Here is a 144,179-nt window from a genome sequence, read left to right as displayed (position 1 = left end):
GCGGGGCTGGTTCACCACTGCAATTATGTGTGCTCCCACAGCACGTTTAATTTGCAATTTAGACGTACAACACAGTAACATGCCCTCAAGCCCACAACCCTGTCTTGCTCAAATACCCCAATTAACCTACAACCTCCATACTTTTTTTTTTAAAATGTGGGAGGAAACTAGAACACCTGGAGGAAACCCACGCAGACACAGGGAGAACGTACAAATTCCTCAGAGACAGTGTCAGATTCAAACACGGGTCGCTGGCACTGTAATAGTATTGTGGTGGGCACCACATTAACTGTGCCGCACGTAGTTCTGCTAGATATTATATTAAGTGGAAACATTCAAGACTGAGTTGGGTCTTACTTTTGAGGGTCATCTGAAAACAATCAAGATAATGATAATAGGATTTGGAGAAGGATAATTTTTCAAGTACTTTTCACAAGATATAGGAGATGAAGTAGCCCCATCGAGTCTGCAGATTCTTAAAGAATATCTGTAATACACAATGACATCCTGAAAAAAAAAAGTACAAACCTCATCACTTTGCTTGTCAATTTCTGGCAAACTACCAATATCAGACTCTTCTTTTCCCAGGTTGGAACCACTGGCTTCTTTTTCCTCTTCGCCGTCTTTATCAGTTGACAACTTCCGAACGCGTTTATTAGAATTCTAAAATTACCCGAAAGTTATTAACAGTTAATATGCTTTAGGTTGTATTTTAATCATCGTCTGCTGTTGGATGTCATGTCAAGATTGAGCTCTCCTATCAATACAGTGACCACTGAGCAACAAAGCAAGTCCAAGGCTTTTAATCAATTAAATGAAGCAGCTGGACCATCTCAATCAACCAGCCAGCACTCACCCCTCTCATTTATAGAAACAGCTGTTTGCAGGAACACAGTGAAATATCTGTTGCCAACTTACAAGAAAAAATTATAAAATTAAACATGAACGAGATGGAAAAACAAGAAAATTAAATAATCCAGAAAAATTAACTCCTGTATGTATTTGTCAAATTTTTTGGACCAGATTTCCGGGTCAAATTTGGAAAGGCCGGGGGTGGGTCAACTTTTACACGGGTGTTGTGTGTCGAGGAAACATGGCTTCCCTGCCTGTCTAGAATGTGTGTATTTCAAGTGGTCATCTGTCCTCCCCATCTGAAATTTATTTGTAAGTCACATCACCTGTCAATCAAGGTTGGACTCCAGCCACCTTAATGCATACCTTGCCATTGGCCAAGTTAATCACCTGGGGTCATTATTGGCAGAAACGCCCAGATTAGCATTGGTATACAACATCAGTGCACAGCACATTCTTTCTCTCTGCCTTGTGGACCAAGCCCCAGACACTGCTCCATGCCAGATTGCTACTGTGGGTATTGCTGGAAGGGTCACAGGTAAGGTATGCAATACACTGAAGCTGAGCCATAGTATTGTGATAGATCAATATTTGCAGTAGAGTCACACACCCATTGATCAGCAAACCAGGAGCATGTGTAAGAGTCCCTGTTTAGTGTAAGCAGGGTTGAATATAGGTTGTTGGAGTTCAACTGATGACAGAAGTCAACATCTATATAGTCACTGAAGTGAAACAGTGTGTGTAGTGTATGAGCAGGGTCGAATATAGGTTTACCATTGACCAAGTCTAACTGAGATCAGAGGTGAAAGTCTGTATCTTCCCATTTGTTTCCTGCGTGTTAATAAAAGTTACGTATGATTGTCACACTCGTCTCTCTGTGAATCCACCGAACCCGATACTCTTCCCAAAACAATGGGTCATACTTTTGACTGCATGAAGTACCTGCGTCATTCAAGGTATCAGGCATTCAGATATCTGGGACCGGATGGTGAGTGTGTTTGGGGTGTCTGGAGCTCAAATTGGCAGGCAGACAGGGTCAAAAAGGAGGGGGGCTGGCATTTACACGGTATTGACAATTACAAGATTGTATAAGGTAATATCACTTAAAATGAAACTAACCTTAACTCACAGAAAGCAGATGAATGGAATAAAATATTACATTCAAAGAAATACTTATTTGAAATTTGATATTATTTTCATTAATATAAAATTAGTTTTAATGATTCAAACAAGAAAAATATTTATATTTACATAAGGTATCCCTTTGAGATTGGGAGGCACAATTGTGCAATTATTGGACCTATGGCCTCAATTCCAGTGGCACCTGTTCAATCCTGACCATGAAGCTTATGAATTCTCTCTGCTACCAAGTGGGAATCTTGCTTCTCTTTCTCTGACTGTAAGGGGTGCTGGACAATGCTGATGGCAGATCTTTGTCTGCCTTATGGGAGACTAAGGGCAATTTTGTGCAATATAACATTTTTTATTTTATTACATGATAATAAGTAATCAGTACCACACCTTGTCCTCTAATTCCTTACATATGCCTCCTTTTTCTTTCTGGCTAGATTAATAGTTTCTCCCATCATCCAAGAATCTCTGACCTTTCCACCCTAGTCCTCCTTTATTCATATATGCCCAAACTGACTCTTATTAGCTGGTCTTTAAACAATCCTTTATCAGTTGCAGACCTGCTCTCAATTAACTCCGCCTTGCCCTTACTTCACAATGTCAGAATATGCCCTCTCCCAATTTAGTATTTTCCTACAAGTTCCAGGCATTTCCTTATACAGGTACACGATCCTTTATCCGGAACTCTTGGGGAACAGTGTGTTCTGAATTTCGATAAGTCAGATTTAAGCCCACCCGAATTGTGCTGCCATATCCACCCCCACCCCCTTCCAGTCACCCTGGTGCCTCCCCCCACCCCCCCTCCTCGCTTACCCAACTCGTGCAGCTGGTCTACACCCCCTTGCCCGCCCAACTCGCGCTGCCGCCTCTCTCCCCACTTACTGGATTTTAGATGTTCGGATAAAGGATTCTGTACCTGCACATAACTATCTTGAGGCTCCCATCGTCTCCATGGTCTACTTTTCCCTCTGGACCCACCATTCCACCCCTTTAGGAATTTCCCATCATAATCACAAAAATTGCAAAACCTATCCCCACATCTCTACCCCCCCCCCCCTCCCCATCCAGGCCCACAGAGATCCTCCAGGTGAGGAGAGCATTGTCCAAACTAATCTACAGTATGCAGTGTTCTCTCCATTACATTGTTGGGAAAAAACAGACTGGGAGACTGCTCTGCTCTGTGGGTCAAAATTTGAGGTTCCTGTAGCCAACAATTTCAACATCCTAACCATTCCAACACAGATGTTCTAGTCCTCAGCCTCATTTATTGTCAGGGTGAGGACAAATTTAAACTTGAGGAACTGCACAATTTTCCTCCTGGACAGCATTACATGAAGATTAGTTTTTCCAATTTTACATAACACTAACTTCCTTTGGTTCCAATATTTACATCTCTTCTTTCCATATTCCTGGATTTACTTTTCTTTCACCACCCTCCCCCCAACCTTCCTAGTTGTCTCTTCCCCTACCTATTTCTCCACCTCTTGTACCTTCCACCCTTGTATCCTTTTACATATGGGCCCTGTTTATTATGCAATGGAAAAAAAATCCTTAGTTTCAGTAAAGTGACCTTGCCCAAAATGTTTCCTGACCATTTGTACCCATGGATGATGTCTGACTCCCAGAGTCCATCCAGCAGGTTTGTTCAAATTTTCCGTATCAGCATTATTTGTGTTTCTCATTCAATTAGTCCTTGCTTGTAATCAGAAATTTAAAGGATTTAAAAATGTACAAGAAGTGTGTTTTTCCAAGTTTTATCAATTAAAGCAATTGAATTAACATCCAAACAATCAACTAACCTCAGCATCTCCACAGAAATTTAATTCCAGTCCGTGATAAAACAAGATTCACGTTTGAATGCTTGTTTTGTACCAAATATTGAACTCACCTGTTGTCCCAGAAACTTGACGGTTGGATTATTTTCAACTTCCCACAGTCCCTCATTGAAACCTTTCCTTTTGTTGGGCTTTCCATACTTATCCTTGTTTTCTTCATATGGATAAATGTCTCGTGGCCCCAAGTAAGCACTGAAAAGTTTTTGTAAGTAAATGCTTTATCTTTTACACCTTGTAGGTCAGAAATATACCATTCAGTTAACGCATCAATGAAACAAAAACCAAAATCCTTCCCCATAACTAGAAAACTATGCAACCAAATTAATAAATGTTATACATTTTCATATATCAGTACATGTCTAGTCATACTGTAATTAGTATTATTAAAAACATTTAGTATTAAGCTGTGGATCAGCAGCGCCTCACACTCTTGAATCACAAGGCAGCAAGCTGAAAACCATCTCCAATCTCAAAACACACAATGAAGGCTGACAATTCTCAACTGTCAGAGTCATCATTAGGCCGAGCCCATAATACTATTCAAACAAAATGCACATCAGTTCCCCCATCTCAGCCAACACATCAAATAGATTAATGCATTACAGTAATAACAGTGAAGTACTTCAGTGCAAGGAACTTAAAACACAGTGGTGGTGAAAGACAATGTAAATGCAAGATCTCTCTCAATAGATTACAAATATGAAAATAAATTTCATTTCTTCACACAGTATACTTCAACATCCAATCACCATGAAACAATTTTACCAAAAAACATGGCACATATCACCCCCTTTATAAAATCAACAACTCAGACACACACAAAGGATCTTTTTTGAAAGGAAGGCAATTTAAAAAATGCAATTATATTTTTAAAAATTAGGATGCTCACAAAAAAGGGCAAATTGGTGCAAGAGTCTCGATTAGGAATGACGCAAAATCTTCTGGTTCTTATCATTTAAGTAAAAAAAAAATGGCCTTTGGTTTCACAGAAGATAATTTGGTCAAATTTGCTCCACTATCCTTAGTCCTCACCAGCCTGCACTTGCCTGGGCAGGTGGAAGAGGGCCAGTTGAGCTGCCCACTGCTCCAAGGGACATTCAGTCTTCAGGCAGTGCATTAGTGTGGTCTTAAACACAGAATGACTTGTCAGCCTTTGATAAAGGCTCCTATCAAAATTGTAAGGTTTTGTAGGACTAACAAATTATTTATTTAAATAATTCAATTTTTAATGAATAAAAGAGATCTTTGTGTTTAGAATTAAAGTATTTAAAAAACACCTTACTTTTTAACCTCTTGCCCTGATGACTGGGAATAAGGCTGACATAACAAGAAACAGGCTCTCTAACATACCAGGGATTGGTTGAGGAATGGAAGTTCTATTCAAAATCTAGAGGCCACTGAAAGAATTGGACCAATATTTGTTTCTCTATCAAATGCATGTAATCTAACCTGGTAATCAGTCAAGGTCTCAGAACCATTCAAATAAAAGATCAAGAATCACAACTTACGTCTCATGAGTTCCAAAGAAGAAAATGGGATATTTATTTGTTGAAGATTTTACTGCCCCATCAGCAAAATCGTCAATCTGAAGAAACAAAGACATTATTTATTCATCACATTCCAAGCTGTGAAACAGTGGTAATAATAGTAATTTTGCTACAAGCTATTTTTAAAATAATGACTAAGTATTTTACCAAATACTGGGTGTTGAAAATGAAACAAGCATCACTCAGAGAACTGATCAAGTCTAAATCTTTTAAAGTTTGATCCGAATTGAAGGGATGCATCATAAATTAACACTAGTGCAGTATATTGCGCAGCAAGGATTTAATTCAAGTATCAATTGTCTATCCAACAACATGGTGAGCAAAGTCAACACTCACTTTAATGGATGACCCAGAAGTTTGTCTCCCTCTAATTTAGCATTAAAACGGCAATTTCAAAAATAATGGCCACTGGACTGAGATTTGTAAAGGACTTGGCATTTGATATGGCAACATTTACAGAGAAAAGGAGGAATAGCTGCATCTAATAATATGGCTTGGAATTATTTTGTGTTCAATTTAAGGGATTCCATTGACCCAAAAAACACAACTAAAGAAGTGGGCTTCAGACAGTAAATTATAACTTTCAAGTTGTATTTTAATGCACAATAGTTATGTCCTGCCAATAATGATCGATTACCCTCAATGATGCATCCTTGCAATTTTGAAAATATCAATGAACTTCTGGTCAATGGAACCACCAGATACACCAGATACAGGTACGCTCGCCAGAGGACAACATTCTTGTCAAAATCACTGAACCCAAATCTAACATTTTAAAAGCCAACGTTTGATCCACAAAGTCACAACAAATTTCTGAAAGCCCTCACACAGACCCGGTCTGAATTATTTGGAGCAACCCACTGTACTCAGTAAATTTTAGAAAAGCAGCATTCCACTATTTCAGGCAGCAGGGCACATGCAATTCTGATGAAAAATCAGCCTGAAAACACAAGAGGAAACGGGGTCTTTCGTCAGATAACACGAGGGGATAAATCTGACAGCATTCAAGTGGAAATAAAAAGATGCACCGTCAAACACTCTTCCAATGGAAAAATGGCAAAGACGGAGCGGAGAACATTGTCAGCAGTAAATGAGGGATCAAGCCCGAAACGTTGGTTCTCATCTTGACTGCATGAAATACGCTGGGGTTTTTGAGTTTCTCCGGCATGGTGTGGTCAAGTGAACATCCTTTTCAAAAAAAATCCCTGCTGTCTTGCCAAGGTTGTCTTCCCAATCCACTCATCCAGTACTGCAATAAACATTCGGTGACGGCACCTACCTTTAGTTAACAAGGTAGAGTTTAAAAAAAAGCCGAGCACGTTTTGCTCACCCTGTTACGGCATCAGAAATCAACACGGCGGCTGCAGGGGGTTTGGCTTGTTTTTTTTTAAAAAAAAGCCCTTGCATCTTTAACGTTTTAAATTGTGCAAGGCCGAATGCGGAGGGAAAGAATGCTTTGAGCAGAGAGTTTAATTAACCACGACTCGCTGGTCCCTCTCCACTCGTTTCAGAGTGCAAAGCATGACAATGCTTCAAATTTGGTCCAACTTCCCACGTGCCAAAGATCCGCCTCCTTCCTCAACAGCCCCGTGATGGACTGGAACGATGCAAAGTCCCAACACCCGCAAATTAACAAAAAGCCCACCCCGAAGCGCTTCTCGTCTGACAGTGTAAATAACCCGGACTGAACGATGCAATCTCGTCAAGACAAGCAGGCCGGCAGCCCGCTCGCTCCCGACATGGCCTCCCTCCCTCTCTCCCTCCCTCACTCACTCACCCGCGCAGGCCAGTGAGGGTAACCCTTCATCTTGGCGAAAATCAACTCGCCGGCTTTATACTCCCGAGCCATGGCCTCTTCGGGAGGGGGGAAAGGGATAAAATAAGGAAGGAACTCGCTGGAACCTGCTCCCCAGACGCAGCGAGAGGCCTCGTTGTTCCTGTTCCCGCCGCCTTCTCCTCTGTCGCTCACGGCGATGGTGAGGCGCGATCTGCGCCCGGGGTTGGAGGAAGGGGGGGGGGGGGGTCGCGTGTTCGGCCCGGGACCGTTGGAGCCGCGTGCAAACACACTGCGCGATCGATTTATCCGGGAACCTTGGGTCGGTTTGCAAAGCCCGAGGACGCCGCCGCCTGCGCGCGCAGCCGGTCCACCGCCGCAGCCTTTTTCTCCCGCGCTGGCCCGCAGTGACTACCACAGCGTGACTGCCAAGCGGAGCGAGGGGGGGGAGGAGGAGGTGAGGGGACACGTTCAGTTTGCAAATTGTGGATTCATTTAAAAAAACAAAAATCAAAGCAGAGTGTTTGCATTTTATGGAAAATATCGGTAAGGTTTTAAAAGTGGATTCCTTTTGCATGAAGGTGTTTTTAGCTTTGCTCCTTTCATCATCAGAGATGAGCATAATTGGGACATTCAAAAGATATTTGGTCAGATACTTCCTGTAACCTGATACCCAATTTCCTATTGATTACGTGATTATAAATGGATATACAATCCCATGAGATACTTTTCTCCCAACAGTGATAATGGGTATTACAGCAGCTGCTCTTTCACAGTGGAAGCCCACAAGAAATTGACATTGGAAATTGACAAGGTAATGGCCAACAGCTGAATTTGGAGACACAGGCTACTTATCACCTTCCAGGCCTTCAGTTTGAATGGAGCCATGTACTTTTGAATGCATCTCAAATTATAGGCAATGTTATGTCTCTGTGTTACTTGGGAGGCTTCTGAAATAACAGATGACACTTTACTTACTGATGCCTTCCACCATCTCAGGAAATTGTTCACATTTCCTATACGCCCCACAATGGTGCTCTACTGTTACTGCAGGGAGAGGGGTGTATTCTTACACAGTTACAAAATAGTTCACATTATCCTGACTATATAACATCCCTCCTTCTCAAGATAAAGAAAGATTTAGTGTTCTTTATCACTTTCTTTCCAGTGCAACTTAAGTAACTGAACTTGTACACGAGTTTATTTACACAACTATTTTTAAATAGTTCTTATTGATATTGCACTGGCAGCAGTATGTTCCTTTATCATCTGCTACCATTGAGCTCTGTGCTGCTGGTACACATGTAGGTGATGTAGCTTGTTGTGCTTTACCTGACAATTGCTGTGTTGATGTTTCAGTATTAGTGGTTGTGGTTTCTTCACTTGACACCTCACTTGACTTTGGTGTTACAGGCTTTGAAGGTATTAAAGCTTTCTGTTTCATCACATCTTGTGTCAGTTGGATGTGAATTCTGTTCCTCCTCAGCTGATTGCCAGAGTCTGCCTAGACGATGTATGATCTTGGTGTCTCAGCTTCTCTGATGACCTTTGCTGGGGTCCATGTTTTCAACATCGGCTCTTGAATATGCACATGCTGCCCTCTGAAGAGTTCTGGCAATGTTTGTGCCTGTTTGTTATATTGCTGGCGTCCTTCTTCTTGTGAGTCGGCCACTCTTCTTCTGGTTTCCTCCTGATCTTCTGGAGAATGTATTTTGCTTGGCAGAGTTGTTTTATATCTCCTATCATTTAGAAGTTAAGTTGGAGACTTCATTTCAGTCGTTAAAGGTGTTACTTGTAATGATAGAAGAGCTAGATCTGGGACTTCTTTTGTTTCGCAACACTTAACCAGTGTGCATTTCACAGTTTGCGCTTGTCTTTCAATGAATCCATGACCTTTGGGGTAGTATGAGGATGATGTAGTGATAACAAACCCATACTCTGCAGCCAGCTTTCTGAATTCTTGTGACGTGAACTGTGTTCCATTGTTGCATATTACTTGTTCGGGTATTCCTTTTTCAGCAAAGAGTGTTCTCCCTCTGTGAGCCATAGCCTGGCAGGTATTTCTGTGGAAATTATTTCCTCTTTTTGTTGTGTGTTTCTGTTGATGCTATTGGATATCTTTTTCATCTGGATCTCATAATTGACAGAGATCAATTGCAACTCCCGGCAGCTATCCAGACCTAGAATTGCTGGTCCATCTGCATCTACCACATAGAACATACAGAGGATGTTCTTTACCTCTGGCAGCTATTGATCTTAGCTCTCCCTAGTTGCTTGATCATGGGCCCGCCATAGGCCATTAATGTGACATTTGCTGTTTCGAATGCACCATCTTTTGGATACCTTTTTAATCATGTTCTCTGGGAACATCTGGCATTAGAGTCTGAGTGGAAGGATGTTGTTTTTTGATCCAGTTTTCTGCTAAACCTTTAGGCTAAATTTCGTAGGCTTGTTCTGGATTGTCCTCTGTATTTGGATCCTTGTGTGCAACTCGCTTCCTTCTTTCATCTCACCCAATATCTCATATGGATTCTATGTCCAGTATCTGGGGGTCAGAGTCCTCATTGTTGTTTCCCTTTATGTGGTGGATCTTCTTCTTGTCTTTTTTTCTTCACTGCTATTACTGTTCTCTTCATACCAGACTTGCACATCTTCGCCCAGTGGTTTGTTTTATCACAGGCTCTACATTCAGAACCGTATGTGGGGTATTTGTTTCGGTCATCGAAGGAGTGTTTGCATGTCATTTTTCTGATTCTGTTCTTTATAGCTTCAACCCTTCCTTCTCTTTGCTGTGGGAGGGTCTGCCTAGATAGGGATTTCATTTGTGTCCTTGTGGCTTCAAAGGCTCTGGTTGTGTCTATAGCATTGGCCAGTTTCCAGTTATCCTTCCCTATAAGAGACTTTTGCACTTCGGGATGGGCCCTCCCCCATATTAGTTGATCAACTAATCTTTCCTCTATAATCCTTAAATTTGCATTTTGCAGCAACAATTTTTAGTCTAGTGAGGAAATTATCAACAGTCTCATCAGTCTCTTGCATTAAGCTTTGAAATTCATAGCATTTAATTCTATGATTAGACCTGGATTCAAGGTGAGAAACAAACTTTACAAATATCTGCTTTGGATCATTTTTCCCCACCTCTGTAAGCTCCCAGGTTTTAAATAAGTCAAGGCTTCGCTCCTCTGTCCAGAGAAGTTTATAACTGACCTTCTTCTCTGCTGTTGCATTTTTAAAATAGAATTTGAATGCTAAATTGCACTTCTGCTGAAACTTTTTAAACGATTCAACAATGTTTTTAGCCTCGCAGTCCATCACTGGATGAACTGCTGTTGCTCCAGCCAATTTTTTTCAGTTGTAGCTGCGCTGCTCAAAGAAAGACACACACGGGTGTAGCAAGGTATAGCTCTGTTTTTATTGGGGTTGAAGCCCAGCTTTTATACTGTTGGCGTTCCCACCGTTTGCCCCATCAACTGACGTCACTGCCCGTATAACAATAGGGGGTTTCCGGCACATGGGAGTCCTTGCGTTATAATGCCTTCTTGCCTGTACACTATCCCCAAGCTGTTGGCTGTTCGACAGCAGGTTCGTTTGTTAGGGTCGGTGCCGCTGCGCAGTCTTCTGGCTCCTGGTTGTACTCGCTGCCCAGAGCACTGACCCGATTGCTGCTGCGACGTGCCGCTACATGACCCCCACCCCCACCCCAGAATCGGCAGTTTTGTCTTTGATGCCTGAAAGCAGTGTCTCTGTTGTGTGGTACTGGTGTCTTGTCAGAGCGTGCCAGGTCCAGGTCTGCCGGCTTCAACCTGTCTGTATTGAGTACCTCCATCTTGTCTCTGACCTCCAATTCAAACATGGCGCCATTGTTTTGTATGACCTAGAATGGACTCTCCTATGGCCTCTATAGCGGTGGATAGTGTGGACCCCTGCGGATGAAAACATACTTGCAGTCCTGCAGATCTTTGGGTATGTTAGTCCTCACTTGTCCATGCCTGATTGGTGGAGTCAGGGCCAGGTTGCCAACTTGTTCCTGTAGCCCGGGAACGTCTGACTGCTTAGTATGCAGCGCCACGGAATGTGGTGCTTGCTCGACACCAGTTGCTGACGAGACGCCAGAAACCCGGGGAATTTTGATGCTGCCTATGCACTGGCTCTCGACTCGCTGGCAAATGAATGTGATGTCAATGCGCTTGCGTGTTGAACATTGACTGCCCTGACATCACATTCATTTGCCAGCGAGTCGAGAGCCAGTGCATAGGCAGCATCACTTTTCCCCGGGTTTCTGGCATCTCGTCAGCAACTGGTGTCGAGCAAGCACCACATTCCGTGGCGCTGCATACTAAGCAGTCAGACGTTCCCGGGCTATAGCCAGAGTGGTAGCTCTTTGCATTAAGGTGAAAGGGACCTCAGCAGAGAGTTCAGGTGGCCCCACTGTATCGCCTCATCAACCACGTTGTTTCGAGCCATGTAGTAATCAAAACAAGCAATCCAGTGGTTGAAAATTTCTCTGGCCCTCGGGGCAGACTGGTCGATTATCAGCCACTCTGGCTTGAGGGCTGCATCCATTTCTGCTCATAAAATTGAAGTGCCAGTTGATGAAGTAGACAAAGATGATGTGGTCAAACTATAATCATGGGTTTTATTAGCAGAAACTCATGGTACATAATGAAAGACAATAGATGCATATACAGTTATATCCAAGGGGAGTGTCCTTAACAGTAGAGATAATGCACAGCCAATGTTAGTCCAGCAAGGCTCGCCAGAGGGAAGACAGGCAGCTTGGCAAACATTCACCACATGCTGTTGTGTTATCTGGCTGCTTGTCTGGTGACAGTGCGAATTCCCCAGGTACCACCAATGGAGCTCTGTAGATGAATTTTGTGGAAGAGATATTGAGGTCCTCCTTGGCTGCAGTGCAGATCCCCAACCGTGTCCATAGTAGCTTGTCCACACAGTTGGGCCCTTGTAGTTTGGCCATGAGTGTGGACTTGAGGTGTCTGTGGAAGCGCTCATCAACCCATTCAGTTGTGGATGATAGGCTGTAGTGTGGTGTAGCTGAGCACCCCATGGACTCATGAGGCCAGACCAGAGGCTGGAGGAGAATTAGGCCCCTCTGTCTGATGTGATGTGGAATGGTATGCCGAACCGTGCTACCCTGGAGGAGATGAGAACTCTGACACAGTAATTCGTGAAGGTATCTACCCTCGGGACTGCTTCTGGCCACCTGGTGAAGCGGTCGACCATTGTGAACTACTGGAAACCCTGGAATACTGGTAGGGGTCCCACAATGTCCACGTGGATGTGGTCAATCCTTTGCTCCACGGGCTCAAAGTGCTGTGTATGAGGTCTTAGTTTGCCGCTGCACCTTAGCTGTCTGGCACTATGGGCACTCTTTTGCCCAACTGCTGACTTGTTTTCAGAGACCATGCCACACCTACTTGCTGGCCACCAGCTGGATCGTGGTACTGATGGATGGGTGAGCCAGCCTGTGAATGGAATTGAAAACCTGTCGTCTCCAAGCTGTGGGGACGACAGGTCTTACCTGTTCAGTGGCCACATTGCACAGTAGGGTGGTGTTACATGTGCCGACCGGGATGTCCTGGAGTTGCAGTCCCAAAATGCTATCCTGTACTGGGGCATCTCCTCGTCATCTTGTTGTGCCTTTGCCAGTGCCACGAAATCCACTCCCTTCGATAGCATGTGGATGGTCTGTCTGGACAGTGCGTCTGTCACCATGTTAACTTTGCCAGAGATGTGTTGCACATCTGTGGTGTACTCTGAGAAATACGACAGATGAAATTGTTGGCGAGCTGACCAAGGGTCTGAGGTTTTGGCCAAAGCAAAGCTCAAGGGGTTTGTGGTCAGTGAAGGCTGTAAAAGTCCTGCCCTCGAGGAAGTACCGGAAGTGGCAGATGGCTAGGTACGGCACCAGTAGTAGTCCCCTATCGAAAGTGCTGTACTTCTGTTCTGGAGGTCGTAGATGCCAACTGAAGAAAGCCAACAGCCGCCAGCTCTCTCTGATCTGCTGCTCCAGCACTCTGCCAATTGCCGTTCCTGAGGCATCCACCATCAGGGCTGTTGGAGCGACTGCCCTGGGGTGTGTTAAAAGAGCGGTACCTGCCACTGCTTCATTGGCCTTTATGAAGGCCTCTATTGATTCTGTCTCAGGTTACATCTTTGGGTTTGTCTGCCATGCGGACGAATAAGGGTCATATGGTTCTGGCCGTTGAGGGGCTGAATCTGTGATAAAAGTTGATCATCCCTCCTTTAGTCCCCTGGTCATGCTAGATCTAGGAAACTTTTGGATGGCCTCCACCTTGCTGGGTAGTGGTGTGGCCCCTTCCTTTGTTATCCTATGGCTAAGTAAGTTGATGGTCTCCAACCCAAACTGGCATTTGGCCGGGTTGATCGTCGGTCCAAACTTGTTCAGCCGGGTGTAGAGGTTGCGGAGGTGCACCAAGTGTTCTTGGCAGTTCCTGCTCACCACGAGGATGTCGTTGAGGTAGACGAAAAGTGCCATCCAGGTCTCGGTCCAACGTGTCCATCAGCCGCTGGAAGGTTGGCGCTGCATTCTTCAGCCCGAATGGCATGCTTAGGAATTCAAACAAGCCGAACGGGGTGATGATGGCTGTCTTGGGGATGTCATCAGGATGTATGGGGATCTGATGTTACCTCACACGAGGTACACTTTAGAGAAAATCGTTGCCCCATGCAAGTTGACCACAAAGTCCTGAATGTGCGGCTCAGGGTAGCGATCTGGTATAGTGGCCTCGTTAAGCTGGCGGTAATTGCCACTCGGTCTCCAACCCCCAGTGGCTTTAGCACTGTGCAGGGGAGAAGCCCATGGGGTGTCTGACCACCATACTATGTCCAGTTCTTCCTGCTTTTTGAACTCCTCCTTAGCTAGTTGGAGCTTCTCTGGGGCAGTCATCTGGCTCTTTCATGGAGCTGTGGGCCCTGGGTCAGGATATGATGTCTGAACATCTCCGAGGTGAACTGGGGAAAAAGCACTGTCGGGAACTCTGCAAGGATCTTGGTATACTCATCTGTGGAATCCTGTAGTGGGTCCAGGTGGGAGGCTGGGAGTCTGGCATCCTTGAGAGGGAAGGTCTGAAATGTCTTTGCATGGATAATTCTCCGGCCCTTCAGATCCACCGCACGCTACTTGAAGAAAGATACACACTGGTGTAGTGAGGTATAGCTCTGTGTTTTATTGGAGCTAAAGCCCAGCTTTTATACTGTTGGCATTCCTGCCATTTGCCCCATGAACTGGTGTCACTGTCCACATAACAATAGTGGGTTTCCCACATGTGGGCCCCCTTCTTGCATTACAATGCCTTCTTCCCTGTGCGTTATCCCCAAGCTGTTGGCTGTGCAGCGGGGGCCAGCTCCATGTTGGAAATGCTGGCCACTATGCTGCCTTCGCCATACAACTGCTAGTTTGCTTGCTGGGGTCAGTACTGGTGCACGGTCTGCTGGCTCCTGATTGCACTTGCTGTGATGCCATTACACAGTAATGTTTTTTCTCTTCTTCCCCTTTGGATTTCCATGACTTACAATCAATTGTATAACTTTATTCTTGTTTTCTTGTACTGCTGCCACCATGTTATGTCTCTGTGTTACATGAGAGGCTTCTTAAGTAACTTAGAGATGCAAGATTCAAATAACAGAAGAGATTTTACTGATGTCTTCCACCATCTCTGGAAACTGTTCACACAGTCATACATATACATCCCCCCCACAGTGGTGCACTACAGTTACTGATTATATAACAGGTAAGATAATTTGATGATGTAAACCAGGGGTGTCAAACTCAAATTTACAGAGGGCCAAAATTAAAAACTTGGACTAAGTCGAGGGCCGAACTAAATATTTATTGAAAATTTTCAACAACATCTGCATGTTTTCTCTTCTTTCAACATATGTAATGTTAAACTTTTTCTTATTAAAATAAATGTTTAATAATAGTTTTGGATAAACTCTTTCCAGAAGCATTAACAAATGAGAAATAAAATATTCAATAAATAATATTTCTCTATAGAGGATTTGTCAAATGTTGCTAGTGTGCTGTCGAATAGTAAAATCTGAGGGCTATTGAGAATGTGGGAGAATAACATGATTCCTGAAACAATCAAATGGGTGACTGATTGTGGGCATGAACTCTAGCAGGGTTATTTGCCATGCCCTTTTTCCATTGGTACAGATATCCTTTGATTTACACACTTTTCAAGTTTTATGCCTAATGAGCTTGTATCCAGGTGCAGGACCATTTTTAACCAGGAATATATTTATCACTGTGACATGAAACTATTGGAAGAGCGTTTTATCCTGAGATTAAAGTTCATAATACTTACTCAGGCCTGTGTGCGGGAGGGCGGGGTTTGCGGGCGATCGGGTTGGACAACAACAGTGCGGGGGCATCGGCTCTCGCTGCAGGGCGGCATCTCGGCGGATCAGCGGCCCTGTCACCGTGAGTCGCGGGTCGGCCTGCGGCAGGGAAGGGGAGTGGGCAACGGTCCTGGCGAGGTCAGGCCCAAGGCCTCCGGTTCCGGGCGCTGGGAAGCGGCCTTGGCTTCCCCTGACACCGGCCAGGCCCCAAAACCAGAGTCCACGGTGAGACCCTGCAACGTAAACAGAGGAGGTGGGGGCGATTAGCGGGCTGACGCCAATGCATTCTGGGATTTATAGTATTAGCTGTGCATGCGCTATACTGGCGCAGCGGCCAGCGGGCCACCTCTAATACATTTTTGAAATGATCTTGCGGGCCAAATATAATTATATCGCGGGCCAGAGTTTGACATGTGTGATGTAAACACAACAAATAATGGTTTAGGTTTACAACTTGCACTTAAACTTGCTGTTTCAATTATCTTGAGGATAAATAATATGGAAAATGCTTGCAGGGGAAAAACTGCTAGACAGCAAAATAAACTTGCTGAGCTAAAATATGTGTGTGGGTCAAGAAAAGTGAGTTGAAAAAACAGAGAGAATCTGCTTTACATTTGTTTATTTAAATTTTCCCCATATATTTTCTTAAGAGTGTATAGTATTTCTTATCTTGGATTTTTGTTTGTTATTTGTGTTTTCCAAAAGAGTGCATTTCTGTAACGTTAACAGCTGCAGCAGAGTTGACTGTATTGAGATGTCAGTAATATATCTAACTCCTATGGATGCTGTAAGACTAGCTGAGTTCCTCCAGCATTTACTGTATTTATTTTACGACAATTACTGTGTTTCATTTTGACTGTACTGATGAAGAGAGGGACCTTGAGTACCTGTCCATCCTTTTTTGAACGTGGAATGGGTCAGAGAATTGAATATACATGTTGGGAGGTTATGTTGCAACTTTACAAAACATTGGTTAAACTGCACTTGGGGTGTTGAGTTTTGGTTGCCACACGATTGGAAGGATTTGATTGTGGTGGAGAGTTGGGCTTTGAGGTGACTGGATCATTAGGGCTGTTTCTAGGGAAGGTTTGATCTCCGAGAGTTTGGCTCCAGTTTGGAACAGGATTAACGTCTGAGTGGAGAGATTTTCTTGTACTATTAGGGAAGGTTTAAACTATATGGTGGGGGAATAGGGCTCAGAGTAGTTATTCAGTGCAGTCGCCTCCAGGAAAAAAAAGTATAGTGAGCAGAATACAAAACTAAATTGTATCTATTTTATTGCAATGGGAAGATATCAGAAACAAAAGGATATTGTTACTTTGTGTATTAAACCCCCTTAAGTCCTTAACAGTCAACAGGAGGTGAAAGAACATCACTAGAAAATAGTACGATTTTTTAAAATTAGCTTAGGGGACTCAACACCACTCTCTGTAATTGGATCCTGGACTTCCTGTTTGGGTTGGTAGAAGACTATCAAGCACAGTTACTTTGTGCACTGGCGCACCTCAGGGCTGTGTGCTCATCCTGCTCCTGTTCACACTATTGACCCACGACTGCATTGCTATCAGTGTTATCAAGTTTGCAGATGATGTAACAGTCGTCGGCCTCATCAGCAACAATGATGAGTCGCACTACAGAGAAGAGGCGGAAAATCTTGTGAGTCTCAATGTGGACAAGCTGAAAGAGATGATGGTGGACATTAGGAGGACCAGGAATGACCGCCCTCCACAACACTTCAACAACTCTGTAGAGAGAGATGAGACTAACTAGTGACCTATCGTGGATACTCAACATCTCCTCACTTGTCAGGAAGGGGCAACTGCACTTCCTGAGAAGACTGAAGTGGACAAGTCTACCAGCCACCATTATGTCAACCTTCTACAGGAGCTCTATTGATGTGATCTATTGGGATCATTGCCTGAAGAGGGTGTGAAAAATCATTGAGACACCTTCCACCCTGCATACAGCATCTTTCAGCTGCTCCTGTTGGAGAAGAGATGCAGGAGTATCAGAGCCAGCACCACCAGGCTGAGGAACAGCTTCTTCCCACAGGCAGTGAGATGCTGAACGACCAAAGGAACTGCTCACACTAATTATCCGAGACTCTGATTTGTACAAAACCAATATCTATTTATTTATTTAGTTAAAAATGCTTGATTTGTCTGTATGCATGTTGTCTCTGCATGTTTTGCACTAAAGACTGGAAAATGCTGTTTCATCGGGTTATACTTGTGCATTCAAATGACAATAAACTTGACGACTTGTCTTGACAATTCTCCAAATATTAACTGGGTTTGCCTTTGTTTTAAAGGGGGAATATAATTTTTTTGTGTTATGTTCAGGAGAACTTTTTGAGTAAAGGGCAATGAGGGAAGGAGCTTTACCAGCTGGAAGTGCAAGGAAGCATTTTGGAGTGAGTGATGATAGCACCATATATTTCAAAGTGGTTATGGAAAATGATAGACCAGGAATAAAGATCTTACTGTCCTTAACATAAGAAAGGACCAGTCATGTGTCAACCAGGAGCATCTATTTGCAGGATATCTATATCTGCAGAATCAAATACATCCGAAGTAGAAATAGCAAGAGTACATGGCCATCATGTTCCTCTGGAGGCCAGAAATAACATGCAGGAGGACCTAGATGTTGCAGAATATTGAGGGTTAGCAAAATAGAATAAACATGCTGGGATAGAGAACTAAGGATGGGGGAGGCACATCCAAAGTATAAAAAGTGTGCGGGGTGATGTTTAAAAGGAAATTGTGAAAAGCAAAGAAGGATCACAAATAGGATTACAGTAAATTCAAAATTTGATAAGTATTTTAAGATCAAAAAAATAACCAGAGAAAGAATTGGGCCCATTCAGGACAACATGGGCAATCTGTTCATGGAGACAAAAAATATGTATAAGGACCTAATTTATTTTTTAAATCAGTATTCGCAAATTAAGTGGAATTTATAGTTGGATAACACTGAAGGGGAACATGAATCATTCTAGTGTAAGTCTCAATAAATAAAGAGAGGTACACTGCTTGATGCCTTGAAAACTCAAAGGTGGATGAATCCTCGGGGCCAGTTGTGATTATTACAGGTTGGTATGTGGCACCAGGGAAGAGATTGCTGGGTTCTGACAGATATTTAACACCCTATTTATTCCACATCTCTTCTCTTATAGCCTTATTTGAGAAGACTTCTATACTATCATCAAAACTGATCAGTAAACTCCAAGACCTGGGACTCAACACCCCAGTGTGTAATTGAACCCTTGATTTCCTCACCTCCAGTCCACAATCAGTGAGGATTGATAAGAACATTTCCTCCATAATCTCCATAGGTACCAGAGTACCACAGGGCTGTGTTCTTAGCCACCTGCTCTACTCGCTTACACCTATGTTTGTGTGGCTCAGTACAACAACAGCATCATCTACAAATTTGTTGATGATACCACAGTAGTGGATTGTACAAAAAGGGCAATGAGTCATCATACAGGAGGGAGATTGAAAACTTGGCCAAATGGTGCACCAACAACAACCTTGCACTCATTGTGACCAAAACCAAGGAGCTGATTATTGACTTAAGGAAGGGAAAACCAGAGGTGTATGATACATTTATCATGGGGGGATCAGAGGTGAAGAGGGTGAGCAAATTTAATTTCTTGGGAGTCACCATCTCGGAGGATCTGTCCTGGACCCAACATACTAATGGCACCGTGAAGCAAGCACATCAGCACCTCTACTTCCTCATGAGTTTGTGGAGGTTTGGTATGGCAATGGAAACCCTGCACATTTCTACAGATGATTGATGGAAAGTACGCTGACTGGCTGCATCATGATCTGGTATAGCGTCACCAATCCCTCTGAGCATAAAGTCCTGCAAAAGGTAGCGGACACACCCCAGGACACCACAGGCAAAACTCTCCCACCATTGAGAACATCAATAGGGAACACTACTGTCAGAAAGCAAGTTGAGTCAAGTCAACTTTATTTATCATTCATACCAGGCTCACACAGTAGGACGAGATGGCGTTTCTCCAGGACCACAGAGCCTATTACATAGATGTAAGTTAAGGAAAGCAGTTAACACATTAAAATGTTTAGGTACTAAGATGCCTACACTGAAAGTCTACAGTACACTATCCACAATTCAGGAGCCTGATGGCTTGGGGAGTGGGGGGAGGGGAGCTGTTTTTCACTCTGGATGTAAGTGCCTGAGTGCTGTGGTACCGAGTGCTACTGTACCTCCTGCCAGATGGCAGAAGGGAGAATCATTTACATGTGGGATGTGTGGAGTCTTTCACTATGTTTATTGCTTTCTGTCTGCATCGAGTGTTGTAGATGTCCTTCATGCTAGGAAAAGGTTCCCCAATGGTTTTCTCCACTGATTTCACTATCCCCTGGAGGGTCTTGCGGTCCAAGGTGGTACACCTTCCAAACCAGGCGGTGATAGAGTTGCACAGGATGCTGTCAGTATATCCTCTGTAGAATGTAGTGAGGCATGGAGGGTGGGAGATGGATTTTCCTCAGCCTTTGCAGGAAGTAGAGGCACTGGTGTTGAGGGACCAGATGAGATTCTCCGCCAGGTGTAGCAGCAATCCTCAAGGATCCACACCACCCAGCAAACACTTTGTTCTTACTGTGATCATCAGGAAAGAGGTGTAGGTGCCACATGAATTGCACCACCAGGTTGAGGAGCAGCTGATACCCTTTCATCTTCACACTCCTCAGCGATAAACTCAATCAGGGACTCACTTAAGGACTCTTGTGCAGTTTATTGTTTTTTTAATCTTCTCTGTATTGCATAATCTCTGTTTATACGTATTTCTTTATTTGTTACATGTGTATATTGTGTACTTTTTTTTGCATAGCCAATAAATGGTAATTCTGCCTTTTTCCCGCAGGAAAAAGAATCTCAAGGTTGAATGTGACAATAAATCTGAAATCTTAAAGTCCTATTCTCCCTCAATTCTGAAGCAGTGCATCCCTTGACAGCCTCTCCACCATTCCCTGTCTCCCGGAGCTTGGGGTGGGGGGTGAGGGGCCTGGTGCAGCCTCTCCACTGCTCTAGGTCTCTCAGAGCTGGCGGGGGTGGGGGTGGGGGTGGCAGCTTCTTCATTGCTCCCACTCTCCCAGATCTTGGGAAAGGGGGTAGTTTGTTAGCCTCTCCACTGTTGCTGGACTCCTGGAGCTGGGGGCAGGGGGGTGGGTAAGCTACAGCCTCTCTGCTGCTCTTGGTCTCCCAGAGCTGGGGAGCAGCAGCCTCTCCACTGCTCCCAGTCTCCTGGAGCCAGAGCCACTGGTCTCTGCCTTGCTCATGATCTCCCAGGGCTGAGGGTCAGTGGATGCTGTGCCTCCCACTGTCAAGCTAATTGTAATCTATTTTTTTTGCTTTTTTTCCTCTCCGGCCTTGCACTTCCTCTGCGTCCAATGCTTGTGCCAGCTTCCTCCTCAGATGCTGACAGGCTGCTGGATTCTGCTTGTGCCTTGACCCTTTTCTTCCCCCTGCTTGTGGTGTCCATTGTTGGTTTCTTTCTTGGGGCTTCCAGGCTTCTCTTTCTTTTCCCCACTGTCTGCCATGTCAATCATGTAATATATGGAAACTACTGCAATTCTCATTAGCTCCTAAATTAATCTCTATGTTCTATTTTTTTCTTCCTGATTCTGAGGTTTCTGGAGTGGTAAATAACTTCATTCAATCAGTTTGAATTATAATTTATCTAATGTTCCATCCCCCCCCCCTTCTTTTCCCCTTCCCTCTTTATTTCCTCCCATCCCTCCTCCCCTTGCTTGCTGTTGTCCCCTCCTTCCCTTCTCCACCTATTACATCCTGCCTTTTCAACCACACCCCCTCCACTCTTTTATTTGGATACCTGCTGACATTTTTCCATACCTCGATGAAGGACTCAAGCCCAAGATGTCAGTTACGTATTTTTACCTTTGCTTTATAAAGGACACGATTTGACCTGTTGAGTTTCTCCAGCATTGTCTACAGATTTTTGTGTTTTACTAATGTTTCACTGTCTTTGGCTCTCACACCCAAATGGCTGATGAAAAATTGAAGATCCAAGGTTACCAGAATAAAGTGTTACATTGTAAAAGCATTGTTAATAAAATTGAAGATTCTATTACTGCTTGGGATATGGAGAAGCAACAACTTTTGCAAAAAAAAAAAAAAATTATGTATTAGAAAATCACAGTCGTAGAAATGAAGATTGTTGGGCTGGTTGAAGATTTTGCAATTCTTTCAAAAATGGATTTGAGAAGTTTTGGGTCCTGAAAATTTTCCAAATTGAATTGGTTAGACCACACAGAGCTAATAGAAAGAATCAATTACTGGGAGAAGCTCCACGCTCTATTTTGATCGGATGTTTAGCTTCCTGCTCCATTTTGATCAGATGTTTACATATTGTGTGTAGGAACAATATGGCTGTCAAGAATGCCTGAAAATATCAAGGCCCATTAACAGTGGCTTAGAAAAGAGTGTTTTTCTTTGTAATTTTAAGTATGGCAGTAGTTAAAAGAAGAAAATAATTTAATCCTGCTAAATAATTTCTGTGGAAAAAAGGATATAATTTTTCATTTCGACATCCAACTACATTTAAAGTATTTTTGGGTGAAAATTGACTAAGGTTCTTTGCGAATGAGTTTGAAGCTTGGGAATTTCCAAATTCTCTTCCAAGCACTAAACAAGATCAACAAATAGATATACAGAATTTGGGTGCTCAACAACCTTCAGTTCAACAAATTTTATTGGATCAGTCAAATATGACTCAAACACAGGAAAAATTCAAGAATATATTGAGATTGATGATGATCAGGTAAATAAAGACCTTGAAGAGGCTGTTTATGCCTTAGACTGAACAATTCATAAAATTTATGTAAGGAATGTTCTTGGTGGGGGGGGGGTGGACAGTGTTTTCTTCTCCTTCTGTAACCATATGCCACCATGTGGCTGAACCATTTCCTGTAAAATGGGGGAGGGGGGATAGTATTTGCTTTATTTTATAGTATTTTTTCTTCTTGTGTTTTTTTTCCAGTTTTTTCCTTTTTTATTTTTCTTAGAGAAGTCGAGACCAATTGAGACTTTTGTGGTTTCCAAGGTCTGGGTAAGGAGCAAGGAGAGTTTTGAAATGTTACTAGAAGTATGAAATGGCTGATAATACAGTATTAAATTTTGTAAGTTTTAATATAAATGGGATTCATAATATGATTAAGAAAAAAGGGTGTTAACTTATTTAAAGAAAGAAAGTCAATATTAATTTTTTACAAGAAACTCATTTAACAGACATCAGAAATTTAAAAAAAGATGGGTAGATCAAGTCATAGCTTCAACTTTTAATTCTAAAGCAAGAGAAATTGCAATATTCATTTTTTTTTTAAAAAACTTCACCTGTTAAAATTCAAAAGGAGATTATGGATCCTGTGGGAAGATTTGTTATGAATCATTATCAAAGTTATTCTGAAATGTGAACACTTATGAGTATTTATGCACCAAATGTGGATGATGAAGGTTATATTCAAGATATTTTAGGCACTTACCCAATGCTCATGAGAAGATTTTGATAGGAGGAGATTATTGCCTTGATCCGATATTGGATAAGTCAATAAGATCAGTTGTAAAATCTAAAGCAGCAAAGAACATTTTGGATCTAATGAGATATCTATATTTGATATATTTGGCAGAGGTTAAATCCAAAGGAAAGGCATTTTTTTAAATTCATATAGACCTGATCCTTATTCGAGTCATTTCAGCACAACTGCAAGGAAGAATTGTATTTATTGATTATAAAGCTAGAATTTTATCTGATCATTCTCCACTTTTGATGTCATGTATCATCTCTGAGAAAGAGAATCAATTTATAAATGGAGATTTAAATCTACTTTGTTGAAAAAAGTAGGTTTTGTGATTTTTATTTATATAAGGAAACAGAATCAAGATTTTTTTAAAGATAAATTCAAATTCAGTGGATAATAAACTTGTTCTTTAGGACGCTTTGAAGATGTATTTAAGAAGTCAGATAATAAGTTATACTGCAAAAACTAAGAAAGATTATATAAAAGGTTGATCAATTAGAAAAGGAAATAAAAGTTTTAGAAAAAGTTTTACATAGTATAGCTGATGAGAAAAAATAATTTAATAACAAAAAAATCATTATAATACAATTCAGACTTATCAAACAGAAAAATTAATTGAGAGAACTAAACAAAGCTATTATAACCATATAACCATATAACCACTTACAGCACAGAACAGGCCAGTTCAGCCCTACTAGTCCATGCCGTAGCAAATCCCCACCCTCCTAGTCCCACTGACCAGCACCCGGTCCATACCCCTCTCGTCCCCTCCTATCCATGTAACGATCCAGTCTTTCCTTAAATGTAACCAATGATCCCACCTCGACCACATCTGCTGGAAGCTCATTCCACATCCCCACCACCCTCTGCGTAAAGAAATTTCCCCTCATGTTCCCCTTATAATTTTCCCCCTTCAATCTTAAACCATGTCCTCTAGTTTGAATCTCCCCCTTTCTTCATTGAAAAAGCCTATCCACATTTACTCTGTCTGTCCCTTTTAAAATCTTAAACACCTCTATCAAGTCCCCTCTCAATCTTCTATGCTCCAGAGAAAAAAGCCCCAGTCTGCACAACCTTTCCCTGTAACTCAGACCCTGAAATCCTGTCAACATTCTCGTGAACCTTCTCTGCACTCTCTCTATTTTGTTTATATCTTTCCTATAATTTGGTGACCAAAACTGTACACAGTACTCCAAATTTGGCCTCACCAATGCCTTGTACAATTTCATCATAACCTCCCTACTCTTGAATTCAATACTCCGATTTATGAAGGCCAACATTCCAAATGCCTTCTTCACCACACCATCTACCTGAGTATCAGTCTTGAGGGTACTATTTACCATAACTCCTAAATCCCTTTGTTGCTCTGCACTCCTTAATTGTCTACCATTCAATGTATATGACCTATTTAAATTTGCCTTTCCAAAATGCAGCACTTCACATTTATCTGTATTAAATTCCATCAGCCATTTCTCAGCCCACCTAAATCACCTTTTAATCTACAGTAATCTACCTCACTGTCCACAACACCACCAATCTTTGTGTCATCCGCAAACTTGCTTATCCAATTCTCTACCCCTACATCCAGATCGTTAATATATATAACAAATAATAGTGGACCCAGGACCGAACCCTGAGGAACTCCACTAGTCACCGGCCTCCAATTGGACAAACAATTTTCTACCACTACTCTCTGACACCTTCCATCCAATCACTGCTGAATCCATTTCACTACCTCCTTATTTATACCTAATGCCTCCACCTTTTTTCCTAACCTCCTGTGGGAAACTTTGTCAAAAGCTTTACTAAAGTCCAAATAGACAACATCCACAGCTTTCCCTTCATCAACCTGTTTTGTAACCCCCTCAAAGAACTCAATCAGGTTTGTCAAGCATGATCTACCCCTGACAAAACCATGCTGATTACTCCCTATCAATCCTTGTACCTCCAAAAATTTGTAAATAGCATCCCTCAGAACACTTTCCATCAACTTGCCCACCACAGACGTCAGACTTACAGGCCTATACTTCCCAGGTTTGCATTTGGACCCTTTCTTAAACAGAGGAACCACATGCGCCACCCTCCAATCCTTTGGTACCATCCCCGTGGCCAGTGACATCCTAAATATCTCTGTTAATGGCCCCACTAACTGTCCACTAGCCTCCCTGAGTGTCCTAGGGAATATTTTGTCCGGTCTGGGAGATTCATCCACCTTTATCTTTTTTAACACAGCCATCACTACCTCTTCAGTTATCCTTATATGCTTCATTACCTCCCCACTATTTTTCTTTACTTCAACTGGTTCAACATTTTTTTTTCCCTCGTGAATACCGAGGCAAAGAAATCATTTAAAATTTCCCCCATTTCCTCAGACTTCTCACTCAGCCTACCCTCGCTATCTACAAGGGGTCCAATTTTATCTCTCACTAATCTTTTACTTTTAATGTACTTATAGAAACCTTTTGGATTTATTTCTACTCTGTCAGCCAAGGCCTCTTCATGCCTTTTCTTGGTCTTTCTAATTTCTTTCTTAAGATTCCTTCTACACTCCTTGTAGTCCTCCTTCAACTTCTCATCTCCCTGCTCTTTATACCTCTTGTACACCTCCCTTTTTCTCCTAACCAAATTTCCAATATTCCTCGAAAACCAAGCCTCCTTATGACTTCCAGCCTTTCCTTTGATCCAGACTGGGACATAACTACTCTGTACCCTTAAAATTTCTTTTTTGAATATCCTCCATTTTTCATTAACATCCTTACCTGAAAATATCCTGTCCCACTCAATACTCCCCAAATCCCTTCTTATTCCTACGAAATTTGCTCTTTTCCAATCCAGAACCTCAACTTTAGGCCTCTCCTTGCTCTTCCTTAAAACTACCCTAAAACTAACAGAATTATGGTCACTAGACCCAATTGGTTCTCCAACATTATGAATTAGAGTGGGCTCAAGGTTTTATCTTGGCAGTTTAAAAAAAGGAACAAACTTAGAACAATTAATGCTATTAAAAAGAATTCTAAGAAGACTACTTATAAACCTCAATAAATAAATGATTTATTCAGTTTAATTCTAATTTATATTGATCTCAATCTATTTGTGAGGAGACAAAAATTGAGAAATTTTTATCTCAAATAAATTTATCTCGTTTGAATTATGGGATCAAAGACATTTAGATGCTCCTTTTGCTGCAAGAGAACTCTTGAACTCATGTTCAACACAGAGTGGTAAGTTACCAGGGGAGGATGGCTTTCCACCTGAATTTTTAAAGAATCTCAGGATCTTTTAATACCCACTTTTATGGAGGTATTGAAACAAACAGCAGAATCCCATTCTTTGCGGTAATCTTTTTCAAATGCAATTATTACATTATACCATATTACATTATACTGCATCTTATAGTCCTATATCTTTATTGAATGCTGATTATAAATTTATTGCTAAAATTTTCATGAACAGATTAGCTAAATACTTTAATTCATTTAGATCAAACTGGATTTGTTAAAGTGTCATTGCGAGATAATATTGCGAGATTAATTAGTTTAATGCATTTGGTCCAAAAAAAGTGGTGACTTAGCTATTGCAGTAGCATTAGATGCATAAAAGGCTTTTGATAGGTTAGAATGGAATTTTTTATATGAAATATTGGAAAAGTTTGGTAATTGGGTAAAAACTTTCTACAAAAATTCATCTGCAAGGGCTGTGACTAATGGCCAAATTTCTACTCCTTTTAAATTGACTAGATCAACTAGACAGGGATGCCCTTCATCTCCTGCTTTGTTTATTTTAGCAATAGAACCTTTAGCTTAATTAATAAGACAGGATTTTAAGATTAAAGGTTAATCAAGAATAGTATAAAATAAATCTGTTTGCTGATGATGTTTTGGTTTATTTGGCAGACCCTATAAATTTTTTGTCAATTACATACAAAATTAGAAAAATATGGAGAAGCATCTGGGATAAAAGTGAAATTTTGTTCTTGGTTAAAGGTGACTATACTCTTGATTTAAAAAAAGAAGCCATTCAATTTGGGTGGCCAGATATTGTAATTAGATATTTGGGTATTAAGATTTTTTAAAAAACTTTATTTATTCATTCAAAAAACAAATAATATATGACATATGCAGCAATTAAACATGAAGATGAACTTTTTTTCTGTGTGTATATACATATATATATATATATATATATATACACACAAAAAAGAAAAACCAAAGAAAAGAAAAGAACCCCACCCCCTTCAGCCAACTCTTCTAAGGAGAGCCATAAAAAAAGAAAAAAGAAAGAATATTAATGAAAAAGTTAAATATGCATATTACAATCTAATAAATATAAATTGAAATGGAAATATTCCAAGTATAACAGCCACTTATTAATAAAAAAATTATAATTATCATGAGAAATATATTTAATTTTTCCATTATTAAACAATATTTCATCTCATTATAGCATCTATTAATATCAATCATATTTGTATCTTTCCACATACTAGCAATACAATTTTTCGCTATGGAAAGCAAGCTGGAATTTATCTAATCCTAAACCTTTCAGAGGTTGAAAACTACCCAATAAAAATACTGTTGGATCTAAAATTATTTTAATCTTATACAGGTATTCTAAAAAGGATTGAATTTTCTTCCAAAAAGATTCTTTCTGTATACATAACCAAAGAGCATGAAAAAAAGTTCCAACCGTATCACCACATCTAAAACACAAATCTGATTCATTAAAACCATATTTTTTAAATTTTTCAGGTGTCAAATATAATTGATGTAAAAAATAGTAATCAATCATTGCATAACATGCATTTATCAATCTAGTTACACTCTCATAACATATCTAACCAATCATCTGGGTATTAAGATTGATAATGATTTAAATTATTTATATAAATTGACTATTTACCATTATTTAATAAATTTATAGAGGGTTGAATAGGTGGAATGACTTAACTATAACTTTAGTAAGTAGAGTTAATTAAGATGAATATTTTCCTAGAATTCAGTATTTTTTTTTGGTCGATCCCCATTTCAATTCCTCAGAAACCTTTTGAAGGCTTGAATACATGTTAGAATGTTTTTATGGAATAAGGGTTTCTTTGGAAAATTGGGAGGTTTATAACTTTCTAATTTTAGGAATTACTATATTGGGAGGTTTATAACTTTCTAAATTTAGGAATTACTATATGGCAGCTCGATTAATATTTATTAATGTATGGTTGATGTGGATAAACTGCCAGCTTGGGTTAATGTAGAATTAAGTAAAATACGAGCAATTAATATTTTATTTATAAATGGAATTCAAAATTACTGATGGGAAATAGAGATACTTCTACTTTAAAACATTAGATTGAATTATGAAATAAAATGTATTATGAAATAGGTGCAAATGGTTTAATCTCTCGGAAAGTGCCTTTATTTCAGAGTAGACATTCCTTTTTCCATGGACAACCAATTTCAGAGGACTTGGATGCAGATAGGTGTAAAGAGAATAGAAGATGGTATTGAAGGTGGTAGATTTATTACTTTTGATTGAATGAAGAATAAATTTAATGTGCCTAATGATAAACTTTCTTTTGTTGTTATCAAGTTGAGTCCTTTTTGATATTAGGTCCTACTTTGATGTTACCCACTCAGAGTGAATTGGAATTATTTATTTGTAATACTAAGGCAAATAAATTTATTTCCGTAATGTATAAATTATTTCAAAGAAAACACCCTAAAACGAGTACATAAACCAAGATTAAGCTGGGAAACAGATTTAAACAAATAGATGAAAAAGATGGGATGCAATTATGTAGGGATAATATGACAAAAATCATTAATATTAGTTACAGATTAGTTCAATATAATTTTTTTGCATCAATTATACTTAACTCCACAAAAGTTAAAGAAATCCTATATGATCAGAATTATATTTTCGATGTGGTCGAGAAATTGGATCTTTTTTGCATTCTACTTGGGAATGTCCTAAAGTTAAACAATTTTGGTTGTAAATTGGGAATTTTTTGGAACGAATAATGGGAGTTCAGTTCCCCCAGGACATGGTGTTGTTTCTGTTAGGCGATATTTAGATTATTAGACCTAAATTAAAATTAAATATTTAATTTGCACGAATTGCTTTAACAGTTTCTAGAAAGTGTATACCTGTTACTTGGAAATCAGATGTAGATTTGGGAATGGAGAGGTGGCATGCGAAGTTACATATGTTACAATATTAATATTTGGGGAGAATTTCTAAGATTTAGAGTATGTCACATATATTCACACATTTTAAAATGAATCTTATTTGAAAGACTGAAGAATTCACATTGCAGGATCTCTTGGAGAATGTAAGCACCTTTCACAAGTAGTGTTAATTGAACTGACATCATAAAATGCTTGACCTTTGTCTTGCTGGAGTCAGGCTGTCTAAGTACCCTTTCTGGAAAGTGCTCATAGAAAGGTCACTCCTGGATTTTGTTGATCTAACAACAGATGGGAGCAAAAGAAAGAACTCCTGTTGTTTGCTGGAGAAGGTGGGGGTTTTGCAAGACATAAGTCACATGCTCTTTTTTGGAGTTTCAGTTGGAAAAGAGAGAGAGTTGAGTTAACAGCTCAGTCAGTCAGTCAGTGTGTGGGACACTGTCAGGTAACTGAAAAGTGCAATTCAGGAAAAAACTTTGAAACTGATGAAAGCAAGTTCCAGAGCAGTAGATGGCTGGAAGTGCTATCTGTCAGATGTTTCTCTTGAAATAGAGGAAGGAACAGAACTCTGTGGTAGCTTGAAGAAAGAGGTTACCATCTAGAAGACCCTGATGGGGCAAGTTTCATCAGCGAGACCCTGAGATGACTAGTGGTGGTACCTCAGTTGTGGAAATCCTGGAGTAACAAATATCTCTCTCTGCAAACCCTACAAGAACCTTCCTGAGCGGTAAACATTTACTTTTCAAGCACCAAGCCTGGTGAACTTTATACATTTTAAATTCTGTGTATGGTGATTGCCTGCAACCAGAGAACTTGGAAGAAGGAGAAGTGAGATTGAACTGTGAACCAAAGAACTTTTCTTGAATTTACACACACATTACATACACGTGCACTTAGAATTAGAAGGGGGTTAATTTGGGTTAGTTAAGTATAGAGTTAAGTTAAAGTTTGATTATATTTTCATGTTTGAAGTTTTTTTTAAAACTTTATTTAAGATTTTATAACATGAATAACATATAGGATTACATTAAAAAAATTAAGAATAAAATAATAAAATTACAAAACAGTATCAGTAATCTAATTAAACTACACCCTCCCCAATAATTATTACACATTAATAACCCAACTCAAATTAGTCCAACCCCCCTTTTCCCCCCAAAATAAAGAGTGAAGAATTAATAAAGTTAATAATATATGTGAGAAAAAAACCCACTTACAAAAAACAAAAACATAACCGATTAAAATACTAACAAAAAGAAAAGTAATTAATACTAAGATATCAGACTTAAAAAACATATTTAAATCAAACTTAAATGCATATATTTAACAAACGGAGTTAAGATGAAACATATATATAACTCAAACTTAATATAAAAAATTAGTAAAATTAGTAACATTATCAAAAATTCTTAAACAATAATCAATTCTTAAAAAAAATTGTAGCATGAAAAAAAAGATGAAAAAAAACTTTCTCTATAGAGATAAACCTTCACCAAATATCAACTAACTTCACATCTATCATCATATTAGTCACATAAACCACCATCTTAAAACAAAATTCAAACCTCATTAAGCATTGTACAATTCAATTTTAGTACTCGTCCACCATTTTTTCCTTTTAATCTTGAATAGCTATCCAATAAAAGCTCCAATACCACATTTAAATATCCCCAATCATTACATTAAAATTCAGATATCCAAATAATAAAAACACATCTACAACAAAATCTATATCTTCAACAAATGGAGCATAAACCACAAACAAAATTCAAGCCTCATTAAGAATTGTATAATTCAATTTATAACTTTCACCATTATTCCCTTTGTTCTATAACTAAAATAGCAAAATAATATACACCAGAATTACCACTCCTTTCACCTTAAAGTTAAAGAAAAAATTTAAAAAAACTTATCCATCCCATTCACATTTAAATTTCAGATATTCCTTATCTACTGAATAAACTTTACAAAAAAAACCACATCAATTTTTAGTTTTTTAAACAATCAAATACTTTCTTATGCTTTTTTTTATATTCAAACAAAAAAAACCCCTTCACTCTTTAATCTAATAATACAAAAAAAAGGGAAAAAAACGGGTAGGAGGTTAAAAATACCCCCTCCCATCTAAACCGTGCAATGCGGTAACTCCCAAAAAAAATGGGTGTGAGATAACTCACACGTAGCAGATGACTTTCAGGAAATAGTGCCTATCCAGTTCTCTCCCCCAACTCTCACTTCATCTTAAACTAACATCATCATTATTTAATAGCCCTTTTTAAAAAAAAAACATTAGAAAAAAAAAGGACAACTCTTCTTTTAATTAGCTCCAACTGCCGAGTCACCATTACAACCATTCCTTCTTGGAGCAGGCTCTTTTCTTCCATCTCTTGTCTCCTTAGAGATCGCGGCGGACTATGTCTCTGTTGAAACTGAGTAATTGGCAGCTCTTGAGCAAATGCTATAGCTTCCTTTGGAGAATCAAAGAGCTTTGGTTGGTAACCATCTGGAAAAACCTTCAAAACAGCTGGATATCTAAAGGTTGCCTTGTAACCTTTCTTCCACAACAACTCTTTAGCAGGATTGAATTCCCGTCGTTGGAACATAACTTCTTGACTCAAATCCGCATAGAAGAAAACTCGATTATTTTGAATCATCAAGAGTGATTTTCTCTGTTGTGCATTTCTAATAGCCACTCATAAAATTATTTCTCTGTCGTAATAATTCAAGCAACGAACCAAAACAGGTCTTGGACTTTGACCTGAAATAGGTCTTCTACGCAAGGCTCTGTGAGCACGTTCCAGTATTATACCTTCCGGGAAATGTTCTTGACCCAGCACCTGCGGAATCCATTCAGTAAAAGATTTTCTTGGGTCTGGTCCCTCCATACCTTCTGGCAAACCAATAATCTTTATATTTTTCCGTCTGGATTGGTTTTCCAAATAATCAATCTTTTTCACCAAATTTTTATTTTGAGTTTGTAAGTCTTCGACCATTTTGGTCACATCAAAAACTTGATCCCGTATTTCGTCTATATCTTCTTCACACGAATTAAATTTATCTCTCACTTCAAGCTTAAAAGCTCCAAACTCAGCCATCTGAGTATTTTCACCAGAGTATTAAACCTAGTAACAAGTTCAGTCATAATCTTGGATAATCCCTGCATTGTATAAGATAATTTAGATTCAAGATTCACAAAAATCTTTTCAATTGGAAGAGATTTTGGCTCAACAGATTCCTGCTTCTTCTGCATAACCAAAGGATCTTCTGTTCCTTCCTTCATTCTGGTTGCCTTCCTTGTAGTATGACTGCGTGTGGAAACCCCAGCTACAGCCTCTCCAGCAGTGACTGGAGGACGCTGGCCGGGGTTTTCCCCAGTCCATAATGTTTTAAGTTCTCCCAGTACATCAAGTTGTATAGGTTCTTCTATCTCAAGAGATGCAGTTTGCAGCGCCACCTCTACAGTTGACAAATGCCTTTGAGTAACTCTTTGTTCTAAAGGCTGTTTGGCGCCCTCTTTAGGGGGCTCTACCGATGTACATCTGAACACTGTACCTCTCTCCTAGGATCCATTTAATGCTGAGTCCCAGTGTCTTTCCTGCAGGTAGGCTCCAAAACTTGAACTTTTGGAAAATGTAGTTTTTTGATGATCTGTTGTCGTTTTTTTTTGCTCTTTTTCACCAATTGTACCATCATAAGTTAAATTAACAGCACTGAAATTATCTAAACTTTTAAAGAATTTTAACGGGCATTTCTAGACAAAACAATAAGATAGAGTCAGGAGAGGACTGTTAGGCACGTCTGAATCTTACGCCATCTTGCCACACGCCCTCATGTTTGAAGTTGATTAAAAATAATTTCTGTTTTGAAAGCCACTTGGCTTGGTGAATGTCTATTGCTGCTGGGTTTTGGTGTCCTGTGGGCTCATAACGTAGTTGTATACCACTTGAAGAGACATGATGCCCATATTTACATGGTGTAGATATGAATGTTTAGTAAGATCTATGTGGACTCCCTCTCTTGGTATCCACAGGCACCATTATATTATTTAAAAACTTTATTGTACAATTTACTTTCTTGGCATTCTCCAGTCGTCTTTGTTTCTTTTTCTGTTTTTTTTTCTTTTTGGGTTAGGAGTGTGGGAGGGATAAAGGGATTTTTTTTAAACCACATGTAAAACTTTTGAAATATGTTATTGAAAGAAATGTACTTAATGTTGTAGTTTAAAAATTGTTAAATATTGATTTTTAGCGATTCATTGAATTCTTAGTGCAGCTTTGATTGCCCAAACTTAATTGTCTTTGAGCAAATGGTAGTAAGCTATTGTATTCAATTGGTGAATCTACTTACTAAGTTATAGCAGGAAGGGAATTCCAGATTATGATCTGAAATGATTTTGAAATTTGTATTAGTATGCTGATTAGAGGCAGTGAGACAAGTTTCTGATTAATAATAAGGTTACTATCATGTATGATAATGATATTGGGGAGGAAAAAAACTGCCGGCACCATCAGAGCTGCTGCAATGGCAGCGATGGTGTGGACCCAGGAGAGTGGGGAGTGAAGACACAGCGGTGTTCTGCAGGGTCCTTCTTATTGGACCTAATGATGATAGCTCCATGCAGGCTATTAAAGGAGCCAACACAGTTTTTTAAAACCCTGCAACTTCTGTCTGTGCCCAAATGGTGATGCCTGTGCTGGGCAGAGTACCAGGAGGGGCTGCAGACTATGGGGAAACAGTAGACCAGCACAGGGCATCAGAAACTGGGAGAAAACACCGTGTTGAGAATGAGAAACCAAGGAAATGACCCTACAAGTAAGGTGACCATGGCAGTGGATCAGTGAGGGGCTCAGTGACTGAAGGGCCCATTCGGGCTGCTAGAAATTGGCTCATGGGAACCAGGTATCAGAATTGGAATTCAAGAGGATGCTGAGGGCAAGAGGGGCTCCCAAAGGACCTCAGGCACTGAAGGCTTCCTGATCGTAGTGGAGGTTTGAATCTGGAGCATGATGAGTCTGTGTCACTGCAGGAGTGTTGGAGGTGAATCCATGGACACTCAGCATCTCTGAAGAGACTCTTTTGCTTTTCTTTTATTGTTAGGGGAGCTGGGCAAGGCTAATGACAGCTCTTGGTCTTAAGGCTGATAAAGCTTGAAATATAACATGTACATTACATTTTTAATGTCTTATTACATGACAATCAAAGGAATCTTTGAACCTTTTCTGATGATGAAGAGGAATTGTTTGACTCTGTTGCAGATGGTTTTTGGTTTTAATTTTAATATTACTTGTCAACTATCAACACACATCAAAATGACTTCCACACGGGTACTGGAGAAGTGCAGCAGGTCCTGCTTCATCTCTAGGAAGTGAAAGGTAATCAATATTTCAGGCCTGAACCTTCATCAGGAATGTGGAAGAACAGGTAGGCACCTGAATAAAAAGGGTGGGGTGGCGAAGGAAGGAAGGGGGAGGAGCACAGGTTAGGAGGTGGATACAGATGGCAAGGAGAAGAGAAAGAAGGTGAGATGCAATGGGGAGAGGACTAAGAAGGGTAGCTCTCTGATAAGAGAAGAGGGTGAGGAGCTAGAGAAAAGGGGGCAGGGAAAGGGAGAGACCAGGGAAGGGGCTAAACAGAAAATGGAGAAGTTGTTATTGTCTGGAGACTGCCAAGACAGAATATAAATTGTTCTGCTAATTTGCTGGTGGTCTCAAGGTGGGCTTGTTAGTGTTGCAGTGATGTGTGGAATTAAATTGGTTGGCCTCTGGGAGGCCCTTGCTGTTGGAATGGACAGAGCAAAGGTGCTCAGCAAAACTGCTTCTGAATCTGTAACCTAATTTAGGGGAGGTTGCATTGAGAGCATCAGATTGACCAACTACAGTGCATTTGATGTTATCATCAAGTCTTTTGTGATGTCAGATCTGCCACTGTAACTGCCGTAGTGCCTTGGGTCTGGGCAGTCTGGGGCATCCGTATGCAGTCACCAGCTTTGGTTGGGTGGATGTGTGGCAAAGAGTCTGGCATGCCATCGTTTGGGACTAGGGTAAGATGCCATGGCTCTGGTGCATCGTGAGTGACAATAGGTGAAGGGACTGCAGGGTGATTGGTACTGATCTCTGGAATCACTGAGGGCACCAGGTCCCCATCAGGATAAGCCACTTAGGCATATTGGGTTGGCGCTGAGGAGGTGGAACCTTTCGACCAGAAGGTTGGACTTGTGGCTCCTCGCATGCTTCTGGAGTAGGACGCCCCAGGGACGTCAGCCAGGCTGGCAGCATGGTCCCTGTTGCAGACTTCTTTGCCAAGGAAAACATTAGTTCATGTGGAGTGGCATTGGTGGCAGTACATAGGAGTGATCTGATGGAGTGATCTGATGGAGTGATCTGATGGAGTGATCTGATGGAGTGATCTGATGGAGTGATCTGATGGAGTGATCTGATGGAGTGATCTGATGGAGTGATCTGATGGAGTGAAGTGTCTCAGGGAGGACATCTTGATAATGGGAGATTGGAAGGCTTCCAGACCACAGGATGGCCCTCCAGATGGTGGCATTCTCCCTTTTCACCTACCCATTCCCTCAGGGGTTGTCACTGGTGGTTTTTGTTTGTGGCAATGCCTCTGGTCAGCAGCTACTGCATAGCTCATCACTCATAAAGGATGGCACCCCCGGTTGCTATGGATATAACAGGGAAGCCCAAACAGTGAAGAGGCTGCGAAGGCCTTGATGACTGTGGCAGCTGTCATGTCTAGACAGGGGATGGCGAATGAAAAATGTGAGTACTCATCGATGAAATTGAGGAAGTACAAGTTGTGGTCTGAGCAGGGGAGGGGTCATTTGAAATGGATGCTCAGATTTTTAAAAGGGCAGGTAGCCTTTACCAGCTGTGCTTTGTCTGCTAAATAGAAGTGCGGTTTGCACTCCGCACAGACCTGGCAGTTTCTGGTCATAGTCCTGATCTCTTCGATGGAGTAAGGGAGATTGCAGGTTCTGATAAAGTGGTAGAACCTGGTTAATTCAGGGTGGCAGAGGTTGTTGTGGAGGGTTGCCATCAGTCTATTTGTGCACTGGCAAATGTTCCGCGGGAAAAAGCATCTGAGGGTTCAATGATTTTCCGGGGCTGCTACAAGATATCATAATTGTATGTGGAAAATTCAATTCTGCACCTCAATATCTTCTTGTTTTTTTGATTTTTACCTTACTGATGGTCGTTGAACATGAAAGCCACCACCCATTGGCATCAACCATGGCTTGGGCTTCTTTTTTTCTTTTAGGACCCTGAAGGGTGTGAGAAAAGAAGACGACAGGTCTGCTCACCTGGTTAAGTGTGGCAGCCAGAGCAAAGTTGGGTGCATCGTTCTCCACCTGGAATGGGATGGATTCATCCACGGCATGCATCGTAGCTTTGGCAGTGTCTGCCTCGATGTGGCTGAAAGCCTCATGGGCCTCTGGTGCCACAGGGAAGGAGGTAGATTTAATGAGGGGACGGGCCTTGTCCACGTAATTGAGGATCCACTGGGCACAGTTGGAAAAGAAGCCCAGGCATCATTTCAGGGCTTTGAGGCTGTGGGTAAGGAGGAGTTCCAAAAGATGACGCATGCTTTCTGGGTCGGGGCCGATGATTCTGTTCTTTATGATGCAGCCAAGGATGATAAGGTGGGTTGTGCGAAATATACATTTAGCCTTATTGTATGTGAGGTTAAGGAATTTGGCGGTCTAAAGGAATTTTTGGAGGCTGGCATCATGGTCCTGCTGGTCATGACTGCAAATGCTGATGTTGTCCAGGTATGGGAATATAGCCCACAGTTCATACTGATCTATCATTTGGTCCATCACCTGCTGGAAGATCGAGACCCTGTTGGTGATGTTGAAAGGAATCTGCACGAAATAGTAGAAGCAGCCATTTGCCTCAAAACCAGAACATTGGTGGTCCTCCGGGTGGATTGGAGCTGGTGGTATGCTGACTTTAGGTCGATGGTGGAGAAAACCAGACATTTAGTTTACCATATACCAAGAGGATACATGTCCAGCTGTGTATAATTTGATTGTAGTCAATGACCATCCTGTTTTTTGTACCCGTTCCTCACCACCACCACTTGGGCTCTCCATGCGCTGCTGCTGGCATCCATGATCACCTACCTTTGGTGCCAACGGGGTGAGAGTTGAGAGTCCGCAAGTTGGGCCACCTTGGCAGAGAATGGTGGGGGAAGAAGCCAGGTGGTGGTGGGGGGGGGGGGTGTGGGGGTATTGGGTTTTGCTATTGGAGCATAGTGAGAAATTTAAGAATTGCTGGTTACAGACAGTGGGGGGGGGGGGGCTATTATCATACTCCATCGTCACGTTTTTAAGGTGGTGTTGGAAGTCGAGTCCCAGTAGCACGGCAGTGCATAGCTGTGACATCACCAGGAGTTTAAAGTCCTTGTAGACAGTGCCCTGAACGGTCAGGGTCACCACGCAATAGCCATGGACATCAGCTATTTGGGACTTCAAGGCCAAGAAGTCTTTGTGACTCCCTGGCTTAGCCACGAGGGAGTAGTGCTGCACCATGTTTGGGTAAATGAAGCTCTCTGTGCTCCCACTATCAAATAGACAGCTCATCAAATGGCCGTTTACCTGGATGTCCATCATCAATCTGGCAAGCTGGTGAGGACTACCTTGCTCTAACATGATTGAGGCCTGTGTCAGATCACTGCTTGTAGCTGTGGTGGATAGTTCGTGCCTTCGGTCGCAAGATGGCTGCATCCAAGATGGCAGCCCCCATGGCTCGCATGTGGTGCTGCTGTGTCTCCAAGATGGCGGCCCCCATGGCTCACACACGGCACTACTATGTCTCTAAAATGGCATCAAAGATGGTGGTGCCCAGAGCAACCATGAGGCGGCTGCGTTGTCAGCCAATTAGGCTTCCATATTCTGGAGGACAACCTCCTGTGTGCCTGGCAGTTCAACTGCCCTCTGGAAATTGAGCTCACTTTTCTCCAACAGTCTCTGACCAATGTAGTGGGATCTGATGCCTGCAACATACATGCCTCTAATCATGTCCTCTGTGTTCTCCGCAGCCGTCACAGTCTTGCATTCTGTAAGGTAAAACATCATGAGATGGGAATGTGTAGGGAGTTACCCTGTACAGGGCAGTAACAAGAAGGGGAGGTGTCCTTGTACTCCTGTTAGGTAAAACATCATGAGATGGGACCGGAGAAGGAGTCACCCAGTACTAAGGAGTAACAGAATGCATCCTTGTACTTACAAGATAAGAGAGACATTGATGGATTGAGAGGCAGGAAGCTAGCAGGGAAAGGATAGCAACAGTTTTAGTCATTGGACAAGTAATGATATGATGATGTTCTAAACATGTATCCAAGGGTATAAAAAAATCACCATTTTGCTGATAACGGCAGAATGCATTCTCCGGCTAACTTTGTTAGTCGCAAGTGTTACAATCCGGTAATAAAGAACAAAGAACCCTGATTTCGACTCAGCCTGATGTTTGTCTCACTCATTCATGAACAAAGCAGACCTAACAATTTGGTGACCCCGACGTGATGGGTGAGTGAACACTGGACGACGGTTTCTGTTTTTTCTGACAATCATCTCAGCCGGCTGATAAAAAGGTCCAGAGAAGCCTGTTTTAACAAAATTCTCTTTTTTTTAAAAAATCTTTATGATTGTCAGTAAGAACTGGAGATCGGACAAATTAGACGACCACAATTGAAGGTCGCATGCCAGGATTGTAACACGTAAGTGATTACAGACAAGATAAAAGTCCTTAAGGTGTTTGAATGACATTTATTAAGTGCTTCGCAAGAAACTACTAGAGTTTAAAAGTCTTTATTGTGTCGTTGCAAAGTCCAATAGAGTGAGAAGGTGGTCTATAAACAATTGAGGACCTGAGTTTTCTGCCCTAAACTGGTTATTAAGAGGAGAAATCTCCCACGTGAAGGTTGGGCTTTGAAAGAAAACAAAGGTTCAGGCTTATTGGCCTCAATTGTATCTGAGAGACTGACTTATAAATGTCCGGTAGGTATGATAATGTCTGTACACTTGAGAAGTTAAGAATTTATTTCCCCAATTCGCCGTGGTGGAATACCACAGCAGACACTAGAGACCTTGAGACAACAAAAAAAGTACTCAGGGACGCCTGCCTGGTGAACAAGAACGACGACAGAAGGCTGCGACAGCTGTGTCCGGATCAGGTAGGAGATATTAATGAAAAAGTTGACAAACTCCTAAGAGACACCCAGTTTATTCGAAATACTTTTGATAAGTTAAATGAGGGTATTCCCAACATCACCAAGGAGATAAAGTTACGTAAATTCATAGATTGGTACAGGGAAACAGGACAAAAGTATAGCCCAAATATTTGGTTTTCTAGTTGTAATTTAACTTTCAGACCCCTTTGGGAAAACAGAGAGTGGAAAACGAGCAATCAGAGTATACAGGACAGTCTGAAGTCAATTGGAGGACAAGACTTAGAGACTGTTCTTTTAAAAGATATTAGTCATCCAGCTTGCAAGGAGACATTTTTAAAAGCAATTTTCGTTGACATAGATCCCCTAAACGGACAAAAACCTAAATTAAAACAGGCATTAGAAAGCGGTCCCGCAGCTATGGCTGTACAGTTGCCTGCTAAGACTTTTGACCAAGTTATTAAGGAAATTAATCAGGAATTAGAGGAGCGAAATACCAGTAATGCGGCATTGGAAAAACAAAAAATGCTCCGAAAATGTGTAGACCGCTGGAGGAAGAGGGGTTGGTTACCCGGGGGCACTGAGATGTTCCTGACAGGTGAGAGAAAAAAAAAAAATTTAAAACGTAGAGGCTTAGATAAGCTGGAAGAAACAAAACACAGAAGGGAAAGGAAAAGTGCCTGTTTCCAGTTTCCAGCCACGAAGTGTCCGGGTTTGCTCTCTCCCTCCCTCCTTTCACCCTCCCCCCTCTCTCTTCTCTCCCCCCCTCTCTCTTCTCTCCCCCTCTCTCTCTTCTCCCCCCCCTCCTCTCTCACCCACTCCCCCTCCCAATCCCAATCTGTGGCGGTGCTGCCCTGAAATCCCCAGGTTGGGCAGGGCAGAGAAATACAATTTGGTTTTAATTTTGTGCCCACAATTCCAGCTCCGCATCAAATGGGATCCTGTTTTATCCTCTCTCCCTCCCTTTTTCCCGCACCCCCACCATTGCGGGATCAGGGCAGACATTGTGGGCTGACGTGTAGCTCACTCGAGGTGGGAGGGAAGGAAGGAGTGATAGTTCCCAGTGGTGGGAGACCCAATCTGATCCAGACCAGTGATCACAGGATGAGAACCTTTTAAAACCTTTGAAACGAAAGTGTTAATCTGAAGACTTTTCTCCCAGTGGGGCCAGTGCAAGGCATTTTCTCTCTCTATCTCTTGTGCTCTGTGTATCTGCCTCTCTATCTCTTTCTCTCGCTATGCTCTCTCTCTCTCTTTCTCTCTCTCTCTCTCTCTCTCTCTCTCTCTCTCTGGCACCCCAGATGGGACACTGGAGTCACGTCCCTTATATTCAGATATTGAGACACTGGGGTGTGACAAGAACCACGGGAATAGGGACACATCAGACGAGGTACAGGCCCCTTTAATAAAAATAGAAGGGGGAGTAATAGATGTAGAGACCCCTCTGGAGTCCAAGAAAATAGAAAAGGAGTTAGAGATACAGAAATGGAACATGAAAAAGGTTCAGGATAACATTAAAAACTTAAACAGAGATATTAATGTGCTGGGGAAGATCAGTGAGGATCAAAAAGAATTAATGGTAGGTGTATTGAAGGAAGTGGAAAAGATAACTACAACACTGTCAGGAGAAATTAAAGCTGAAGGAATGGTAATAGGAGTAAAGGACGAAAAGTGTAGTACAGATGAGGAAACGAGATACGATCCACCATGGGAGGAAAGTAAAAGGAAAAGACTCGGGAGGGAGAAAAATAGACATGCCTACCTGGACATAGTTAGAACAAAAGAGAAAGATGTGAAACAACTAAACTATGGCCGAAAAGATTATCTTAGAGATGAACGTGACCAATATACCTTTGACCCTGAGACATTGGAAACTGATAGGGACAGTGACAGTGACAAAGAAGAGTCAGAACAAGGTGGGATAAATAAATGCATGCCAAGAGTAAAGAAGGAGCAGAAATCCCCAAAATTGAGATATCAATGCCCATTACTGATCACGGGACGGGGAACTCAAAAATATGTACCCTGGTCACGAATGGACTTAGAGAGTTTAATGAAAAAACTACCTCCGTTGAGTAATGGGGCTAGTCCATGGATTTCTTGTTTTGAGCGAGAAACCTGCCAAGAACAATTAGCACTCGCAGATGTCAGAACTATCATGATAAAATTAAAGGCAGAAGGGGCCCTGAAGCAAATAGAGAAAATTGTAAGAAGCAGTAAATTGGGGGATGAAATAGAATTTAACCCACTTCGGAATAAATTTTGGGAAGCACTTAGAGAAACATTTCCTACACCCTATAGTTTGGATGCCTTGGTAACCCTTCAACTAAAGGAAGGAGAGACTGCACACGAGTATTTCACTCGAGCATGGGACTTATGGGAAACAGGGACTGGAGAAAGACCCGACCACAGCCCCTTAGGAAGGGCTCACTTTCGTAATGGGATAATAAACGGACTACCTGCTACGGTTCAAGCAAAATTAAGGGACATTGTGGGATTAGAGACAATGTCAGAGGATTTGTGGAAAAGACACCTGACACATGCAATCAAACGACATCGTCAATCAGAGCATGCTAAGTCAGAAAGTGCGTCCCAGAAGGAGGTGGACAAAACAACCGATAAATTGGTGAGAGCCATAGAACATATAGGGGTTAAATTAGCGGCCCAACAGATAGTCCCACAGGTCATGGGGCCAGTGATAAATCCGGGACCCCAAGTAAGAAATGGTTGGGAAAGACAGCTAGGTACAATGTATAGAGGGGAACATGCAGTATGCTGGTACTGCCAAAATCCTGGACACTACCAGCGGAACTGTCCGGAGGCTGGGAGAGCAAGGGGAAAAAGATTACCCTCTATTAGAGGCTATCGGGGAAGAGGAGGAAACTTAAGAGGACAAGCAAGGGGTAGGGGTGGACATATTGATGGGCCCCAGAGAATCGGGGGGTGGCAGAGTGATCAACAAGTCCAGGCACCTCAGTGTAATGACTATATTGAGGAAGGTGCTGAATTTGATTATTGACGGTGCCCAGGAGAATCAAAAATCACGCCTCCCTGGGAGCCACCAAAAATTTGGGGGACGGTAAATGGAGAAAAAATTGAATTTATGGTTGACACAGGGGCAGCAGTTACGACAGTGATTAAAAAACCCCCAGGGAGCACATTTTCGGGCAAAACATTATCTACAATAGGATTCTCCGGGATAAGGGAAACACAGCCCTATACAGATAACATCGACATGACATTTGGACGACAAAGGGTTAAAACGCCTGTCCTGGTTGTGCCAAGTTGCCCCATTAATTTATTAGCAAGGGACATTCTTACCAAACTAGGAATAACCATACAATGTTCTGAGAAGGGCCTTCGGTTAACATACCCAGGGGATACAATAAGAAGGGAAGGACAGTTTATAGTAATGACCCCATCTAACGCTTCAGAAGACTCTGTGGAGGTTAGTATTTTCTGGAGTCGGCGACTGTATGATGAACCAGGCCCAGGGCTGATTAAACAGTTTTTTGAGTGGAGGGCCAGTATTCCTCGGTATGGGGATTACCATTATCCACTAGATCCTATGCATGTTACATTAAACTACACCATCCACCCGGACCAGGAATATGAGGAGAGGTGGGACTCTCTAAAAGAAGGGAAGACAGAAACGATACATTGTCCATTTATCTTTGTAGGTAAGGAGGGAATAGCTGCTATGGTTGTCATGACAGAAGAACAAATGGAGTGGTTCTGCTTAGGAGTAGAAAGTGTGCCTCATGTGACCTTGGGTATTGACAAAGATCATCACGCTCGACAGCTGGGTCCGATGGTAAAGGAAGCGATAGGGTGTGAATACAGGCAGACAGAAATCCCGGGATATTCCACCTCGGAGGGAGGAAAATTTGTCAGACTGAATATTGAAGCATGGGACCAGGTAGTGAATGAGAAAGTAGAAAGAGACCGAGCCATAGAAGGAGAAAATATTGATCACAGAGACTCAGACAAATATCTTTCTAATCTGAGTCCACATATATGGACAACGGGGCCCTATGATGTGGGAGTAATAAAAGGAGAGGTATTTCTAGAATTGGCCAACCCCGGGCAGAAACCAATATGGAGAAAACAATACCGCTTGTCGCCCAGTCAGGAGGAGGGTATTAAAGGAACGATAGAAGGGTTAATGGAGTCAGGGGTTTTAAGGGCGGCACCTGACAGTATGTGGAACACGCCCATCATGCCTGTTCCCAAACAGGGTAGAAAAGACTGGAGGATGGTACACGACCTCCGGGAGATTAACTTGGCTACCAAGACCATCGGGAGACCAGTCCCAGACCCATATGTAGCACTTAGGGCTCTGAGTCCGGAGCACGAATACTATACTGTCATTGATCTGGCAAACGCATTCTTCTGCTTGAAATTAGCTGAGGAATGCCAAGACTGGTTCACTTTCACTTACCAAGCACATCGGTACACATACACTAGATTACCTCAGGGTTATAAGGACAGTCCAGGACTGTTCAATCAGGCCCTTAGCGAAATCCTAATGAAATTAAAGCTCCCGGAAGATGTTACACTGATTCAGTATGTAGACGACCTACTATTAGCAGGGAAAACGCCACATGGGTGCCTGACAGGGCAGCCAAACAGGTTACTGGTTATCATGAACATATACAGGGGATGATTTTGAGGTCCCATAACAAAAAAAAATGAATCTGAAACTAAGGAGACTTGTAGCAGATTGAATGACTACACAGATGAGTTTTGTGGAGGAAGAGTGCTGTACAACTGGCTCCCCGCTAACTGGGATGGTCGGTGTGCTCTAGTAACCCTTAATGCGCCAGTGCTGATTGTCAAAATGCAGGAGGGAGACGAGGATTCCCTAGAATTGCGCCACACAGAGAGTTGGCTGTGGAGAAAAAGGAGGAGTGTTGGACTCTTGGGGCCGGGATGAAGGAACCCTGATGGGGTATGGATTGATGCCATTGGCCAAGCCCGGAATATTCCGGACGAATTTAAATTAGCCGATGAGATTGCAGCTGGGTTTGAAAGCTTTCCTGTTTTTAGTGCAATTTTTCCCATCACTGTAAATAAAAATGTTAATAGGATCAACCTTATTCACTATAATGTCCAGCGCCTTGCAAATTTGACCAGGGACGTTGTTGAGGCAATACATCAACAACTGTCAGAAACTTCCCTTATGACACTTCAGAATAGGATAGCGATTGATATGGTCCTGGCAGAGAAAGGTGGAGTGTGTGCTATGTTTGGAGATCTATGCTGCACTTCTATCTCTAATAACACAGGGCCAGATGGATCACTCACTAAGGGGTTAACGAAACTTAGGGCATTGGCGAAAGAATTAAAAGCCCAGTCTGTAGTCTCCAATCCTGTTTTATCCTGGTTACAGGGAGTGTTTGGGAGATGGAGCACATTGTTAGGACAACTTTTGCTGGGTTTGTTCATTTCTGTATCAATTTTTATCACTTGTGGCTGTTGTTGTATTCCATGCATTCGAACGCTGGTCACGAGGACCATAGAGAAAGCCTTTGCTGACCGTGATGAACTGCCTCCGAAATATCAAGCTGTGCAGGCTGTGGAGCAAGACTATCTCACATTACAGGAGACGGAGAAAGTTGCTGAGATCGATCTGGAGTCTGAAGGGGAATGTGATGGGAAGGAGGGATTGTGAATTAGATTGTTACACATATAATTTTAACCTTGCTTGTAACCCAAATATTATAACATTGATTGTAACACAAACATTATTAATCAGATTGTAGAACAAGTATTATGAATTAGATTGTAGACCATATGTTAACTTGGGAATTTACTAATGTACGGGGGGTTAGCTAGTTTTTTGCTTGGGGGCAAATGGGATGAAACTTGTAAACGGGCAATGGGATCGGGGTGACGGATGGGGGGTGTACGCAAAGGAGGGTTGGGGGAACCCTCGCCCACCAGCCGAACTACCCTGTGAACAGAACCCGTATAGAGCTTGGCAATAATAGGCGAACTAATGTAACGCGGTGGTAGCATAGTCAGGGCGAGATTGTCCTCTAAAGAGGACAAAGGAGGGATTGTAAGGTAAAACATCATGAGATGGGAATGTGTAGGGAGTTACCCTGTACAGGGCAGTAACAAGAAGGGGAGGTGTCCTTGTACTCCTGTTAGGTAAAACATCATGAGATGGGACCGGAGAAGGAGTCACCCAGTACTAAGGAGTAACAGAATGCATCCTTGTACTTACAAGATAAGAGAGACATTGATGGATTGAGAGGCAGGAAGCTAGCAGGGAAAGGATAGCAACAGTTTTAGTCATTGGACAAGTAATGATATGATGATGTTCTAAACATGTATCCAAGGGTATAAAAAAATCACCATTTTGCTGATAACGGCAGAATGCATTCTCCGGCTAACTTTGTTAGTCGCAAGTGTTACAATCCGGTAATAAAGAACAAAGAACCCTGATTTCGACTCAGCCTGGTGTTTGTCTCACTCATTCATGAACAAAGCAGACCTAACAATTCACAGGCCCATCGAGATTTCGTCGGGCCTGGAGGTTCTCGGGCACTTGATTTCCCGGGTCATTGTTTTTTGGGGGGGCCAGAAGGTGTCTTGCTTAGATCTTGTTAACCTTCTTCAGGTACTGGCCTTTCAGAATGTCCATTGCCTCTGAGTATGGCATCCATGATTATTTAGTATTCTAGGGGCCTGACTAGGGAGTGCAGTACCTGCAGTTTGTCGTTTTGTCATCAGATGATGCCTGCAGGAACACTTTGAAACAATGCAGCCAGAATTTGAAGTTGGTGGAGGCTTCAGGTGATTGAGGGTTGATTTCTAACTTCTCTGGCTTCAGGATCTACTCCATTGTCAAAATTTATGGCTAATAAAATTGATGTTCCATCAATAACTCCAAAAGACTGGAAGTCATGTAAAACTGATGGGCTTTTATTAGCAATAGAATGGAGTCACGTCCATGCTGGTCGACTGTCCTGAACTGGGGACGGGACTGTGGAACAATCACCTTTATTCAAGAGTCTGTGGGAGAACCCATAGGTACATTCTGCTAATGGGCATGCTCAGTCAGTTAAATATACAAACATAGTCATTGTACCTGGATGATGACATTAAACCTGTTGCAGTGACAAATAAGTTTTTTCACAGACCATTAATCATCATTGTTAGATATAGGATTGTTCTCTCCTTTTTGGCACTTAATTTTTTAAATCTACCTTCCTTATTGAATAAGTTCCTCATTCCTTACGTTGCAGTTTACAGGAAGTATTTGAGAAATGTGCTGAACTTTGCTCTGAACCTACCTTTGTTCAGTTTCTTTCAAGATCAGATGAACAGTGATCTGTGTTATCTGTGTTATAAATGATGATATAGTGAGACGAAGCTTTGTGCGTTTGTGGATCCTTATTATTTCACTCTGTTAGCAGTGACCTTGCATTGTAGTTTGAAAGATATGGCTACTTCTAGAACAAATCTGAGAGTCTTTCAAAGGCGGGAGATGATTACCTCTCTCCCTTTATATTACGATGGGTTCCTGTGGAAAAAAAGAACAAGGGATAAGGTAGGTGAGAATCATGTTGTCGCAATAACTGGTCTATGAATCTTGATTTAAATACTATTTCACTCATCCTGAAGTCATTAATGTGCTGCAGAAAGTATATTTTTGTAACTTCTTGTTTGGAGCATAACAATATTGAAGAAACAAAACACCTTGTGGAGTTTTGAATATTGTGTACAATCTAGATTTGATAAGGCTGCACCTGATAAAATTCCAGCTTCTGGTTTACCTCCATTTTGCTGCTCTATTGTGAAGTCCCTTCAAAGTATTACTCTTTCCTTCCTTTCCTTTACCTGAATGCTTCTCACCCTAACCCCAAATCTTTTCTTCCCCCTCCCACTTGTGTTCACATCACTTGCCAGCCTGTGTTCCTCCCTCTCCCCCACCCCCTACCCACTCTTCTATTTCAGGCATCTGCCCCATTCTTACTATTCCTGGTTTAGGGTTTCAGCCCCAAACTTCTACTGTTTATTGCCTTTCCATGGATGCTGCCTGACCCGCTGAGTTCCTCTCACACTTTTTTGTGTTGCTCATAACAAAAGTAAATGCCTTCAGGACCTACACATTAATTATGGCTTTGTAACATAACCATAAATCATACCATTTACACTTCAGTATGATTACATAATTAGAAAGGAAGACCTGGAATACTTTTGATAGAAACTGTTTCAATACCTTGGGACTGCGAAGATCTGCAGCATCTTCAGAAATAGATCCATCTGACCTGAAACTTTTACTCTCTCTTTCCACAATTCTTGTCTTACTGACTGAAGTTTTCCGTCATATTCTATCTTTATTTCTGATCTCCAGCTTGTTGATCTTCTATATCTATAAACATGATATGCAGGGCGACTCTGTTACAGGGCCAATGACTTGGGTTAGAATCCCGCACTGACTGAAAGGAATTTTTACGTTCTCCCCGTGTCTATGTGGATTTCCTTCCACTGATGAAAAATGTAATGAGGGTAGAGATCAATTGGGCATAATTTGAATTTAATATTTAACAGCCAGCATTAATCCTAAGGAACAAGAACCACTATGCTGTTAACTTTTTTTAAATGATGAAATAGTCTTATCGAATCTCGCCCTCTTGACCAAGAATTGGCGAGATTACCCAAAGTATGTGGCGAGGGAAGATCGAAAAGTTCAGATATAAAAATAGTTAAATTATTTCATACTTATTTTGTGTTTCCCCCCTCCTCCCTCTCCAAACCCCCCCCCCCCCCCACCCCACCCCACCTCCCTCCTTGGACATTGCGTGGTGTTGCACTTTGGTAGCCTTAACCAGGGCAGAGCTTGCTGAGATAACAGTAGGGCCCTGAAGAAAGTTGTAGAAGACAGAGACTTTGTAATTCAGATGCATAATTCCATGAAAATAATGACTAAGGTAAACAGGGGGCAATTGGAATGCTTGCCCTCCTCAATAGACAATAGACAATAGGAGCTGGAGTAGGCCATTTGGCCCGTCGGGCCAGCACCACCATTTTAGATCATGGCTGATCATTACCATCAGTACCCCTTTCCAGCCTTATCCCCATAACCCTTAACTCCGTTACCCACAAGAGTCTTATCTAACTCTCTTTTGAACATAGTCAGCGAATCCGCCTCTACCACCCTCTGTGGCAGAGCATTCCACAGATTCACACTTCTCTGGGTAAAAAAATGCTTTCTCATCTCTGTCCTAAAGGGCCTACCCTGTATTCTTAAACTATGCCCTCTAGTCCTCGTCTCCCCCATCATTGGGAACAAGTAATCAGACTTCACCTTGTCTATCCCCCTGATGATTTTGTATACCTCAATCATGTCCCCCCTCATCCTTCTAAACTCCAATGGATACAAGTCCAGTTTTTCTAGCCTTGCTGCATATGACAACCCTGCCATCCCTGGAACTAACCTTGTAAATCTGCGCTGCACACCCTCTATGTCCTTCCTCAAGTTTGGAGACCAGAACTGGACGCAATACTCCAAGTGGGGTCTCACCAGGGCCCTGTATAACTGCAGAAGGGCGTCTCTGTTCCTATACTCCAATCCCCTCTTTATGAAAGCCAACATTCCATTTTCCTTCTTCACAGCTTTCTGAACCTGCATGCTAGCCTTCAGTGACCGGTGAACAAGTACACCCAGATCCATTTGCACTTCCCCACTCCCTAGCTTGTCTCCATTTAAATAATACTCAGCTTTCCTATTACTTCCTCCAAAATGAATAACCTCACATTTGTTCACATTGAAATTCATCTTCCATTTAGCCGCCCACTCCTCCAGCCTGTCCAAGTCCCTCTGCATTTTCCTTACATCCTCCTCACACCCCACACCGCCACCCAGTTTAGTGTCATCTGCAAATTTGCTCATGTTATTTATAATCCCCTCATCCAAATCATTAACATAAATTACAAACAACTGAGGACCCAACACCGATCCCTGAGGCACTCCACTCGTCACATCCTGCCATTCTGAAAAAGACCCATTTACTCCAACCCTTTGTTTCCTATCTTTTAACCAATTTCCTATCCATGTCAGCACCTTACCTCCAATACCATGCTCCCTGATCTTGCCCACTAGACTCCCGTGTGGTACCTTATCAAAGGCCTTCTGGAAGTCCAAATACACCACATCCACTGGCTCTCCCGAGTCCACCCTCTTTGTCACATCCTCAAAAAATTCCAGAAGGTTAGTCAAGCATAACTTACCCTGAAGGAATCCATGCTGACTAAGTGTTTTGCTATTTCTCCTTTTATGATGGACTCCAATATCTTCCCCACCACTGATGTCAGGCTAACCGGTCTATAATTTCCCGTTTTCTCCCTCCCTCCTTTCTTAAAAAGCGGCACCACATCAGCCACTCTCCAATCCTCAGGGACCTACCCGGAATCTATGGAACTTTGGAAAATGTCGACCAGTGCCTCCACAATTTCCATAGCCACCTCTTTAAGCACCCTAGGATGCAGCCCATCAGGCCCTGGGGATTTATCAGCCTTCAGTCCCAACAATTTACTCATAACCTCCTGCTTCTGGATCCGGATATCCATTAGATGCCCTACCTCCCCAGTAAAGTTCCCCAAGTCTCTTGGTACCGCATGACCACTACCCCCTAACTGACTATAACCTATATCCTCCTTGGTGAAGACAGTTGCAAAGTATTTGTTAAATTCCTCTGCCATCTCCTTGTTTCCGGTAATAATTTCACCCTTGCCCATTTTCAAAGGGCCAATTTTAGACCGAACCAATTTCTTCCTCTTCACATACTTAAAAAAGCTTTTGCTATCCTCCGCAATATTATCTGCTAATTTCCTCTCGTACTTCATTTTCCCGTCTCTTATGGCTTTCTTAGTTACCCTCTGATGTTCTTTGAAGGTTTCCCAATCCTCTAATTTCCCACTCCGCTTCGCTATCTTATAATTACTCCCTTTGGACTTGATAATGCACTTGATTTCCTTAGTTAGCCAGGGCTGCCATTTGCATCTCCTCGAGCCTTTCCTCCACTTTGGAATAAATTTGTCCTGAATCCTGTGAAAAATGTCCATAAAAACCTGCCATTTTTCCCCAGTTGTCCTCCCAGCTAGTGTATCTTCCCATTTTATTTTGGATAGCTCCTCCCTCATAGCTGCAAAATTCCCTTTATTTAACTGAAGTACAGATGCCTCCGACTTCCTTTCCATTTCCCTTTCTAATTGCAGCTTAAAAGTAACCATACCATGGTCACTATTCCCTAATGGCTCCCCTACATCAAGGTCACTTATTGAGTCTGCGTCGCTGCACAGCACCCAGTCCAGAATCGACTTCCCCCTGGTAGGTTCCTCCACTAGCTGTTCCAAGAAAGTATCTCGTAGACATTCTATAAACTCGCTCTCTTGTGTTCCTGCCCCCGTCTGATTATCCCAGTCCACCTTCATGTTGAAGTCCCCCATAACTACCGTATTGCTACCACTTTGACATGCCACTCTTAATTCCTGATTTATACTACTACCGATATCTGAGCTACTTTTCGGAGGCCTGTAAATGACCCCCATTATATTCCTCTTGCTCTTGCAATTTCTTAATTCAATCCAAACAGACTCTACCTCACCTGTTTCAATGTCCTTCCTTTCAAACGCCTAAATCTCATTTCTTACCAACAGAGCTACCCCACCTCCTCTTCTTAACTTTCTGTCCTTTCTAAAGGACGTGTACCCTGGAACAATTATTTCCCAATCCTGCCCTTCCCGCAGCCATGTCTCCGTTATTCCGACAATGTCATAACCTCCCATTGCTATTTGCGCCTCAAGCTCATCCATTTTATTCCTTACACTCCTTGCATTCATACACAATACCTTGATGCCTTACCTCCTTTCTCCCTTCACCTTGGTTCTTGGTGCATTCGTTCTTATTCTCCTATCACTTTTAGCTCCCTTATTCCTTATTGTTTCACCATCTATTGGAACCACCCCTATATTCTCTCTCCTATCTACTTCCCTATCAGTCCTGTTCCCTTCCCCCTGCCAAATTAGTTTAAATCAGCTCTGACAGTTTTATTAAACCTAACTGCCAGCATATTGGCCCCCTCCGCATTCAGGTGTAAACCATCCCTCCTGTATAGGTCCCGTCTTCCCCAGAAGAGATCCCAATGGTCAATGAACCTGAATCCCTGCACTCTGCACCATTCCCTCAGCCACACGTTTAACCTCTTGATTTTATTATTCTTGCCCCCACCCTCGCACAGTACAGGAAGCAGCCCCAAGATTACAATCCTGGAGGTCCTGCTTCTCAACCTCCTTCCGAGCTCACGGTAGTCTCTCTTCAGGATCTCCTCCTTCAATCTATCTACGTCATTTGTGCCCACGTGTATCAGGACCTCTGGCCGGTCTCCTTCCACCACCAGGATACTCTGAACCCTATCCGAGACGTCACGTACCCTGGCTCCTGGGAGGCAACACACCATACGGGAACACTTGTCAGGTCAGACATTGAGTACACGAGCAGGGATGTCGCATTGCAACTGTTTAAGATGTTGAAAAGACCACATTTGGAATATTGTGTGCAGTTCTAGTCACCCAGCTAGAGGAAATATATCATGAAATTGAAAAGAATGCAGAAGAGATTCATAAAAATGTTACTGGGATGGTGGGCTTGAATTATAAGGAAAGGCTGTACTATGAACTTGCAAATGAACTATTTCTCATGAAGGCCAGACCTGTAATAGCCTGCTCCCTAAAGCAAAATACTGTAGGTGTTGGAAATCTGCCATCAGTTAAAGGAATGCTGGAAATATTTAGGTGACTAAACAGTATCCATGGAGAAAGAAACTCTTTAAGTTGAGGTCAGTGAAATTTCCTTTGCAAAGAAGAAAGCATGTTCCTGATTGAAACTTGGCTGTTTATTCATTGGTTTCCAGAAAATAGATTTGTACAAATTTTAGATCGAGTCTCTCCCTTCAACCCCCATTCCCTGATTCCGATTCCAGCCCTTGCAGTTTCCTGTGTGTCTCCAACTGGACAACTATATTTGTGTAGGTCTTATGTGCAATCAGTATAAAGGAGACAACAACCAACTGACAAACCTCACAAAGATAAGCGTATACAGAGCCGTTGTCATACCCACACTCCTGTTCGGCTCCGAATCATGGGTCCTCTACCGGCATCACCTACGGCTCCTAGAACGCTTCCACCAGCGTTGTCTCCGCTCCATCCTCAACATCCATTGGAGCGCTTTCATCCCTAACATCGAAGTACTCGAGATGGCAGAGGTCGACAGCATCGAGTCCACGCTGCTGAAGATCCAGCTGCGCTGGGTGGGTCACGTCTCCAGAATGGAGGACCATCGCCTTCCCAAGATTGTGTTATATGGCGAGCTCTCCACTGGCCACCGTGACAGAGGTGCACCAAAGAAAAGTTACAAGGACTGCCTAAAGAAATCTCTTGGTGCCTGCCACATTGACCACCGCCAGTGGGCTGATATCGCCTCAAACCGTGCATCTTGGCACCTCACAGTTTGGTGGGCAGCAACCTCCTTTGAAGAAGACCGCAGAGCCCACCTCACTGACAAAAGGCAAAGGAGGAAAAACCCAACACCCAACCCCAACCAACCAATTTTCCCCTGCAGCCGCTGCAACCGTGTCTGCCTGTCCCGCATCGGACTTGTCAGCCACAAACGAGCCTGCAGCTGACGTGGACTTTTACCCCCTCCATAAATCTTCGTCCGCGAAGCCAAGCCAAAGAAAGAATAAAGGAGACGGTTGGTAGGTTTTAGTGCCCCAGGCAACTTGGAGTCAGCAGCTCTACGAGAAAACCTGAAGTGTTGCCAAATATTATGGCTTAGCAAACAAGTGTAAGGCCTATTTACTACCCTACACATGATGTACATTTTTGTGTCTCTCTAACAGGATTTCCAAAGATACTGGTCAGAACTACGAGGCTCTTCAATTTTCTTTTACTCTGATGACAAAGACATTACAGTAAGGATGCAATCTACTACATTCTAGAATCTTCTGATTTGTGGATTTAAACAATTACTGTCAGTTATACGAAGATTAAATATTAAAGCCTTCACATGTTATTGAATTATTTGACTGGGATTACTTTGATTAATAATTTTAAATAACAATATAAAGCACAACGTTAATGCTTTGAAATCAGTGTTAGTAGAAAAGAGAACATTATGGCCCAGGAATAGACCCTTTGGACCATATGCCTGTGCCAAACATGATGTTGAAATGAATCTAAAATTCTACTGTTTGAACTTGATAGATATCCCTCCAATCACGTCTCAATCTAAAACAGTGATTCTCAACCTTTTTCTTTTCACTCACATACCACTTTAAGTATTCCCTATGCTACAGATGCTCTGTGATTAGTAATGGATTGCTCAAAGTGGAAAGAAAAAGTTTTAAAACCACTGTTTTAATCATTCCTAATTGACTCGTTATGTGCACGGTTTCATAACTCCAAACGAAATGGGCCAATGACAATTTTTCTTAAGCAAAATATTTCAGTAACAATTGGGTCTAGAGCAGTGATTCTTAACCTTCGGAAGGGAAGGCACTCACATACCACCTTGTGCAATCCCTTACTAATCACAGAGCACCGATGGCATAGGGATTACTTAAAGTGGTATATGAGTGGAAAGAAAAAGGTTGAGAACCACTGATCTAAAAGCTTCTTAAACGCTGCCATTGTATCGGCTTCTGCACCTACCACTATCCATGTATGGAAAAAAGAAATTGCCCTGCACATCTCCCTTAAATTTCCCCTTCCTCACTTTTAAATGTATGTCTTCCCACATGTGACACGTTTACCTTGGAGGAAAATACACTGTCAACCTTTCAAGTTTGAATTTATTAATAAGTGCATTGCGCTAACTTCAGTATGGTTAGCAGAGCAGTTAGTGCAAAGTTATTACAGCTCAGTGATCTGGTCTGAAGCCAGTGCTGGAGCATATGTTTTCTTCATGACTGCCTTGGTCTCCTCTGTGTTCTCTGGTTTCATGACTTATTTATGACAATAAATACTGATTTGATGTATGGGGGTTGGGGGGGTGGTGGATATTGTAGGTTAATTGATGTATTTCAGGGTCATGGGCTTGTGGACCTGAAGGGCCTAAATTTATGCCTAAGTAATCTAACTGTACACATACAACCTGACAAAAGCTTTGATTTCCAGTCCGATGCTGTGCAGCTACCAAACCACTCAATGATGCAGCCAGACAGGGCATTTTCAATTATGCTCCTGTGTATAATTGTTAAGATGTGGATCAATGGCCTCATCCTGCTTTACATCCTTAGTAAATTAGACACTGCTGTTTATTTATAACTAACGAGGAGGTGTTGTGAGTCCATGATAGGTTGCCCTTTATGTGCACGCCCCCACATCCTTTCTGTAATGGGCAACCAGAATTGCACGCAGAATTCCAAGTGTGGCTTAACCATAGTTTTACATAGTTGCAACATGACCTCTTTACTTTTATACTCTGAGCCACATCCAATGAAGCCAAGTATGCCATAGGTCTTCTTTACCTCCTGACTGACTACGTGGCCACTTTCAATGAGCTATGGACTTGGACCCCCAGATGCTTCTGCACATCAGTACTTTTAAGGCCCTACCATTAACTGTATATATTTCCCTTACATTTGACCTCCCAATTGCAACACCTCACATTTGACTGGATTAATTAAGGATGGCACAGTTGCATAGTAGTTAGCATAACACTATTACAATGCCAGTGGCCCAGGTTCAAATCCAGCATTGTCTGTGAGGAATTTGTCCATTCTCCCCATTACTACATAGATTTTCCCTGGGTGCTCTGGGTTCCTCTCACCCTTCAACATCTACAGGTTTGTAGATTATTGGGTGTAATAAGGCAGCATGGGCTCATGGGCTAGAAGGGCCTTTTGCCATGCTGTATATTTAATTATTTTTATATTAAATGTTAAATCCCATCTGCCATTTCTCTACCCATATCTGTACAGGATCTACATCCTGTTGTGTTCTCTGATAGCCCTCGGTGCTCTCCACACCTCCATCAATCTTTTGTATCAACTGCAAACTTATTAATCCACCCAACTACTTTTTCATCCATGTCATTAATGTATATCACAGACAACAGGCGTCCCACGCCGATCCGTGTGGAATATGCCTCCAGTCAGAATAATAACCTTTTACCACTATCCTCTGTCTTATGAGCCAGCCAATTTCATCTCCAAACTGTCTCTTCACCAAGGATCCCATGCATCTTTATCTTCTGGATCAGCCTTGTCAACTGAGTTACTAAAATTGATGTAGATAACATCAATTGTCTTTGTCACCACCTCCAAAAAAAACTCAATTAAATTGGGAAGACATGACCTACCCCTCATGAAGCCACTTTGACTTGCCCTTATCCAACCAATCAATTCCAAATGTGCATGAATCATATTCTGACATATCCTATCCAATAGTTTCCTTACCACTCATATAACCATATACAGCACAGAACAGGCCAGTTTGGCCCTACTAGTCCATGCCGGAACAAATTCCCACCCTCCTAATCCCACTGACCAGCACCTGGTCCATACCCCTCCAATCCTCTCCCCTCCATGTAATTATCCAGTCTTTCCTTAAATGTAAATAATGTCCTTGCTTCAACCACCTCTGCCGGAAGCTTATTGCACATCCCAACCACCCTTTGCATGAAGAAATTTCCCCTTATGTTCCCTTATAATTTGCTCCCTGCAATCTCAAACCATGGCCTCTGGTTTGAATATCCCCCACTGTTAATTGAAAAAGCCTATCCACGTTGACTCTCTCTGTCCCTTTTAAAATCTTGAACACCTCCATCAAATCCCCCCTCAATCTTCTACGCTCCAGAGAAAAAAACCCCAGGCTGCTCAACCTTTCTCTGTAACTCAAACCCTGACATCCTGTCAACATTCTCGTGAACCTTCTCTGCACTAAAAATCAAAATCAACGGAAAGAAGAGAGGAAGAGAAGACAACGGAGGAAAAAGGTGAAGGCCTTACCTGTCCGAAGAGGCCCGCTGCGGAGAGAAGACCCCACTACCTCAGGTCGGTAGAAAGAGAACTACAACAATGGCTCACAGAGCCGAGTAAAAGTGCGCAACCGCGCATGCGCGAGGAGTCGCGCATGCGCGATGCGCATACAAAAAAACACACCGACGGGAGGGGGGACCAGCTGGGGAGTCGATCTCCACAGCCGGCAACGACAGCTGCAGAACACCTGCAGCAAGAAGACACCACAGAAGACAATGGAAACAAGAAAGAAGAGGAGGAAAGGGCAGCAAAGAAACAACAGATGGTCAACCTAGAGGAAGAAGAAGAGGAAGAGGAAGAGTACAGGGAAATAGAAGAAGAAAAGATAGGCAAGGTAAAGGAGGTACTTGCTCTTGTTAGAGGATACATGGAGTCATTTAAAGAATGGCAAACACAGGAATTCAATGATTTAAGAAGAAGAATAAACAACACAGAAAAGAAAATAAATAAAATGGATATGACCTTAACAGAAATGGGGAAAAAAATGGACAAGATGGAAGAACGGGCAATAGCAGCAGAAATGGAGGTAGAAGACTTAAAAAAGAAATTGGAGGAATCTAATAAAAAAACTAAAGAGACACAAGAATTACTAGCCCAAAAAATAGATATAATGGAAAATTATAACAGAAGAAATAACATAAAGATAGTGGGCCTTAAGGAAGATGTAGAAGGCAAGAATATGAGGGAGTTTATAAAAGAATGGATCCCTAAGGCCCTAGGATGTCCAGAACTACAGCAAGAAATGGAAATAGAAAGGGCACATAGAGCATTGGCCCCTAAACCACAACCACAACAAAAACCAAGATCTATTGTAGTAAAATTCCTAAGATATACTACAAGAGAAAAGGTGCTGGAGAAGACAATGGAAAAAGTAAGAGAGGGCAACAAACCACTGGAGTATAAAGGGCAAAAAATCTTCATTTATCCAGATATAAGCTTTGAACTCCTAAAGAAGAGAAAAGAGTTCAATGCAGCAAAAGCGATTTTATGGAAGAAAGGATATAAATTTACACTGAAGCATCCTGCGGTATTGAAAATATTTATTCCAGGACAACAAAACAGACTATTCTCGGATCCAGAAGAAGCACGAAAATTTGCAGAACAATTACAAAAATAGACTGAGGGATGAAGACGGGTAATGAGAGCAAAAATTATCACGATTGATATGTATGTGGGTAAAGACAAAAATAGACTGAGGGATGAAGACGGGTAAGGAGGGTAAAAATGACCACGATTGATATGTATGCGGGTAAAGAGGTATAAGAGTGAATAGAGACAACGGGCATATGTGAAAGTATCTGTAATTAGAGGAAAACATAGAAAGTATAGACAAGAATTAATAAGGGAAGGTAATGGAATAGAGAGAATAAGGAGGGAACTAAAAGAGTGACCTTTGTGACATATAAAAAACGAAATCTTTTCTGGGGGGGGCTGGGTGGGGGGAAAAGAGCGGTCACTGCAAAATCAGTTGACGCTTGCGAGTGGATTCGCAAATCCAAATGGAGAGGGGAGATGTGGTTGTCCGACAAGGGATAAAGGGCAACTCAGGAGGGGAAGGGGAGATTGGGGATAAAGAAGATAGAAATAGGAGAATAAGGAAAATGTTGGATGTTGTAGGAATGTTGTCTGGTAAAGAGTTGAAAATAAGAAAACAGAAATGGAAAAGGAGGAAAGGTAATGATGGAAAAACGGAAAGAGAAGATAAACAAAATATAAAATGGCTACGCTGAACTATATGACTCTAAATATTAATGGAATACATAACCAAATTAAAAGGAAGAAACTACTAAATTTACTGAAAAAGGAAAAAATAGATATAGCATTTGTCCAAGAAACACATTTAACTGAATTGGAGCACAAGAAATTAAAGAGAGATTGGGTAGGACATGTAACAGCAGCATCGTATAATTCAAAAGCAAGAGGAGTGGCTATATTAATTAGCAAAAATGTGCCATTTAAAATAGAAGAGGAAATAATAGATCCAGCAGGGAGATATGTTATGATAAAATGTCAGATATATTCAGAGCTTTGGAATCTACTTAATATATATTCACCTAACGAAGAAGATCAAAAGTTTATGCAAGATATCTTTTTGAAGGTAGCTAATACGCAAGGGAACATACTAATAGGAGGGGATTTCAATCTGAATTTGGATCCAAATATGGATAAAACGGGGAAAAAAATTAACAGGAAGAACAAAGTAACCAAATTTATAATTAAATCAATGCAAGAAATGAAACTTGTGGACATATGGAGGAAACAAAACCCAAAAGAAAAGGAATACTCATACTACTCGACTAGACATAAAACATACTCAAGGATAGACCTATTCCTGTTATCAGCCCACATACAAGGGAGAGTTAGGAAAACGGAATATAAAGCTAGACTATTATCGGACCACTCACCCCTGTTATTGGCAATAGAGCTAGAAGACATCCCTCCAAGAATGTATAGATGGAGATTAAACCCCATGCTACTTAAAAGACAGGATTTTAGAGAATTTATTGAAAAACAATTAAAAATGTACTTTGAAGTAAATACGGAATCAGTGGAAGATAAGTTTATACTATGGGACGCAATGAAAGCATTCATTAGAGGGCAAATAATAAGTTATGCAACCAAGATGAAGAAGGACTATAATCAGGAAACAGAGCAGTTGGAAAGGGAAATAATAAACATAGAAAAAAAATTAGCAATAAAGGAAGATACAACCAAAAGAAGAGAATTGGCGGATAAAAAAATAAAATATGAAACATTACAAACATATAAGGTGGAGAAGAATATAATGAAGACAAAACAGAAATATTATGAACTAGGGGAAAAAACACACAAAATCCTAGCATGGCAGCTTAAGACAGAGCAAACTAAGAAAACGGTATTGGCAACAAGGAAAAAAGACAAACAAATTACATATAATCCAAAAGAAATTAAGGAAAACTTCAGAGAATTCTATGAACAATTATACCGAACCGAAAACGAAGGGAAAGAAGGGAAAATAGATGAATTTTTGACTAAAATTGAACTACCAAAACTACAAATAGAGGAACAAAATAAATTAACAGAACCATTTGGAACAGTAGAAATACAAGAGATAATAAAAAATTTACCAAATAATAAGACACCAGGAGAGGATGGACTCCCAATAGAATTCTACAAAACATTTAAAGACCTAATAATACCGCCCCTCCTGGATGTAATCAACCAGATTGATGAGACACAAAACTTACCAGATTCATGTAAAACAGCAATAATTACAGTGATACTAAAACAAGGGAAAGATCCACTCTCACCAGCGTCATATAGACCAATATCTTTGCTAAACACAGATTATAAGATAATAGCTAAACTATTAGCGAACAGATTAGCAGAACAGGTACCGAAAATGGTAAATTTAGACCAAACTGGATTTATCAAAAAAAGACGCACAACAGACAATATTTGTAAATTTATTAACTTAATTCATGCAGTAGAAGGAAATAAAGCACCGGAAGTAGCAGTTGCTTTAGACGCAGAGAAGGCCTTCGACAGAGTAGAATGGAATTACTTGTTCAAAGTATTGCAAAAATTCAGTTTACCGGAGAAGTATATTAATTGGATTAAAGCATTATATAAGGGACCGTTAGCGAAAGTGACAGTAAATGGACATGTATCAAAGCAATTTAACTTAAGCAGGTCAACGCGGCAGGGATGCCCACTATCACCATTATTGTTTGCGCTAGCTATAGAACCACTAGCAGAATCGATAAGAAGAGATAATAATATAAAAGGAATAAAAATAAAAGACAGGGAATATAAAATCAGTCTGTTTGCGGATGATGTGATAGTGTACTTAACAGAACCAGAACTATCAATAAAAGAACTATATAAGAAATTGAAGGAATATGGAGAAGTGTCGGGATACAAGATAAACGTAAATAAAAGTGAAGCAATGCCTATGAATAACGCGGATTTCTCAAAATTTAAGGAGGAATCCCCATTCAGATGGCAAACGCAGGCAATAAGATACCTAGGTGTGCAAATAAACAAAAATCTAGGCCAATTATATAAACTCAATTACAATCCACTAATGAAAAAACTACAGGACGATTTAGAGCATTGGAAAGAGCTACCACTAACACTGATAGGAAGGATAAACTGTATTAAAATGAACATTTTTCCAAGGATACTATACTTATTTCAGGCATTGCCAATACAACTGACAGAAAAATTCTTCAAAGAGTTAAAGAAAATAATAAGGAGATTTTTATGGAGAGGGGGGAAACCGAGGATAGCACTAGACAAATTAACAGAATGGTATAAACAAGGAGGCTTACAATTGCCAAACTTCAAAAATTATTATAGAGCCGCACAATTAAGGTACCTATCAGATTTTTATCAAACAAGGGAAAAACCAGACTGGACGAGACTAGAATTAGATAAAATAGGGGAAAAGATACCTGAACACATATTATATAAATGGGACGAAAAATTGGTACAACATAGAACTTCTCCAGTATTACACCATCTCCTCAATATATGGAAGAAGATACATGTAGAAAGAAATAAAATAAATTACCAAATACCAAAACTAATATTGACGCAAAATAAGCTACTCCCTTTTACAATAGACAACCTTGCCTTTAGAAAATGGGAAAAAAAAGGGATTAAAAGAATAGAAAATTGTTTTTCAGGAAGTAGATTCTTATCCTTTGAACAAATGAGAGATAAGTACAATATAACGGGAGATACAGCGCTGGCATATTACCAACTGAGATCCTACTTGAAAGATAAATTAGGAAGCAACTTGAGTTTACCAGAGGGAAGTAACCTTGAATATGTGATTACAGATACAATGTTAATCAAAAGATTTATAAAAAATATGTATATTAAACTGCAAGAAAAGGAAAATGAGGAAACAAATGGTAAAACTAAACAAAAATGGGAACAAGATTTAAATATAAAGATAAAAAAGGAAACATGGGAGAAGTTATGCTCTGGAACGATGAGAAATACAATAAATACGAGGCTGCGTATGATACAATATAATTGGTTACACAGACTATACATTACACCGCAAAAGTTAAATAAATGGGACCCAACAGTATCTGATAGATGTTTTCGATGTAAAAAAGAAAGGGGAACAACAATTCATGCAATCTGGACATGTGAGAGAGTAGAAAAATTTTGGGATGATCTCAATCAGATATTAAATAAAATAACAGAAAACAATATACCAAAGAATCCAGAGATCTTTCTCCTAAGTAACATAAAAAATAAAGAATTTGGAATTGACTTGGAGGATGCACAAAAAAGATTTGTTAAGATAGCCCTAGCTGTAGCAAAAAAATGTATTATGTCAACCTGGAAATTGGAAGATAATTTGAAAATACAACAATGGTATATAGAAATGAATAAATGTATTCCATTAGAAAAAATAACATATAGTTTAAGAAATAATATTGAAATATTCGAACAAGTATGGGAGCCTTACATTAAATACAATAGCGAAAACCTACCGGGAACAAACATTACCTAAGTTGATGGAAGGAGAAGAGAAGAAAAAAATGGACTCAGTAGAATTTCTGGTGTATTTTTGTTGAATGACAACATTGTCTAACTGAATTAATGCAACCTAGATTGTATAACTAAAATGGATGAGAGGGGGGAGGGATGGGGGGGTGGCTTGGGAGGAGGGAGGGGGGAGGGAGAAAAAGTCACTGTAAATGTGTGGAAAAGAAAAAGTGTATATCATGGCTATTGTGATTTATGGTGTGAAAAATAAAAAATTAAAAAAAAAAAAAAAAAAAAAAAACCTTCTCTGCACTCTCTCTATTTTGTTTATATCCTTGCTATAATTCGGTGACCAAAACTGCACACAGTATTCCAAACTTGGCCTTGTCATGATAATGAATATGTATGAGATGTACCGGAAGTCACGTGGTATGAGAGAGCTAAGAACACAAGCAGGAGAACAAAGGAAACCGGAGAATAAAAAGACACTAAGAAGTTTACCTGATAAACTTGTGTTTAATGTTTCATTAACTTCACATTTCGGGCCACAAATGTGACATTGGCGACGAGGATGAAAGAAGCTTGAAGAAAATTAAAGACTAAACAAGATTACAGAGGATTACAGACAACTTCAAGATGATAAGAATTTTCTCTGTGACTCAGTACTTTTGGGGCTGGAATATTTCCTCATGGCTGGTGCAGACGGTAACTTTCTAACACATAGTGGAATTGCTCATTTTGACCCAACGGGTGATGCAAGTACTGTAAGTGTGAAGTGGAAGGCATGGCTGGAAGAATTTGAATCCTACGCCGACATTCGTGGCCTATTTCTAGATACCGGTACAGTTGAACAAAAAGTGCAGAGAAGGGCGTTACTTCTTTTCACTGCAGGACCCTCAGTTTGGGAAACATTTAAAACACTTTTGAATACTGGAAGAAAGGATGAGTACCGGAAAGCGGTAGATGCATTAAATGCACACTATGTAGTGACACCGAATGCTACATTTCAACGCCATTTGTTTCGGAGAACGAGACAAGAAGATGGCCAGACAATTGCTCAGTACGTGACGAGACTACGCCAGCTAGCTGTTGGATGCAATTACATGCCAGCTGATTTGGACAACCAATTACTGGATCAATGTTGTACAGCACTGCAGATCAGATAAACTCAGAAGACGTCTACTGGAAAGAGGGAGTGAGTTGGAACTCACCGATGCTTTAGCTATTGCTGCTGCATTAGAGGCTGTTGAAGGGCAATTTCATACCATGACCCTGAAAGACAACTCAAGCCAGCAAATTAAGAGGCTCTCACATCGCCATAATCAGCCAAGATATACATTGACACAGGATGTGGAGTGTTATCGATGTGGAAACCGAGGTCACTTTGGAAAAGACCCATATTGCCCGGCCAAAGGCAAAGTTTTCAGAAAGTGTGGAGGTAAGGACCACTTTGCAAAGAAGTGCAAAAGCAAGTCCAATGCAGACCAGAAGAGGAAGAGTACAACTTCCAAAGGCAAAGCCTGGGGGAAAGGAAAGTATCCTGGAAAGAAAGATACCATTCGCCAGATAGACGGTGACGATGATGATACCCAGGAGGAACAGAGTTGTTACCAATTTACGTTGAATGAAGTACATCATGAGAAGGTCCCAGTGATCATTGGTGGAGTGACAGTGCAGGTCATTGTAGACTCAGGCAGTGACAGTAATGTGATTGATCAACATTTATGGGAGAAGTTGAAAAGGAAAAAGATCATCTGTACCTCAGAGAAGTGTTCCAAGAAACTGTATCCATACACAGCATCCAAGCCATTGCAGACCATTGGATGTTTTACTGCAACTGTTGAAGCTGGAGATAAGTACACCGAAGCAGAGTTTGTGGTCATAGAAGAGAGGGGAGAACCATTGCTGAGTAGAAGCACAGCGCAAGACCTGGCAATACTTCATATTGGAGCTTGTGTCAATTCAATTCAGTCATACGAGGATATGAAGCAAGAATTCCCCGCAGTCTTCCAAGGAGTAGGAAAGCTGAAAGGTCGACAATTGAAGCTAGTGGTAGATGAAACGGTCAAACCCAAGGCACAACCAATGCGGCGAACTCCGTTTGAACTTCGTGGGAAAGTCGAAGCCAAAATTAAAGAATTGATCAAACAAGACATTCTTGAACCGGTGGAACATTCGACACAATGGGTCAGCCCAGTAGTGATTGTGCCCAAACCAAAGGGTGACATAAGACTATGTGTTGACATGAGAATGGCCAATGAAGCTATAATTAGAGAACGACACACTATACCAACAGTGGAGGAAATACTTCAAGAACTAACTACCAGTAAGATATTCTCAAAAATTGATCTGAAATGGGGCTATCATCAATTAGAGCTGGATCCCGAGATGTGACAACATTTGTGACTTACTGTGGATTGTGTCATTACAAGAGACTATCATTTGGAATTAATGCAGCTTCGGAGATCTACCAGTATGAAATCCATCGAGTGATTCAAGGCATTCCTGGAGTTGCCAACATTTCTGACGACATCATAGTCCATGCACCAATGAAGGAAGAGCATGACAAATGGTTGAGGCGTGTACTATCTAGACTACAGGAGGCAGGCCTTACGGTGAATGGAAACAAGTGCCAGTTCGGTGTGTCAGAAATGGACTTCATGGGACACAGACTTACACGGGAAGGACTAAACCCTGCAGAGGCCAAGGTGAAAGCTATTGCAGAGGCACGTGCACCTCAGAACGCAACAGAGGTGAGGAGTTTCCTGGGATTGGTCAATTTTTGTGCAAAGTTCATTCCTAATTTCGCTACAGTGACAGAACCACTAAGGAAACTAACCAGGAAAGGTGTACCATTTCATTTTGGATCTAAGCAGAAGAAAGCGTTCACAGCGCTGAAGCAAGGCCTGACAGATGCAAAAACTCTTGGATATTACGATCCTGCAGCATCAAACAAAGTCATAGCGGATGCCAGCCCGGTTGGTTTAGGAGCCGTGTTAGTCCAGATGCATGATGGAGGACCAAGAATCATTGCCTATGCCAGCAGATCGTTATCAGATGTGGAAAGAAGATACTCTCAGACAGAGAAAGAAGCACTCAGACTTGTATGGGCCTGTGAGAGGTTCCATGCATATTTATACGGCATTGAATTTGAACTCATCACAGATCATAAGCCATTAGAGGTGATCTATGCACCTAGATCCAAACCATGTGCCAGAATAAAGAGATGGGTACTCAGACTACAACCCTACAAATATAAAGTAATCCACATTGCAGGGAAAACAAACATTGCAGATCCGCTGTCCAGATTGGTGAAGGATGGTGGTCCACAATCCAAGTCAGAATTGGGAACAGAAACAGAGAGCTTTGTATGCTTCGTAGCTATTCAGGCAACACCGAAAGCTGTGACTACGAAGGAAGTCGAGAGAGAATCTGAACGTGATCCAGAACTCATGGAAGTAAGAGAATGCATACAGAGTGGACAATGGGACAAGTGTACTCACAAGGCTTACATTCACATTAGAGACGAACTTTGTTGCATCGGACAGTGTGTATTGAGAGGTTGCAGATTGGTGATACCGCAAAGATTGAGACCGAAGATCGTATCCTTAGCGCATGAAGGACACCTAGGTATTGTTAGTACCAAGCAAAACCTCAGGACCAAGGTATGGTGGCCAAGTTGTGATAAAGACGCAGAGAGATTTGTTAAAACTTGTCACGGATGTCAAATCACAAGTAGGAGTAATCCCCCAGAACCGATCCGGAGTACGCAACTTCCGACAGGACCATGGATCGACGTAGCTGTTGATTTTCTTGGACCTTTACCGACAGGTGAATCAATTATGGTAGTGATAGATTACTACAGCAGATACTATGAGTACGTGATGTTGAAGTCCACAACCACTGAAAAAACAATACAAGTGTTAGCAGAGATATTCGCAAGATATGGATTACCTGTTACATTGTACTCTGACAATGGTCCACAATTCACTTCAGAGACATTTACGGATTACATGAGGACCACAGGTATCCACCATCATAAAGTAACTCCGAAATGGCCGCAAGCCAACAGAGAAGTAGAGAGACAAAATCAGTCCATTGAAAAACGATTGAGGATTGCACACGCTGAAGGACAAAATTGGCGAGAAGCATTGCTATCTTATGTGGCTGTCTATCGAGCAACGCCTCATGCAACCACTGGAAAAAGTCCTGCAGAAGCATTTTTTGGGAGAAAAATCCGCACAAAAATGCCAGAAATAAAGGAAATCCGAGACGACCAGGAGATGAGGGACCACGATGCTGAAAAGAAAGGTGCAGCAAAGCTGTACACAGATTCGAAACGTGGAGCCAAGTACTCAGACATCATGCCAGGAGATAATGTTCCAGTGAGGCATGAAACTGGTGGTAAGCTAGACACACCTTATTACCACCAACCCTATACTGTCGTGTCCAGAAGTGGCAGTATGGTGACAGTCAAGTCTCCGACTGGAATCCTGTATAAGAGAAATGTATCAGGTGTAAAAAGGTACCAGTCCAGAGATACATCGAGCGAAGAGGTTGAAAGGCCAATACGAGATGCTGAAACTGAGAGACCTGATGATGTTCCAGAGGCAGTTACCAGCACTCCTGATGAAGTGACTAGAGCACCAGAAACACCCGAAGCCGTGGTGAGCAGTATTTCCGACGCTGAGAGTGAACAACCGAGAAGCGACGACAATATCGCAGGCAGGCCAAAACGAAACCGGAAAGCGCCCAAACGATGCGAAGACTTTGTGCCATAGTTTTGATAAGAACTTTGGGACAGTATTTAATCTTATATCATAAAGTGCATGTATGAGTGCTGTAGGAAGTAAATTTTATGTAGTTGAGTTATAGTATTACCATTAGTTACGATGTTTGTATGTTTCCGAGGGATATTGATAAGTGAAGGTAAAGTTTATTTCTGATTAAAGGAGGGATGTCATGATAGTGAATATGTATGAGATGTACCGGAAGTCACGTGGTATGAGAGAGATAAGAACACAAGCAGGAGAACAAAGGAAACCGGAGAATAAAAAGACACTAAGAAGTTTACCTGATAAACTTGTGTTTAATGTTTCATTAACTTCACATTTCGGGCCACAAATGTGACAGGCCTCACCAATGCTTTGTACAATTTCATCATAACATCCCAACTCTTGAATTCAATACTCCGATTTATGAAGGCCAACATTCCAAATGCCTTCTTCACCACTCTATCTACCTGAGTATCAACTTTGAGGGTACTATTTACCATAACTCCTAAATCCCTTTGTTGGTCTGCACTCCTCAATTGTCAACCATTCAATGTATATGACCTATGTAGGTTTGCCTTTCCAAAATGCAACACTTCACACTTATCTGTATTAAATTCCATCAGCTATTTCTCAGCTCACTCCTCTAGCTTTCCTATATCTCTTTTTAAATTATGGTAATCTTCCTCACTGTCCACAATACCACCAATCTTTGTATCATCTGCAAACTTACTTATCCAATTCACCACCCCTTCTTCCAGATCGTTAATATATATAACAAACAATAGTGGACCCAGGACTGATCCCTGAGGAACTCCACTCGTCACCGGCCTCCAATTTGACAAATAATTTTCTACCACTACTCTCTGACACCTCCCATCCAACTATTGCTGAATCCATTTCACTACCTCCTTATTTAAACCTAATGTCTCCACCTTTTTTCCTAACCTCCTGTGGGGAACTTTGTCAAAAGCTTTACTAAAATCTAAATAGACAACACCCACAGCCTTCCCTTCATCAATCTTTTTTGTAACCCTCTCGAAAAACTCTATAAGGTTTGTTAAGCATGATCTGCCCCTGACAAAACCATGCTGACTACTTCCTATCAATCCCTGTTCTTCCAAATATTTGTAAATGCCATCCCTCAGAACACTTTCCATCAACTTACCCACCAAAGACATCAGACTCACAGGTCTATAATTTCCTGGCTTACATTTGGACCCTTTCTTAAACAGCGGAACAACATGAGCCACCTTCCAATCCTCTGGCACTACCCCCGTGACCAGTGACATCCTACATATCTCTGTTAATGGCCCCACTATCTGTCCACAAGCCTCCCTGAGTGTCCTTGGAAATACTTTGTCCGGACCGGAGATTTGTCCACCTTTATCTTTTTTAACACTGCCATCACTACCTCCTCGGTTATCCTTGTATGATTCATGACATCCCCACTATTTTTCTTTACTTCAACTGCTACAATTTTTTTTCCCTAGTGAATACCAAGGAAAAGAAATCATTTAAAATTTCCCCCATCTCCTCTGACTTTTCACATAGCCTACCCTCCCTATCGACAAGGGGTCCAATTTTATCCCTCACTAATCTTTTACTTTTAATGTACCTATAGAAACCCTTTGGATTTATTCTTACTCTGCCTGCCAAAGCCTCTTCGTGCCTCTTTTTGGCCTTTCGAATTTCTTTCTTAAGATTTTTTCTACACTCCTTGTAGTCCTCCTTCAATTTCTCAGCACCCTGCTGTTTATACCTCTTGTACGCCTCCCTCTTTCTCCTAACCAAATTTCTAATATTCCTCGAAAAACAAGGCTCCCTGTGACTTCCAGCCTTTCCTTTGATCCTCACTGGGACATATCTACTCTGTACTCTCAAAATTTCTTCTTTGAATATTCTCCATTTTTCATTTACATCCTTTCCTGAAAAAATCATGTCCCACTCAATACTCCCCAAAGCCATTCTCATTCCTTCTCATTTGCTTTTCTCTAATCCAAAACCTCAACTTTAGGCCCTTCTTTGCTCTTCCCTAAAACTACCCTAAAACTAATAGAGTTATGATCACTAGACCCAATTTGTTCTCCAACATTAATCTCAGACACCTGACCTATCTCATTCCCTAACAGGAGATCCAGTATTACAACGACCCGAGTCGGTTCCTCTACGTACAATAGTGAAGCAGATTCATGTGAATCTTACTGACGTATAATTTCCTGGATTAACCTTTTTTCTTAAACAAAGGTACGGAAGGCAATCTCCAGTTCTCTGGGACCTCTCCTGTTATGAATGTGGCTGCAAAGATCTTTGTCAAGTTAAAGCTTTCTTAATTGATAAATTAGGTTAAAGTTTAAGATTGCCCAGACAATCTGAGTTTGAAATTTTACTTACTAAAGGAGGTATTAATAAATTTATTTCAGAAATATATAAATTACCTCAAAGGAAAAGGCCTAAATTGGATATTCATAAATCAAAATTAAAGTGGGAAAATGATTTATGTAGAACAATAGATCAAGATGATTGGATAATGTTATGTAAAGATAATATGACTAAAATTATTAATGTAAGATGTAAATTAGTACAATATCAGTTATACTTAACACAAAATTAAAAAGATTTAATTTCTACAGAATTGTGTTTTAGATGTCAATATGAAATAGGTTCTCTCTTTTTCACTTGGCAGTGTATTAAGGTTAAGTCATTCTGACAAATAATATCCTGGATTATCCTTCTTAAACAAAAGTACAGCAGGTAATCTCCAGTTCTCTGGTACCTCTCCTGTCATGAGTGTGGCTGTAAAGATCTTTGTCAAGTTCCCAGCAATCTCTTCCCCCTCCTTCCAACCCTTCCTCTTCCCACCTTTTTTATTCAGCCATCTATCTGTTTTTCCAGATTCTTGACAAAGAGCTCAGACCTAAAAATGTTGATGACAATTTACTTCCTATGGATGCTGCGTGATCTGCTGAGTTTCTCCAGCACTTTTGTGTACTGCACTAGACGGCAGCATCTGCAGATTTTCTTGGTTAATCTGTTCACTTGGCTTTTTCAATAACTGGGGATACATTCCATCAGGTCCAGCTGATGTCCACCTTAAATCTCCTGAAAAGACCCAACACAATCTCTTTTTTAATCTCAAACTGTCCTGATACATAAAAAAAAAATTCTTCACATGATCTCCTTATCACTCTCCATGCTCTTCTCCTTGGTAAACACTGAAGCAATGTACTAATTTAGTTTCTCACCTACATCTTCTGACTCCAAGCATAAATGTCCTCCTTTGTCCTTGAATGGTTCCATCTTCTCCTTTTAATGTAAATATGAAATGCCTTGGGATTTCTTTAATCCTGCCTGCCAAAGGCATGGCATTGCCCCTTAATACCTTGCTTGAGCTTTTTCCTGTAATATATTTATTCTTCCAGGTGCCTGTCTGATTGTAGGTTCCTGAACCTTGTATATGCCTCTGTTTTTTTTGTGGTTCTTGATTAAATTAATGACCTCTCATCATCCAAGGTGATCTTACCTGGACCAATTTATCCCTTCTTTGCACTGGAACATGCTGATCCTAGACTCTAATTAGTTGGTCTTTAAACCACCCCCCCCCCCCCCCCCATGTCAGTATGGGCTTGCCTGATAAGAACTGTTGCCAATTAACCCCTGGCCTATCAAGTCAAGATTGTATTTGTTGTGATGAACATAAATAACACCAAATATTTTCCTTTGTTTGCCCTTCAGAGGCACACAAAAAGGCACTATTAATGCAATATCACTAACAAAACAAGAAAGAGAAGCAGACTTGCTTCAGACATCAAGCAAAAATGGACCATTCTGCCTGCTTTGCAGGCGAGGTGGCTGCATGAAATCGTCAACAATCTTCCTATACAGATTGAATTCCTGCACAAATTTACAAGTTCCAATGATTTCATTATGTTGCAACTTAAAACAGAAAAGTATGAAAATAATCAGATTTAATTTACTTTAAATTCTACAATGTAGAGAGACACGAGTTTATTGTCATATACATTTTACACAGTCATTCTTGCTTGCTACAGCTAAAACACATACTTCATAAAGAAAAAGAACAACTATAATAGAATGCAATAAATTAATTAAAAAGAGATAAGTACAAAAAGATATTCACAGTTGCCATAGTACAAGAAAAAAAAGTAGCATTACAATGCTGCAGACAGTCTTTAAAATGGTGTTGGAGCATCCATGATGAGTTCATGAGCCTGATAGCATTTGGAAAGAAACTGTTCTTAAACCAAGAGGTGCTGGTCTTCACTCTTCTGAAGGTAACAGAAAAAAGGTTGTGACAAGGCTGATGGGGTTCTTTGTGATGTTAGCTGCTATTTTGAGGCAGCACTTCACATTGATGCCTTCAATGCATAGAGGTTGGAGTCAGTGATGGACTTGTCGATATTGGCTACCTTCTCCACCTGGCCACTTAAACTACTAAAGCAGACTGTGATGCCACCAATCAGTATACCTTTTCACAATGCACCTGTGGAAGTTTGATAGAATATTTGACGACACGTCAAATTTCCTCAGACTTCTTACACACTATCGTGCCTTCTTTATTTGCCTCAATATGCTGGCTCCAGGAGGGATCTTCTGAAATATGGACTTGAAGATTCTAATCTTCTCCACCTCCATTATGTCAATGTGCACAAGTCTTTGTCCTTTGGCCTCCTCTTGATAAAATCAACAATAAGCTCTTTGGTTGTTGGTGGCATTGAGAGCAAGATTGTTGTTCTGGCACTACCCAACCAGTTCTCAATCTTCATACTGTACTTTGACTCCTCTTTTTCAGTTGTTCAGCCAACAACGGTAGTGTTGTCAGTGGACCAAAAGATTGTGTTGAAGCTAAACTTGGCATTATTGATTGTTCTTACATCTGCAAACAAGACAATTCAGAGCCTAACAAATTAATTTCAGTCAACATTAATCAAAGAAAGGAATGGGAAAACCAAAACTGAATTGAGAGTTTTAGATTTTTGGTAACAAAGGAGATTTTTAGTGAAACAAATTATCTCATTTTTCCAGAAGATTTGTGCTCTTTCCATCATAAACTGCACCTTTGACATATTAATGCCATCCAATCAGATGGCATTAATATTGACTTCTCTGGCTTTCGATACTTCCCCAGCTCTGTCTCTCTCCCTTTTCCCTGTTTTCTTTCACACAGTCAATCAATTCTCACCTCTCCCCTTATTAAGATCTGTGTGGGTCTGGACTCCTCCCCCAGCCACCACTGTTTCTATTCAGATTTCCTGTGTTTTGCTCATTCTGCTTATTCTTTGCTTATTCCTTGAAGAAGGGCTCAGGCCCTAAACGTTGGCAATATATCTTTGTCTTCTACAAATGCAGAAATACCAGCTGAGTTCCTCCAGTATTTTGGTGTGTTTTTACTGGGTATTTACTTAACCACCTCCCACATTTCTACACCTCCTCTTATCACCATGATGGATTTCCTTCTCCTTGATGCATTTATCCAACTTGCCCTTAAATGCACTCATGCTAGTTTTTTTGAAAACTGTTATATGTGGTGGCACATTTTAATTTTTAACCACATTCTGTAGCCAAAAATATCCCCTGACTTTATTGGGTTTATTGGAAACAATTTGATGCATATATTTTGGTTTCTACCTCCACTACCCCTAACAAAATCAAAAATATATTTTGTACCTCAACACCACTATTCTACATTAAGATAGTCTGAGGATCCTCTTTCCCTGAATGTAGGCTCAACTATTTGCCATCTATCCATGTGTTTATTTGCTTGGCTGAACCTGTCGTCTCACATTGGACTACTTCTCCTTCATTTCCAAAGGTGTAGCTTTGGGCACTCACATGGGCCAAAACTTTGCTTATTTTCTTGTTGGATATGTGAAACAGTATTTGTTTCAGTCGTGCTTGGACCCTTTTGGTACTTTACCCACTCTCTTTCTGGTACTTTATCAGTTACATTGTCTAACATCTAATAGGACTTGAAAATACAATTACTTTTCCAACTGATATCCACCCAACTCTGACTCTTCCTTGCACTTTCTATTTAAGGAGATGAACTACCTGCAGACAATCATTGCAAGCCAATGAACCCACAGCTATCTTGACTATATTTCCTCTCACCTCCCTTTTGTAAAGAATACATCCATTCTCCCTGAACCTCAGACTCCATTACATTTGATCTGATGATGAAATGTTCCACAACCACCTCTGAAATGTCTTCCTTCTTTCTGAACTTTGGTTTCTCTTCTGTCAAATTGAGTGCTCTAAACTGCATCACATCTATTTTTCCCATCATCACTCTTGCCCCACTCTCTCCTCTTGTTCAGAGAGAGGACAGAGTTCTCTCAATCTCACCTTCTACTCCACAGGCGACCCATTCAGCAGATGATTTATTGTTCACCGTTTCTGCCAACCTATTTCATACACCCCTTCTCTCTGTTTTCACTATTTTGAAGGGACTGTTCCCTTTTGATTCTCTGATATCCTCTTCTGTTCCGCCTGACAGTATTTATCTCATACAATCGCATCTCTTCCCTTCTTACCATCCAGTGACCAAACCAGTCTTTCAATGAAAAACAGTGATTTATTTGCACTCTTGGCAGAGTCATGCCAATAGGATTAGTGCTCTGTACTGGGTGTCAGATGTGGGAACAATGGGTAACCTCCACCCTCTCAAATGGCCACATCTGCACCAGGTGTACCGAGATGCAGTTACTAAGGGACCGAATTAGGGATATGGAGTTGCAGATTGATGACCTGCGGCTTGTAAGGGAGAGTTAGGAGTTAATCGACTCAACTTTCAGGGCAATAAATACTCCAGAACCCGTGTCAGGTAAGTGGGAAACCGTCAGGGGAGGAAAGAAAAGAGCGAGAAAAACAGAGAGCACACCAGTGATTATCCCACTCAGCAACAGTTATGTTGTGTTGGATTCTGTTGAGGGAGATGACCAGACAGAAGATGGCCATGGGCACCAGGTCAATGGCAATGAGCCTGGCAGAGTGGTGAAAAGAAAAGGAAAAGGAGAAATGCAGTAGTTATTGGGGACTCCATTGTCAGGGGTACAGTCAGGAGGTTCTGTGAGCCAGATAAATATACCCCCTGGTGCAAGGGTATGAGATATCACAAATTGGGTCCAAAATATTCTGAGAGGAGAGGGAGAGCAGCCTGATGTCTTGGTACATGTGGGTAAAAACGACATTGACAAGAAAAGGGAGGAGGTAATGAAAAGGGATTACAGTGAGCTGGGATGAAAGCTGAAAGATAGGAACGCTAGGGTGATGATCTCGGAATTACTACCTGTTCCAAATGCAAGTGAGGAAAAGAATGTAAGGATAAGGAAAATGAATGTGTGGCTGAGGTGCTGGTGTACAGGGCAAGGATTTGGCTTCTTGGATCATTGAGATCTCTTTTAGGGAAGGCATGATTTTTACAAGAGCGACAGGTTGCACCTAAATCCAAAAGGTGTCAACATTTTGGCAAGTATGTTTGGTACAGCAGTGGGGCAAGGTTTAGTGGCCATTCAGATAGCAGATGCTTTAAGAATTATTTTCCAGAACTCGATAGACTCAGGATCAGTACCCATGGATTGGAGGGTAGCTAATGTTACCCCACTATTTAAAAAGGGGGGTAGAGAAAAAGCGGGGAATTATCGGCCTGTGAGCCTTACATCAGTAGTGGGCAAAATGATGGAATCCATTATTAAGGATGTAATAGCGGAGCATATGACTAGCAGAGAAGGGATCGGACAGAGTCAACATGGATTTACAAAAGGTAAATCGTGCTTGACAAATCTATTGGAATTCTTTGAGATGGTGACAGGTAAAATAGATGGGGGAGAGCCAGTGGATGTGGTGTACCTGGACTTCCAAAAGGCCTTCGATAAGGTCCCGCATAAACGACTGGCTTCCAAAATCAAGGCTCATGGGATTGGGGGCAAAGTATTGATGTGGATTGAGAACTGGCTGGCAGGTAGAAGACAGAGAGTTGGGATAAACGGCTCATTTTCTGAGTGGCAGGCGGTGACCAGTGGGGTGCCACAGGGATCTGTACTGGGACCCCAGCTGTTCACAATTTACTTTAATGATCTGGATGAGGGGATTGGATGTAATATCTCCAAATTTGCAGATGACACTAAGCTAGGAGGGGTTGTGTGCATGGAAGATGGGGTCAGGAAGCTCCAGTGTGATTTGGATAAATTGAGGGACTGGGCAGATACATGGCAAATGCACTACAATGTGGATAAATGTGAGGTTATCCACTTTGGTAATACAAACCGGAGGGCAGATTACTATTTGAATGGCAATAGATTAAGAGATGGGGAAGTGCAGAGAGATCTAGGGGTACTTGTACATCAGTCTCTGAAGGCGAGCATGCAGGTACAGCAGGCGGTTAAAAAGGCAAATGGTATGTTGGCCTTCATATCAAGAGGGTTTGAGTATAGGAACAAGGATACCTTACTGCAGCTGTACAGGGCCTTGGTGAGACCCCACCTGGAGTATTGTGTGCAGTTTTGGTCACCTTAACTAAGGAAGGATGTTCTTGCAATGGAGGGAGTGCAGAGGCGATTCACCAGGCTGATACCTGGAATGACAGGAATGACTCATGAGGAAAGATTGCGCAAATTGGGATTGTACTCGCTGGAGTTTAGAAGATTGAGAGGGGATCTCATAGAGACATATAAAATTCTGGCAGGACTGGACAGAATGGATGCAGATGGGATGTTTCCAATGATGGGAAAATCCAGAACCCGGGGCCATGGTTTGAGGATAATAGACAAACCATTTAGGACCGAGATGAGGAGGAATTTCTTTACCCAGAGGGTGGTGAATCTGTGGAATTCATTGTCACAGAGGGCAGTAGAGGCAGGTTCATTAAATATATTTAAGAGGGAATTAGATAAATTTCTTCAGTATAAGGGTAACCTTTAATAAAGGTTACGGAGAGAGGGCGGGGACGGGGTGCTGAACTTTAAGATCAGCCATGATCTCGTTGAATGGCGGAGCAGGCTCGAATGGGCGAATGACCTACTCCTGCTCCTATCTTCTATGTTTCTAAACTAATTTGGCAGGGGTATGGGAACCAGAGTGATAGGGAAAAGGGTAGGGAAAATAAAGTAATGGCCAGGAAAAGTAAAATAGGAAAAATGGGAGGAGAAAGTAAAAAAAATCAGATGGTGCAGTGAGTTTTCGGGTCAATGATAGTGTTAAGAAAATGACAAAGAAAAATAGTGGGCAGAAAAATCAAAAGAAAAGGTTACAGAAGTCACTAGATATTAAAAGGACAAAGAGCATAAGGGCACTTTATCTGAATGGCCGCAGTATTAGAAATAAGGTTAGTGAACTTGAGGCGCAAATCGGTACCCATGCCTATGATTTAGTAGCCATCAAGGAAACATGGCTGCAAGGTGACCCTAAATGGGAATTAAACTTTCAAGGGTATCAGGTGGTGCAAAGAGATAGACAGGATGGTAAGGGAGTTGGAGTTGCACTCTTAATCAAAGATGAGCTCCAGACAGTAGTGAGGGATGATATAAGATCTAAAGAGCATAATGTTGAGTCCATTTGGGTAGAGATAAAGAATAACAAAGGGAAAAAAATTATTGGTGGGTGTTATCTATCGCCCATCAAATAACAATAGTTTAGTGGCACAGGAAATAAATAGAGAGATAAGTGAGGCATGTAATAATGATACAGCAGTAGTCATGGGGGACTTTAACTTCCACATAGATTGGGAAAATCAGGTTGGTCATGGGAGTCTGGAAGAGGACTTCATAGAATGCATCCGCGATAGCTTTCTTGAGCAGCATGTTAAGGAACCAACAAGAGAAAATGCTCTCCTGGATCTAGTGTTGTGCAATGAGATAGGTAGAGTAAATGATGTAATAGTCAGAGACCATCTGGGAAATAGCGATCATAGTATGATTGAATTTCTCATTCAGATGGAAGGGGAAATAGTTAGATCTAAAACTAATATATTATGCTTAAACAGGGGTGACTACCATAGGATGAGGGAGGAATTGGGCAGAGTGGACTGGGAGCACAGGCTAATTGATGAAACAGTTGAGGAACAGTGGAAGATTTTCAAAGAAATATTTTGTAATGGTCAACAAAAATATATTCCGGTCAGGAAAAGGGCAGCAAGGGAGGGATAAATCAACCCATGCTTAACAAAGGAAATAAAGGAGAGTATAAAATTGAAGGCGCAGGTGTACAAAGCTGCAAAGAGCAGTGGGAAACTGGAAGATTGGGATAACTTTAAGAGACAACAAGGGGTTACAAAGTGGGTAATAAGAAATGGGAAAAAGGATTATGAAAGTAAATTGGCACAAAATATAAAAACAGAAAGCAAAAAATTTTATAAATATATAAAACGGAAGAGGGTGGCCAGAGTTAACATAGGACCCTTGGAGGATGAGAAAGGAAAACTGGTAGCAAAAAATGATGAAATGGCCGAGGCATTGAACAAATATTTTGTGTCAGTCTTCATGGTGGAAGACACATCGAGCATGCCCAAATGCGGAGTTAAGAATGTGAATGTTGGGGAGGGCCTTGATAAAATAGTTGTTATAAAGGAAGTAGTGATGGAGAAACTAATGGGACTAAAGCCAGACAAATCACCTGGTCCTGATGATATGCATCCAAGGGTTCTGAAGGAAATGGCAGAAGTTATAGTTGATGGATTGGTGGTCATATACCAAAATTCCTTGGATTCTGGGCAGGTCCCAGCAGACTAGAAGACAGCAAATGTCACACCACTTTTTAAGAAGGGATCTAAGCAGAAGACTGGAAATTATCGGCCAATTAGCTTGACGTCTGTAGTTGGAAAAATGCTTGAAGCCGTCATTAAAGATGAAATAGTGAAACTTTTGGAACGTAAGGGTTCAATCAGGCAGATGCAGCATGGTTTTAGAAAGAGAAGATCTTGTTTGACAAACTTGTTAGGATTCTTTGAGGATATAATGGGTGCGGTGGATAGAGGGGAACAGGTTGATGTAGTATATTTGAATTTCCAGAAAGCATTTGATAAGGTGCCGCACAAGACACTCATCAGTAAGTTGCAGGAAAGTGGAGTCCGGGAAGTATATTGGCCTGGATTGAAAATTGGTTGTCTGACAGGAGGCAGAGAGTCGGGATAAGTGGGAGTTTTTCAGGTTGGCAGAGAGTGGTAAGTGGGGTGCCGCAGGAGTCGGTGTTAGGCCCACAACTGTTCATCATTTACATTGATGACTTGGAGTAGGGGACAAAATGTGGTGTAGCCAAGTTTGCGGATGACACCAAAGAGTGGGCAAAGGTCTGGCAGATGGAGTACAATGTTAGTAAGTGTGAGGTTATCCACTTTGGCAAGAAAAATGAAAGAGCTGAATATTAAAGGGTGAAAAACTACAGCATGCTGTTGTGCTGAGGGTCTTGGGAGTGCTTTTGCATGAATTGCAAAAAGTCAGGTTGCAGGTACAGCAGGTTATTAAGAAGGCAAATGGAATGTTGGCCTTCATTGCTGGAGGAATTGAATTCAGGAGTAGGGAGGTAATGTTGCAACTGTATAAGGTACTGGTGAGACCGCACCTGGAGTACTGTGTCCAGTTCTGGTCTCCATATTTGAGGAAGGATATACTGGCTTTGGAGATGGTCCAGAGGAGGTTTACTAGGTTGATCCCTGGGATGAAGGGGTTGACTTATGATGAAAGATTAAATCATCTAGGATTGTATTCGCTCGAGTTCAGAAGAATGAGAGGAGATCTTATAGAAACATATAGGATTCTGAAGGGTATGGATAGGATAGATGTAGGAAGGTTTTTTGAGCTGGCCAGGGAAACTAAAGCGAGAGGACACAGTCTCAAGATTCGGGGGTGTAGATTTAGGACAGAGATGAGGAAAAATAGTTTTTCCCAGAGAATGGTGAATGTTTGGAATTCTCTAATCAGGGAAATGGTTGAGGCTGCTTCATTAAACATATTTAAAATTTGGTTAGATAAATTTTTACATGATAGAGGAATTAGGGGATATGGGGAGAAGGCAGGTAGGTGGAGTTAGATCATAAATTAGATCAGCCATGATCTTATTGAATGGTGGAGCAGGCTCGATGGGCCATTTTTGGCCTACTCCTCTTTCTACTTCCTATGTTCCTATGTTTTTCAATCTAGTATTCTGAATGTAGTTTACTCTACATTAGAGAAACAACACAGAAACTCTTTTACAGAGCACCTGCCATTCTAATTCTCTGTCTCATCTCAGTCTGACACCATTTGACGCTGTTCCAACAAGTGTCATTACAAGCCCTAATGTTATGTCTTGGCACATTGCACCCTTTTAGACTCAAGGTTTCTTCAACTTCAAGTAATGTGCTTTCTGTATTTATATCAGCACTGGCTATTTCTACTGTAAGTCATCCACATTACAATAGACTAGCTTGGCCTGTTGTTCAAATCTGTCAGCTCTGCTATGAACAACATAAAAGACAAAGAATTGAAATTGTCCTCTAACTGCACTGTTCAACCATTTGACTTGGCCCTCTCCTTTCACTGATATCCCCTTTGTTCTATCCATTCCTCCCATTGCCTTCTCAACAATTTACTATTATTTCAAAAGTATTTAAATGGTTGGGAAGTTCACATTTTCCTGAATATTTTCTGTATTTCATGAATGACAAAATTAATCAAAGAAAAACAGCTGACAGAAAGAGCATTGCTCACTGTGGTTTCAACTAAATCACAGTAATAACTTTATTCTGTATTTGCTGCCATGTCTTTATAACTATTATTTTTACAGTACACAGAAAAAGTGGATCTCCAGCACTTTAAATCAATAAAAGATGAAAACCGAGTTAAAGGCTGCCAAAGAACTACTTTCCGGCTGCAACTTGACAACGGGGAGGTAAAGCTAAAGGTATCACAACTAAAATTCTGATCCAAGTCAAGATAGCAACTTTGGCTGCTTAACCTATTGATTTCAAATTCCTCATTCAGATGTTTAAATGCAAGAAATTATTTTCAATGGTCATGAAGCTAACCCTTTACTGAAATAATGAACAATAAAAAGCACACAAAATAAAATAATAAGCTAATCGGGGAGGTAATGTGAAAGGGTTAAGGAGGTCAGAATTTACAAAGTTCATTCACAAGAGTATTTTGAGCCAATATGTAGATTGATAAAGGGCAGTCCTGGATCTAATGTTCGGGAATAAATACTATCCATTGGAGAGTATTTTGGGATAATAACTCTAACTCTGTAACCTTCAAGGTAGCTAACAAATGAATAAAGGTGGTTAAAGTGAACCTGAGATCACTTGAAAAATAAACACTAATATGGTTATAAATTTTACCATGCTTTGTTACTTTGCAAAGCTTGAGAACTCTGTACAGCAAAAAGCACTGCCACATACAGCTAGTCTTATCACAAGGGAGTCGGCTGTGTGGCTCACAAGTTGCATATTTATACAGAAAAAATTCCAACTTTCCAGAACATTCGCACAGACTTTTCCACATTAGTACATGTTTCTTAAAATATTTCTTAGGATTCGTTAGACTATGCTGTGTCCCTTACCTGACGGTTATTAGTCTTTGCCAAATAAGGAGTTATTGTTTTTCTTCACAATCAGTTTTAGTCTTGCTGAATCATCCGAATTCACAATGGAATGTGGTCTCTGCTTCTCTACTTTTGTCACTTTAAGACTCACATTCTCAAGGTCATCAGTAACTTAAGGTCCTAAATCAATAGAAGGCTAAATTCAATACCATGGAGTGATGGAGAAATATAACCCTTCATCTCATTTAGTCTACATCAAACACCCATCTTACAGCTAATCCAACATTTTTAAAAAATTCTCCCAGATTCACTTCAATTCCCCCCCAGATTAGTGACCAGTTCAACGAAAAAGCCACATTTTGAGATGTGGGAGGAAATTGGTGCACAATCACAGGGAAGATGAATAAACTCCACAAGGATAGCATGCAAAGTCAGGATTGAATTGGAGTCTCTGGCACTCTGAGGTAGCACAAAAGCCCAGGCTGCAGCTATTGATCCCCCAAATCCCTGATTCTTTGATCTACTAATGATGTTTGGTCATCAAATCTACTTCCACTTTTCCCTCTGCCGCTCCTTTCTTCTTCACCCACCCTAATCACTTCCATGTTCATCATGAAGGCACACAGCATCCTAAATTGAACAATCATCAATTCTTGGTCACCATTACTGATTAAAGTACCGGACTCCACTACTTGCATAATCACAATATAGTTCACAGCAGTTCAAGATGGTTCAGCAAACTTCAGTGTGAAGCACAAGAGTCTGCTGAAGCTGTGATTGTAGTAAAAACACAGCGATGCTGGAAGAACTCAGCCAGTCTAGCAGCATTTATAAAAGGTAAAAATATATTACCGATGTTTCAAACCTGAGCCCTTTTTCAAGTTATGAGTTTTTAAAAAAGAGTCAAGCAACAGTATAGAAGAGTGGGGAAAAATGGAAGAATGATGGGGAGAAGTGCAGACTAAAGTGTTAATGTAATAAGATAAGAGGACAGGAGAGAGTCAAGTGAGAATTGATTTTCACTCTGTGAAAGGGGACAGGGAGAAAAGGGAAGAGAGAAAGAGTGACAGAGTTGGAGGATGGGAGACATTGAGAAAGATTGGGGGAGTGGTGAGGTTCTATTGGAAACTGGAGAAGTCAGTGTTAATGTCATCAGGTTAGAGGGTGTGCTATAGCTGTGCTTCCTGTCAAGGTTCAAAATGTTCAGCAGAACTCCAAATACAAAACACAGATTTTATTGAGTCATGCCAGGAGGAATGAGCAATATTAGGTTTGGGTAGACAATGACACCTTAAGCTAACACAGCTGCTCATTCAAAGAACCCAGGCAAAGGGTACAATATTTAAGGACAATTCTTGAATATAAATGAAAGGGATACCTCTTTGAAAGTATTGTTAAGTATTGTTAAGGTGTTATAGTCAGTATTATAGTGTTATAGTCAGTATTTGCACATTTCCAAAGACAGGGAAATGGTTGGGATCAATTAGCTTTTTACATGTACATGTTATAATTAAGATATATGAATTAGTAGCATATACAAACCTGACCCCCAATATACAATGACTTCTGTGCCTTGACACTTGTAAATGAGACTTTCACCCTAAACAGAAAGCCATCCATACTAACATAGAGAGGAAAGCTGTTAGAGTGAAGTTCTGTGAAGTCTAGGTCTTGTTGGTGTCTTCAGTGTGGCTATGCGCATCCTGGAGCTTTTGACAGCTAGTTCCTGTCTGCCAAGAAGTGGAATCAATCAGCCGCCTTTAGGCAGGAAGCCAATTTATGAATGGGAGCCTGTTTGACAAGTAGTGGAATTGGTTGGCAAGGCATTTATCATCTTTAGCACTTTCACACTTGCAAGTGATCCCACGAATTAACTGCCAATTGGCCTTTAAAGTGTCTTGAGTGAAAGCAAAATCAGATCAATTCCAGCATGAGATGATGTCATCTCATGCCAGGGATTGACTGCCTCAACCCCTAGTGCAATCCAGGGTGCCTTCAGATGCCAGTGTTGCAATCAGGCTTTGTGGGATTGAAATTACCCAAATTTTTGTGTGAGTGCAGGAACGTGAAGGAAGAAAAGATTAAAATGAAGGTATAAACTTTGCTGTAGGGAAGTCGCAGTGTGGGGGGGGGGGGGGGGGGATGGTGGACGGGGAGAGAGAGAGAGAGAGAGCAAATAAATTGCAATAGCGGACAATTTTTAAACAACGTGAGAAAATTGGTCGCGGCCTAGCACATACCATGGGAAAAAGCAATGGCGGACCTCACTTCCCAGAATGTCCATGCCAATCTTTTGCCCATGTACACTAATCCCATTTGGTCACATAAGACATCCTATTTAATTGTCTATATAAATATCTTTCATAGTAATTGTAAATCAGTGACTTATTTAATGACTTTTGCACTTTATCGATTTATTTTTCTCTGTTTACATTTTATTTATTTTCATGTATACGCATCCTCTTGAGTACCATTTTTTTGCACTCACAATAAGTGGTGATTCTGCCTCGCCAACATGAAAAAGTCTCGGGGTTGTATGTGATGTCATGTATGTACTCTGACAAAAATCTGAACTTTGTCTTTTATTTCCCATCTCCTCCAGCAACACATTCTACCTATTAACCATTGTTAGTGTTTTTTAAAAAAAAGTATCTCTCAAATTCCTTTCAAAGATATTGTTTTACCTTAAACTTGTGGCCTTTTGTTTTTGATACCCCTAAATGAGAGAAAATATTTTGACTACCTACCCTCTGCATGCTTCTAATCTGTCAAGTCTCTTGAGACCCTTCTTTGCTCAAGGAAATGCAGAACTATCCTCTCTCTCCCCATAACTAAGTTCTTCAGTCCAGGCAACATCCTAGTAAATCTTCTATGCATCTTCTTGGAGTATCTAGAAATTGTAAGAATTGCAAGCTTGTCTGTGCCATATGTATCCTGAGGACAAATCAAAACATTTCAACAAGCAACTGTTTTTGAAACCACTGTGAATTGTCCCATTGGAGCACGTGCCAGTTTGCTATAAGAGTACATGCTCTGTCCAGAGGCTTCCATTCACTTGAAATAATGGATTCAAAAAGATAGGCTATGTAAACACAATTTCACAATGGGAATCTTTGTAAACATGGCTTCATGGTAGACACAAAACTGCAGAGAACTTGTGTTTTAAAAAGTCATGGAATCCCGGAATCTAATATTTACTCATAGAGGGAAAGAGAGAAAATTTCTGGATAGGAAACTAGCAATTTATATTTCCCTTCAAGTCCTGCTAAAATTAGCCATGTCTTTTTTAAAAAAAGTTTCATTCTTTAGGAAGAGTGAGTCAGGGCTCACAGGGTCTTGGGGAATGGGGGAGTTGTGGTAGGGGTTGAAGGCATGAATGTAGGGCAGCAGGGTGTGAGAGATCATGGGGGATTTGGACACCAAAGGTGGTGGGTTGGCTTTAGCTAATATTGATGTCTGTAAGGAGATGAGAACACCTGCAGCTGCTAACCCAAAGCAATGTTGCTAATCTGGATTTACAACATCGGATTCAACTCCTCCAAATGCTTTTTTTGCATGTGAGATTCCTATGCTCATTTTCCATGCATTGCAAATAAAAAGTCCTGTTATAGTAAGTATACAAAACATGTTCAAAATATTTTAATAACCAAACCAACCCTTGAGGACATTCTGGTCTCTCATCCCTGACTAATTTCTTTTTAAAAATATTTTTAAAGAATTTTAAAACCACATCTACAATTATTAAATGAATAAATTGAAAAAATAATGTGTATGTATAAAAGTTTCCTTTTTCCTCCTTCCCTCCCCACCCAACCTAAAAAAAAAGAAAAAATCTCACTTCACATAGTACTAGAGCTAAGGGTTACCAGTGTGGCAAGTCCTTCAAATTTTCAAACATTATAAGTATGGGCTCCATATTTAAAAAAGAAATGATATTTATTACACAAATTGTTATTTTCTCAAGTGGAATAGAATTCAGCATGCCATCTCTCCATTCCTAAAGCTGTATTTGATTTCCAAGTTATGGCAATGCACTGTCTAGAAACAGCTAAAACTAATTGTAAAAATTCAATTTGATACATAGTCAATTTTAATTTGCATCTAATCACTTTAATATTACCCAACAATGGGAGTTTTACTTTTAATATTTTCTTCAAAATTGTTTTTATTTCTAGCAGAAAAGGTCTTACACTCCTAAATAGAATGGGGGAAAAAGTCTCTTTTTTTCCTCCAAATTTTATATTATTAGCACACATGTAGCAGAATTGTATATACAACTAGAAAATTCTTATATATCAAAATCGATACATGCTTTTTTTTATCATTTTCTCCCCCTTTCCACTCACTCCCTCCTATGCAGAAAAAGCCCAAAGAAGAGATAAAGAAATGAAAGAGGAAAGAAAAAGAACAGACTAACTTTTTAACAATACTGGATATTACCTAATTAATAAATTGTAACCCAATTATTCTAATACGTTCAACTACAATTATATTTTTCAAATTTGAGATGTATAGTAAAATAAAACACCACTGTGCAATATATGACATTTTATATATATATATATATATATATATGTGTGTGTGTGTGTGTGTGTGTGTGTGTGTGTGTGTGTGTGTATGTATATATATATGTATATGTGTGTGTGTATGTATATATATATATGTGTGTGTGTGTATATATATGTATGTATGTATATATGTGTGTATATACATATGTATGTGTGTGTGTATATATATATATATATATATATATGTGTATGTGTGTGTGTGTGTGTGTGTGTATATATGTGTTATAAAAAGACAGGATTTTAGACAAACAAAATCTAATAAAGTAAAATAAAATGAAGTGAATTGAGGTGAGGCCGGGGAGTGACAAAGTTCATAACAAATTCTACCAATGAGCATATTTTAATTACTTAGTTGTAACTCCAATTTTTTTGCATATATGAGAACCAAATTTTCAAAAAAATATATTATATTTGTTCTTTAAATTATATGTAATCTTTTCCAAAGGTATATTATTTTATATTTAACCATCCCATCTATCTAATACCAAATCTGTGTCCAATTTCCATGAAACAGCTATATATTTCCTGGTAACTGCCAGCGCGATCTTTAAAAATCCTTTTTGAAACCAATTTAATTTTAAATCTGGGCTAATCCTTGATATATCCTCCAAAAGAAACAACATAAGGTTTCTCGGGAGCTTAACACCTATTACCTGTTGAAGAAAATCTATTAAATTAATCTAAAAAAAAGTTCAATTTGGGGCATGTCCATGTAGAGTGTTTTGGGGAAAAAAAAGTGCCTGAATCCTGTTTACATCGAAAACACATCCAAAATATTTAACTTCAATCTATAATTGATGTATGAAATTGTATATCTAACAATTATTGTATTTTTCATACTATCATAACATATTTGTGTCCAATTTATATCTATATCCAGGTTCATTTTCCACCTTTGTTTAGATTTATGAAAATCTTTCTTCTTTACTCCCTTCAAAAGTAATAAATGCATAACTGATATAAACTGTTTTTTGTATTTGGATTTGATATTATTGTTTCTATTTCATCATCTTCCAATAGTAAATGGAATGTAGTTAATTTTTCTCATAGATAAGCCTTTAATTGATAATATCCAAATATTGTATTATTTTGTATTCCATATTTAGCATTCAATTGAGTAAATGTCATTAAATATCTGCCTTGATAACAATCTTAACTACATTTTATTCCTTTTATTGACCAGTTAATAAAATTTATATTAGTGTAAACGGGATCAATTTATTTTGCACCAGCAACATTCTCACTCATCCATAGCCCTTAACTCCCATCAACATATGTACCTTATGTCATATTCTGACCAAATATTTTAATATTTGTGTGTCTGTTTCTCCAGTTAATAAGACCTCATTCCATTTATATAAAAATTCTTCAGATTGTTTTTCACCTATTTTATTCATTTCTATATTAACCCAAGCTACTTGTTTCTCCTTCCTCAAATAAAAGAAGAAAGAAATCATAGTTGGGCTGGTTTATAATAATACTCAAAATTTGGAAGTTGTAAACCTCCAGATTCAAATCTCCAAGTTACCTTTTGCATAGAAATCTTCAACATCTTGGCTTTCCACAAGAATTTCCTTATAATTTTATTTAGATACTTAAAAAAACTTTTTAGGAATATCAATAGGTAAAGATTGAAAGAAATATTGCACCTGTGGGAAAATATTAATTTTAATACAATTTACTCAGTCAATTAATGTAATTGGTAAATCAACCCATTTTAAAAAATCCTGTTCAATTTTCTTAAACAATGGTCCATAATTAATTTTAAAAAGATTCTCTAACAAGTTATCAATTCTAATTCCCAAATATTTTATTCCATGTTCAGGCCATTTAAATCTCATAAATTTGCCTACATTGGATACAATCACCAAAAGTCAGTGGCATAATTTCACTTTTATCCCAATTATCTTTATATCCTGAGACTGCTCAGTATTGTAGTTTTTTAAATGAATTTTCCAGATCTGGTAAATACATAATTACATCATCTGCAAATAAACTAATTTTATGCTCCATAGCCCCTAATTTAATACCCTTAAAATCTAAATCTGTTGTAATTAGTTCAACTAACAGTTCAATTGCAATTACTAATGCAAAAAGAGCTGGAGATAATGGACAACCTTGTCTTGTTGATCTTGTTTATTTAATAGAATCAGACATTAGACCATTTGTCACTACTCTTGCTCTTGGTTCAATAGCTAATACTTTTATCCAATTGATAAATGTCTGTCCTAAGCCAAATTTAACAAGTGTCTTAAAAAGAAAATCCCATTCTACTTTATCAAATGCCTTTTCTGCATCTAAAGCCACGGTTACACTTTAGTTTAACTCGTTTATCTCAAAAGACAGAAAACTTATCAACCTAGTTACATTGTCTGGCGATGTTCTTTTTTTTAAATAAATCCTGTTTGGTCCTTGTTAATTACTTTCAGTAAAAAAAATTTCCAGCCTAATAATCTAATTCAATCAAATGTTTCAAAATAGGTGTATCTCAAGTTCCTGTTAATAATTTAGAATTCCATAAATAAAATCCTGCATACGTTCTTCACCTATTTTACTCAATTCTATTTTAGCCCAGGTTAAAGGTTTCTCTAAATCAGGCATTTGATTAATAAATTTCAATCGGGCTGGTTTATAATAATTCTTAAAATGAGGGAGTTGCAAACCTCCTAATTCAAATTTCCAAGTTAATTTTTCTAAACAAACTTTACACATCTTTCCTTTCCATAAAAATTTCCTAGTACTTGAATTTAAAGCCCTAAAGATTTTTGAGGTACACCTATTTTGAAATATTTGATTGAATTATGGAATAAAATAGATTAGGCTGGAATTTTTTTTACAAAAATCAAACCATTGGAAAAATATTAATTTTAATGCAATTTACTCTACCTATTATGGTTATAAGTAAATCATTCCATTTATGGAAATCATCCTTAATTTTATTAAGTAAAGGTAAATAATTTAACATATAAATTATTTAAATCATTATCAATTCTAATCCCCAAATATTTAATTCCATTTTCTGACCATTTAAATTGAGTGAATTGTTTACATTGAATCTAATCTCCTTTTACCAAGGGCAAATTTCACTTTTGTTCGAATTAATTTTATAACCTGATATTTCACCATATTCTTTCAATTTTGTATACAAAAAAGGCAAACAATTTATAGGATTTGTCATGTAAACCAAAATATCATCAGTGAATAAATTAATCTTATACTCTTCTGAACTGACTTTTATACTTTTAAGTCTAAAATCATGTCTTATTAATTCTGCTAATGATTCAATTGCTAAAAACAAACAAAGCCGGAGATGAAGGATATCCTTGTCTATTTGATCTAGACAATGGAAAAGATGAAGAAATTTGTCCATTCATTGCAACCTTTGCAGAAGAATTTTTATATAAAGTTTTGACCCAATTAATAAATAAAGATCCGAAACTGAAATATCAGGTTATAAAATTAATTTGGATAAGAGTGGAATTATGCCATTGGTTGATGGGGATTATAATCAATGTAAACAGATTGACCAATTAAGATTGTCAAATAATGGAATTAAATATTTAGGTATTAAAATTGATAAAAATTTGTATAATTTATATATGTTGAATTATTTACCATTATTTAATAAAATTAGAGGATAACCTTAATAGGTAGAGTAAATTGTTTTGAAATGAATATTTTTCTAAGGATTCAATATCTTTTTCAACCTATTCCTTGTAATATACCTAAAACATTTATTAAAGATTTAAACTCAATTATTAGGAATTTTTTGTGGAAAGGGAAAATGGTAGAGTATATTTGGAGAAATTAACTTGGAGGTTTGAATTAGGAGGTTTAAAACTTCCACATTTTCAAAATTTTTGTAAAGCTGCTCAATTGAAATTCATTAATGGAATGTTTGATTTAGATAAATCTGTAATAAGGGATAATATTGGACTAACTAAAATAGATTAAAAAATTTATACAAGAATTTATTTATAACTGTAATACAAAATTATTAATCAATAATAAAGACCCACCTATATTAAATTGAATTATGGAATAAATAGGTTATGAGATAGGTGGGAAAGGTAAGATTTCACACAAAACACCTTTATATTAAAACAAACTCTTTCCTTTTACTGTCATTAATCAATTTTTAAAGATATGGAATGAAATGGGGATTAAAACAATAGAAGACTGTTTTGAAGCTGGTAATTTTATTTATTTTCAATGAATGAAAGAAAAATGTAATCTCCCAAATAATACCCTTTTTTGTTATTATCAAGTTAAAGCTTTTTTCATTGATAAATTAGGTCAAGATTTAAGATTACCTTGACAGACTGAATTAGAAATGTTGATTATTAAAGGAGGTACAAATAAATTTATTTCAGAAATGGATGTTATTTAAAAGGAAAATGTCCAAACTAGATATTCCTAATCAAGATTAAGATGGGAAATTAATTTAGATATAAAAATGATTGGAGAATGTTATGACTAAAATTATTAATGTAAGATATAGATAGGTGCAATGTAAATTTTTATATCAATTATATTTAACATGTTAAAAATTAAAAAGATTCAATTTAATATCATCAGATTTATGTAGAGAGATAGGTTCTTTTATTCATTTGACCTGGTAGTGTGCTACGGTTATGTCTTTCTGGATACAAATTAAACTATTTTTGGAGAAAATATTAAAGGTAAAACTCCCGCTGGACCTGATATTATTTTTGTTGGGGAATATTAAAATGTTTAGTTTAAAATTAAGAGTAACCAAACTGAATTTTTACGATTAACTTTAGCAGTTTCTAGGAAATGTGTAGCTATTACTTGGAAATTGGGTATGTATTTAGGAATGCAAAGATGGCATATTGAAATGAGACCTTGTATTCCTCTTGAAAAAATAACAGAGTTTATGTGATAAATATCTTTTTTTCTGAAAATAAGGAGCCCATATTTACAATATGTTGGTTTGAAAATTTAAGTTCTCAATAACTCGTCCTGGTGGTGATCTTTGGTTTCACAGCGGTTGATTTTAATTTGTATTTCTATTTTGATAATCTCCTTTCTTTTTAGGGGTAGATCGGAGGCAGGAGGGTGGCAGGGAGGGAGGGAGAGATTAGGTTTATATACCATGTGTATTTCTTTTTTTTAATATATAATCCATTATTAATTGAAATGTAATTGTGGTTTTAAAAGTTTTAAATAAAATATTCAAAAAAAGGAAAGATTTGAAACCAAACTTTTATAATACCTTAAATAAATAATTCTATTCTAGCCTATCAAAAGCCTTCTCAGCATCTAAGGCTAACACCACCACCTTTCACCCCTCTTTTGAGATGTATATATTAAACTAATTAATCTAACAATATTATCTGCAGAATTTCTTCCTTTAACAAAACAAGACTGATCTATATGAATTAAATTCAGTAAATATTTAGCCAATCTAATTGATAAGGCTTTAGCTATAATCTCATAATCAATATTTAATAATGATATTGGTCTATAAGATTTTATTTTTATTAAATCCCTATCTTTCTTGGGTATAACCATTATAATCGTATTTGAAAAATGATTCTGGTAGAGAATGGATTTCACTTTCCTGTTTCAATGCCTCCATCCCTGACTAATTTTCACACAGTTACAAGTATTGAAGGTTTGCAGGCAGTCAGTCGATTGCTCTTATTTTTTCTGTTATTTTCATCACCAAGATTATTAGCACCACTATTTTAAATCTGACCCATTCCTTTGGTCCAATTCCATCCTGATTTTGGTTATTCTATAGCATTCAAGGTAATTATCCTTGAATTTTTAAAATGTTATTGAAGGAGCAGTTATACTTCATATTGGGGATTTGATTTGGAAGACTGGGGTAAGTTATGGTCAGGAATATTTGCCTTCAAGATTCTGTGTGTGGGGTTTACTTTAGGTAAAGTGGGAGTGTTGAAAGTAAGTTGTAGTTAATTCTCAGATTTCATTTCTTTACTTCCTAGGACCTCCCAACCACCCAACTTTGAGGTTAAAATTTCCCTTTCATATGTTTGGCCATGAGCCCATTCCACCCATTGAACATTCCACTTATTCTTGTTTCCCTCTTAAATATATACACCCAGTTCCTTTCTGACAGTTCCTTTTCCTTCATTACTCTGATCGTGGCTTCTAAGTCATAAGGACTTGTTTACATAAAAAAAAATCTTCTCGTGATCATTTTGTATCTTAATTTGGTTAACAGTTTCCTGTTATTGTAATAATCTGAGGTTAATGATCTCAATTTTTAATCCGTGGAGAATGATCGCAGTTTTTATCATTTGTGCTTATTTTTGTTATTTTCTGGAATTTCTGTTTTGTGCTAGCATTAAAGTTTACTTTTTTATTATAGTATCAAAGTCCTGGCAAAAAAGTAATGAGTGAAACAGATCTGGTTTCAAGAAGGATTATGTAAACTATACCTGCTGCATCTTATGCAATGTAACTAGGTAATTATCAACGCTTGTTATGTTCTCTCTGTGTATTTATTGTTATTGTACTTTCCCATTATCTCCAGGCTGAAAACATTGAAACTCAAGAAGAATGGAAAGTTTATATTACTGTGGTCTCTACGGTATGAATCTTGATTTCTTAGTATATTCCAATATTAAATGTTGGCTGTTCAATTTTATGAGACTAATAATATTTTTAATCAGTGGTTTTCAACCTTTTTAGCCCTAGGTTCCATTTTAATTTTTCAAAAAACGTACGTCACACCATTAGCAGAAAAAAGTTATATATTCAAAAGAAGTTTTAATTAAATAATTTACTGCAAGTGTATTTAAATGCAATTAAGGTCGGGAATACACTGGAACACATTTCACATTCAGCTACTACTTCAATATGTCAACCATCTCAAACACACATTCAACAACTGTTGTCACTTCAGTGGGAACTTTGCCTCTGATGCTGGCTGCAGATTTTTTTGATTTTGGGTATTTTGTTTCGATCTCGTTAAACAGCCACATCATGGTTCCTTTTACTTTGAAGAGAGTTTGCACTCTCATTCATCATGTTACAACTCAAATAACTCCTCTTGGTATTGCACTAGAACTTCAGATAAGTCCACCACCAATGGCTGAGTTAACCAAGGGGGAAAATCCATGCTTTTAAATCACAAAATCTATCATTGAAGTCATTAACCAACATTTTCAAATGGTCAACAATGACATTTGTAGCAACATTAATTCTTCTTTGGCTTGGCTTCGCGGACGAAGATTTATGGAGGGGGTAAAAAGTCCACGTCAGCTGCAGACTCGTTTGTGGCTGACAAGTCCGATGCGGGACAGGCAGACACGATTGCAGCGGTTGCAGGGGAAAATTGGTTGGTTGGGGATGGGTGTTGGGTTTTTCCTCCTTTGCCTTTTGTCAGTGAGGTAGGCTCTGCGGTCTTCTTCAAAGGAGGTTGCTGCCCGCCAAACTGTGAGGCGCCAAGATGCACGGTTTGAGGCGATATCAGCCCACTGGCGGTGGTCAATGTGGCAGGCACCAAGAGATTTCTTTAGGCAGTCCTTGTACCTTTTCTTTGGTGCACCTCTGTCACGGTGGCCAGTGGAGAGCTCGCCATATAACACGATCTTGGGAAGGCAATGGTCCTCCATTCTGGAGACGTGACCCATCCAGCGCAGCTGGATCTTCAGCAGCGTGGACTCGATGCTGTCGACCTCTGCCATCTCGAGTACTTCGACGTTAGGGATGTAAGCGCTCCAATGGATGTTGAGGATGGAGCGGAGACAACACTGGTGGAAGCGTTCTAGGAGCCGTAGGTGGTGCCGGTAGAGGACCCATGATTCGGAGCCGAACAGGAGCATGGGTATGACAACGGCTCTGTATACGCTTATCTTTGTGAGGTTTTTCAGTTGGTTGTTTTTCCAGACTCTTTTGTGTAGTCTTCCAAAGGCGCTATTTGCCTTGGCGAGTCTGTTGTCTATCTCATTGTCGATCCTTGCATCTGATGAAATGGTGCAGCCGAGATAGGTAAACTGGTTGACCGTTTTGAGTTTTGTGTGCCCGATGGAGATGTGGGGGGGGCTGGTAATCATGGTGGGGAGCTGGCTGATGGAGGACCTCAGTTTTCTTCAGGCTGACTTCCAGGCCAAACATTTTGGCAGTTTCCGCAAAGCAGGACATTAATTACCTCACACTTATTCAACCAATAGAATTGACTGAAATTTCTTGCAGAAATTATCCTTTGGCATAATTCTAGAAGTGTCATGAATCCAAATATCTTTGTTTTTGCATCAATGAGCATCATATTTGTTACTTGGTGTTACTTAGTTTCTCAAAAATATCCATCAAGTAACTCACATAAGCTTTGCCATCTGTTAGCAAGAGCTTCATTTCAGGGTTGTCCTTCAAAAACTCGCTGAGGAGAGCACAGTTCCATAAACCTTTTGAAGCAGTTTCCCTTTGACAACCACCTTACATCTCACATGTTCTGCAATTTTATTGACACAAAACTGCTTAAACAGACGTTCACATTTGGCATTAGATTTTATGGCATTGATACACTTGATTACAGAATGCAGTATTTCATGTAGAACAGGGGAAGCTTGCTTTGAAACTAAGTTTTCTCAGTGGATAACACAATGCACAACCAACATGTTTGGTTCATCCTTCATTAATCTTAAACATCCAGATTTTTGTTTACCCATCAGAGCAGATGCACCATCTGCAGCACAAGATACAATGTTTCCTTTTGGAATTTCATTTTCATCCAAATAATTTTTGAGCTTGCTGTAGATATCAACTGCAGTAGAGGTTGATTCTAATGATTCACAAAACATCTCTTTTGGAACTCTTCCTGATCAATATATCTCACGTATCCCAATAACAGCCATACGGTAGATTCATCCAGTTGTATTGAGAACTTTCGTGATTTCAATTTCTCATTACCTTGACCCATATCATCTATTCTGTTGCAGACAGTACTTTTACTCAATGGCATTGCTCAGACATATTTGTCATCCTTTTGCAGACTGTTTTGAGAAACAATGATATTGTGGGTTTAATCAGTGCCCCCCCCCCCCCCCCCCATCGTATGATTCTGCCCATGTTTTGCTATCAGCAGAAAGATTTCAAAGCTGAAGGGTACGATTCAGGGCTATCGTACGATTCAGGGCTATAGTATTTCTTGCTTGGTCTGCTCATTCTGAATATAGAATAGCCTGAGCTCCCTGAAACAGATTAATACAACAGCGCGAATTCCCTGAAACAGATTAATCAATGGGGAGTCACGTGATAGACTAGTGGCCAGAAGGGTAAAACCAGCCCTCTCCAGAAAAAAAGAAAAAAAAGTCAAGAAAAGACAAAGCTTAACAAATATAAAGTATAAGAAATAGAAGATAAAGTTGCAGAGAAGAGAAAGAAGATGGCACCCAAGAAGGAAAAAGTAAAAACAGCAGGATAAAAAAGAAGAAAAGTCACCAGTAAAGAAAGAAGAAGGCCTTACCTGCATGAAGGAACAGGGAGCTGTGGTGGCGAAGAGCACCCAATCTCCGAGGTTGGTACCGGCCCCGCAGATCGCGACCCCCCCAACCAGTGGACTGCAAAAATGGCTCTCTGAGGCAAACAAATATGCGCAACTGCGCATGCGCAATCAAAGGTAAAAGGAAACACCAACAGGAGGGGGGCTCAGCCGAGGAGTGGGCAACCACAGAGCGACCAGCTGAGGGATGTCCGACACCAGGGCTCTCAGCTGGAAGATGAGGAAGGCGGCAGGAGAGGGAGTGAGGAGCCAGGTGAGGAAGAAAGTCGATGGAGTGAACGTCAAGAGGAGCAGCAGCAGGAGGCCTGACAGATGAGCAGCCCAGGAGGGGAGGATCAACAACAAGGGGCCTATCAAGAAGAGGCCCGACAAAGAGATACAAGCAACTTATCAGGAGAATCAGAAGAGACACAGATACAAAGAAGAGAAGAAGAAGACACAAACACAGGTACAGACACAAAAGAAGAGGAAGAAGAAGACCAAGATCTTCACAGAGAAATAGAAGGTAAAACAGATGGACAGAATATAGATAAAGCCTTTTTTTGAAGAACAAACGAGAGCATTAAAAGAATGGTTGTCATTAGAATTTGGTGCAATTAAAAGAAAAATGAAAAGAACAGAAGATAAAATGCAAAGTTTAGAACGGTCATGACAGAAATAGGGAAAAGAGTAGAAAATGTGGAAGAATGAGAAACGGCTGTAGAAATGGAAGTAAATGACCTGAGGAAAATTGGAAGAAAGTGATAAAAAAAATTAAAGAGACACAAGAGTTGTTATCTTAGAAAATTGATATGTTGGAAAATTATAGTAGGCGAAACAACATAAAAATAGTGGGCCTGAAGGAGGGTGAAGAAGGCACAGATATGAAGGAATTTATAAAAGGGTGGATCCCGAAGGTCCTGGAAACGACAAAAATGCAGGAAGAAACGGAAATAGAAAGGGCACTAGCTCCGACACCGCAGACACATCAAAAACCAAGATCCATCTAAGTAAAATTTTTGAGATATACGACAAGAGAAAATATATTGGAGCGGGCAAGAAATAAAGTTAGAGAAGATAATAAACCATTGGAATACAAGGGTCAAAAAATATTTTTTTACCCAAACATAAGTTTTGAACTTTTAAAGAAGAGGAAAGAGTTTAATACAGCAAAATCAATTCTATGGAAAAAAGGTTATAAATTCATGTTAAGACATCCAGCCGTGCTTAAAATATTTATACCCGGGGAGCAAAACAGACTGTTCTCGGATCTGGAGGAGGCACAAGAATTTGCAGAGCATTTGCAGGATAGAAGGAGAGATGAAGAGATGTAATAAGAATGAAGAAAGGTGATAAAGTATATATAAAGATGTAAAAACAATGTATATGTAAAGAACTAAAGAGGGAAAATAGAGGGGAAGAAAGGAAGGGGGGGAAAAAAGGGAGAGCTTTGTTATGTGTTTTTTTTTAAAGTGTTTTCTGCGGGGGTTGGGTGGGGGAGAGAAAAGAACCGTCATTGCGAAATCACTTGGCGCTTGCAAGCAAGATCGCAATCCAAATGGAAAGGGGAGTTGTGGTTGCCCGGCAAGGGATAAGGGGCAACTCAGAGAGATGGGGGGGTATTTGGGGTTAAGGTAATATTGGGTGTGGGAATTGTTGGAGTTTTTTATGTTTTAAATGTGTTGACATACATTGAGTTTAAAAAGGGAAAACTGACAGATGAAAATGGGAAAAAGGGGGATGGAGGTGGTGAGGAAGTGGAAAAGAGGTGTAAACAAGATATAAGATGGCCACGTTGAACTATATGACTATAAACATTGATGGAATACATAACCAAATTAAAGGAAGAGGCTATTAAATTTACTGAAAAAAGAAAAAAATAGATATAGCATTTATGCAGGAAATGCATCTAACTGAAGTGGAACATAACAAATTAAAGAGAGACTGGATAGGGCACATAGTGGCAGCATCATATAATTCAAAAGCTAGAGGTGTAGCCATATTAGTTAAAAATAAACACAAGGTTATGCATGATACAGTATAATTGGTTACAGAGGTTATATATCACTCTAAAAATTAAAAGAATGGGATCCAACATTATCAGATAGATGTTTTTGCTGTAAGAAGGAAATGGGAGCAACAATACATACAATTTGGGCATGTACTGTTACAAGATCAAACCAGCAACCACAAAGAAGGCATATCACACAGGGGTAAAGATGAACAATAACTTTATTAACAAAAAATTCACCTTCAAACTTTAATTAAAAATTCCCCCTTTTATAACAATGGCCATTGGTTACTATGCAAATTTCTATAGCAGTGTAAAACTAATAAATTCCCCAGCCTAAATATAACATATGTAATTAAAGTCTAAGCTACACTTCCAACCAGCCCACAGTAAAACTTAAACACAAAGCAAACACAAAACACACAAGACTCACAAAACTTCGATCTCAACCGAAGCAAAGATCAGAAACAAAATTCAGCTTGTTTGGTAAACTGAAGCCAAAAGATCTTTGAGAGAGAGAGAGCACAAAATTCGAAGTTGGCTTGTGTTGCTCGCAGAGAGAGGAGCAACTCGCTTGGACCGGATCCTTCTGGTTGCCTTCAGAATGTTCATCCTTTTTGAAATCCCAACATCCTAACGTGTCCTCCAGACCATGACTCATGCTCTGGGCCTTCTTCCACTCCATAGGACCACCCAGTGGTGGTTTATTGTCCAAATCCAGAAATTATTTTCATTTTCTGCACATGCTCAGTCTATCTCCCACTTTCTCAGCAGTCCACTTTCACCTTGGTTCTCTAAGGCAAACTGTCACTTTTTAACATAAAACCACACAACACATAGACCAATAGACAACACAGAACTCTGTAACACTACAAAAGTGAATACGTTTTGGGAAGATCTAAATCAGATATTAAATGAAATCACAAAAAATAACATACCAAAAAATCCAGAGATCTTTTAAGTAACATAAGAAGTAATGAATTGGATAAAGTGCAAAAAAGATTCATTATGATAGCCTTAGCAGTAACAAAAAAGTGTATAATGTTAACTTGGAAAATGGAAGAGAGCCTGAGAATACAGCAATTGTACATGGAAATGAATAAATGTATTTCATTGGAAAAAATAACATAATTTTAAAAATAAAGTCACATTATTTGAACAAATTTGGGAACCATACATGGAACATAACAGGGAGAGCTTGCCTCAGACCTCCACCCCCTAAAATTATAAGACAAAACTATTTGACAAAACAGATGACACATTTTTCTTGTTTATTTTTCATTGTGTGAAGACATTGTTTTATGGTTTTACTGTATTGTATATGTTTATTATTTATTGGTTTTTGAGGGGAGTGGGAAGGGAGAAGGGAGGATAGGGGGGAAAAAAAGGGAGAAAATGCCACTTGTGTATATTTCATGAGAAACGCTTGTATATATTTTGGATGATATGGTTCACAATGTGAAAAATAAAAAAATTATTTAAAAAACACATCAATCAATGTTTTTATTATGTATTAGAATTGAAAAAGGTAATAAAAGTAATGATCAAATCAAAGGAAGAATACCGAACCTAAAATAAAATTTAAAATAACACTAGTGTGTTTTCTGACATTTTTTCTCACAGAGAGTGCATCAAAATTGCACTAGCCTCGTGCTTTACTTTCTGGGGTCCCTTTTTTTTTCCAGTTTTGGCATCCCCCTCAGGCTCTGGGTCAGACCCCTTCCCTGCCCTAATCAATATTTTAGTACACAAAGATACATACTGATACAGGTGTCTCACTCACTACTGAACTGAAAAAGAAAAGGGGTATAGACAGAGACATGATTGTTGAGATAAATTTGGAATTCTTGTTGCCATTGAGATAATTTGGAATGGATGATAATAAGACAAGTCAGAAAAAATATCATTATAATGTTAACCAAGGATAACGACAGTTAAAATAAGAGAAACAATGGAGAAACAACAGAGAAACATTGGAAGAGCAAAAATATGTTATGAAAATAAAAAGAACAAAGTGATTTTACTTGGAAGTTACCACAATTGTGTTGTACTGATAGTGTTGCCAGGTCACATCTTTCACACCAGCATAATGAGTTTATTTTTTCAAACCAACTTTTTAATTATTTCCCAAATATTCCTACACCCCACTAAAATATTCTTAAGCCTCACGCCCAACCAAAATATTGCTGTGCCCCACCTTGAGAATCTATATTTTAAATGAATATAATTTATTGCCAAGGTTGACTTAGTAAAAGAAGTTTGCGCAAGAGAAAAGTACAGAGCTGAGCCTTTCAGGAATCTTGATGATTTGATGCTGATTGCTGCCAACTTGATTGACTACATCTGGAGAGTGGCACTGTTAGGACTAGTTTTTCTTTGGTTGCAGAAAGAGGTAGCATGTTTCTGCCACTGACCGTCCCATTTCCCCCCAAACCCTATTGCTTCTGCTTTAGCATCATTCTCCTTCTAGATTGTTCCAATGGTTTTCCCTTCTTCAACCCCTCAGGCTGGCCAAGCCATCTGATGGTGCTGGTGGCAGGTTTAACAGGATCCTGCTGTCTTGATGCTAACAAGATGCAGAACTCAAATTCTGGATATTCAGAAAAGATGGACTCCCTGTATCTGCGTGGGTTTCCTCTGGGTGCTCCATTTTCCTCCCAGCTTTTAAAACTTATGAGGGCTCTAGGTTAATTGGGATATTTGGGTGGCACAGGCAATGGACAGGAAAGGTCTGTTACCTTACAGAATGTCTAAATTTTAAATAAAATAATTTGAACAGTCTTTATTATTCAGTTCTTTTTACAATATTTTTCCTACTTTGGGGAAGATTGCACTCCTTTTTCCTATTCCTTGTCCTCCAGCAATTGAGAGTTTTCCTTATTTCTTGCTCTTTTTTTTGTTGCGGTGCATTCTAATGTTACTGTGTCACCTGGCCACATGGTTGAACAGAATTAATTGATAAAGATTTTAAATATCTGATTTTTGTGAATGCCATTTGCCTTCTTGTAAATATACTTGTCAAAACATCAGTTGCCTCATTAATTTAGTTACATCCAAAATGTACTAGTGAGAATTATGATATTTGGATATGTCATTGCAAAAATTGTTCAACAAAATATAAAAGGGCAAGGATTGTTTTATTATTTTTGAAAGTTCTTTATTCCTTCAATGAACAAGATATTACACCTTGAAAATAAGCCATAAACCTCCCTACCTGTCCTTCTTAAAGTCACTCTATTGATCAATATTTTTGACTAGTCTTTTGTTCAGTTGCCCTAATGTCTCATTCTTTTATTCAATGACAGTTTTTGTTTGATTATGCCCTATTAAATGGACTTAATAATTTATTGCCTGACATAATATGCACCTTATTAGACAAAAGAAACCAAAAATGATTATGAAGTTGATCTGTTGAGATGGTGCCCCTCAGTTGAGATAGATGTGCATAGCAGACTCTGTCACAGAAAGGGACAGCATTGAAACAGGCCCTTTGGCCATTGAGTCATTGCCATTTATTAACTAACCAGTGTGTGTTCAGAGCTGAAAAATGACTGAGCCTTTTTGTAGCATCTGGGTATAATTACAATTGAATATCGGCCCTTAAATGTCTGACCTTACTTCAGAGTTCCAAACAACTAGAGGCACTCAATAAATACAGTACATCAGTAAAGTGCATGCCTCCATTCTTCTGTAAGAAGTGTCAGAGGATTAGAAGCAATGGAGGAAATAAAGTAATTGGCAAATCTGGCTTTTTCTGAACAGAATTATCAACTTAACCTAATAGCTGATGAGCAGAAACTGGGAAGCATCTGTGTCAGTGTTGTGAACATAGAGTGACCCTTGTATACTCAGCACTCTGTGTCATTAATGTGCACTAGTATAGATTAGAAGTAGTCACAGGCATCTTGCTCATGTCCAACCAAACACATACACTGCAGCACACCATTGAAACCCTCATGTTCAACAGGAGCAAGCCATACGACTCTTTTACCAATTCACAAACATGAAAGAGATGTACTGAGTAATTGTCACCACAGACACAATTATTTGGTCATTTTATTTATTGCTATTAAGATGAGAGCAGCAGTGAATATTTTTACTATAGCTATGTTACAAATCTATGATTAGTTTTTGAAACATATAATTTGTAAAATTGAATATCTAATGTTTAGAATAATTTTTCACCGTTCTCAAGTAACAGATTATCATTACGAGGTTTTAAGCTGGAAAGTGGATATTTAATGCACTAAAGTCATTTCTGCTGCCAATTATGTCAATAATTTGTACAATTTTACTAGCTGGAGATTCCCAGAACTTTGTCACTACTGCCAGGGCAGGTCCTTCGTCTGAAAGAAATGGTTGCACAAGAGAAAGAGCGTCTGTCTACTGCACCAAGGAAACAAGAATCACAGTCCTTTACAGTCGAGAAACCAGATCCAGAGGTTTATGATGATTTATTGAACACCATGCCAGAGTATGTGAAATTAATACTCCAAAATAATGAATTAATTTTTGAGGACAAGTTCCATAAATTTAATTTGTATTCTGTTTGTACAGAGATTGAGATGTGATTTGGTTAACAGGTTTGAAATGGTAAAACATTTAAAAGGGTGACAAATGAGAATCCGTGGCAAATAATGTTCTCTGGAACCCAATCTCACAGCTGTAGCAATTGCAGCCACGTGCCAGATTGAAACAGTAAAATCATTGTGTTTTTCAGATTATTTTGAGGTTGGGTTGGCAGCAAATTTCACTCTGCGTGTAAGATGTCAGAATGGTTTAATTTTGGGAAAACCACAGGATTTGATTTGTATTTAATATCAGTTTATATTTTTGGGTGGAACTATGAATAATGTAGAGAGGGAATTGAAGAACCTGAAATAATATTTTCCATAAAACAATTATTAGTCATATATGCTCTGTAATCTATCAAATTACCTGTCTAGCAGGACGTGATGACCTACTGGAAAAAGTGGTTCAATCAACTTTGGAAGTAAGAGAATTAAATATATTTTTGAAAATAAAAATATTTTGCACAGTTTTGGGGTAGGAGGGCAGTGGAAAAACATGGGGATGGGATGAACATAATCACTTTTTGAAAAGCCAAATGGGATCATCCTGTGGAACTGCCCATCTCGATCATTATCTATAGCCCAATTTACCAATGCATTGGTTCAAGTAAATGGCTTGCACTCACATTCACCTTTATTGTTTCTGCAGATGCTTCTATAAAGTATCTCGACATGAAGCCGAAGCCATGCTGGAAAGATACCCTGAAAAGGGCAGCCTGATAATAAGGCCTTCCACTGAGAATTCAAACTACTCAATCACAACTATGGTCACACAAAACAAGTAGGTATAATCTGAGCGGAGGTAGCATGAATTCAGTGGAGTAAGACATTCAAGATTGGGAGATTTCCATTAGTGAAAGTGAATGTACAAGATGATCCAATGTAAAAAAAAAACCAAAGAATTTGCAACTTTATGGATGAATTTGTAAAATAAAAAAAATCAATGAGATAAGCTAAACCTTTTTCAAATTGCTGGCTAAGCTTCAGACTTTAGAACAATGTGGCTAATGTTGGGCACTTATGAAGAATGTCAAGAACTTGGAAATATTGCATAAGCAATTTTCCATAGTTGTACCAGGGATAATAGATTTCATTGTGTGTTGGAATTAGGGAAGCTAGAATTATTTTGCTCCCCAGAGCAGAAAGAGGTCAATGATGCTACCTCATTTCATTTAATGTACTGAATTTCACAATCTTGCAATAAAAGAATGGTTAGACTGAAGTTAAACCAAGGTCCATCCAATTAGTTGCTCAGTAAAATAATAATGTGATTGAGATCCCTGCAATCAATCAGATAATCTACAACATGGATATCTCGAGACATATAGGAGACTACTGAAGATGGAAATGTGGAGCAACAAACAATCTGCTAGAGGAACGCAGCTGGTTGAGCAGCACCAGTAAGTGAAAGAGAATTGTCAATGTTTTAGGCCAGAACCCTTCATCAAGACAAAGACAAGGATGCAAAGCCTAAGAAATTAGAGGTTAAAAAGTCACAAAATCTTTGTGACTTTGGTTTTAAAATCATAAAGCATAACAGCGCAGGAACACGCCTCTTCATCCCTTCTAATCTGTGCCGAACCATTTTTTTTTACTTAGTCTCACTGATCTGCACCCAGTCCATAGCCTTCCATACCTCTCCCATCTATGTAGTTGTCCAAATTCCTCTTAAATGTCAAAATTCAGCCCACATTCACACTTAAGCTGTGTGAAGAAGTTCCTCCTAAACTTTTCACTCATAACCCACGTCCTCTTGTGGTGATATGTTTCCTCCACTGTATATAGTTACCATTGTCAGTTGTATATATGGAGCTGGCCCGCCCATGGATGACTCATATCCGATGACTCCTCCCCCGTGGTCCTGGGCCATAAAAGTCGAGCCACCTTTCCCTTGTTGCCATTCCTATCCTGGAATTCGGACCAGGGGTTCTTCTATGTATTAAAGCCTTTTGAGAATCAATTTTTAATGGTGAAATATCAAAACTTTCTGCATTATAAATTTTGTGGAAAATACCTTGAATGTGCAAATGAACCTGAACTTCACATTTTGACTTTTTAATCATTCCTGTGCCTCCTGCACTGGCACTTGGCCACCAAATTGTACCAATGAACAGCTGAACAGGAATTGCGTCGCTTCTAGTGGTGTACTGCAGGGTTTTACAGCTGGAGCCATTGTTGATTATCATGTATGTATTAATTGGATGAGAATGTATACAGTATGATTAGTATGTTTGCAGATGATGTCAAAATGGGTGGTGTGGAAAGCTGTAAAGATTTTATAAATCCACAGCAGAATTTCGATCATTTGAGAGGCAGGTTTTTCTGCACAGTATGTGGAATGAGCTGTCAGTGAAATGGTAGAGGCAGGTACAATTACATTTAAAAGAGATTTGGATAGGTAAATGGATAGAAAAGGTTTAGGGACATGGGCCAAATGCAAGCAAATGGCAAAAGGCTAAGGAATACAGCTTAGTTGGCGTGGACAAGTTAGGCCTTAAGGGCCTCTTTCTGTGCTGTACGATTATGCGATTCTGCATCATATTATACCGGTACAGACATGTGGTCCCTCAAACCTGCTCTGCCATTATGATTTTGGGCTGTGCTCTCCTTTCTGTTCTTTTGGAGTGTTGGAGGCTGAGGGGTGACGTGATAAAGATGTATAAAATCATGAGAGGCATTGAAAGGGTAGACAGTCAGAATCTTTTTTCCCCCCAAGACAAAAGTTTCTCACACTAAGAACATGCATTTAACATGAGGGGGATGAATATGAAGAGGATGAAAACTTATCATCAGGTGCAAGCAGCAGAGTTTGAGTTTGATTTGGATGTCGTGGTCAGCTCAGGCACATGGGTCGAAGGGCCTGTTCCTGTTCTGTACTGTGCTATGTTATGACCTTGAACTCTACCATATCTCAGTCTTTCTAGGTTGTGTACCAGCCTCCATCTTTAATGGGGGAAACTGAATGGTTAATGTTCCTTGTATTAATATTTATCTTTCAGTAAAGGAATCATAAAACATTACAAGGTGATGAATGATGATAGTGGATTTGTCATCGGACTGGAAAATCCAGTGAGTTTCTGCTTCTACTATACTAACTATTGTTTAAGACTTTGTGATTAAATGTTGTACAACTTAATGACAATTAGTTGAACTTTGACCTTAATTGCTAATCTTTAAATTTAAAAATGGAAAGTGAGAATAGGTGGCCATGTGAGAAGTTTGGACGACGTATTTAGTTACACAGTACTCCCTGCAAGTATTGATACACTTCAAAGTATGGTAATCCTTTGAAATATTAAGCCATTAATTACAACCCATTTTTGCTTCTGAAAGACCTTGTCTAAATAATTGACCATGCATTTTCTTGAAGTGAACATTCATTTTCAATTGCTATGCACTTCCCAGCATGGGTCACACTTGGATTTTTTTTCATACCAGTGACATGTGAAGAAAAAAAAATTCCCTTCAACAGTCTTTCAGGGTTATTGCCTTCGTAATGATCTTGCATTGTTCCAAGAGCAACTATTATTGGTCATTCCTGCACAACCCAGTTTTGGAGCAGACGAGTTAATTAAATTGCATCTTTCTTCCTTTACATTTGCCAGCTTGGTTCTGTCTGATTCTCTGACCCTCCGATCTCCCAAAAGCCCTAATCTTCCAATTGTGAATGTGGCCCCAGTTTGGCAATGAGTCCCAAATGCCTAGTTTCTTGGCTCTGCTTTCCTCCTCCACACCACCCAATCCCCTAGACCCAGACTTGGTTCCAATTAATGTATTTACTTCCCAGGAAGTAAATGTGCATACCTGTTCAATAGTGGTCAAGTGCTGCTGGAGTTTGCAATGGCACATTCCCCAAACTGCACATTATAATTTCAAGGTCAGAATCAAAGGAGTGAAAACGCATTGCACATGGCAATTCCTTCATGGTGCCTCATGAATAGTTCAAACAATCTCACTTAAAAATTGATGGGAAAAACTTGGCACAGAATGCTCTTGCCATGAGTACACATTGTTCAGTTCTTTGTAATTTCCATTGAAGCTAAATAGCATTAGACACATCCCACTGTGGTCACATTCTCTTTTCTCCCAACTCTTCGGACAGAAAATACAAGAGTGTGAAAACGTGCACCCCCAGATTCAAAGACCACTCCTTTTAGGTTCTTAGACTCTTGAATGGACCTCCCATGAGTATAAGATGATGCTCAACTGTTTAGCTATACTTTTGTCTATAGTTTTGTCTTTTGTCGCGGTATATTTTTATTCTTGCACTACCTGGTGTACTTTGTAGAGGTTTATTTGTTTGGCTTGAACACAAAACAAAGTTTTTCTCTGTACCTCAGTACATGTGTTAATAAGCAATTTAATTCAATATCAAGCTGTATCTAGATTGGATAATGTGAACGTGATGTGCTCACATTCCTGAAAGTTACTGGCTAACTTGTTAGTGTAATTGTAATTTCTATTTTGCACTATTTCTCCCCAGTCCTTGGGAAATTGTTGGAATTTACCATTAAGCAAGTATTAATAGGATACTTGGAAAATCATACTATCAGGCAGTATCCATAGAGCTTTTGAAAGGAAATTACATAGAAGATCCTTGAAGATCTATCTAGTGGGCAGATAAAGGGGAATTGGTGGACATGGTGTAAGGGATTTCATAAGATACTTTAGATCACACATGTCAAACTCAGGCCCGCGGGCCAAATTTGGCCCGCAAGATCATATCAAATATGTATTAGAGCTGGCCCGCTGGCCGCCGCGCCACTATAGCGCATGCACAGCTAATACTACAAATCCCAGAATGCTTTGCAAATGAGTTGGCGTCAGCCTGCTAATCGCCCCCACCTCCTCTGTTTACTTTCATTAGCATCTGCGACCTGTCGCCTAACTCACATGTAATAAACCCCTCACGATAAATGGCCAAACGAAAGACAGAAAACAGGACCTTTCAAGACAGGTGGGAGGCAAACTCTGACCCCAGAGTTTGATGAACTTGCATCCAAGAAGAGATGCCAAGTATCTGATTTAGACCTAGGTGCATCAGAGTAAATCACAGTGTAGCCAGCTAAGCTTGGATTAATATTTTCTTTGGTTAACTCTGGACTGTTCATAGTTGAAGATTGGATTTTCATTGAAGCAAGTTGTTTTTTTTTTGACTTGTTGGCTTGTGAAAAAAAATATATTTAAAAGGACCTTAAAGGCTATAGAGAAATATTATTTATTGAATATTTTATTTCTCATTTGTTAATGCTTCTTCTGGAAAGAGTTTAATCAAAACTATTATTAAACATTTATTTTAATAAGAAAAAGTTTAACATTACATATGTTGAAAGAAGAGAAAACATGCAGATGTTGTTGAAAATTTTCAATAAATATTTAGTTTGGCCCACGACTTAGTCCAAGTTTTTAATTTTGGCCCTCTGTGAATTTGAGTTTGACACCCCTGTTTATGGTTTATTGGAGAAGGTTTGATGGCATGAATATGATACATTTGCATGGATAGAATGATTTGGTTTACTGACCAAAACTAGAATTGGCACAAAAAGCAGGAAATGATCAGTCAGAGTATTCGATGGAGATCAAAAATTTAGTTGTGTGGTGCCAGATCAATAATCTTGCTCTCAATGTCAGCTGAGCTAAGGAGCAGACTTTAGGAAGGGGAAACCATGGGACTACATTACCTATCTTCATTGATGAAGAACAATGTTCCTGGGAGTCCACGTATCAGAGGACCTCTCTTGAAGCCAGCACATAGATGCAACCAAGAAGAAGGCATACCAGTGCCTCCACTCTCAAAGGAGTCTGAGGAGATTTGTCACATCATTAAATAATTTTATCAAACTTCTGCTGGTGGACTGTGTGAAGTACACTGATTGGCTGTATCACAGCTTGGTTTGGAAATTCAAGTACCCAAGAATGCAGAAGGATGTAGAAAGTGACAAACCTAACCAGTCCATCACAGGCACTATCTATTGACAACAATTATGTGAGATGCTGCCTCAAGCAGACAGCCAAAGTCATAAAGTATCCCCATCAGCTTAGTCACAATATCTTTGCAGCTAACTTCAGGCCGAAAATACAGAAGCCTGAAGTCCAGCACCTCCCGGTGCAAGAACTGTTTTCATCCAACAGATACTAGGCTCTTAAACCTGCCCTTACAACCTGCGACCACCAACAGGTCTGTCTACACTATTAAAATGTCACTTTTTCTTGTACTAACTGTGACTGTGAATATTTATTTATCTATCCTTTTGATGTTTATTTTGTCTTTTGGTATCTTAGCCAATAGTGGTAATTCAGTTTACACTATTGTAGTTGGTGTATCTAACGTACCTGTTTGGTTGCAGTAAGGATTTCAATGCATTTGTACATTTTACTTATTGACATGACAATAAATTCACCTGACATTCATGTAATTTTCAGTTAGTTAGTTTCAGTGAGTTGTATATCCCAGGGTCTCGGTAGTTACAACCCATATGAATTATTTATATCCAAAGTAAAGATAGATGGGTATGTAAATTTAAAAGTACAAAATAGGAACTGGAATCTCCCATGTACCATTTAACAGGATCGTAACTGATCTGATTGTAACCATTTATCATGGTGTCCATTTATCCTCTTCAAGTATTTTTTCATCTTAAAGACTCTATTTGTGGAAGATAGTTCCAAAGACTCACAACCCATTGAGGGAAAACATTTTTCCTCCTTCCTGTCTTCAATTCATGATCCTGTGGCAGCGCACATCCTCATGGCGAACCAACCCCGCGTGTATCGCCACATGGTGGGGTAGCCATGGGGAGATGGCGTCGTCAGGGATTTCTCTCTGACTCCAGTCTCCCTTCCAGCGCGCACCCTGGGCAGCGATTATGACGTCACCATGTGCGTGGTGACCGAGCCCAAGCTTCCCTTAAAGGGGCACGCGCTGAGTTTGAATAAACAGTCGTTAACGATCTTCGGTGTGGCGACTTTTTCTTTTCAGCTGCTCCAAGCGCCACAGTGGTGACCCCGATGGGTCCAGATGTCTACTTGGACCTAGTTAACGATGGACGCAGCCGAGGTAAATGTCATAGCCCTCAAGCTTTCCCCTTTCTGGCCCATTGCCCACGAGCGTGGTTTGGGCAAGCGGAGGCACAATTTCTCCTGCGCAACATCTCAGCCGACGCCACGAAGTTTTACCATGTCGTGGGTATGCTGGATCAGGACACGGCAGCGAGGGTGAATGACATCATTCATACTTGCCTACCAGCAGTAGGCAAGTACACCACCCTCAAAAATTTGCTCCTGGGGAAGTTTAGCCTCACTCCCCAGCAGTGTGCTTCCAGGCTTTTACACCTGGACGGGTTGGGGGACCGTAGCCCCTCAGCTCTCATGGATGAGATGCTGGCCCTGGCGGAGGATCATGAGCCATGTTTCCTCTTCCACCAGATATTCCTTGAACAGATGCCAGAAGATATCCCACAACATCTGTCCGAAGAAGACTTCACTGACCCCTGCAAGGCCGCAGCCAGGGCAGATGTCCTCTGGCGCGCAAAGCAGGAAAACAAGTTAGCCCTCATCCAGGTTTCCAGGCTGGGGCCCTGTCACCCGTAGGATTCCCCCAAGAACAAGCTGGAGGAAACCCAATCAACATGGAGCTTTTACCACCAGTACTGGAGAGCGAAAGCTCGCAAGTGCTGCCAACCCTGCGATTTTCAGGGAAATGGCCTGGCCACCCGCCGTTGATGGCTGCAATAGTTGGCCATGTGAATAGCCTCCTTTACATCACAGACAAATCCACGGGATTCCAGTTTCTGGTGGACACAGTGGCCGAGCTGAGTGCTCTTCCCCCTAAAGCGCTGGAACCCGAACCCCCGGTCCAACCCTGCAGGCTGCCAATGGCTCCGCAATCAAGACCTATGGCACTCGTAGGGCGCAGATACAGATCAGGGAAGAAAAGTTTACATGGAGGTTCATCCTGGTCTCGGTGGGCACCGCGCTGTTGGGGGCTGACTTCCTGAGGGCTCACGGCCTGCTGGTGGACATGAGTGGTATGAGGCTGCTCAATGTCCACACTTTTCACTCAGTGCCACTGGGCACGGCAGACGACGACAGACCCAGAATTGCCACAGTAGCCGCTGCCACGGATGAGTACGCTGAGATCCTCAGCAAGTTTCCCACCATTCTGGAGCCACGTTTCAACTTCGCTTTCCCCCAACACGGGGTTTTCCACCACATCTCCACACAAAGCCCCCCGTTGCACGCCAGAACTGGACGGCTGCCACCAGAGAAACTGAAACAGGCAAAGGAGGAATTCTCCAGGCTCCAGGAGTTGGGCATCTTCCGGCGGTTGGACAGCGCCTGGGCGGTGGCTCTGCACATGGTCCCAAAGTCATCTGGTGGTTGGAGGCCCTGCGGAGACTACAGATGGTTAAATGATGCCACAACTCCAGACAGGTACCTGGTCCCCCATATCCAGGACTTCGCGGCCAACCTCCGAGCGGTTCTTTTCTAAAGTCGATCTGGTGCGTGGATACCACCATAACCCAGTTCATCCGGACGACGTTGGAAATACCGCCATTATCACCCCTTTCGGCTTATTCAAGTTCCTCCGGATGCCATTCGGGTTGAAGAATGTGACCCAGACGTTCCAGGAACTCATGGACACAATGGGTAGGGATTTGGACTTTGTCTTTATCTACCTAGATGACATCCTGGTAGCCAGTCACAGCTGCCATGAGCACAAGGCCCATCTCCGTACCCTGTTCACCTGTCTGGCAGAGTTCGGCCTCACGGTCAACAAGGCCAAATGCCAGTTTGGGAAACAAGCATTGCAGTTCCTGGGGCACACCATCTCAGCGTCTGGGGCAGCTCCGTCACCGGAGAAAGTGGCAGCTGTCCAGCATTTCCCCAAACCCTTCACCCTTAAGGGCTTACAAGAATTTGTGGGGATGGTAAATTTTTACCATAGATTCATCCCCACCACTGCCCACACCATGCACCCTCTATTCGCACTGATCGCAGCAAAAGGGAAGACCCTGACCTGGTCAGAGGAGGCGAACAAGGCCTTTGCTGCAACGAAACAGGCTCTCACAGAGGCAATGTTGTTGGTACACCCACGCCTGGAAGCACACACGGCGCTCTCGGTCAACGCTTCTGCTACGGGAAAAGTACTGGAGCAGTGGCTGGATAGACAATAGCACCCACTGGCCTTTTTCAGCAAGCAGTTGCGGCCACTGGAACTTAAATACAGTGTGTTCGACCGGGAGCTCCTGGTGCTGTACCTGGCCATCCGCCACTTTCGATATTTCATGGAGGGCAGATCTTTCACTGTTTTTACTGATCACAAACTCCTCACCCAAACACTGGCTATGGCCAAGGACTCGTGGTTGGCTAGGCAATAGTGCCACCTTTCCTATGTGTCCAAATATACCATGGACATCTGGCACAGGGCAGGCAAGGACAATGTGGTCGCGGATGCGCTCTCCCACCTGGCCATCAACATGTTAGCTCCCGGCCTGGACCACACGCAACTAGCGCAGGTCAAACAGCGCAACATTGAAACACATGCCATCTTGGGACTGCACCTCAAAGATATCCAGTTTCCTGACTCTGCCCAGCCACTTCTTTGCGACACCTCCACTGGCTCACCGCGCCCGAAGGTTTCACAGGAGTGGAGGGCAAGGGTCGTCAGCTCCATCCATGATCTCACCCACCCATCAGTGAAGGCAATCATGAGGATAGTGGGGCAACGATTCATCTGGCATGGCCTCAAGAAAGAGGTGGCAGCGCTGGCCCGCAACTGCATCAGGTGCCAGACATCTAAAATCCACAGGCACACGTTGTTCAACATTTCAACTTGACAACACGGAGGTTCCAACATATCCACGTGGATGTGTGGGGCCCCTTGCCGGTGTTCAGGGAGTTGCAGTACCTGTTCACCATAGTGGACAGAGCAACGAGATGGCCAGATGCCACCCCGGTCCATGAGGCATCAGCGAGACATGTGCCAGAGCCCTGGTCAGCCAGTGGATCGCTCGTTTCGGTGTGCTGGCGCACGTCACGAGCAACAGAGGTGCCCAGTTTACCTTCGCACTGTGGTCTCAGCTGGCAAGGCTGCTAGGGGTAACACTTCACCATACCACGGCCTACCACCCACAGTCTAACAGGTTTGTAGAGAGGTTCCACCGACACTTGAAGTCCATTCTGATGGAAAGACTTTCCACCCCCGACTGGGTAGACAAGTTACCCTGGGTCCTCCTCAGGATCAGAACAGCGCCCAAGGAGAACCTGCAAGCCTTGTCGGCAGAGATGGTTTACGGCGTGCCACTCTCCCTGCCAGGTGAATTCTTCGGCCCAGAGGCTGAGGCAATGCACAATGAAGGCGAGCGGCTCACAGACCTCCGCAAAAGACTAGCCAACCTAACCCTGCCAACCCCATCACACCGCGGCACCCGACCTTCCCATTGACCCAAAGAACCGGATATGGTGCAATTTGTATTTGTCCAGAGAGGACCACAGAGGGCCCCATTGCAGCGCCCATACAAAGGGCCGTATAAGGTTCTCCTGCAGTTGGGTGGGGCTTTCACCTTAGATGTGGGGGGAAAGGAATAACTTTTTACTGTGGACGCCTTAAAAGCTGCTCATTTGGACTTATCCCAGCCGGTGCAGACAGCCATGCCCAAGCGCCGGGGCCAGTCACCTAAGCGCCAGGATGCATAGTCAGTTCTGGGGGGAGGGTTGTGTGGCGGCGCACATCCTCATGGCGAACCGGCCCCACTTGTATCACCACGTGGCGGGGCAGCCATGGAGAGATGGCTTCATCAGGGGTTTCTCTCTGACTCCAGCCTCCTTTCAAGCGCATGCCCTGGGCAGTGATTATGCCGTCACCATGCACGTGGTGACCGAGCCCGAGCTGCCCTTAAAGGGGCATGCGCTGAGTTTGAATAAAGGTCGTTAACGATCTTCGGTGTGGTGACTGTTTTTCTCTTCAGCTGCTTCAAGCGCCACGTTCCCTTATTTTTAGACTGTGACAGATTTAAATTTTCCCAGAAGAGGTCATCTGTTCTCCATACACACACTTCAGGATTCCTCACAATCTTGTTTGTTTCAATCAAGTTCCTTCTCACTCTTTTAAACTCCATAGCACAGCAATAAATTATTTGGCCCAGGATGTCTGCACTAAGCATGATGTCAGATTAATCTAATCCAATCTGCTTACACTCAATCCACATCTCTCTGTTCCCTCCCTATTTATGTACCTTTCTATATGCCTCATAAACTTTGCTATTGTATCCGTTTCCTCCACCTTTCCTGGCAGTATATTTCAGGCACCTATCACTATCTCTCTCCAAAAAAAAAACTTGCCTCGTAAATGTTCTTTAAACTTTCTCCCTCTCACCTTAAAGCTGTGCCCTCCATAATTGGACATATGCATGCTGGTGAAATATACCCTGACTATAAAAGCCACTCATAATTTTAAAAATTTCTGTCAGGTTGCCCTTCAGCCTCCGACCCTTCAGAGAAAATAATCAAAATTTGTCCAACCTCTCCTGACAGCTAATATTTTCCCATCCAGGCAATATCCTGGTGAACTTCTGTTCACATCCCACCTGTCATGTGGCAATCAGAAATGCACACAAAAATCCAAATGTAACCCAATCAAAGCTACATCAACTTTTATATTCCCTGATCAATGAATGCTAGCATGCCATATGCCTTCACTACCACTTTACTGCCACTTTCAGGAGACAGTGGCCTTCTCTTCACCAATGGCCCTCATGGCGCTGCCATTTACTATGCAGTGCCTGTTCAGCGTCTATACTAATGATTTGTTTGAGACCATAGTTGGCAATGATTTGTGTATTTGTGGATGACATTGAAATTGATAGTAAAGTGAACAGTGACAAAGGATTACAAAGATGATGGCACTACTGGGGTTGGTGTAACTACAGCGCTGCCTTTGATGCAGACCCGGGAGACTGTGGAAACGGAGTGACAATGCTGTTACACAGAGTCCTACTGCCCAGTCCTAAAGCCAACTTCTCTTCACAGGCTTTAAATGGCCTATTAAAGAACCTGACAACTTTTGATTTATAATTTTGCAAGCATAGGGTCTGAGCCCAAGATGGCCACACCTGTGCTGGGCAGCATGCTGTGAGAGGTTGCAGACTCCCAGAGAGAAGGGCAGTGGAATCAGAGTGGGGACTGTTACAGGGTTGTTTGGAGAGCACGGAGCAGTCAAATCAGTTTGGGTATATAGTATACAATTTCCTATAGCTAGCGATTGCATTTTCTAAATTGCTGTGGACTTACTCGCGGTAACAATAATTATGGGACCACGGACATATATGCAGTTGGATGTTGCCCGAGAGAGAGAGATATATGCATGTGCGCACGCACACACCTGCTGCTTTTTAAGAACACTTCTTATCATGCTCTTGAGAATGATATATGGGGGTAAAAGCACAATTTCAATTAAATAACTAAATAGCCATTTTTTTCTGTACTATAGGTCACTTATTCCACCCTTCAGGAAGTTGTTGATCATTTTATAAAAGTAACCAATGGAATGATGAAACCCTACGTGGATTCCAAAGAATATGCCAACAAAATTGGTATGTTTACCACACAACACATGGGCTTGGGGACCTTTAATCTCTCACATAGTATCACAATCAGAATATCTGTGACAGATTTAAATTTTCCCAGAAGAGGTCATCTGTTCTCCATACACACACTTCAGGATTCCTCACAATCTTGTTTGTTTCAATCAAGTTCCTTCTCATTCTTTTAAACTCAGTTTTATGGTTCACCTTTAAGTATTGGTCAGGCATTTTTACATCCAGTACAGGGATAAATGGGGCCATGATTAATGTCTCACCAGGTGGTTCAGCACTTAATCAGTTCCAGAATAAATGAACAGGTGAGTCATAGAGTTGTCAAGCACAGAAATTCAGCCCACTAATTTTCCCATGTCCACTAAACCCATTTGCACCGATCAGTGTCCTTTTATGCCTTACCTATTTCAGTGTTTCTTCAATATAGTGACTGTACTAGCTCCACCACCTCTTTTGGCCATGAGTTTCAGATATCAATTACTATCTGAAAACAGTTCTCTCAAATCCCCTTTAAAAGTCTTTTCTCTCCTTAAATAAATGTTCTCTTGTCTTTGACATTCAAGACATGTTTTTTTATATACATGTTATGGCCCTGTTTTGTCTTTAGTTCCTCAAGTTTGTCATCTGATGGGGAGGGAGGAAGAAACTTAATTTTGGCCATTGAACCAGAATCTGTTTGAGTATTGGCTTATGTACTCATGTATTACCTCTTTTTTTTAAATTTTTTTATTTTTCACACTATGAACCATACTGACCAAAATACACACAAACATTTCCTACTTGAATATACAGTGTCATTTTTCTCCCCCTTTCCCCCCCCCCCCACTCATTCAACGTTCAACATATATGATACATTAAACAATGTCATCATACAATTAAAATAAACAAGAAATTTGTGTCATCTACTTTTACATACTGGGTCAGTTCATTTCGTCTTCTCCTTCTGTCATTTTAGGCGGTGGAGGTCCGCAATAGGACTTCTCTGTTGTGTTCCATGTACGGTTCCCAAATTTGTTTGAATACTGTGATGTTACTTCTTAAATTATATGTTATTTTTTACAATGGAATACTTTTATTCATTTCTGTGTACCATTGCTGTATTCTCAGGCTATCTTCTAATTTCCAGGTTGACATAATACATTTTTTTGCTACAACTAAGGCTATCATAATAAACCTTTTTTGTGCTCCATCCAAATCGAGTCCAAGTTCTTTACTTCTTATATTACTTAGAAGAAAGATTTCTGGATTTTTTGGTATGTTGCTTTTTGTGATTTTATTTAATACCTGATTTAGATCTTCCCAAAACTTTTCCACTTTCTCACATGCCCAAATTGCATGTACTGTTGTTCCTGTTTCCTTCTTACAACGAAAACATCTGTCTGATACTGTTGGGTCCCATTTGTTTAACTTTTGGGGCGTGGTGTATAGCCTGTGTAACCAATTATATTGTATCATGCGTAACCTCGTATTTATTGTATTTCTCATAGTTCTGGAGCATAGCTTTTCCCATTTTTCATTCTTTATCTTTATGTTTAGATCTTGTTCCCATTTTTGTTTGGGTTTACAGCTTGTTTCCTCATTCTCTTTCTCTTGCAGTTTGATGTAAATCTTTTAATTATCATTGTGTCTGTAATCACATATTCAAAATTGCTTCCTTCTGGTAACCTCAGCCTGCTTCCCAATTTGTCCTTCAAGTAGGTTTTCAGTTGGTGGTATGCAAACATTGTACCGTGAGTTATACCATTTATGTCCTTCATTTGTTCAAAAGATAATAATTTATTTCCCGAAAAACAATTTTCTATTCTTTTGATCCCTTTTCTCTCCCATTCTCTAAAGGAAAGGTTATCTATTGTGAAAGGGATTAGTTGATTTTGCGTCAATATTAGTTTTGGTAGTTGATAATTTGTTTTATTCCTTTCTACATGAATCTTCTTCCAAATGTTGAGCAGATGGTGCAGTACTGGTGAATTCCTATGTTGCACCAGGTTTTCATCCCACTTATATAGAATATGTTCAGGTACCTTCTCCCCTATTTTATCTAGCTCTAATCTGGTCCAATGTGGTTTTTCCCTTGTTTGATAAAAATCTGATAGGTATCTTAATTGTGCTGCTCTATAATAATTCTTAAAGTTTGATAGCTGTAAGCCTCCTTGTTTGTACCATTCTGTTAATTTATCTAGCGCAATCCTTGGTTTCCCACCCTTTCCATAAGAATTTCCTTATTATTTTCTTTAGCTCCTTGAAGAATTTCTCTGTTAGGTGAATTGGTAATGATTGAAATAGGTATTGCATCCTTGGGAAGATATTCATTTTAATACAATTTACCCTTCCTATCAGTGTTAGTGGTAAATCTTTCCAATGTTCTAAGTCATCTTGTAATTTCTTCATTAATGGCTGATAATTTAATTTGTATAGATGGCCTAGATTATTATCTAGTTGTATACCTAGGTATTGGATTGCTTGTGTTTGCCATCTAAATGGTGATTCTTTCTTAAACTTTGTGAAATCCGCATTATTCATTGGCATTGCTTCACTTTTATTTGCATTGATCTTGTACCCCAATACTTCTCCATATTCCTTCAATTTCTTATGTAATTCTTTTATTGATATTTCTAGTTCTGTTAAGTATACTATGACATCATCTGCAAATAGACTGATTTTTATTCCTTCTCTTTTATTTTTATCCCTCTTATTTTATTTTCTGTTTTTATCAGTTCTGCCAGTGGTTCTATAGCTATCGCGAACAGTGAGGGAGATAGTAGACATCCCTTCCTAGTTGATCTGCTTAATTTAAATTGGTTTGATATATATCCATTTACTTTCACCTTCGCCAATGGTCCCTTATATAATGCTTTAATCCAATTAATATATTTCTCTGGTAGGTTGAATCTCTGTAGTACTTTGAATAAATAATTCCATTCTACTCTGTCAAAGGCTTTCTCTGCGTCTAAGGCAACCACCACTGTTGGTGTCTTGTTTCCTTGTACTGCATGGATTAAGTTAATGAACTTGCAGATGTTGTCCGTTGTTCGTCTTTTCTTAATAAATCCAGTTTGATCTAGTTTGACCATTTTTGGTACACAGTCGGCCAATCTGTTTGCTAATAGTTTAGCTATTATCTTATAATCTGTGTTAAGTAGAGATATTGGTCTATACGATGCTGGTGTTAGTGGATCTTTCCCCGTATTTGGTATTACTGTAATTATTGCTGTTTTGCATGAATCTGGCATGTTTTGTGTTTCTTCAATCTGGTTCATTACTTCCAGGAGAGGAGGAATCAATAAGTCTTTAAATGTTTTATAAAATTCTGTTGGGAGTCCATCCTCTCCTGGCGTTTTATTGTTCGGTAGTTTTTTTAATATATCCTGTATTTCCTCTATTTCAAATGGTTTTATTAATTTATTTTGCTCCTCTTCTTGCAATTTTGGTAGTTAAATTTTAGCTAGAAACTCATCTATTTTGTCTTCTTTCCCTTCATTCTCAGTTCGATATAGTTGCTCGTAGAATTCCTTGAAGTTTTCCTTGATCTCTGTTGGATTATATGTAATTTGTTTGTCCTTTTTCCTTGCTGCCAATACCATTCTTTTAGTTTGTTCTGTCTTAAGCTGCCAAGCTAGTATTTTGTGCGTTTTTTTCTCTTAGCTCATAATACTTCTGTTTTGTCTTCATTATGTTCTTCTCCACCTTGTATATTTGTAGTGTTTCATATTTTATTTTTGTCCGCCAATTCTCTTCTTTTTGTTGTATCTTCCCTTATTGCTAATTCTTTTTCTGTACTTGCTATTTCCCTTTCTAGCTATTCTATTTCCCGATTGTAGTCCTTCTTCATCTTAGTTACATAACTTATTATCTGCCCTCTGATGAACGCTTTCATTGCATCCCATAGTATAAACTTATCTTTCACTGATTCCATATTTATTTCAAAGTACATTTTAATTTGTCGCTCAAGAATTCTCTAAAATCCTGTCTTTTAAGTAGCATGGAGTTTAATCTCCATCTATACATTCTCGATGGGATGTCCTCCAGCTCTATTGTCAATAACAGGGGTGAGTGATCCGATAACAATCTAGCTTTATATTCCGTTTTTCTAACTCTCCCTTGGATGTGGGCTGATACCAGGAACAGGTCTATCCTTGAGTATGTTTTATGTCTACCCAAATAATATGAGTATTCCTTCTCCTTTGGGTGTTGTCTCCTCCATATATCCAAAAGTTGCATTTCCTGCATCAATTTGGTTATTTTGTTCTTTCTGCTAGTCTTTTGTCCAGTTTTATCCATCTTTGAGTCCAAATTAAGGTTAAAGTCCCCTCCTGTCAGTATATTCCCCTGCATATCTGCAATCTTCAAAAAGATATCTTGAATAAATTTTTGATCCTCTTCATTAGGTGCATATACATTGAGCAAATTCCAAAATTCTGAATATATCTGACACTTTATCATTACATACCTCCCTGCTGGATATATTATTTCCTCCTCTATTTTGATTGGTACATTTTTATTGATTAATATAGCTACTCCTCTTGCTTTTGAATTATATGATGCTGCCACTATGTGCCCTATCCAATCTCTCCTTAATTTCTTGTGTTCCACTTCAGTTAGGTGTGTTTCTTGCACAAATGCTAGATCAATTTTTTCTTTCTTCAGTAATTTAACAGCCTCTTCCTTTTGATTTGGTTATGTATTCCATTAATATTTATAGTCATATAGTTCAACATGGCCATTTCATACTTTGTTTACCTTTCATTTCCACTTCCTCATCACCACCTTCCCTCCATATCCATTTCTGTTTTCTTTTTTTGAACACACTGTAAGACAACACTTCTAAAATATAAAATATTTCTACTATTCCCACATCTAAAATTCCCTTAACCCCAAATGTCCCCCACCCCCCTCTGAGTTGCCCCTTATGCCTTGCCGGGCAACCACTTCTTCCCTCTCCATTTGGATTGCGAACCCGCTCGCAAGCTTCAACTGATTTCGTAGTGACTGTTATTCTCTCCCACCCAGCCCCCTCCAGAAAAGACTTTTATCTTCACTTATAACAAAGCTCACCCTCTTGATTCCCCCCCCTTACTTCCTTTCTTCCCTTTCTTTCCCTTCTTAGTTCTTACTTATACATTATTTTTCTTCTTTATATGAAGTTTGTCGTCATTCTTGTTCTTGTTACATCTCTTCATCTCTCTGTCTGTTTTGCAGGCGTTCTGCAAATTCTTGTGCTTTCTCCGGATCCGAGAACAGTCTGCTTTGCTGCCCCAGGATAACTATTTTTAGCACCGCTGGATATCTTAACATAAATTTATAGCCTTTTTTCCATTGGATCGATTTTGCTGCGTTAAACTCTGTCCTCTTCTTCAGGAGCTCAAAACTTATGTCTGGGTAGAAAAATTTTTTTTGACCTTTGTATTCCAGTGGCTTTTTGTCTTCTCTCATTTTTTTCATTGCCTTCTCCAATATATTTTCTCTTGTCGTATATCTCAGGAATTTTACTAGAATAGATCTTGGTTTTTGTTGTGGCTGTGGTTTCGGGGCTAATGTTCTGTGTGCCCTTTCTATTTCCATTCCTTCCTGTAATTCTGGCACTCCTTGGACCCTGGAGATCCATTCTTTTATAAATTCTTTCATATCTTTGCCTTCTTCATCTTCCTTAAGGCCCACTATATTTATATTGTTTCTCCTATTATAGTTTTCCATTATATCCATCTTCTGAGCTAACAATTCCTGTGTTTCTTTAACTTTTTTATCAGATTCTTCCAGTTCCTTTTTAAGTCATCCACTTCCATTTTCTCGTTCTTCCACCTTGTCTACTCTTTTCTCTATTTCTGTCATGACCACCTCTAATCTCACTTTTTCTTCTGTACCTTTTATTCTTCTTTTCATTTCACTAAATTCTCATGTCAGCCATTCTTTTAATGCTTCCATATATTCTTGAAAATTTTTTTTATCCATGTACTGTCCATTCCCTTCATCTTCCATTTCTCTGGGCAGAGCTTGATGTTCTCCCTCCTCTTCCCCTGAGTCCACTCCAGGACCTGTGTCCTCTACCTCTCTTCCTTGTATCTGTGTCTCTTCTGACTTTCTTGTTGGTCTGTTTATCTCAGTTTGCTGGGTATTTTTTTTTAATGGTGTCTTGATGTTGGTCCTGTTCCTCTGGGCTGATCATCTGCTGTGTCTCTGATTTCCTTTTTTCCTTCTCCCTTCCGTTCCTGTTATTTTCTGTATCTTCCCGCTGGGAGCCCTGCTGTCGGGTCTTACTCAGCTGTTCAAGCTGTGGATTTCACTTCTTTGTACAGGTAAGGCCTTCACCTTACTCTTCTGATCTCTTTCCTTCTTCTTTTCTTCCTGTTGTTTTTGGCTTTTCTTTCTTTGGTGCCATTTCCTCCACACCTTTATTTTTTATTTGTTGTGGTTTGTGTGTCTGTGGCTTTGCTTTTTTTTTTAAACTTTTTTCCTTCTTTTCTGGAGAGGGCTGGTATTCTCCTACCGGCCACTACTCCATCACGTGACTCCTCCACGTATTACCTCTTCATGGTTCTTTTACCTTAAGATCATAAATCAAATCTGCTTCATTGCTCAGCACCAAATCCCAAATTGCCTTTTGCCCAGTGGGCTTGACCACAAGCTGCTCTAAAAAGCCATCTTGGAGGCATTCTACAAATTCCTTCTCCTGATCCAGTGCAAACCTGATTTTCCAGGTCGACCTGTATATTGAAGTTCCCCCATGACCATTATGTGCCTTTTGAACATGCCTTTTATAGCTCCTGTTGTAATCTGTACCCTCCATGGGTGGCTGATAATTGGAAGCCTGTGTATAACTTCCAATAGGGTTTGTTTTTACCCTCAACTCCATCCACAAGAATTCTACATCCTTTATTGATTCTCGCAAAGGATTGATTTCATTTTTTACTGATGGAAATACCTCCCCCCTTCTGCCCTCCTTTAAAAGGTGACCAAGACCAGGGCAAGATGTAGGTGTTATCTTTGTGGACTTCATTGAGATATTTTACAAGGTTCTGCATGGTGGAGTGGCCCAGAAGATTGGATCATATGGGATCCAGGGTAAGCTAGCCATTTGGATACAAAATTGGATCGGTGGTACGAGGCAGAAGGTAATAGTGGAACGTTGCTTCTTATATTGAAGGCCTGTCACCAGTGGTGTGCTTCAGGAATCAGTGCTGGGTCACAGTTATTTATGATGTATTGACAATTTGGGTGAAAATATTATTGGCACATTCAATAAGTTTGTGAATTACATCAAAATTCCTGGACTAGTGGACAGTGAAGAAGGTTTTCTAAGATTATAAATTCGATCTAGATCAACTGTGAAAATCAAGTAATAGCCGATGGAATCTAACTTCACAAGTTTGTGGTGTTACACTTTGGGAAGTTAAACCAGTTCAGGACATGATTAGGGAGTTGCCCTGCAGAATGTTGTAGAACAGAGGGACTCCGGGACACAAGCATATTGTTTCCTGAAACTAGCAACACGGGTAGACAGGAGGGTGTAGAAGCAGGATGTCACACCAGTTCTCATTGGATGAGACTTTCAATTCAAGAGTTGTGATGTCATGTTACAGGTGTATGATGTTGGTGAAACTGCACTTGGAGTATTATGTATGGATTTGGTCACCCAGCTATAGGAAGGAAGTTATTAAGTTGAAAATGTGCAGAAAAGATTCACAAGATTATTACTGGTACTGGAGGCCTCTAGCTGTAAGGAGTGACTGGATTGGCTGAGGGTTTTTTTCACTTGGAGTGTACGAGATATAGAAAATAATGATGGGGATAAATAAGGTAAATGGTCACTGTCTTTCTAGGGTAGGCACAAATTTAAGGCTTGAGAGGAAAAGTTCAAAACAGACACAGATACATCATTTAAGAGATGGATAGAAATGTTTGAGGAATTTGGGCCAAACATGAACAAGTGGGATTTGCTCAGATAGTCAACTTGACTTGCATGGATGAATTGGGTCTTGGGGCATGTTTCTGTGCTGTGCAACTCGATGATTTTATTCATATAATTACTCAACAGTAGCCTGGGGATCTAACTATTGAAACCTTGGTTCTTTCAACATCAAATCAAAACCAATATATTAATTAATTCTCATACACAACAAGGTTCCCACCTTCGATTGAAAATGTGAACTGAGAAGACTTCTCACTGTTTATTTTGCAGAGATGTTCAAAGGTCAATGCACAAATGTACAAAAGAAGCCGGTGCCAATCTCAAAAGTAGCTCCGATTCAACGTTCCTCAGTGTTACCATCTAAATATCCAGACGTATTAGCAATGAAGCAAAAGCCATGTAACACCCAGCAAAAGCTACCATTGAAGGAGCAACCATTAAAACCAGGCAAGACTAGTTTGTTGATTTCATAATACAGTGTCAGTTAAACAAAGTTAACAAGCAGCTAGTTATTGATGACATTGAAGGCTACCAAGAGGCTACCAAGACAGAACAGCAAAAAGGAAACAGTTCTAATCCTCTGCAGTGAAAAATCCATCCAGCTTATTCTCCTGAAAGGAATTCAAGATTCCTTTACAATTTTTTATTGTTGCATAATAAATATATAAACTTTTGATTGCCATAAAGGCATCACTTGTCCAGCTCCCCCAAAAACAAGAAATGGAGAAGCAAAGAGAGTCATTTCAGAGATACCGAGTGTCCATGGATTTGCCTCCTTCACTTTCACAATCTCAGCAGCTGCATGGTTCATTCCAGCAGTGAACTCAAGCTCCCATTTCTGAATTTCCAGTATGATCAGGAAGCTGTCAGTGCTGGAGTTCTTCTCGTGCCCTGATCATCGTCGGCACCCTCATGACAGTCCTGATAGTTCCCATGAACTAGTTTTCAGCAGCCCACAGCCTGTGTGATTTCTTCGGCAGCTGAGCCCCTGGTCATGGCCTCCTTCACTGTTGGATTCCCCGCTGATCCCCAGGAGCCTGCAGCCAAGCATGGCTGCCGCCACGATGGGCATGGACCTCTGTGGATTCGAAGATGTTTAAAAAAAATACCCAGGGGTTCGAAGGACAATTAAAACCTGTATGTGGCTATACCCATCACGACCGGGCAGTAGAAACCCATGGAAAAGCACTATGTCCCTGTTCTCCTGGGTCTGCACCTGCGGTAGATTTGTTTTATCATTTACACTAGTAATTCCCAAAGTGGGCTTTGCTGCCCCCCTGTGGGCAGTGCAAAAATCTAAGGTGGCAGTGAGGAAAAAGGGGGCGTTCCCTAATCATGAAGCCAGTGCAGTAATTTTCTGCCCAGACTTGGGTGGCAGTAGTGAGTAAAATAAACAGCAACAAAGCATTCCCTTGAGAGCTGGATTCAGTGGCCACCATGTTGATGGCATCACTACCCCCGCTCAGCGCCACCACCAAATCACCCCCCTCAGTGCTGCCATTACCCCCTCTCAGAGCTGCCACTAACCCCCGCCTAACCCACTCAGCACCATCACTGACCTACCTCCACCCCATTCAGTGCCACGAGTATCCTCCCCGCTCAGCAATGACACTAAGCACCCCCACCCCATTTAACATATCCACTAACACCCCTGACCTCGTTCAGCACCACCACTGCCATCCTCCTCCCCCTCCCCTGGGGGAGCGCTCAGGATGTGGCCTGAAAAAGTTTGTGAACCACTGATTTAACCTTGAATTTGATTTGAGATGGATTTATCTACTCAGAGTTTCTCCATTTGAATTCTGAATGCCATGAGGATGTCAGTGTTTGAACTTCTCAAATCTTTTGTTCGTGTTTCATGATAAGTTAAAATTAAAGCAAAGTTGGGAAAATATCATAACAGTTCAAATCATAGATAGTGCATTATTAAGAGGGCCTCAATTGGCTAATTGTTTTTTAAAAAATCTAACTGTGTTTAATCTGCTCTCAACCAATCATAACATTTCCAGCTAGGTCTACGTTTGTTCATATGGAGCAATTAATTATTAAATTAAAATGTTTCGATTTATTTTAAACTGAGGAGTTAGGGGAGCTAGAAGGGGTTATGAGAAGACCTTGGAGAGCAGAATTAAGGAAAACCCCATAGCATTCTCCAAGTATGTGAAGAACAAGTGGATGAGTCACATGAGGATAGGTCCCATCAGCGGTGTTAATGGAAAGTTAGTAGTGGTGGTTCTTAATGAAGACTGCTTCTGTATTCACCAGAACAAAGGATCTTGACAATTGTGACCATGACTTGGGGTGGATGGATGCTCCAGACCATATTGACATTAAGAAAGAGGATGTATTGAAGCTTTTGGAAAGTTAGATAGGTTGTTGCCAGGATCTGATGAGATTTACCCAAGTCTACTGGGGGAAGCAAGGGAGGTGATTGCTGAGCCACTGGTGATGATTTTTGCATCATCACTGGGTACAAGAGAAGTTTTGGAGGGTCAAATGTTGTTCTCCTGTTCAAGAAAGAAAATAGAGATAACCCAGAAAATTATAGACCAGTGAATCTTACTTCAGTGGAGATCTGGGAGACAGGATTTACAATCATTTGGAGATAGTCAGCATGGCTTTGATAGGAAGTCATGTCTAACAAGCTTGAGTGAATTCTTTGAGCATGTAATAAAGAACATTGATGAAAATAGAGTGGCGGATGTCATGGAAATTGATTTCATTAGGGCATTTTACAAGATTCCTCATTGCAAGGCTCATTCAGAAAGTAAGGAAAGAGACCTTGCTTTGTGGATACAGAAAAGGCTTGCCCAGAGATGGCAGGGGGTGTTGTCAGTAGTTTTTATTCTGCATAGAGGTCAGTGACCATTGGTGGTCCACAGGAATCTGTTCTGGGACTTCTCCTCTTTCTGATTTTTGTAAATGAGCTGAATGAGTAAGTAGAAGATTGGGTTAGTAAGTACATAGAATACGCAAAAATGGGTGGTGTTGTGGACAGTCAGGAGGGTTGCCAGAGGTTACAAAGGGACATTGATAAGATGCAGAGCTGGTCACTGGGCTGAGAAGTGGCAGATGATTAACCCAGAAAAGTGTGAGGTGGTTCATTTCAGTAGGTCAAATCTGAAGGCAGAATACAATGTTCATGAGAGGACTTGGAGTAATGTGGACAGACTGAGAGATCTTGGGTTTTGTGTCCATAGAATACTCAAACTTACTGCACAGATTCATCTTCTCTTCCTTTCATCTGGTGATGTTGCAGGAACTGCTATAGTGACAGTGCTGTCGCTGGTGTGGACTCGGGAGTGCAGGAAGTACAGGACATACAGGCTGTGGGCTGATGGTGACTTGTGGTTGAGGAGTTCACACAGACTCCAGGCTGTGGGCTGCTGGCATATGGGGGTCAGAGATTCACACTGGTCCATGGAGAGTGAATCTTCTGAACTAGGTATCTGAACCGGGATTCAAGAGGGTGCTGAGCACTGTTCCCTCTAAGCTGTGCACACGTGGGTGTGTACACACATTTTGTAATCAGCACACAAAGGAAATTAATGTGCTCACAAAAAGTTAGTTACCTGAAATAATGTAGTAATTAATAACCTATACTTATTGAAAATAATCTCTTCGCTGTTTCTGTTAACTAGTTAGTTGGTTAAAGAAGTAGTTAATCATACTTGTGTTACATTAAAACACGCCAATACAGTTTTATTAGCCATGAGAGATAAGCTGTGCCAAAGTTATCTTGAAACAAATTCAAGTTTACATTGACACAAGCATTCAGTGCGCACATACTTTTGTCACAGAAAAAAAGTTTGCACAACATAAGATTTTTGTGCCCACTGACTACTAAAATGAGAGGGAGCATTGGTGCTGAGGGGAAGAAGTCTCCCGAAGGGCCTTGGGTGCTGAAAGCTTCCTGATCATATTGGAGGTTTGGATCTGAAGCTCAGGTTGCCAATGGATTGAACAGGTGTCTGTGTGGCTGAAGAGTCTCCAGGCGTGCTGGAGGTGAATCCACGGCATTCAGTGTCTCTGAAGAAGCTCTCTTTCTCTTAGTATTGTGGGGAACAAACAATGCTAATGGAGACACTTCGTTTTGCCTTCACGGCAGGCAAACATTGGCAAAAATCATGTATATAATATTTTTTGTTTACTGTATTACATAATAAAGGAACCTTGAACTTTGAGGTTGATGGTGTGTTTAAGAAGGCATATTTTGTGTTGCCCTTCATTTACCATGGGATTGAGTTCAAGAGTCGTGAGGTAATGTTAAAGCTGTATAAGACCTTGGTTACACCCTCTTGTAATAGGTAGGTTCTTCATATTAGATAGGTACGTGGAACAGTGAAAAATAGTGCACAATACAATAGAGAAATTCTCAGCAATTGGTAGAATAGGTTATTATGTTGGCACAACACTGTTAGCTAAAGGGCTTGCACTGTGCTGTAGATTTCTATGTTTTATGAATTTACTTGTACTCACCTAAATGACCTCAGATATGGTAAATGGGAATAAACCATCTTTTTCTTGTTATAAGAGGTTGGGGAGTTGGTGGTTGGCAGAGTAAGAAAGGTGATGTGAATCAAATAGGAATTGAAAGGTGAATCAGATCATGTGTGATGTTGGGACATGTTATTGATGGGCCCTCTATATTCATCTTTCAAAGAGTGTAGTTACAGATGATCATGCATAATTTGCCCTGTAGGGTTAAGAAAGCAGGTGTGTGTAATTCCTTCATTGCTCAATGGATTTAAGTTAAAGGCATTTGGAACTAACGAAATAAGACTTCTAACTACCTGTAGAAACATGTATTAGAAACTGTTGTATGGAGTTTGGGCAAACAGGTTATTAATGCGACTGTAATGCATTTCTATAAATTTATTCTGGTTCTGTGCACATATCGTACATACTCAAGGAGGCCATGCTGTATGCAAAGTGATTACAAATAGCAGTCATTGTTTAACCTGATGAAAATATTCTATGACCGTGTTAGGGTTTTTTTGGGGAGATTGTGGTAGTAGATCCATATCGGACTGGTGCATGCATAAGTTTCCTTTATTAGAGTTTTAGTTTCCTTCAACAGTAAAGTAGTCACATAAATTATTCTAAATGCTAGAATTGTTTTGATACTAAGGTCATTCTAACACTGATTACAGTATCCTCTTGTACTTTTTTTTATTCCTATTGTGGCAACACTGATTTGTTCGTCTTGCAACTATAGCATTAGCTTCCAAGTTTACACAACCCCCTTTTTTACCTAGCTACCTCACATCTGTTGTGGCAAGTAAACTCTCAAAGTCATGTTTTCTGCCTCACTTTATCTCAAACAAGTCAAGCAACTGCATGTCTGGGTTTCTGCTCATACATATTTCTTACAGAATTGTGTTAAAGTGAATTAACTTTCACCTGCCCTTAATCTACATCTCTGCTAAATCATATGAGCCAAAGCTGAACCTCTACCTAAATAATCTGGACCCCATAGTTGCCTGCAAAGCTGCCTATAACTGGTACTGGACTGCACACCAAAGTTATCATTAACTCAGAGCCCATTAACAAAATGTTTGAGGGCTGGTCTGCATCTGTTAAGAGGGAGGCCAACCTTATCTGAACTGTTTCGGGGTAGTTCAAGGGGCACATTGTCTTCCAGGTGGTTCCTATTGGTTTCCTTAATGATTGCACACCTCTTCTCTGAACTCATGTCATCAGTATCCTGATCTTCTCTTTGTTGATCCCTAGACATCTCTCTGACCAAAGCCTGATCCTATCTACCTGGCCTCATCCCGCTTTCCGCTCTGATTTTCTCTCTGCCCCAGCAATTTTTTCTATGCATCCCCTGCCCCATTCATCTTCACTCCTCATTCACCTTCACCTGCTCTTCACTAACAGACACCCAACTGATTTCTCTGTTAACACTACATTGGAAGGAGAGTGCATAAATCATCTTGGGCCTTGAGTGCAAAAGAAAATACTACTGTCGCAGACCTTGTCATTCCTTCCCTGGCAGCCGCCTCCTTACACTGTTTAACAGGCCTTTTATGCAGGCTTTATAATTTTTGGCCATAAATGTTTCCTAATATGCATTTCAATTTTTCAGCAGCGTGTGGGAGCAGAGGTCCATTAAAGGAAGGATCTGAACCTAACTACATGAATAATGAAAGTAGGAACTGCTATATGTTTCTATATTTTTCTTTAGAATTAATATTCTTCTATTGGACAACATAGTCAAAAAATCTTTATTTCTCTGTTCAGTGTTTAATGGTTCTCTTTTTTTAAACTTTAATTTATCAACCTACATATTCCATTGTACATATTCCAAAAAAGATTTTTTGATGGATATCTTGTCCCCTTCCACAGAAAATAGAAACCCTCAAAGAAGGAAAAGAGAAGAGTTTAAGAAGAAAAAGATTAATAAAATATAGATAGTACATTAACAACATTAAAAAATATATATAAACAAAGTTCACAGGTCTAAAATACTAAATGTTACATTGCTAAAATTATGGATAAATATATTCTATTATAAAACTACTAATTCTAGTTTTAAAAAAATCCATTGAAATATATATAGAAAGAAACTAATTGTTCATTCTTAACAATACTAAAGATAATATATAATGCTACAAGTTGAAGGTGAGGTCAGAAATTGACAAACTATCTTTAAAAAAAGACAGTTCATAAAGTAATCACCCCAATCTTTTGCATGTAAGGAAATCAATTTTTCAAAAAGTAACTATATTTATTTTGTAGATTGTAGGTAACTTTCTCCAAAGCTTCTCATTTCAGTATGCCATCGATCCATAGTTAAATTTGCTTCTAACTTCCAAGTAGTTGCAATACATTTTTTAGCTACTACTAGTGCAATTTCAAAAAGTCCCTCTGAAACCACTGCAGACAAACACTCGGGTCAATCCTTGCAAAAATCACCAAGTAGAACTAACATAGGATCTCGCGGAAGTGGGATCCCTATTAACTGTTGCAAAAAATCCATTAAATTTGTCAAAAAGAAATTTAATTTGGGACAGAACCATGTTGAATGTATAAAAGTACCAACATCTTGCTGACACCAGAAACATCTTTCAGACAGTTCAGATTTTAATTTATTAAGTTTTTGTGGGGTTAAATATAACTGATGCTGGAAATTATACTGAACCATTCTATATCAAACATTAATAATGCCTTGCATACTATCAAAACATATCTGGGTCCATTTTTTATCAGCAATAGTCTGGTCAAAATCAATTTCCTATCTATGATTAGATTTAAATAAATCTTTCGTATTAGTTCCTTCTAAAATTAAAAAGTACGTAACCAATATCAAATGTTTCAAGTACGGATTTGTAACTGCATTTTCAATCTCATCTTTAGGAGGTGATGAATATAGAATAGATAGATTATCTTGTAAGGAAGCCTTCAACTGAAAATATCCAAAAATAGTATTATTGGATAATCTATGTTTAATTTTCAATTGGTCAAATGATACTAATTGCCCATCTTGAAAACAATCTTTAATAACCCTTATACCTTTATTTGACCATTCTATAAAGGGTATCAATCTGTTTTGTACTATCGGTATATTAGCTACACCATATCCTTTCACTCCTATTAATTAATTAATTCACTTTATGTTACATTCCCATTAAATGTCGTAGTTTTGATGTATCTGATTCCCCTGCCAATGTCTTTGTTCCATTTATATAATATTTTCTGAATTTTGTTCATGTATTTTATAAAATTTGGCAATTACCCAAGCAGCTTTTCCTCCCTCTTCAAAATTGCATAGCAATATAGTAATTGCATTATCTCCAAGTAAGCTTTTCAATGGAAATCCTGGTCATCATTACCTTTCCACAAAAACTTTCTGATGATTTTATTTAAGTCCTTAAAAATCATTTAGGAATAATAGGGAGGAATTGAAATAAGTATTGAATTTTAGGAAGGATGTTCATTTTGATACAATTCACCCTGCCCATCAAAGTATCAGGTAATTCCATCCATCGTTTTAGATCATCTTCAATTTTTTTAAATAATGGTCCATAATTGATCTTGTACAAGGTATCTAAGTGTGGATTAATTTTTACCCCTAAATATTTGATTCCTTCTTCAGGCCATTTAAATTTAGTATATTTTTTTGCATTGAGAATAAATCTCCAAATGTCAATGGCATCACTTCACTCTTGTCCCAGTTTACTTTATATCCCAATATTATATCATGTTGGTCTAATCTTATTTGTAAATTAGCCCAATGATTCTTGTGGATCAGGTTAAATAAACAATCACATCATCTGCGAATAGACTTAATTTATGTTCATCTAGGCTAGTTTTAATGCCTTTAATATTTGGATCAGAGTGAATTAGTTCCGCTAAAGGTTCTATTACTAGTATAAAGAGGGCAGGGGACAATGGGCAGCCTTGTCTAGTTGATCTTGTCAAATAAATAAAATCAGACATAACCCCTTTTGTCGCTATCCATTTTATAAATGTTGGACCTAACCCAAATTCGCAAGTGTTTTAAAAAGAAAACTCCACTGACCCCTGTCAAAAGCTTTTTCCACATCAAGTGCTACTGCAACACTTGGATTGTCCTTTTCTTGAACTAGATGGATCAAACTAATCAATCTCGTCACATTATCTGCTGATTTTCTACTGACTTAATAAATCCTGTTTGATCTCTTTGAATCAATCTTGGTAAGAAATGTTCCAATCTATTTGCTAATAACTTAGAGCTAAAATTTTGAAATCTACATTTAATAAAGAGATGGGTCTGTAAAATGATGCTATTAATGGATCTTTACCTTTTTTTGGAATAACTGTTATAATAACAGTTTTAAAAGAATCTGGTAAAGTTCCTGTCTGGTCTTATTGTATTAATATCTTCATAAAAACTGGGATCAATACATCTTTAAATTCCTTATAGAATTCGGAAGTAAAGCCATTGTCTCCTGGAGACTTCCTTTGAATAAAATACGGTCAATATGTTGTTGCATTTCTAGTTCTGTTGCAGTCTCACATTATCCCAAAGCTGAGATCTTTATGATTACTTATTCCATTTTCAGGAGATGATTTACTAAAACAACAGAGTATTTTAAAAGAAGCCTGTAGGTTTAGAAACACACCAAGACTGGAGAGGCTGGAATCTTCAGCAATCGATGATCTCAGTGAATCGAGCAGCATCCAAGGGTAGAAATAGTCAATGTTTTTAGACTCAATCTTTTAAAGTAAAAAGGGGGGGGGGGTGATATTACATATTTGAGAGGGAAAGAAGTTGGGGTGTGCCAAAAGGTGTAAGGTTATTGGACAGGAGGCAAGAGAGGTGGAAAGACAGGTAGAGGAAGAGACCACGGGGAAGGGGGAGGGTGCAGGGGAAGAAGTAAAATATTCAGTAGTATGTAAAGGAGAGATGAAAGCTGTGGTATCAAATGGAGGTGGGGGTTACCAAAGATGCCATTAATTTCAAGGCTGTCCAAGAAGAATATGTTTCTCGAGTTTACATTTAACCTGTAGGTTTAGGATCACATTGCTGCTGAGTTAGCCAATAAACCACTTTACAAAGTTCACAGCTCCCCAATCCACTCTGCACATTGTACTGTTAAGCATCCTCTAGGGCAGCGTTTCCCAAAATGGGTTCTGTGGAAAGGCATAGGGGGTTCTGCAGATGAAATGACAAGGAGTAATAACAATCTACCTGTTTTTCTTTAAATTACTTTTTACCTCTGTCTTTAATTCAATTTGTTTCAGGTGTGGGGGGGGGGGGGGAAAGACAAGATGATTGCCACATTGGTGGGGTGGGGGGGGAAGGGTGAGCCAAACCAGACTTAGGAAACCTGTGGGGCTTGGTCTTTGAAAAGTGACTGAAGAAAACATCACAGAACACCAAACAGCACAGCAGCCCGTTTCATGGCACCAGAAACACGCAGACACCCCATGATACAGTCAGACTCAGAAGTGATTTAAGGAGTATGCGCAGGGTTTTCCATTGCCCTGATTCTGCATGGGTGAAGCCGGTGACCGCGGGCCAAAGTTGGCACCGTGCCGTTGCCAGGGTCACGCACGTTGTAGTTCCTGGGAGCTGGCAGTGGCATGAAGATTTGTGGCATGTGTGATGAGGGGGCTCGGTAATACTAGGTGCAGCCTGTCATCTGTGGTAAGTGAACAATGGGAGGGGTACCTGACTGGCAGCTGGTACAGCTAAATGAGAGGCCAGTAGTGAGTGGTATCCGGATGGCTAGGCCCTCGTGGGGGAGCGAGGGGCACTGGGGGTAGCCTGGGTCCGTGGCAGCGAAAGGTCGGGGGGGGGGTCTTCCTAAAGCTCAGCCTACTGCCTGGGTGCTAGTTAATTTGCCACTGGTGAGTTTATTTAATTTCTTACTATCCTTGTGTATATACAGGTCTTTTAAACTCTAATTGATGATAGGGGTTCCAAATGCTTCCAAAAGGGTTCCATGAGCTAAAATGTTTGGGAAGCTCTGCTCTAGGTACATTACACAATCAGTGTTTTATTCACGGCATGCTAACATTTATTCAAATTCATTGCAGTTTAAAAGATTTGTGCATGATTTTACACCACAATACAGTTTTTGGAACTTTGCACCTTATGTACAACAGTCATTAAGTTTGACAGTGTAATTGAGTGACCCGTGTTTAGTAAATGATGCAATGTGACTGGTGTTTATGCACTATGTGATAAGTATGGGTGTAGTGTGCCATGTGAAACAGTCAATCAGTGTTTCTTCCTTGATCTGATACAATTCTTCTGTGTTTGGAACACAGAACCTTCAGCCATTCTCAGCAATGGCTACAGCACATTCAAGTAAAAGCCTTGCTTTCTTTTATGTAGTTGTGTGGTGCGCTGTTAGAATCAGACACACACAAGGTAAAGACTGTACAACAGGCTTTAATCCACAAAGATGTCCACAGAGCCAGGCTGGCTGTGGCTTCAGTAACTCTGAGTGAGGCCTCGGGAGTCTGGTGCAGGCTTATATCCCGGAGGGTGATTGACACCCGACCGGGTGGGGGTTGATCCATTCAGGCCGACTCATTGACAGCCAGCCAGGTGTGGTCCTGTCCCCTTACTCTCCTGCAGGTACAGAGGTTTTCCCCCACCCCCTTCTTTAAAATGCTCAAATTGTCCTGGGGTCGTGGGGGGCAGTACCTGGAAACCACGGGGACCCAGCTTTGACTGGAGTAGGACCAACCTCTTCCGATCGGAGTCCAGGGTGTCGCCCTCATGTGCCTCGATGATTGCCTCCACCGCGTGCTGCTAGATCTCGAAGCGTTTCTGGGCTTCCAGGTGGCGTGGGTCAACTTCAAGGCTCCCTGCATACAAGAGTTTTTCAATGGCAGCCGTGGGAAAATTTTGTGGATTAAATTGTGGTGCGCCGTTAAATGGAATCAGACACACACAAGGTAAAGACTGTACAACAGGCTTTAATCCACAAAGACTTCCACAGAGCCAGGCTGGCTGTGGCTGCAGCAACTCTGTGTGAGGCCTCTGGGAGGCCGGCGCAGGCTTATATCGGGTGATTGACACCCGACTGGGTGGGGCTTGATCCATTCAGGCCGACTGATTGACAGCCAGCCAGGTGCTATCCTGTCCCCTTACTCTCCTGCAGGTACAGAGGTTGCCCCCTGCAGTAGGCTGGTGGTGTACCACCACAAATTGATAAAGAGAAGTGCAGAAGAAACCAAAACTTGACTGCGTCACAGGAAAGGGAGCCCATTTAACTTTGAGCAGTCCTAAGGAGGTCATAACCAAAAATTGGTTGATAATGGCTATTTAAGAGCCAGAGGTTCAGTCCCTCCCTGTTGTGGTTGAGGGCGTTAGTAGTATCCACTGGGATACGTAATCATCTTTCTGTCGGCTCATGTGCGAGGGCCAGCACCATTTATGGAGTCTGAGCATGGCAATCCATGCGCAGTTAGCTCGGCCCCAGTGGCAGTGGTGTCAGTGGGGGTCAGCGTGTCCACCAGTACACTTGCGCCATGGAGCGTGGTGATGCATGCACGCTCGGCCCCAGCAGCACAGTGGTTGGAGCCAGGCCCAGCGCACCACTCAAAGGAGTATGGGCAGGGGTTAAGCGCATACTGAAAAGGAGGTTTGCTAGGGTGTGTCAGTAGTTGGAAACCAGGAGGGTGAGTTAGGAGTTGGCAATTTCTGTTTACTGCTTTCAGAATTGTTAAGTATAATTTGAACATTTGTTTAGGCCTCATTAACTTTTATATTATTGTTTTGTTGTTAAGAATCTACTACATAGGATATCAGAAAAGAAGATTACAAATTTTGCAGGTTAACAATAAAGGATTTAAATACAACTTAACCTATACTGGAAACCCCTAACTTAGCATTCAAACGACTATATAAGTGAATAGGAAGGAAGTCACTACAGACTTGTTGAACATTCTGTATATGTATCAACAAGTGCATGTACAGTATCCCTCACTTTCTCACTTCTTTGTGTGCCAAAATACATTTAAAACATTACTTTTGTAACAGTTATACTCCCTCCAGGTACCTCCCTTTCTATGGAGATTTTAAAAATCTCCTTTCAGCTTTTCTCCTGGTGTAAGCTGATTATTAATATGCATTTTTCTGTTTCAGTTCTCACAAAACTAAACCAGATGAACCTGGCAGGTGAGTGAAGTTAATTAATTTTGTTCCTAACTATATGATCATATTTTTAATGTTACAGATTGAAAAGTGACTGTAATTTGTTTTATTGCAGATGACAGGCCACCCAATTATACTGCACCAAAACCACTGAGTTATACTGTTCAAAATTTTAGCACAGGTAATCTTGAGCATTAACATTTATTTTCAAGTCTTGTGGAATAAATGTATTGGCATGATGGTACAAAAAAGTGCTCCTGAATCTTTGGAAAAATCAGTTGATTATTTAATATTCTTTACTTACCAATTGCAGATTAATATAATTTTTGAAGGTTGTGTCAGAATATGTTGTGTTTTATATTGTATATTGATATGATCTGGGGAGGTAAGTGTGGCCGGTTTTTTTTTAGTGTAGGTCACATACAAATACTTCAAAACAGATCTCATTTAAAATACTGAAGCTCTGCTCAAGTCAGACAGACTGGCTCTGAATACCTTTGCAAAAGGTTTGGGGAGTGCCCAAGGGACTTCACTAATGGATTGTTGTTTTGAAAAGCCACAGATGAAAGAACTCAGGATTAAGTTCGGAGCCGCAGACTGTCTGAGTGCTGCTTGCTGTTCTCAGAGGGTCATGTGGTTTTGCAAGCAGAGAGAGTTGAACAGGTTTTTCTCTGAGAGAGAGAGAGAGAGAGAGAGAGAGAGAATTCAGATCAGCAGCAGCTGAGATTGGAACCTGACAAGCTTGTGGAAAAACCCCATTTGGAAGACTGGTGTGAGTGCTTAGTTCAGCCTGTTCAAAGCCCTTGTGGTCCATTTGAAATAAGGGAAACAAAAAGGAACTCTGTGGTGATCTGATGGAGCAAATTTCTTCAGCAAGACACTGATGTGGCTGATTAGATGGGATCAGTTTGTGTCCAGCGAACAACAATTCTTTCTCTGAAAACTGACAAGAACCTTCCTGAGCAGTAACCATTTACCTTTCAAGTATCAAAATGAGTGAACTTTATAAATGTTAAATTCTGTGCACAGTATAAGAATTGCCTGCAACCAGTGAACTTGGAGGAGTGAGAAGTGAGATTGGAATGTGCATCAAAGAACTTTTATGAACTTGCACACACATTACATACACATGCGCTTAGAATTAGAAAGGGGTTAAGTTAGGTTAAGTAAGTTAATAAAGATAATTAAAAGCAACTTTTGTTTAAGTAATCATTTGTCGGGGGACGTGGCAAGATGGCATAAGGATCAGACGTGCCTTCCAGTCCTCTCCTGACTCTATCTTATTGTTTTGTCTAGAAATGCCCGTTAAAATTCTTTAAAAGTTTAGATAATTTCAGTGCTGTTAATTTAACTTATTATGGTACAATTGGTGAAAAAGAGCAAAACAAAAAAAATGACAACAGATCATCAAAAAACTACATTTTCCAAAAGTTCAAGTTTTGGAGTCTACCTACAGGAAAGACACCGGGACTTAGCGTGAAATGGATCCCAGGAGAGAGGTACAATGTTCGGATGTAGAGCTCTATGTTACATCGGTAGAGCCACCTAAAGAGGGCACCAAACAGCCTTTAGAACAAAGAGTTACTCAAAGGCATTTGTCAACTGTAGAGGTGGTGCTGCAAACTGCACCTCTTGAGATAGAAGAACCTATACAACTTGATGTACTGGGAGAACTTAATACATTATGGACTGGGGAAAACCCCGGCCAGCGTCCTCCAGTCACTGCTGGAGAGGCTGTGGCTGGGATTTCCACACGCAGTCATACTACAAGGAAGGCAACCAGAATGAAGGAAGGAACAGAAGATCCTTTGGTTATGCAGAAGAAGCAGGAATCTGTTGAGCCAAAATCTCTTCCAATTGAAAAGATTTTTGTGAATCTTGAATCTAAATTATCTTATACAATGCAGGGATTATCCAAGATTATGACTGAACTTGGTACTAGGTTTAATACTCTGGTGAAAATACATTCTCAACAGATGGCTGAGTTTGGAGCTTTTAAGCTTGAAGTGAGAGATAAATTTAATTCGTGTGAAGAAGATATAGACGAAATACGGGATCAGGTTTTTGATGTGACCAAAATGGTCGAAGACTTACAAACTCAAAATAAAAATTTGGTGAAAAAGATTGATTATTTGGAAAACCAATCCAGATGGAACAATATAAAGATTATTGGTTTGCCGGAAGGTATAGAGGGACCAGACCCAAGAAAATCTTTTACTGAATGGATTCCGCAGGTGCTGGGTCAAGAACATTTCCCGGAAGGTATAATACTGGAATGTGCTCACAGAGCCTTGCGTAGAAGACCTATTTCAGGTCAAAGTCCAAGACCTGCTTTGGTTCGTTGCTTGAATTATTACGACAGAGAAATAATTTTATGAGTGGCTATTAGAAATGCACAACAGAGAAAATCACTCTTGATGATTCAAAATAATCGAGTTTTCTTCTATGCGGATTTGAGTCAAGAAGTTATGTTCCAACGACGGGAATTCAATCCTGCTAAAGAGTTGTTGTGGAAGAAAGGTTACAAGGCAACCTTTAGATATCCAGCTGTTTTGAAGGTTTTTCCAGATGGTTACCAACCAAAGTTCTTTGATTCTCCAAAGGAAGCTATAGCATTTGCTCAAGAGCTGCCAATTACTCAGTTTCAACAGAGACATAGTCCGCCGTGATCTCTAAGGAGACAAGAGATGGAAGAAAAGAGCCGTGCTCCAAGAAGGAATGGTTGTAATGGTGACTCGGCAGTTGGAGCTGATTAAAAGAAGGGTTGTCCTTTTTTTTTCTAATTTTTGTTTAAAAAAAAAGGATATTAAATAATGATGATGTTAGTTTAAGATGAAGTGAGAGTTGGGGGAGAGAACTGTATAGGCACTATTTCCTGAAAGTCATCTGCTACGTGTGAGTTATCTCACACCCATTTTTTTGGGGGGGAGTTACCGCATTGCGCGGTTTAGACGGGAGGGGGTATTTTTAACCTCCTACCCGTTTTTTCCTTTTTTTTTAGTATTATTAGATTAAAGAGTGAAGGGGTTTTTTTTTGTTTAAATATTAAAAAAAAGCATAAGAAAGTATTTGATTGTTTAAAAAACTAAAAATTGATGTGGTTTTTTTTGTAAAGTTTATTCAGTAGATAAGGAATATCTGAAATTTAAATGTGAATGGGATGGATAAGTTTTTTAAAAATTTTTTCTTTAACTTTAAGGTGAAAGGAGTGGTAATTCTGGTGTATATTATTTTGCTATTTTAGTTATAGAATGAAGGGAATAATGGTGAAAGTTATAAATTGAATTGTACAATTCTTAATGAGGCTTGAATTTTGTTTGTGGTTTATGCTCCATTTGTTGAAGATATAGATTTCATTGTAGATGTGTTTTTATTATTTGGATATCTGAATTTTAACGTAATGATTGGGGATATTTAAATGTGGTACTGGAGCTTTTATTGGATAACTATTCAAGAGTAAAAGGGAAAAATGGTGGAAGAGTACTAAAATTGAATTGTACAATGCTTAATGATGTTTGAATTTTGTTTTAAGATGGTGGTTTATGTGACTAATATGATGATAGATGTGAAGTTAGTTGATATTTGGTGAAGGTTTATCTCTATTGAGAAAGTTTTTTTTTCATCTTTTTTTATGCTACAATTTTTTTTAAGAATTGATTATATTTTTTTTTATTTTTTTAAATTTTTTATTTTTCACACCATAAATCACAAGAATTGATTATTGTTTAAGAATTTTTTGATAGATAATGTTACTAACTTTACTAATTTTTTATATTAAGTTTGAGTTAAATATATGTTTCATCTTAACTCCGTTTGTTAAATATATGCATTTAAGTTTGATTTAAATATGTTTTTAAAGTCTGATATCTTAGTATTAATTACTTTTCTTTTTGTTAGTATCTTAATCGGTTATGTTTTTGTTTTTTTTTGTAAGTGGGTTTTTTTCTTACATATATTATTAACTTTATTAATTCTTCACTCTCTATTTTGGGGGGGAAGGGGGGGTTGGACTAATTTAAGTTGGGTTATTAATGTGTAATAATTATTGGGGAGGGTATAGTTTATTTAGATTAATGATACTGTATTGTAATTTTATTATTTTATCTTTAATTTTTTTTTAGTGTAATCCTATATGTTATTCATGTTATAAAATCTTAAATAATGTTTTAAAAAAAAAGTAACTATTTGTCTTGGTAAACATCTATTGCTGTTGGGTTTTGGGGTCCTCTGAGCTTGTAACAGTATAATCAAGCTATTTATTTAATTTCATAGAATCGTTGGGGCAATGAGTTTCCCACTCAATCCCTGCTCCATGGCCTATCACCGACTCAACTTTATTTTTCTTTTTAAATGAAAAACAAATTTAAAAATTGTGTAGCAGGAAAGTGACCATTCTGACTGGAAAAAAGCAGTTGAGACATTCCAATTTGGACTTATTGGGTCCTTACCTTTTCAGATAAACACACATTAAATGGTCATACAAACATGTTTCAATGTACTAAGGGCTTCTTCCTCAAACATTTTGTTGTGCATTGAACCTGAAAACCCCACCATTCATTGAGTCCAAACTATTTTCTCAACTCCTGATATTCACATCTATTCTTTCAGTAGAAAAAAAGATGTCTGGGGAGGATATCAATGTTTAAGAAAAAAATGGGCAGACACATGGGTGGGATAGCTTTAAAGGAATATGGGCCCAATGCTGGCAGGTGGGAAATTTTGAACAGCATTGGCAAGTTGGGCTGAAGGCCTGTTTCCACATTGTTTGGCTCCATGAAATAATTGGATAGCTCAAGCACAAAGGATAAAATTTATACTTGGAGTCAAAGAAATGAGTGAGGTACAAAATAATTACCAAGAAGAACAGTGTTAGGGAGCATAATGTGGAGAATGCTAATGCACTGAGGCATTTTGAGATCAATATTTCCAAGGTGTAATACAATCCAACCAAAGAGGCTTATTTTTAAATTCAAGCCTGGTTAGTGTGAGAAGTTGTAAAAAGGGAGATCTCCAGGCAGTTTCTTCAGTGCCGCTTCCTCACATTTGCCATAGAATTGGATCTTCATGTCTCTTAGATTTCTCAAAACCTTGGTGATGATTTCACAATAGGAACAAATGGTGAATTAAAAGGTCAAAATATGATCCTGAAACTACTTTTTCTCCTGTTTTGTGCAGGTGAAGATCCAAGGAGCGAACTTGCAGCAAAGCTGATGAAGCAACGGAAAAAATTAGATTATTGTTAATGACAATAATCAGAGAAAACTGTTCCAACAAGCACATCTGATTCAATGAATTATAAGCACACCTGCAGTGCATTCAAGTTAAAACCACTGAACTTTGTGGAAAAACTTCATGAGAGAAATACCAAAATAAGGAATTCACAGAGTTCTAAGTTTCACCAAATTATCTTTGCTTTGAATTGAATCCTGATGCTCGACAAGTGATGCTCTTACAAGAACAGTTTATTAGAAGAGTTAGGTTTGTTTTGAGATTTCTCTTTTCAGTTTGAGAGCCCGTCTGCATCATTCTGTGTTTTTTTTTCAAAGGTAGTCCAATACACAAATTGGAATAAGCTCTAAGGTGCCTGTAAACACAAAATAGGAATTGGAACTTAAAAGATATTCTGCTAATATCATTACAGAAGTTTGCTATTATAATTTTAGAAGTAAAACTATGAATAGCAGAAATTGCTTTATTTTTCTTTCCTGAAAACTTGCAGTGGTTGTCTCAAGATCTTGCTGTCTTGTTTATTCAGTCTTAAGGCATAGGAGGATGACCTTTAATTTTTCACATTTATGATGGTTTTTTAATAGCTGCTCTGAATTCTTTGGACTCTCCATATCACTAAAAATATTTCCTTTACAAATGCAACTATTTTTAACACTGATTACAAATAATGTCAATCATTACTGAATGTCAAACACAACTTTCTCAAATTGGTACTGTAATTACATTACAGTAACTGAAAATTAAAATGTTAGATAGAAACAGCCCAATCTCAGCTCAGACCCGAAACGTCGGTAATATATCATTACCTCCAATGTGCATTGTGAGACCGGATGAGTTCCTCCAGCATTTCTATGTTTTGAGTCCAATCTGTAATCCCAGTCTCATATATTCAGGCAATTGGTTTGTGAGCATTTTGCTCCTGTTTTGAGTCTGAAAGAATTGCTTCTCAAGTACTGTTCCCTCAATGGCATCTAACTTGGAATACTTGTTACCATCCGAAAAGTTAGATATTTGCAATTATTGAGCACAGACTTTGTCACTCTTCCCATAGTGTGCCAGTCTACCTACTTTCAAAATTGGTACTTATGTATTTTCTTTAAATATACTTAAAAATAGTATTAGGGATAAGCTCTGTTGTTTGATTCTAGTGATCACTGCACTGTTTTAGGTTCGAAAATATTCTACCAACAATCATTAACACTGATCAAACAGGTCTTATTAAAAATCGTTATTCTTATATTGAATACAATATATTTACCTTCTACTCATGTGACAGAATGTGTCCTTTCTCTTGAAGCTGAAAAAGCATTTGATATCGGGTTGATTGGAAATATTTATTTGATATAGTAAAGAAATTTAATTTTGGTCCAGATTTTATTAACTGAATCGATATGTTATATTTACATCCTATGGCTTCAATCAGTTTTAATTTACAACACTTGAAAATGTTTAGGCTATTTAGGGAACATGACAAAGATGTCCATTAAGTCCTTTCTTTCTTTGGCTTGGCTTCGCGGACGAAGATTTATGGAGGGGGTAAAAAAGTCCACGTCAGCTGCAGGCTCGTTTGTGGCTGACCAGTCCGATGCGGGACAGGCAGACACGATTGCAGCGGTTGCAAGGGAAAATTGGTTGGTTGGGGTTGGGTGTTGGGTTTTTCCTCCTTTGCCTTTTGTCAGTGAGGTGGGCTCTGCGGTCTTCTTCAAAGGAGGCTGCTGCCCGCCAAACTGTGAGGCGCCAAGATGCACGGTTTGAGGCGTTATCAGCCCACTGGCGGTGGTCAATGTGGCAGGCACCAAGAGATTTCTTTAGGCAGTCCTTGTACCTTTTCTTTGGTGCACCTCTGTCACGGTGGCCAGTGGAGAGCTCGCCATATAATACGATCTTGGGAAGGCGATGGTCCTCCATTCTGGAGACGTGACCCATCCAGCGCAGCTGGATCTTCAGCAGCGTGGACTCGATGCTGTCGACCTCTGCCATCTCGAGTACCTCGACGTTAGGGGTGTGAGCGCTCCAATGGATGTTGAGGATGGAGCGGAGACAACGCTGGTGGAAGCGTTCTAGGAGCCGTAGGTGGTGCCGGTAGAGGACCCATGATTCGGAGCCGAACAGGAGTGTGGGTATGACAACGGCTCTGTATACGCTTATCTTTGTGAGGTTTTTCAGTTGGTTGTTTTTCCAGACTCTTTTGTGTAGTCTTCCAAAGGCGCTATTTGCCTTGGCGAGTCTGTTGTCTGTTAAGTCCTTTACGGTTTGATATAATACTAGAACCATTACCGATAGCCCTTTGAGAATCTGTAGAATTTAAAGGATGATTTATTGCTTTTTATTTCAAATCCAGAATATATTTCCAAATATATTAATTATGTTTGCTCAGTTTGGACAATTTTTAAATAGAAAATAAATTTACATAAGAGTGAACTTTCCCTTTAAAAATATCTTCTTCTGTGTATTCTAAATTTCCATTTAAAATAGATCATGATCAGTTTGAATATTAAGGAATCACTATTCCAAAAGGTTATAAGAATCTTATGAAAGAAAATTTTATATTGTGACAGAGTACTTAGAGGTTATTTGGAATGAATTGCTAGAGCAGCTTCCACACACACATTTCAAAACACAGAATATTTGCAGGACTTTTGCAGAATGCTTTTTGCAAATGAACAAAGTATCAGCATACAGATTGCCTGGGAGAACATGAGACTTTTGCAGGCAGAGACGGAACAGCTTTGCTTTCAGAGAGGGAGGGAGTGAGAGAGAGAGTCACAGAAATCAGTTCCAGAGGGACAAGCTGGCAAACTTTGGAAGGCTGCCTGGTCAAAGGAGAAGACTGGTGGTCTGAAAGGTGACCTGAAAGAAAGAGAATCATCTAGAGAACCCTAAAGGGGGCAAGTTTCATCACCAAGACTGATTGAGAAGGAATCAGTTGCGGATGTCCTGGAAAAGGAATCTCTCTCTGAAAACCAGAAAGAACCTTGCTGAAAGGTAATAATTTGCCTGTTAAGCACCAAAGCCTGGTGAACTTTGTTGGTTTTTTTTTTATTTTTTTTAAATTTTTTTATTTTTCACACCATAAATCACATTAGCCATGATATACACTATTTCTTTTCACACATATACAGTGACTTTTTCTCCCCCCCCACTTTCCTCCCAAACCACCCCCCCACCCCCCCCTCTCATCCTTTTTAGGTATACAATCTAGGTTGCATTAAGCCAGTCAGACAATGTTGTCATTCAACAAAATTACACCAGAAATTCTACTGCGTCCATTCTTTTCTTTCCTTCTCCTTCCATCAACTTAGGTAATGTTTGTCCCCGGTAGGTTTTCACTATTGTATTTAATGTAAGGCTCCTATACTTGTTCGAATATTTCAATATTATTTCTTAACCAATATGTTATTTTTTCTAATGGAATACATTTATTCATTTAAATTTGGTAGTTTCTTCCTTTTAATTTGGTTATGTATTCCATTAATATTTAAAGACATATAGTTCAGCGTAGCCCTTTTATATTTTGTTTATCTTCTCTTTCCGTTTTTCCATCATTACCTTTCCTCCTTTTCCATTTCTGTTTTCTTATTTTCAACTCTTTATAAGACAACATTCCTACAACATCTAACATTTTCCTTATTCTCCTATTTCTATCTTATTTAAGATTACATTCCCAGAGTTACAACCTCCTGAGTTGTCCTTTATCCCTTGTCGGACAACCACATCTCCCCTCTCCATTTGGATTTGCGAATCCACTCGCAAGCGTCAACTGATTTTGCAGTGACCGCTATTTCCCCCCACCCCGCCTCCCCCAGAAAAGATTTCACTTTTCATATGTCACAAAGGTCCCGCTTTTAATTCCCTCCTTATTCTCTCTATTCCATTACCTTCCCTTATTAATTCTTGTCTATACTATCTATATTTTCCTCTAAGTACAGATACATTCATGTATGCTCATTGTTTCTATTCACTCTTATACCTCTTTACCTGCATACATATCAATCGTGATCATTTTTACTCTCATTACCCGTCTTCATCCCTCAGTCTATTTTTGTCTTTACCCACATACATATCAGTCGTGATCATTTTAACTCTCATTACCCGTCTTCCTCCCTCAGTCTATTTTTGTAATTGTTCTGCAAATTTTCGTGCTTCTTCTGGATCCGAGAATAGTCTGTTTTGTTGTCCTGGAATAAATATTTTCAATACCGCTGGATGCTTTAGTATAAATTTATACCCTTTCTTCCATAAAATCGCCTTTGCTGTATTGAACTCTTTTCTCTTCTTTAGGAGTTCAAAACTTATATCTGGATAAATGAAGATTTTTTGCCCTTTATACTCCAGTGGTTTGTTGCCCTCTCTTACTTTTTCCATTGTCTTCTCCAGTACCTTTTCTCTTGTAGTATATCTTAGGAATTTTACTACAATAGATCTTGGTTTTTGTTGTGGTTGTGGTTTAGAGGCCAATACTCTATGTGCCCTTTCTATTTCCATTTCATGCTGTAGTTCTGGACATCCTAGGGTCTTAGGGATCCACTCTTTTATAAACTCCCTCATATTCTTGCCTTCTTCATCTTCCTTAAGGCCCACTATCTTTATGTTATTTCTTCTGTTATGGTTTTCCATTGTATCTATTTTTTGAGCTAGTAGTTCTTGTGTCTCTTTAGTTTTTTTATTAGATTTCTCCAATTTCTTTTTTAAGTCTTCTACCTCCATTTCTGCTGCTACTGCCCGCTCTTCCATCTTGTCCATTTTTTTTCCCATTTCTGTTAAGGTCATCTCCATTTTAATTATTTTCTCTTCTGTGTTGTTTATTCTTTTTCTTAAATCCTTAAATTCCTGTGTTTGCCATTCTTTAAATGACTCCATGTATCCTTTAATAAGAGCAAGTATATCCTTTACCTTGCCTATCTTTTCTTCTTCTATTTCACC

General features: G+C 39.9%; 2 protein-coding genes across 4 annotated transcripts in view; one reads left to right on the top strand and one right to left on the bottom strand.

Moving 5' to 3' along the window:
- Positions 1–7,527, bottom strand: part of psip1a (PC4 and SFRS1 interacting protein 1a) — a 54,668-nt gene extending 47,141 nt beyond the window's left edge. The window contains exons 1-4 of one of the 2 annotated variants that reach the window (XM_069924780.1): positions 7,143–7,518; positions 5,327–5,403; positions 3,872–4,010; positions 529–663 (exon numbers count right to left, since the gene is read on the bottom strand). In XM_069924780.1, coding sequence (XP_069780881.1) covers positions 529–663; positions 3,872–4,010; positions 5,327–5,403; positions 7,143–7,214 — 423 coding nt within the window. In that variant the 5' untranslated portion in view covers positions 7,215–7,518. Of the gene's footprint in view, positions 1–528; positions 664–3,871; positions 4,011–5,326; positions 5,404–7,142 lie in introns of both variants that reach the window. The other variant, XM_069924769.1, reaches the window with a different exon arrangement.
- Positions 7,528–46,720: 39,193 nt separating this feature from the next.
- LOC138757437 (signal-transducing adaptor protein 1-like) lies at positions 46,721–140,626 on the top strand. 2 transcript variants are annotated; one of them, XM_069924715.1, is made up of 13 exons: positions 46,723–47,014; positions 53,367–53,438; positions 79,547–79,663; positions 91,397–91,453; positions 100,655–100,830; positions 101,577–101,708; positions 103,927–103,996; positions 113,418–113,520; positions 121,697–121,873; positions 127,518–127,580; positions 134,019–134,051; positions 134,143–134,208; positions 139,203–140,626. In XM_069924715.1, exons 1-13 carry the CDS (start codon positions 46,907–46,909, stop codon positions 139,268–139,270), a joined length of 1,242 nt encoding a protein of 413 aa, XP_069780816.1. In that variant the 5' UTR covers positions 46,723–46,906; the 3' UTR covers positions 139,271–140,626. The 2 variants fall into 2 exon arrangements, with proteins under 2 accessions (XP_069780823.1, XP_069780816.1); XM_069924722.1 differs by lacking the exon at positions 79,547–79,663 and having other exon boundaries at positions 46,721–47,014.
- Positions 140,627–144,179: the final 3,553 nt, after the last annotated feature.

This window comes from Narcine bancroftii, chromosome 1 (assembly GCF_036971445.1).
Source record: "Narcine bancroftii isolate sNarBan1 chromosome 1, sNarBan1.hap1, whole genome shotgun sequence".
In the NCBI taxonomy this organism is placed as follows: Eukaryota; Metazoa; Chordata; class Chondrichthyes; order Torpediniformes; family Narcinidae; genus Narcine; species Narcine bancroftii.
The sequence above is the reverse complement of the archived record's forward strand: the minus strand, read 5'-3'. Positions and strand labels throughout refer to the sequence as shown.

What these genes read in the sequence shown, in the direction of transcription:
- LOC138757437 (XM_069924715.1), top strand. Translation starts at nt 46,907, where the DNA reads ATGGCTACTTCTAGAACAAATCTGAGAGTCTTTCAAAGGCGGGAGATG. An exon ending in TTATTGAACACCATGCCAGA is followed by an intron (nt 100,831 to 101,576) that starts GTATGTGAAATT and finishes TTGTTTCTGCAG; the next exon opens with ATGCTTCTATAAAGTATCTC. An exon ending in ACTATGGTCACACAAAACAA is followed by an intron (nt 101,709 to 103,926) that starts GTAGGTATAATC and finishes TTTATCTTTCAG; the next exon opens with TAAAGGAATCATAAAACATT.